This window comes from Trachypithecus francoisi, unplaced genomic scaffold (assembly GCF_009764315.1).
Source record: "Trachypithecus francoisi isolate TF-2019V2 unplaced genomic scaffold, Tfra_2.0 Lachesis_group11, whole genome shotgun sequence".
Taxonomy (NCBI): domain Eukaryota; kingdom Metazoa; phylum Chordata; class Mammalia; order Primates; family Cercopithecidae; genus Trachypithecus; species Trachypithecus francoisi.
The window spans coordinates 8,933,039-9,077,217 of NW_022681456.1; the positions used below are offsets into that span (position 1 = coordinate 8,933,039).

General features: G+C 46.9%; 1 long non-coding RNA gene across 1 annotated transcript; it reads right to left on the reverse strand.

Annotated features, from left to right (window-relative positions):
• Positions 1-2,169: 2,169 nt before the first annotated feature.
• On the reverse strand, positions 2,170-94,151 carry LOC117089201. The gene is made up of 3 exons (XR_004439502.1): positions 94,112-94,151; positions 93,470-93,665; positions 2,170-3,195 (listed from the first exon to the last, which is right to left on the reverse strand). It is a non-coding gene; the product is annotated as an uncharacterized LOC117089201 (long non-coding RNA).
• Between the last annotated feature and the right edge of the window lie 50,028 nt (positions 94,152-144,179).

The window sequence follows — 144,179 nt, forward strand, 5'->3', positions numbered from 1 at the left end:
CTAGGGGTCCCGAAAGGAGTGGATGGGTCAAAAACAGACAAAGGAAACATGGGTCACTCACATGAGTTGCAAAGGGAAGGAGAGAAATCGAACAGTCGGTCGTCAGACAAATCCAAGGAAAGAGATGTTTTACTTTAAGAACTGGGAAGAATCAAGCATCTTTGAGGATGGAAGGGTTTTGCAGGGAAAGAGGGGACGATGTTTAGGAGGAGGGTTGAGAAAGAAAGCAAAACTTGGAAGTAAATGAAAAAGGGTCAGACTCAAGAATGGGTGGAAGGGTGGAATTAGAGATGAAAAATAACATTTGATTTATTGACTGAAGGGTTTTGATGCCGTGGGCAGGGCAGCGAGCGTTTTGCAGATAATACTCCTCATGGCATCTCCCTGACGTAGACAATACTATAGTACCCATTTTCCAGGCGCTCTCAGCTGTTACAGGCATTCTCCTCTCCTCGAGGAGAACAAGGCTTACAGAGGTGGGACCTGTCTGTGACCACACTGGGCAGATGCAGAATAGGATCTCATGAGGTGTCCATCAGAGGAGAACAGCTCATCCTCTGAGGGTGGAGGAAGGATGTCCTGGAGTAGCAATGTCCAACAGAAATAGAATTTGAGGCCAGGCACGGTGGCTCACGCCTGTAATCGCAGTCCTTTGGGAGGCTGAGGCAGGCAGATCCCCTGAGGTCAGGAGTTGGAGACCAGTCTGGCCAACATGGTGAAACCCCGTGTCTACTAAAAATTAGCTGGGCATGATAGTACACGCATGTAGTCCCAGCTACTCAGGAGGCTGAGGCAGGAGAATCGCTTGAACCCAGGGAGCAGAGGTTGCAGTGAGCCGAGATTGCACCACTGTACTCCAGCCTGGGCGGCAGAGCGAGACTCCATCTCAAAAAAAAAAAAAAAAAAAAGGCCAGGCACAGTGGCTCACACCTGTAATCCCAGCACTTTGGGAGGCTGAGGTGGGTAGATTGCCTGAGGTCAGGAGTTTGAGACCAGCCTGGCTAATGTGGCGAAACCCCGTCTCTACTAAAACTACAAAAATTACTCATGAGGCTGAGGCAGGAGAATTGCTTGAACCCGGGAGGCGGAGGTTGCCGCGAGCCGAGATGGCGCCATTGCACTCCAGCCTGGGCGACAGAGCAAGACACCATCTCAAAAAAGAAAAGAAAAAAAAGAAATAGAATTTGAGCCACAGGTGCAAACTGTGTGTGTATTTTGAATTTCCTAGTAGCCACACTAAAAAGGGTAAAAAAGAAACAGGTGAACAGGTGAAATTAATTTTAATAATGTATTTTCCTTAGCCCAGTATATCTGAAATATTATCATTTCAACACGTGATCAATATATACAAATTATTAAGGCGATATTTTGCATGATTTTTCCATACTAAGCCTTTGGAATTCAGTGTGTATTCCACACGTGTGGCATATCTCCATGTGATCCAACTCCACCCGAAGGGAGAAAGCACTCAGTAGCCCCACAGGGCTGGTGGCTGCCATATTGGTAGGCAGAGAACTAGAGAATGACTCCTTCAGGAACTACTAAGCCACATCTTGTGGTCATAAAATGAGGAATCTTCAGGTTGGCTTCAGGCCGAAGACTTGTTACATATTTTTAAAAATAAACTTTTTAATCTGAAATAATTTTAGATTTACAAAACCATTGCATTCTTATGTATCTCAAACTCTAGAATCTACCTGCGGCAGCTCAGGGTACATCAGCTGGTCCACAGAGTCTGGCATATTCAGGGCATAGGACTTTTGGGGTTTTGAGAAGTCAGACCAAGGCTGACCCAATTACTTGGGTGATCAGAGTCAAAATTCCCCAGAAATTACTCAGGGTATTGAGACTCTATGGAATGTTCCAGAGTCCATGATAACAGAGGGAGCTGTAAAATATCTAAGTTATGATTCAGTTTTCTAATTACACCATATTTCCTCTCTGGGTGAGCAACAGCTTCTCAGCTAACATTTACTCCCAAGATGGTGGCTGGGGAGTGGGCACAGGACAGGAGGCACCAAAACAATTGACCGGTGTCAACAGCCTCTCTGGCCTGAAGTATCTGTCAGCTCCCGACTGACTGCAGCTGCCCTGTCCAATAGAAACAGAATTCAAGCTGCCTATATAGTTTTAAATTTTCTACTGGCCACTTGAAAAAATAAAAAGAAGTAGGTGAAGATAATTTTAATAACATGTATTCCTTAACCCAGCACATCTAAAATATTACCATTTCAACAGGCCAACAATATTAAAAAAATACAAATTAGATAGTTTACATTATTTTTTGGTACCAAGTCTTCGAAATTCGATGTGCATTTTATACTTATTTGTATGTCAATTTGCATGTTATATGTTAACGGAAAATGTGTAAAGTTATGTACATTTTATGATTTATTTAAAAACTGTAAATTCCATAAAAGACTCCCATCACAGTTGAAAAGCTAGATTCACCTTCTAAAGTTGTGTCAAACATACTTCAAAAGTTTCCTAACAACTGAATCAAGTATCAGTTTTTGAATTTAGGTTGATTAAAATTAAATTAAACTAAAAGTCCAGTTTCTCAGTTGCATTAGCCACATTTCAGGGTTCAATAGCCACACGTGGCCAGCAGCTACCATATTGAACAACAGCCGTTAACACACTGGACGCCTCCTGTTAACATTGGATTTCTGTTTTCAGCTCCAGTTCTGTCTCCTTGACTCTAACTTGTCCAAGCAAATGTTCAGACTTGGTTTTCTCATCATCTCTTTGTCCTCGCTTTGCACTTTTCACCCAGCGAGGGCTTTGCCAATATGGCTGGCTCATGCCAAGGACTTCCGCTTCTGAGATGGAGACTTGTCTGGGGCACGGCTTGCCTTTGTTTTTCTAGATCCCCATCAACATCGGTCCTTGTGGAAACTACTCAAGAGGCCGTGATGTAATTTGCAGGTCCTCTGCCCTTGGGAGGAGCACAGAAGTTGATAAGGGAAATTGTTCTCTAGGGTACTGTCCTGATTTTTTTTCCTATCCCCTCCTGAGCATTTGAACTGTAAGCCACCATTTCCATGGCGATGCTGTGAGTGTGTTTATCTTGGCGTCTCAGGGAGGGGAGTCCTCCCAGCCTTGGTCATGTGGCTCTCAGCACAACACACCTGTTTTCTGTTTCTGGTGGTTGATGGGGACTTGCTCACTGAATTTTGGGTCTTCTTTAAGTGCCTAAATTAGAGTAAGCAAATAAACAACAGCAGAAAGGGAGTTTTAGAAATTGCATGTACAAACCACTAAAATTTAATATACAAATTCCTCAGCCACAGATATTTTTCTAGGGAATTTGAACAGAGCCATAAGAAGTTTCTCTTCCTGGCAGGAGACCACCCTGATCTGTTTTCAGCCTAGGGGGCGTTGCACAAGAGTGTTGGTGCTATGACAAGATAACAGTTCCCAATGTCCTTAAGGAGTTTTTCCTTTGGAACCCCTTGTGGCAGCCTTAGGGTATTTCAAGCATTGAGGCATTCTAAAGTTGGCTCATTTGTGTGATGGTAGTCATAATGGTGGTGATGATGGTAATGAATGTGGTGATGACAGTGATGACCCTGATGATGGTGGCAATGGTGGTGGTGATGGTGATGATGGAGTTGATGATGGTGATAGTGGTGATGGTGCTGGTGATAGTGATGATGGAGGTGATAATGGTGATGGTGGTGATGGTGATGATGGAGGTGATAATGGTGATAGTGGTGATGGTGCTGATGGTGATGGTGGTGATGGTGATGGTGATAGTGATGATGGAGGTGATGATGGTGATGGTGGTGATGGTGATGATGGAGGTGATAATGATGATGATGGTGATGGTGATGGTGGTGATGGTAATGATGGAGGTGATAATGATGGTGATGGTGATGATGGTGATGGCGGTGATGGTGGTGGTGGTGGTGATGGTGATAATGGAGGTGATGATGGTGATGGTGGCGATAGTGATGATGATGATGATGGAGGTGATGGTGATGATAATGGTGATGTGGTGGTGATGGTAGTGATGGTGATGGTGGTGATGATGGTGGTGGTGATGGTGATAATGGAGTTGATGGTGATGGTGGTGATGGTGGTGATGATGGTGGTGATAATGGAGGTGATGATGATGGTGATGGTGGTGGTGATGGTGGTGATGGTGATGGTGATGGTGGTGATGGTGGTGATGATGGTGATGGTGGCGATAGTGATGATGATGATGATGATGATGGTCATGGTGGTGATGGTCATGATGGTGATGGCGATGATGGTAGTGATGGTGGTGGTGGTATTGACGATGATGATTATGATGGTAATGGTGATGATGGAGGTGATGGTGGTGATGGTGGCGGTGGTGGTGACAACTGGATTAATTAACTGGAACCCAGAGCTACCAGAGGACTGCATGGAAAAATCTTTTAGCAATTCATGTCATCTTTCTGGACCTCAGATTTTTTCATGAGTATGACAAGGCCTCTCCCCAGATATTCTCTAGGGTCTTTAACATTTTATTATCCCCAAACTGCAATGCTCTGTCCTGGTGATGGTCATCATGACAATGATGACAATACTAAGAATTAAAATGATGCAGAAGGCATGATAATTCACTAAAAAAAACTCTAATGATGTTAATTTTTGACTTTAAAATTTATGTTGTGGCTCTTGACCAAACCTATTCGTGTTTTCACTGTATAAGAAAACTCATAGGTGAAACTTCTTTTTCTTTTTTAATTGTGAAGAATCACAAGTGGTGGTATTGCATGTTCGTTTCTTTTTCAAAAACCCACAGGATTTATGTATTCATTTGGCAAGCATTTAGTGAGCACTCACTGTGCCAGCCACTATTTTACAGCCTGAGGGTACAGCTGTTGAGCAGACAGGCTGGGGGCTTGTATTCACATCAGAGAAGACAGAAATAAAGAAGTTGATCAACAAACCAGATCACTTCAGATAGTGAGAAGTGCTGTGAGAGAAATTAAATAGAATAAAGTAACAGAAAGTAACCATGGGACTTTAGTAGATCAAGTAGGCAGGGAAGGCCTTTTGTATGTTTAAAATGAAAAGTGAACATTGAGAAAGAGCCACCCATGAGAAAGCAAGGGAGAGCACTCCTGGCCTGGGGGATAGTTAGCACAGAGGCCCTATGGGCATGCCAGGACATCTGGTTTTCGGTCCTCTCCTGTCTAGTGGGCCACTTTTGTTAAGCCGGCCTGGTGATTTAGGCAAGTGGTTGTTGGTCCACTGTAGATAACAACTGGGGCTTAGTCGCTTCTTCTTGCTGGTGGTGGCAGCAATGACAATAGTGATGAGAGCTCCCTGAGGTGCTGGTGATGAGTTCCCTGCGATGTGCGCTGCCCATGGGCACAGGTCATGTCTTTCACTTGTGTATCTCCAACTCAGCGTTTAGCTCAGGAAATGCTTGCGGAAGTGGAGGTAGATACTGTAATTAAGGAATTAACTGGAAACCAGAGCTACCAGAGGACTGCGTGAGAAACCAGACATAGGTCTAGAGCCCAAGTTAAAAAAGAAAATTAAAGGCTGACCATACAGAAAAAGAGAGGGAGAAACTGCGTATTTATGCCGGCCAATTTACCCAACCACAACCCTCCCAGAACCAGGAAAGGATATGAACACAGTGAATTCCAGCTCATGGAGTCATCAATGCAGTATCTCAAGAGTGATAAAGTGATCAGGCAAACAGCCAGGCACACAATTGAAAGGCTGGGAATTTTCTATGGTTACCAAAGGCCCTCCCAATGGAATTTCTGTTTAGTTTCTTGGGATTTGCCAAGTATTTTCCAGTACTTTAGTTATTTGCATATTACCTTCCACATTTTTACTCTATCAATGTCACTGATAAAATACCTATTACCAGTCATGTACCATATATAACAGAGATCAGCACGCTTTTTCTGTACAGGGTCAGAGGTCCAACCTCACCCATATTATTACCTACAAAATATATTAAGGACTCACTGTAAAAAGATACATACAATAAATTAACTTAAAGGAAAACTTCCTATCACTCCCCTAAATGGAAAACCAGGAGGCCCTGCCATGAATAAACAACTGTAAAATTAAATTCTATGAAAACAAAACACGGTTATTAAATTCCAACTGGAAGGATGAACAGCCTGAGGCTTAACTTTTCTTATTAAAAAAAAAAAAAGGAAAAAAGGAAAAATTAGGAAGTCTTCAGAGGCATTAAAGACTCATTTGCACCAGGCTAAGTCTTTCTCTTTGTAATAATCAGCAGGATTAAAACAAATTGGAAGGCGAATGGCTTCTCCACGAGGTGGCTTGATCTCATTTAAGTCCATTCCGTTTTCCACGTGAAGTCATCTTGCTGCCCCAACAGCAGTGCCTGTTTCTGAGAAACCCTGGTTTTATTGATCGTAGAGGTTAAACTCTGACAAAGTTTGGGGGTTTGAGGCAGCCCCCCAAACCACACCAGGAGGTCAAGGCTGATCACCTGCCAAGAGGCAGGGCAGCCCTAGGAGGACGGCCCCCACCGCCACCTCCGCCCTAGGCAGTGTGCCTGGGGCTTAGACAGCTGCCCTCGCTGATCCCATAGGGAGGAAACTAAACACTCCTGCTGAATTACTGCTGGTGACAGGCTGTGATGTGAGCCCTTGCTGAAAGGATGACCCAGGACGCGTGCCCACCCTGGCACCTGGATGATTATAAAAAGCCAAATCTGACTCACTCTGCTCTGGTCTGCCCAGCAGCACACACTGTCTGGACTGCACTGGTGAGCCCTCTACCTGCTTGTGCCCTGACCTATCAGGGGCCCCAGGTGGGAGGTGGGTAACCAAGCAGCAGGGGTCATAAAGCCTGAGCCCCAGGGAACCAGCTGATCCCAGGGAAGGAGGGGCCAGGGTTTCCCTAGGCAGTGCTGGTGCTCCTAAGCTTCATCCGATCTCGGAGATAATAAAGCAGGGCTGCAAGGCAAACAAGGCTAGACTGCAAAGTAGAAGGTGTGTTAGCTCAAGAATTATCAGCCACTATTACCGTGAGTGAGTTAAACACTTGATTCAAAGAGCAAACTCAGGTGCTCAGCTCACGCATGCTGTGCAAACAGGCGGGGCACAGGTGGAGGGCCCAGGAGACACGTGGGCACCAGGCCTCCCACGCAGCCTGCCCAGAACCGGAGAGGCCCCTGGAAGGTTTGTGAGGCTCATAAAACTGGATATTGAAGATTTCACAGGGCTCCAGAGGGAGGGTGCAGCCTCAGGACCTCTGAGACTCCTACAGAGTCCCTCTGCCTGTTCAGGAATCTTGTGCCTCTCAAGTTAGTTCATCCCATGGGGAAAGCAGGAGACAGAGGACAGCAGGTGCCATCGATGTCACGCACTCATCCCCTGGGCACTCAGGGCCAGAAGTGCCAGGGACTGTGTGCCTGCTCCCGTCAGGAGGAGCCTTGAGTGGCGACTGACAGAAGTTGATCCCTTAGGGAAGCAGCTCCAAGACGTGTTCCTCCCTCTCTTCCAGGGTTCCTTACTGAGATGGCGCCTCGGTGGCCCAGTAGTAACCAGCTCCCTGATGCATGCTTTCTTTCCTGCCTCACTCCCCACTGCTTCTCTCTGGGAGTGTCCTGGAATCATGTCCCAAAATACTCCTTGCCCTCAAATCCTCAGCTCACAATCTGCCTCTGGGGGAATCCAGCCCAGGGTGTTTCACAAGTAAACACAAAAATATCCCAAGACAGCAGTCGACCAGGGCTGCTGCTAGCTCACCCAGTGCCTTTGCACAAGTGAAAGGAGGGCATCCCTTCCTCTGGTGGACCCAGAGCACATGTTAGAGTGCAGAGTTTAGGGAGTAGAGCATGGATGCATTCGGCTCCCATCGCTCTCCTGAGCTGGAACACCCTTGGACAGCAAACAACCTGCCCAACCATACATGACATCTCTACGTTCTTAAGCTAGGTGAAGAGCTCATTTTCTAGAAGAACCGAAGTGATTTTGAAAGAAATTAAAAATAACTAGAAAAATCCCATTGTGTTGGTTTGAAATCAGAGTAATTGGTATTAACTCATGGTAACACATACACACCCACATATACACACACAGATGGATAGATGTATAAATGCAAATGTGTGCATGCATGACTCCAACACACCCAGAAGCATGACATCCCAACAGTGAAGAGCACCCTTGCACTCAGATCTTGGCTCCTATGCACCATTCTCCAACCAAGGAACCAGTGAACATTTGGAGAAAGGGCTAGTTTCAGGACTGGGATGGGGAAAACAAAGATAAGTCCATACTGTCGGAAAGTAAGGATGTACCAAAAATAATGATAGCATCACATCAAAAGGGCATTGCGGCAAACTACAAGAAGTACCCAAAGCCCAAATCTGAGAATATTCAAGCCAAGAAAAACAAATAATGATAGTAAGGGGTATTGCCCAGAGAATAAAATAAATATCCATGAGTCCACACTGCTATAAATAAATGATTGATCTAATAGATAGGATGGGGAGAACACACAGCTCTTCCTTGTGGTAGAGTTCTAATGAATGAGTGTAGGAGAGATGATGAAATAGAAAGTCATCATTAAGCAAATCTGACAGTCTTAACTGCTGCAGGCAAGAATCATTGATGCATGCTAAAACCATCAAGTAAAAATATGAAGAGAAAGAGGATATTTGGAAATTCTCCAGTGTCTCCCCATAAGATACTTCTTAAATACAGAGAGAAACCTGGCAGATGCCACCTTAACAAAGGTCAATGTCTCCAGTGAAAAGGTGATACGGTTAACATCACCCCTGGTAAGATGGATCGAGGACACGACATCACTTCCATAGCATTCTTGCATAACGTCAATATAACCATGAAAAAACATCTGACATAACCGGATTGAAGGACTTTCTACATAATTGGCCAGTATTCTTCAAAAGTGTCAAGGTCATGAAAGATATAGAAAGACTGACCATTGGCTGATCTAGGTTGGTGTTGCTGGGACAACTGGGGCCACTCAGCACTCCTCCACATGTCTCTTACCCTCCAGCAGGCCAGCACACAGACATTCTCAAGAGTGTGGCAGAGGGCAAGAGACCAAGCAGAAACATGCAAGCCCTCTTGAGACTCAGACGTGGAACTGACCCAGCCACTTCTGCCTCATTCTGTTAGTCAAATCCAGTCATATGACTGAGACCAGAGCCAGCATAGAGAGTGCTGCAAAGTTAATGCAGGAATCAGAACTACAGGGAGTTATCATTGCACGCCCCCTGAAATGACTAAGTTTAAAAAGACTGACAATAGCAAGTGTTAGCAAGGATGTGGAGCAAGTGGAACTTGCATACACTGCTGACAGGAATGCAAAATGATAGAGCTTTGGAACATAGTCTAGCAGAACTTATAACTAAACATAAACTGACCATGCAACCCACCAATTGCTCTCCTCAGTGTTCACCCCAGAGAAATGAGTTATGTCTGCACAAAGACCAGTATGCAAATGTCTATAGCACTGGGCTGTTTTTTCACAATCACCCCAACAAAAACAACTCAGATGTCCACCAACGGGTGAGTGCATAAGCACATTGCAGTCTATCCACCCTACAGAATCCTGCTCAGCAACAAAAAAGAGTGAATGCACATAGAACATGAATGATGCACATAGAACATGAATGAGTGTAAAAGCGTTATGGAAGTGAAAGGAGCTAAACTCAAGAGGAGACATTTATAGAAAATGCTACAAAAGGCAGAGTGATAGCAACAGAAAGGTTTGTGATTGCCTGGAGCTGGGGGTCAGGGTGAGGTTTGATTGCCAAGGGGCACAGGGAACTTTTGGGGGTCTTCTAAGTGCTCTAGATCTCATCTGTGGTGGCCGTTACATGACTGTATACAATCATCAAAATCCATCAAACTGAAATAAAGCCCATTAAACCTGGAAAAAGTAAGTTACATAGCAAAGGGTGTGGCTAGAAAAAAGGGGTGAAGAATTGGGCGCATTTGGGCTCTGTCAGAGGGGACACAGAACCCCACTAAGATCTCCCTAAGAACTGTGAGTGCATGGACCCCAGGACAGAAATGGTTTGAGAAAGGTGGGGTAAGACCCCAGCCAGAGCCTGCCTCTCAGAAATGCATTCCAGGGTTCCACAGGTGACGTGGCCAGGGCTGGGAGGGCTGAATGGGGCTCTGAGCTGAGCAGGGAACAACGTAGGGGCTGCATGATTACCTGGAAATCCAACATGATGAGGCCAGAGGGCTCCTGGTCTCAGCCTGTCTCCCTGAGACAAATAGCGTGTGAGCCTGCACAAACCCATTCCAGCTCCCTGCCCTGACAGATGAAAATAAATAAAACCCTCTGGGTGTCCAGACGCCTACCAAGGGTCCTCCCGTTCACCTTGTCACCCAGACTTGAAACTTCCAACGCCTCACTCACTTTTGGCGCCAACTTCCAATTAAGCCCAGAGGTCTTAGGACCCGCCTTTGCAGTGTGTTCACACACCTTTTTCTCTTTTGATTCTGCACCACCCCCACCATGGTGCCATCTGACTGCAGCTGTGATGGTGGCCTCCCTGCCTTGGGAGCCCCTCACAGCCTTGGACCCGTGGCTCCCAGGCAGAGTGACACAAAGAGCCCTGTCTCTCGGCCTCCTCACCGTAGGACACCCAGTGCCACCCCACTTCGCCTGGGCAGGAGTCCTATCCTCCACTCCTAGGGACAGGCTCGCCCTATCTTCCACTTCGAAATGCCCCACCCCTCTCAACGCCTTGGCTGCCAAACACACCTGCCTCATGCTTTGCTTCGTGATGATGATGAAATATTTCAGGCGTTCAAGAAATACATGCATCACCACCCCCAGGGACCTGCCACCCGTGCTTACAAGGTAAATGATTCCAAGGTAAATGTGACCCCTGGGGTGCCCTTCACAGGGGGCATCCCTAGCCTATCCCAGCCCACCCCCATGCAGCAGGGGTGGCAGCGGCCACCACCCCGGACTTGGTGTTGTCACTCCCGTGAGTGTCTTGAGCCTGTCATCACCCATGCAGTGCGTCTGCTGTGGTCACGATTTCAAGCCTGGCCTCTGTGATTTGATGTCACGCGGATCTGTCTGTGTTTGTCTTCTCCTAAAGCGGATCTAGAGAGGGTCTGGTGCAGTCTCTGTGGGAGGTGAGCCTGGGAGCCCAGTGAGGTGGGGAATGGAAGGGAGAAGAGGCAACGAAGGGGAGCTGGTGAAGCAGCCACGGGCAGGGGGCTGGCCCTTGGGGCTCAGAGAGTGGGGCACACAACTCAGCCTTGTCCCCACCCGGAGCCAGGGAAGCTGGAGTCTATGGCCGCTCCTGCGTGCTTCAGTGTTCTGATACCTCCCGTCCATCTTGTTGGTCAAGAACTGCTCGTGTGGGCAGAGGAATTATTCAGGGAGGGCGACACAGGTGCCTGGAGTGGAAAGCAGCCACTGTGTGCAGGAACCAGGGGCTCGGGTGGGCTGAGGAGGTGTGGGGTGTGGCGGCAGCAACACCTGCTACTGTGTTCTTTTGCAACTTGCTTTCTCCTCTCAATGTTGTGCTTTTTCCTCTCAAGGCTATTTTGTGAAATATGTCCATGTTGACTGAGAGGTAGCTCTAGAATTCCTTTTTTTTAGCTTTTGGAAAATTTATTTCTATTGTGGCAAGATAGACATAAATACACCATTAGGGGCATTTGGGACAATCACAGTGGTGCAGTCACCTCTATCTAGTTCCAGAATGTTCTCATCACCCCCAAAGGAAACCCCCTACCCATTAAGTAGTTACTCCTCACTCCTTCCCTTCCCCCAGCCTCCGGCAAACCTCCATCTGCTTTCTGTCTCTATGGATCTATCGACATTCTGGCTCTAGCCACATTTTGGATATTTGGTATAAATGGAATTACACACCATGCAGCCTTGTGTGTCTGGCTTCATTCACTCATGTCATATTTTCAAGGTTCATCCACGTGGTACCATGGATTGGAACTCATTCCTCTTTATGGCTGAATCATATTCCAGTGCACACTCACACGTGCACACACGCAAGCATGCACCACATTTTGTCTGCCTGTTCATCTGGGGAAGGACATTTCGGTGGTCTCCACCTTTTGGCTACTGTGAATAGTGTCACTGTGAACATTCGCGCACACATTCTGGTTAGAACCTGTTTATCATTCTTCCGGATAGAGACCCAAGTGGAATTTCTGGGTCCTAGGGTAATTCCACGTTTAACTGATTGAGGAACCTCTGGGCTGTTTTCTGCAGCAGCTGCACCATCCTACACTCCCAGCGGCAATGTATGTGGGCCTCGATGTCTCCGCCTCCTCACCAGCACTGGTTATTCTCTGCTTTTTTTATTCTGGCCATCCTTGTGGGTGTGAGGGTTACCGTTCCTTTGGACTGATCCACCACACCAGACGCTCAGGCCTCTGTTCATCATCCGCAGGTGTTTCTCACTTCTGGTCGTCACCCACCACGGGGTCGTGAACGCTCTTGTATGTGACCGCTTGGCGTGTTACTTGACTTTGGATTTTTCTCTATCCCACTCCCATCTTTTCTGCCTTCTTCACGTCCATCCTGCCTAAAAGTCTCAGCTCAAACCACAGCCTCCAGCATCCATCGCCGAGACCCAGGTCATCCAGTTTTCACTAGTCCAGGTTGAGATGTGCCGCAAGCATCAAACACACCCCAGATTTCAAAGATTTAAATATGGAGAGATTGCGAAACAAGCTCATAAATAACATTCTACACTGATTACATGTTGAAAACGTGTTAAATACATTGGGTGAAATAAAATATTTGTTAAAATTAATTTTACCTGTTTCTGGTTCTTTTTTTTTTTTTTTTTTTTTCCCTTGGTGGGGTAAAGCTTCTCCTAGTGATTAGAGCCACTCTGTCTTCAGAAGAATTCCAGTACAGGAAATATATCTTTTTAAAACATGTGGCTACTAGGAAATTTAAAATTATATCTGTAGCTTGAATTTGTGGCTCACATTTTATTTCTAGTGGATGGTGCAGGTCTAGATTTTATTTCTAGAGGAGGGTGCCGTTCTAGATTTTATTTCCAGTGGACGGTGACGGTCTAGATTTTATTTCCAGAGGAAGGTGCCGGTCTAGATTTTATTTCCAGAGGAGGGTGCCGGTCTAGATTTTATTTCCAGAGGAGGGTGCCGGTCTAGATTTTATTTCCAGAGGAGGGTGCCGGTCTAGATTTTATTTCCAGAGGAGGGTGCTGGTCTAGATTTTATTTCCAGAGGAGGGTGCTGGTCTAGATTTTATTTCCAGAGGAGGGTGCTGGTCTAGATTTTACTTCCAGAGGAGGGTGCTGGTCTAGAATTTACTTCCAGAGGAGGGTGCTGGTCTAGAATTTACTTCCAGAGGAGGGTGCTGGTCTAGATTTTATTTCCAGTGGATGGTGCTGGTCTAGATTTTATTTCCAGTGGACGGTGCTGGTCTAGATTTTATTTCCAGTGGATGGTGCTGGTCTAGATTTTATTCCAGTGGATGGTGCTGGTCTAGATTTTATTTCCAGTGGACGGTGCTGGTCTAGATTTTATTTCCAGAGGAGGGTGCTGGTCTAGATTTTATTTCCAGTGGATGGTGCTGGTCTAGATTTTATTTCTAGAGGAGGGTACTGGTCTAGATTTTATTTCCTGTGGACGGCACTATTCTAGGTCATTCGTTTGCCTCATCACGTGTTTCTTCAGACAGTTTATTTCCATGTCTCCATCTCGACTGTAAACTCCTTGCCATGTCCCATACGTCTTTCTTTCCACCAGCCCAGGGTAGCTTTAAAGAAACTTAGGCAGAGTGATCTTTCCAAAAGTGGGTTTAATAAAGTTAATGCCCTCCCACCCCCAGCTCCAGTCTCCCTTAAACCCTTTTGATGATTTCCTGTTGGCTTTAAAATAAAGCAAAACTCTTCAATGTGGCTGCAAGGCCCTGTGGGGTCTGCTCCCTACCCACCTCTCCACACTCCTGTCCCTTTCTGGGCCCAGCCAACCTTGCCTTCTTCCCTGCATGCTCCTGCTGCAGGGCCTTTGCACATGCCATTCTCTGTTAGGAATGCCTGTTCTGTCCTGCATCACCTGGGAAGTTCTGTGCATTCTTCAGATGTGAGCTCAGACAGACCACTCCAAGACTCACAGGTGGCTCCTCACACCCAAGCCATGGCAAACCCCACAAAGCATCTCTTTGAGCTCATTTGCAAGCCCCCTGGGAATCCCTGGCCCTGTTCACCATCCAAATAATGACCCTGCCGCATGTTCATTGCACACTAGCTGGAGGAAGATCTGTGGGCCAGGGACTCTATACCTGGGTCTCCAGTGTCTCTGAAATGTAATTTCCGTCCAAGAATAACATTGGTAATAAGATGCCTCGTGTCAATTTTATGGACTGCAAATACCTTCCAGTTTGCCCCTGAGGTATGCTGCAGGTCCTGGCAGACCTGGAAAAGCCGCCAAAATGTTTCTCAGTCGCTCTTCTAAAAATGGCTTTGTCCTTGACTCTAGGGCTGGCCGCCGCTGGATGGAGGCGGAGGAAGCAGCCTGTGGCTTCACACTCGGATGTCATTACCCGGGCCGTGGGGCGACCTCACAGGCAGGCAAGCTCGAGCTGGGCAGCCAAACCAGTGCCACTGTCCAAGGTCGGGACATCTGAGCCCCTGCAAGGGCACGCAGCTCTTCGGGCCTGTCACACTCACCCGCTTGTGGTGGAATTGCTGCCGGATTTTGCATGGAGATACAGAATCTCTCACCCAGAGGCCTGAAGACGGCGCAGATGTGCTGTCCATAAATGAGAGGAGGAAGGAAGACATCGCCCCCAAACCAAGTCACAGGCAGCACTGGGCCACCACGGTGCTCTGTGTCTCTCATTTTACATTGCCTTTTAAAAAAGTTTCCTGGGGAAGACAGGGTCTCACTCTGTCACCCAGGCTGAGGTGTGGCAGCGTGATCACAGCTACACTCCAGCCTCGAACTCCTGGGCTTGACCCATCCTCCTCCCACCTCAGCCTCCCAAGTAGCTGGGATTACAGATGCCAGGGACCACACCCAGTCTTAACAAACATTTTATTGAAACAGAACATATACAGAAAAATTGTATGTGCACAGCTCAAGGAATTTTCACGAGTGAACACACTTATGTAACCAGCACCCAGATGAAAAATCAGCCCCTTCTTAATTCCCCAAATGCCCTCTGCAGGCCACCTTCCAGGTCCTATAGCAATTCCACTGCACCGCCATCCTGAGTCCTAATGCTACGGGGCCGCTTGCCGTTTCTAAACTCAATGCAAATGGGATCCTATGGGATCATGCAGTTTCCTGTCTGGCTGAAGATCGCACTGATGAGCTGCATCCACATCTTGTGCAGCAGACACTGGCTGTCATCACTCTGCTAGGTCACGCTGTGTGAGTCTACCACGTTTGTCCTGTTCACCTGCTAACAGATCTGTGGGTAATTCTCAGGATTATAGCTGTGACAAAGAATCCTGTTACGAACTTTCCAGGATGTGACTTTTGGTGAACACATGTACACATTTCTATGGGGTGTACCAGGAGTGGAACGGCTGGGTCACAGGGTAACGGTATGTTTCACTTTTTTGTTGTTTTGTTTTTGAGACACAGTCTCACTGTATCACCCAGGCTGGAGTGCAATGGCGCAATCTCGGCTCACTGCACCCTCCGCCTCCCGGGTTCAAGCAATTCTCCCGCCTCAGCCTCCCAAGTAGCTGGAATTACAGGCAGGTGCCACCGTGTCCGGCTAATTTTTGTATTTTTGTAGAGACAGGGTTTCGCTATGTTGGCCAGGCTGGTCTTGAACTCCTGACCTCAGGTAATCCGCCTGCCTCAGCCTCCCAAAGTGCTGGAATTACAGGTGTGAGCCACCTTGCCCGGCCTGTTTAACTTCTTAAGAAACTTCCCAACTATCTTCCAAAGCGGCTGTACCATTTTACACCCAGCCTGCACCATATGAGAGCCCTCGTAGCCCCCTGCCCTCACCAGCACCTAGTACAGTCAGTCCTTTTCATTCCAGCCATCCTTGTGGGTGTGTACCGGTGGAAATGATTATTATACACCCACAATAAAAAGTCCAAGGACTTGGAAATTTGAAGGAGGACAAGATTACTTCCTTTGTGTGGGAAGGTCAGGAAGGTGCCTAGAGATGTTTTTCTTATTTAATTCTAAATTTATTTTTCAAGCAGGCTCACATGGCTCAGACTTCAACACGTATAAAAAGGAACATGGTGAAGAAGATGTGTCTCTGATCAAAGCACACGTAGGGCCATCCTTCCCTCTCCATCCCTTCCCCTGGTTTCCAGCCCTGGACAGCTGTTCTCTCTGGGGGACAGCCCACCCTGTGGGCCAGGTGAGCTCCTGGGCAGACACCCTGCCATATTCCCATTCTGAGGGGAGCATGGGAGTCGTCCTGGGCGAGGCCGGGGGCAGGCTCATTCTCAGTTTGTAAACGTGTCCCTGGCACTTACAGCCAACATTTGATCTTACAGCCAACATTTGATCTTCTCTTTGGCTCACCGAGTTCCCCATTTCACAGGGTTATTTATGTCTCTTGTCACTTTCTGCTCCTTTGCCCACTTTAGTTAGTTAGTTATACACAGATTTTTTTCTTTTATCCAACTTCATTTGGAGCTAGCATGATGAAAACAAAATAGGCATGACCTCATGGGCATCTCAGTGGCAGCTGCGGGGGACTCAGGGACCCTGAGCCGGCAGAGTGGCCCTCTGGGGCTGGCTTTCTGTGGCCGGCCGGGGTGGAACGCAGGCTTCAGAGCTTTGCGTGCGGGGAGGGCTTTCCTGTCTGATCAAGAGGCTGGTTGGCAGTGGAGCCAACTGCCTGGACTGGGGAGGTGAATTGCATGGATTCAAAACTTGCCTCTACCCACTGCCACACTCTTTGTGCCTCAGTTTTCACACCTGTTAAATGGGACCACCATGATGATTCAAGAAAGTCGTTCATATGACATGCTTAGAGCAACATCTGGCACCCAGTAAGGGTGAGCTGCTATCATTAACAGCATGGATGACAGCGCTCATAAAATCATAGCCCTAAGGTGACTGACCTTTAGTTTCCTGGGGACTGAGGAGCTCGCAGGACATGGGACTTTCAATGCTAAGACTGGGAAAGTCTTGGCAAACTAGGACAAGTTAGTTACCCTACATAGCACTGGATGAGCTCGCAGAGTCAGTTCTCTTCACTCTGACAGAAAGTCCAAACTAAGAAATCAATATTGATTAGGCATCCATTCATTCCATAAATAGTTACTAACTTCTACTCTATGCCAGGTACTGTTCAAGGTGCTGAGGACACAGGAGAGAATAAAACAATGTCCCTGCTACCCTCAGGGAGCTGATGTTCCAGTGGACAGACAGATAATAAACAAACAAATAAACAGACCCTTGGATGGCAGGTGGCAGTGGCTGCTGGCACGCAGAGGTATGCCCCAGTTAGGGAAAACACCAGGATGGGAGCTTTGAGAAGGATCCTTTAAGGAGGCAAATAGATAAAGGAAGGGAGTGAGCCATGAGACCATCTGGAAGACAGGGGATCCAGGCCAAAGCAGCAGGTGCAGAGGCCCTGAGGTGAGAGGGTGCTAGCACCAAAATGCTTAGGAGGCAACAGCACGAGAGAGTTCATCTCAGTCAGTTGCGACCATCCCCATTTGCAAGCCAACACTAGGCATTGTAGGTGTATCAGTCACCTCCCACCAGGTCCTTCTCGAAATGTGTGGGGATTACAATTCAAGATCAGATTTGGGTGGGGACACAGAGGCAAACCGTACCAGTAGGGATGCCAGTGAAGATGAGCACCCTCAGCTAGCAGTTACCGGAAAGACAATATGGCGCCACAGAAGGGATTCTAGACACAGAGGCAGAAGACTGGGCCCTCCGCTCGGTGCTGAGTGACCCTAGGCAAGCCTCTTAACTCCTCTGCACTTTCCTTTTCTCAAGTTGAAAGTGGGGACTCAGAGGGAAGGATCTCACCCTTCAGAGTGAGCCACTGGCCACGAGGCCTGGTTTTAAAATTCCACTTTAGGCCGGGCACAGTGGCTCACGCCTGTAATCCCAGCACTTTGGGAGGCTGAGGCGGGTGGATCACGAGGTCCGGAGTTTGAGACCAGCCTGGCCAACATGGTGAAACTCCATCTCTACTAAAGATACAAAAATTTAGCCAGGTGTGGTGGTGTGTGCCTGTAATCCCAGCTACTCGGAAGGTGGAGGCAGGAGAACTGCTTGAACCCAGGAGGTAGAGGTTGCAGTGAGCCAAGATGGTACCATTGCACTGCAGCCTGGGTGACAGGGCAAGACTCAGTCTCAAAAAAAAAAAAAAAAAAAAAAAAAAATCCACTTTTGGGGACAGCCACACAGAAGGAAGGACTGTAGTTCCCCAAGAGCATCTGTCGCTGGTAGCCACCAAGGCCCAGGGAGCCTTCCTAAAGCCTTTCTCAAGTGGGCCTAAGGGTGCCCTTGCCGATGTGGACAGTGGGACAGTGAGGTTCAGGGGAAAGCAGCCTCCTTGCTAGCAAGAGGATGAAAAGTTAGGAGCTTCCTTTGTTGGGGCTTCCTTGTCAGAGGAGAATAAATTGCAACTTCATTCTCCAAAATCTCCTTCAGAGAAAACCTGCAAACAAATATCCCATGGGCTTGATGCTGACTGTCTAAACCTAGGATTTGTTAATACAGCCAAAGCTGCTTTTTTGTGAAAATTCATAGCTCTGCCTGTGTGTGAAATGTGTAAGAAGCCTGATTTCCTGGTTTGGTTTTCACAGTGAAACAGAAGCCCTGCCCCTTGTCCATTTGTTTTTCAGACACACAGATCTATTGTCTGTCTGTGGCTGATACCTGGCTCACCTTAGAGAGGGGAAGTTAAGCCTGGCCAAGTCAATGTGTTGCTCCATGATTCAAGGAGAAGACTGGCTGCCCCACCGTCAGTCCATATCCGAGGTACAGCCCCAGCTTTGTACCAGAGGCCTCTTGCCTCATGGGTGAAGCTGATTGGACCGGGGGGCAACTCAATGTCAGCAGCCAATCCATTGGCTGGCAGGCAACCAGTGAGGGGGCTTAGAATGAAGAATCTCCCGAACAGGATAAGCAAGCCCAATAAGATTCTCCTTCTTTGAATTAGGAATGTGGAGGGGATCAGGTGGTTGGCAATAGGATCAGAAAGACCCGAGGTGGAGAGGAAACATGAATGGGGGAAGCCAGGAGCAAGGCAAAGCTGTGACCGAGACACTCTGCATAGAGCTCGGGATGTCTGAATGATAGCAAGAGAATACGCAAGAAGACACCCAGGGATACAGAAACAGAGAGTAGCTGAGTCCCACTAGAGCCTGCCCTGGAGGAAAGCATCCTCATGTCTGCTGAAGTCTTTGTACCTTCTTGGGAGTTAGGGCTTTCTAGCTCCTTCCTTTGAGAGACGTTATGTCCAGGGTTGCTGCATTTAGCTGGAGAGGGTGTGCAGTGTACATTTCCGGGAGGGCGAATGCCACATAATTGACAGCACCTCCTGCAGCTGTGCAGTGTACAACATTTACAACTGTACATGAGGGTTCTGACCAGGGCTGGCTTCTTAGCATTTGGTGACTGCCAAATATCCATTGTATATTTATTTATTTATTTGTTCATCCAACACATAATTTTGAGGCATGTTCTAACTGCCTGGCACTATTTAAGGCGCCGGGAGTTCACAGGTGAATAAGACAGACATGGTCCCTGTTCTCATGAGGAGAGGCAACAGAAAATAAGGTGATTTCAGAGCGACAGCTGCGATGAAGGAAAATGAAAGAGTGATATGATAGAGAGTGGCTTGTGGGTGAGAAGGCTGTATTCATTAGGTAGTCAGTAAAGGCCTCTCTAAGAAGAGACATTTGGCCACATATTTAACGAATGAGCCTAGCATGTAGAAACTGAGGGGACAGTGTTCTGTGGGGGGAACAGTAAGGGCAAAGGCTCTGAGGCATGAATTGCACCCAGACAGGGCCTGATTGCATAGGGTTCATTCTACGTCTGATGAAAAGCATGTGGAAGGCATTAAGCATGTATTACAGCCTTGCAACACTCCCAATATCTGAGCAAGCGAGCATAGGCCCTTTTTCTTTGCAATGAAAATAGCTAAAGTAGCACAGCCTGCCAGAGTCTTAATATTACTCCTCCATTTCTCAGAAAGGTCCATCTTCAGATCAAATGAGGCCACATGGAACCTTCACCCTTGAGCCATGTCAGATTAGCTTCTTGATGAATTACCTTAACTGGATTGGCTTCTAGCCAAAGTTATTTCAAGAAACCATCCTGGGAATTCTGTATTTACATTTGTTATAAAATGTTTGTCAAGAGAACTGTAACTCAAAGCCGGGTGTGGTGGGTCACACCTGTAATCCTAGCACATTGAGAGGCCACGGCGGGCAGATCACCTGAGGTCAGAAATTCAAGACCAGCCTGGCCAACATGGTGAAACCCCGTCTCTACTAAAAATACAAAAATTAGCCAAGCTTGGTGGCACAGGCCTGTAATCCCAGCTACTCGACAGGCTGAGGCAGGAGAATCACTTGAACCCGGGAGGCGGAGGTCACAGTGAGCCGAGATTATGCCACTGCACTCCAGCCTGGGCAATAAGAGTGAAAACTCCATCTCATAAAAAATAAAAATAAAGAGACCTGTAACTTCATATCCCTTATATAAAGCCCAACATAAGAATTGACTTTAGAGTTTGGTATCAGAAATAAACTAAGGAATTGCTGTTTTCTTCTTTCTGTAGTTGAGAGGGATGAGGCATCCTGGGTTTCTCTTTTTGACCTCACTACCAGGAAGCTCAAGGCTGAATCAGATGCTTCATCATAGGTACTGTTCATTCCTAGGGCTGGCAGTTACTCCTGTTTTCACTGGACCTGACTTACCATTTCTGTCACGCTAATCTTTTTAATTATGATTTAAAGATGTCTTTGTTGTATGCTGTCTCAAATTCTTTTTTTGGAGAGAGGCAGAGGTGTAAATAAAGACTTTATTCACCCAGGGTGTGAGCATATGCAAGGTCTAGTTGACCTAGTTCCCGAAGACTTAAGACTTGCAAATTCAAACAAACCTAAAGAAAAACAAACAGATTTCATTTCTTACAATTAGCTTTGGGGTTAGAAATAAAAACAAATCTATCTCCTGGAATAGCTAATTATTCTCCCATGCCTGACATTCGCGGCTGTTTGTGGGCTGAGACAAGCTCACTTTATTCCTGACACCACCTCCCTGGGTGGTGTCTGTGTCTGTCCTCGCCGAAGGATGTGAGCCCTCTAAAAGAGAGCAGGGACCCAGTGAAGCAGAACAGAAACCGATTTCAATTAAAAAGTCACTTGCGCATGGGCTGACAGCTCACCCGAGCCGCCTCTGACAGCCTGGTAACCCGTCATTTCTCCACTTTGCAAGGACGATTATGTTCCTTCAAATGGCAGCATAATGAACGGGGCCTATTACAGCCTCCCACGGCTACGTAGGTTCGCCGGCTGTTTCCAGAGCTGGGGTGCGGGCGAGACCTGTCACTGTGTCCTCTAATGAGCCTTTGCAAGAAAAGGCCGCTCAAGCTGCCAGCAGGGCATCGCTCTGAGGGGGTGAGCTGTGGGGGGCATTTCCTCTGGCACACCAGGCCACCGGGCTGCCCCTGTGCTCAATTCTCAATTCTCACCCCTGGGGAAGGGATTTGCACCAGCAATTCCATTATACTCCTGGGGCTGCTATTCTTCTATCTGAAAAATGCCACACACACCAAAAAAAAAAAGCAGACAGGACTTAGGAATAGCCCAGAACGTAAACCATTGGTGCTTATGAGTTGAAGCAGAACCGTGGTTCTGAGTGTGGTCCCCAGATCAACAGTATCCCCTGGGAAGCGACAGGAATGCAGCTTCTCAACTGGAACCCAGACCCGCTGAATAAGAAAGGCAGAGGTGGGGTCCGGTGGTCTGTTCCCATCAGCTCCCCAGGGGTTCTGAGGTTCACGCAGGCAGGAGGACCACTGGGGGTTAAGGAGGCAAAGAAAGGACTGAGCCTTGATTCGGGTCTCCTGGCTGCCTGCTCTCATTCCTCCTCCCACATGTATTGAGATGAGAGAGAGGGCCCAAGGGTCTGAAGGGAGGGAAATGGGAAGAGAAAATGACTGTCAAAGGACATGGACATGCGGCCGCGTTTCAAACCTCCACCGATGGGCTGGGCACCGTGGCTTCTGCCTGGAATCCCAGCACTTTGAGAGGCTGAGGTAGGAGGATCACTTGAGGCCGGAAGTTCAAGACCAGCCTGGGCAACATGGCCAAACCTTGTTTCTACCAGTAAAGATATAAAAATCAGGTAGGCCTGGTGGCTCCTGCCTGGAGTCCCAGCACTTTGGGAGGCCAAGGCAGGAAGATTGCTTGAGGCCAGGAGTTTGAGATCAACCTGGGCAACACAGCAAGACCCCATCTCTACAAAATACAAAAAATAAAACCTCCACTGATGATAAAACAGAAGACATAATTAAACAAGAAAATAACTGATTGTACTGAGTGCTACTAAAAAGAAAAGGAAAAAAGAAGGAAGGAAAAAAGAGGGAGAATAAAAAGGAAAGGTCTGGGGAAGATCACAGTTCACTGAGCAGCAGGTGAGTCTCATCTGGGGTGATTGTGCCCCCATCCACCCAGGGAGATATTTTTGGTTGTGTGTGTTGGGAGGCTGGAGAAGTGGATGCTACCAGCATCTGGTGGAGAGAGGCCAGGGATGTCGCTAAACAGTCTACAATACCCAGGAGAGCCCCACCACAAAGAATGATGCAGCCTCAAATGTCACCTGCGTGGAGGCTGAGAACTCCTGCCATGGCGTCATCAAGGAAAGCATCTCCAAGGAGATAACATTCCAGCCGAGACTTGCACAATAAGAACAGACAGCTATGGGTAGAATTCTGTCCCCAAGAGAGCTACACTGAGTCCTAGCCTCTGTGAATGGAGCCTTATTTGGAAACAAGGTCTTTGCAGATGTGATCGAGGTAAGATGAAGGCATTCGAGTGGGCTCTAATCCAGTATGACTGGTGTCTTTATACAAAGAGGACAGGGATGCAGAGACAGGTGCATACAGAGTACGGATGATGGGAAGATCCACAAGGAGGAGGCCACATGAAGACAGAGGCTGAGATCGGAGGGGTCATCTGCAAGCCAGGGACCACCAAGGGTGGCCAGCAACCCCAAGGAGCTAGGAGGGAGGCCTGGAGCAGATCCTCCTCAGAGCCTCCAGAGGGAAACAAGCTTGAGTTTGGACTTCTGGCCTCCAGAACTGTGAAAGAAGAGATTGCTTTCGTTTGGGATACTTGTTGCAGTGACCCAAGAAACAATACCAAGACCAGTTATGCAAAGAAGGGAGAGAGCCTTCCAGCAGAGCTGTCAGCAAGGGAGTCGGGAAAGGTTTGGGGTGGTGGAAGAGCCGGAAGCAGGCCCCAGTGACCGAGCACACGGTAAAGGGAGTGTGGTAGGCGATGAGGCTTGAGGAGCTGAGGGGCCAGGCCTGGTGAAAGTCCCATGCAGGAACTGCCCTCTTTCCAGCAGGAGAAATGAAACATTCTCAACACCAGAGATGGGGAGGCGAGGCTGAGAGAAATCTGTACAAACTGACCTTGTTAAAATCACTTATATGTTCCTTTAGCTTCTCCATATCTTTTAGTGCCTTTTCCAAAAGAGGTTGCCTCTCTTTGTTCAACCTAGTATAAAACCATTTAGGGGTTGCTACATTTTTGGGGGAGGATCCTGTGTCCCATAAAATTTATTAAATCAAGTTGTTTGGGCCGGGTATGGTGGCTCACTCCTATAATCCCAGAACCTTGGGAGGCCGAGGCAGGTGGATCACCTGAGGTCAGGAGTTCGAGACCAGCCTGGCCAACATGAGGAAACTCTGTCTCTACTAAAAATATAAAAATTAGATGGGTGTGGTGGCACACATCTGCAATCCCAGCTACTTGGGAGGCTGAGACAGGAGAATCACTTGAACCCAGGAGGCAGAGGTTGCAGTGAGCCAAGATCGTGCCACTGCACTCTAGCCTGGGTGACAGAGAAAGACTACATCTCAAAAATAAATAAATAAGTAAATAGATAGATAGATAGATAGATAGATAAACTTGTTTGCTTTTGTCCTGTGAATCTGTCTTATATCCATTTAATCCTCAGGTCCAGCTGACAACCCTAAGGGAGCAGAGGTCAAGTTTTGCCCCCGCTGCAGTGGCTTTCTGGAGAGGACTAGAAGTGGATGTTTCTACTTGTTGGGATCTCCTGGGCAAAAAAGAATAATGTGCAAGTTCATTTCAAAATCTTGTTCTGAGAAACTCAGTAAACAAGCCTCATGCTGAGGGTCTTAGTCTAGCACTTGCCAGCTCAGCTAAAGCTGCTTTTATAGTGAAAAATCATAGCTTTGCCTACATGGGATGTACATGGGTAAGAAGCCTGATTTCATGGTTGGGTTTTCATGATGGAATAGAAGTCCCAGTCCTTGTCTATCTGCTACTCTGGTGGAAGCAGGAGAGATGGAGAAGTGAGCAAATCGGGGAGAGAAAATGTTCAAGGTTTACTGGTGAGAGGATGTGGGGGATTCAGGAAAAGAGTGAATCATTGATGACTCCTGTGAGCAGTAGGGGCGGGGATAAACTTGGAAGATGGTCCACACCCCAGTACCTGATGTCTGGGGCAATGCAGGAGAGGTCAAGATTCAGGAAACTCTGAAGAGAAGCCACTAGGACACTCACAGTCCTGAGAGCTCATTTACTCCCTGAGGTCTGGGAAACTCAGGCATCCCAGCGGAGCCTGGCACCATTTTCAGGGCTAAGGACAAACCCCCAAAAGAGAATCAGTCCCTTTTGCAAACCAGGGAGGACACCAAGAGCCTCCACTACCCTGAATTTCACGAGCATCTGACACCGAGCAGAGAGCCAGCATAGCTGTCAGCCCTGCAGAAGCCATGGATGAAATCCAACCCTCTGCTACCATCCGTCATCTCTAATATCTCGGAGATTAGGAAGCTGAGGGGGGCTGCGTGAGATTTTCACATTCATTCTGCAACATGATGTGACCCCTGCTGGAGCCAACAATGGTACTAGGGGGACTTTTAAGAAAAAACGTGAACTTTTCCATTCCCTTCATTGCCCTAAAATCATATGAACAGGCTCTGGCCCACATTTGAACTTTCCAGAATAAGGCGATTATTGTTTTTCTCTTTTGTTTTTCTTGGTTACCTGCTGCTCGGTCGCTGGGCTGGGCTGTTTTGGAAAATTTGTAGAAGGATTTCTAAGCCTGTTTGTCAGTTCTGATTTGTGATCACAGTGTGCTCAGGAGCGAAGGTTCCACGCCAGGTGGTCCTCCTTAGCCCAAGCTGGGCAGATGTCCACGGCCCTGCTGGTGCTGAACAAAACCACAAAGCATCTCCCGCAGACCATCAAGCAGGCCACCATTTATCCTCCGGGTCAACTTGAATCTGCACAACTTTCACATCCTTGTCATAAAGGACTTGTCTGAGATCACACAGCAAAACAATCTACATCCCTTTCTTAATTCTAGTCTTTTGCGCTAAGAAGAGAGGAATCCTCTTTCTACAAGGAAGACATCAATCCTGTTTTAGATGAGTTTGATAATCATGAGAATAGTTCAAAAATGGAATGAGTTGATTTTGAGTAAGTGAGCTCTTCCTTGGTAGAAAGCAAGAGGGGAATCTGTGGTGTGCTCACACTGGCTCATACAGCTCACAGGAGGTGACCCACACACCTCTTCCCAATGCCATGTTCACTGACATCTCATTGGTAGCTCAAGATCAGTCACACTAAGAGGATTTATACTACAAGAATTGGCAAATTCTACAAACCAAGGTTCCCTCCACCCAAGAGACCCAGTTATTCAACATCTATCAGCAGTCTCCTAAGAGTCATTCATTCATCCATCCATCCATTCATGCATCTGTTCATTCCATGAACCCTAAACAAGCAGTTACTGTACACCTGACACTATGCTGGGTATTGGGTACCAAACAAGTGATGGAGTGTCTGCTTTTAAGAAATGCATTATAGGCCAGTGCAGTGGTTCATGCCTGTAATCCCAGCACTTTGGGAGGCCGAGGTGGGCAGATCATGAGGTCAGGAGTTCGAGACCAGCCTGGCCAACATAATGAAACCCCATCTCTACTAAAAATACAAAAAATTAGCCAGGCATGGTGGCAGCTGCCTGTAATCCCAGCTACTCAGGAGGCTGAGGCAGGAGAATCGCTTGAATCCAGGAGATGGAGGTTACAGTGAACTGAGATCACACCATTGCACTGCAGCCCAGATGACAGTGCAAGACTTCCTCTCAAAAAAAGAAAGAGAGAAGAGAGAAGAAAGAAAGAGAGAGAGAAAGAGAGAGAGAGAGAAAGAAAGAAAGAAAGAAAGAGAAAGAGAGAGAAAGAAAGAAAGAAAGAAAGAAAGAAAGAAAGAAAGAAAGAAAGAAAGAAAGGAAGGAAGGAAGGAAGGAAGGAAGAAAGAAAGAAAGAAAGAAAAAATAAAAGAAAGAGAGAGAAAGCTGGGCATGGTGGCAGGCATCTGTAGTTCCAGCTACTCAGGAGGCTGAGGCAGGAGAATAGCATGAACCCAGGAGGTGGAGCTTGCAGTGAGTGAAGATCATGCCACTGCACTCTAGCCTGGGCAACAGAGTGAAGCTGTCTCAAAAAAAAAAAAAAAAAAAAGAAATCCATTATATGGAAATATGGAAAGGGGGATAAATATCTACCTCCTCACCTTCATTATTTTAAAAACAATGAAAAGAAGAAGACTAAAACAAGACAAAAACAAAAAGAAGATCTGGGAACAGTCCCATTTTACTGCTGCAGCTGTAGGAAGCCACCTGGCTCAGCAAAAGGACTGCGTTTTAACCCTTCTCCTCCTCTTTCTTATTACAGGAAGAAAAAAATCTTCTTCAGATAGGACACTGGATGATCATGGGGGCCAAGTGACTGGGGAGGAGGGGACAGGTAAATGTTATTATTTGCACGTAATAATATTTAGTAAGAATGACGTGCCAGTCACCATCCTCAGGGATCCCTACAACAGCTTATAGGGTCAGCCGAAGAGCGTATCACTGTTCACCAATGTATGCCATCCCCATCACCCTACTTCCCCTCCTCCATGGAAAAATGATGCCATCCAACCCTATTGAACTTAAGTGTGACCATGTGACATATTTTGGCCAATGCAATGTGTGCATAAGTGATGTGTTTCACTTCCACTTGAAAACTTTACAAGACAGGATGTGCTTTGTCTCATCATCTTTGCCCTCTGTCAGGAGGCTGGCCATGTTCTAGATTAAAGCTGCTCCATTGATCCTGAAGTGAGGATGAAGGGAAGCAAAACTCCCTGCCTCCCTGCAAACAACATGGAGTGAGAGTGAAAAATAATCCTTTGTTGCATGAACAAAGATTTTACGGTTGTTTGTTACTGCAGCATAACGCAGCAGAACCTGACTGATGCAAGGTAGCTAATATCCATTTTCCCACAATATAAGTGAGGAAATTGACATGCAGACAGGCTTAGTTATTTTCTCCAGCTCACACAGCTGGCAAAGGATAGCAATGGAACTTGAACCCAAGAAGGCTGCTGCTGGAATTCCAGTTGTTAACCACTACCCCATGGTTGTTCTAATCCTGACTGACATTTTGGGTCTTAGCAAAAACCTAAGACTCATTGCCTGGAATCTCTTTCCCATTCACTCTTCTTAAAACCTATGTTTATTTTTAAAAGAATTTATTCCATATGTTCCTGACCCTCTTTCATTTAAGTCATCTTAACTACATCTGGACAGAGTTGTCTGATATCCAGGGAAATTCTGGGTTGTAATTTCTTTTTTCTTCAGTAGAGGAGACAATATGACCCAACCAGGCTCCCAAGGGGAAGGCAGCCTGGGGGTCTCTCAACCACTTTTCAGCCTAGGAAGAGATAGGAGAAGGCAGACTATTTCCAGAAAAATCCTAAGAAAGCCAGGGTGATAGTGGATGGTAGAGGGGCTCATTGATATCACAGAGGCATGGGGAAAATCTAAAATAGATCCAGTTGAATTTTCACTGGATGCGATCTTTATCCCTGATTATCTTTTTAAAAAGCAAATTGGGGAGTGGGATGCTGACGACTGGAGGAAGAGCATGGAGCCGCAGTTCTCAAATTGGTTGGTTGCAGGATGTGGTGGGCTGCACAATGGACCCTCAAAAGTTGTGTCTATATCCATATCCCTGGAATCTGTGAATGGGATCTTATTTGGAAAAAGGGCATTTACAGATGTAATTCAGGATCCAAGATGAGATTATTCTGGGTTTTTCGGGTGAGTACTAAATCCAATGACATGTCCTTATAAGAGAAAGGGAGATTTAAGATGGAGAAGAGGAGAGAACTGTGTGAGGACAGAGGTAGATACTGGAGTGATGCAGTCACAAGCCAACAAGCCAGCAGCCCCCAGAGCCGGGAAGACCTTCCTCTAGAGCCCTTGGAAGAAGCAGCACCCTGCTGACACCTCGATTTTGGCCCAGTGATACTGATTTTGGACTTTGGGCCTCCAGGACTGCGAGAGAATAAACCTCGGTTATTTCAAGCCACTAAATGTGTGACAATTGGTTACAGATGCTCTGGGAAACTAATACACAGGGCCTCTTCTTAAAACTTAACTGAGGATTCTCAAAGAGCTTTTACTTTTATATACCCTTTATCTGTTGATATTTATTGTATTTGAAATTAAAACAGAATTTTTTTTAAAAAAATTATATATTTTAAAATAACAATTATGTATCTAGTACATGTTGACAAAAATAGCACTTTTTTTTTTTTCAGGACAAATAACTGCTTTCCAAAATAAAAGACTGAGGGGGGAGAAGAGTGGCATGGGTTTACATTTCGTACACTTCTCTAATGTCTGGCTTAGCCAAAGATGGCTGGATTCTCATGTCTGCTTCTGCATTCAATCCCTTGTAAGACTTTTTTTTGGTCCAAGTGTGAAAAAAAATCCAGCCACCTACTGATAAGTAGCTGGAGGAAGAGGCAGGATTTCAATAATCTTTTCAAATCTGCGGATGCACCATGTAGCCTTCGGAAAACTCCACCGTACACTTGTGAGAGAATGAGAGCCAGAAAGACAAATCCTTTAGTATTAATATAAAAATAGATTTGATCTGGAAGGGGTTCCCTCAGGGGTTCCTTGATCATACTTTGAGAATCAGTGCCAACGAGGAAGGAAGAGAAAGGAAAGAAAAGAAATCAAGACTCTCTGATGTTGACCAAAGTAAACCGCACTGGTTTTGGCCAAGGTGAAGCCTTTCTCCCGCTCCTGCCATGACAGAGCGCTGGCTGGAGGGCCGTGGCTGAGAGCTTCCCAAAGAAGGAGAGGTCTGCTCCTTCAGCACCAGAGCTCCCAGGCAGCACTCAGCAGCCCTGCTGGAAAAAGTGCTCAGTTCTCGTTTTGGCACCAAGGCCATGAGCTGTGTGACTTTCTGCTCACGTGTGGCAGCGCAGCCAGGAGCTATGGCCTGGCTGAGACACATCCTGGGTGCTGTCAACACGGCAGCCCCCAGCTCCCTGATTTCATGAGCTGGCTCCACACAGGGCCTCTACCTCTCGGCACCCTCAATTCCCTCCTCTAAGGCAAAGAAGCCCTCAAGAAAGCCCGCTAAGGATACGGGTCACACACATCTCACGGGACTGATTCAACCCTTGATAATACAAAAAATATAAAATATAATGATAATATTAAAAATATATAATGTTTTAAAAATCTATTTTTGTATTAATACTAAAGGAATTGTCTTTCTGGCTCTCATTCTCTCACGAGTGTATGGTGCAGTTTTCCAGAGGCTACGTGGTGCATCCACAATTATCTGACAAGATTATTCGAATCCTGCATCTTCTTCCAGCTACTTATCAGTGGGTGGCTGGATTTGCAATTTTTCATACTTTGACCAAAAAAAAAAAAAAAAAAGTCTTACAAGGGATTGAATGCAGAAGCAGAGATGAGAATCCAGCCATCTTTGGTTAAGCCAGACATTAAAGAAGCATTCCTCCAGGGACCTCCCTGCCTGTGGGGGATCCACACCAGAGGCCCCAGCTCTGCTGCTGCATCTCCGTCCCTCCCCATTAAACACCACGTGGCCTGTGTGGGCCAGAGTTAACTAGTCAGGGATGCAGAGTCAGCCTCAAAGCACTGCGCTCCGTGACCATCCCATAAACCATCCCTGAGAATCCCAGAACTCACGCCTCACAGAGCCCAGAGCCACTAATGCTGGTGACATGGCATCCCCCACTCTCCAGAGACCACCCCAAGGGGAGGAGGAGAGGGAGCCAGGCTTCTGACAAAACCCATACCCTGTGATCCCACATCCTAAAAACCCATGGGCCATGGCTTTCTGAATGCACTTTCTCCAATGACTCCATTTACTCCGCCTCCTTCCTGCCACTGCCTTGCTCCCCACAGAGGCCTGACTTGTTACTGGACCTCCAGGTGAGCTGGACTCCACTGGAGTCCTGCTTGCCAAGAGTTCTCCTAGTGGAAAAGGGTCCTTGGTTCTTGTTTTGGCATCAAGATAATGAGTTGTGCAACCGTCTGCAGCCAAGAGTTCCCGGCCGGCTGCTGAGACACATCCCCGGGTACTGTCCATATGGCAGCCACGAGTTCCCTCAAAAACGAGACACTGGGATGACTTTGCCCTTTCTCCTCCACAGGATTTACCTGAGGGCCTGCAGAGAACACATGGGAAAGAGCATTAGGAAAAGTGCAGGTTCCACAGGTAAAGGAAATGCTCGGCTTCCATCTGCGGTTCCCAACACTGCGCTTCACAACACTGTGCTTCACTGTTCATCGCTGTTGGTCATTTTGCTTCTCTGGATAAATGGCCAAGCCATGCTATCTTAGTTTCCTTATCCATAAAGTAAGGGTGATGACAAACCGTCCTTTCTCCCTCCACTTGTAAGAATTGAATGAGATCAACACGTTGAAGTGTTGAGAAAGTCAAGATAGCAGAGACATGAAAAGCTCCTCCTTCCCTCTGTTCCTTCCAGGAACATGCATTGAGCCCCCAGCACATAAGTGCCAGTGATACTGAGGTGAGAAAGACCTCGTTGGTGCCACCCTCACTTGCAGAGTTTAAGTCTTGTGCAAATCACGTGCAAATCAACATCTCCCCCAAACTCAGTTCTTCCCCCACCGGGGCCAGTTGGAATTCTGGAAGTCCTGGCTTCCGCCCGACTGTCTCAGTCAACCTCACAGCATCTTCACACTGTCATGCTTTGCTGGAACGACCTGCCCATCAGAGTGGCACCGAAGACGTCACACTATCTTGTAGCTCTGTGCCTGTGTCACAGCTTCCTTTGTGACATGGGATTCATGTTCAAAAAGCCAGAATCAAGTTGTGACAGGATTAGAAAAGGTCTCAATGTCCAGGTTCCCAACCTCAGTTCTGAGGATGGGATCTCTCTGGCAAAGGTTGACACAAGAAGGGGAATTAGGTGAGATGGAAATGGGGTTATTATTTCAGGCTGGCTCACCACTCTACTTTGAAATCCGGGATTATCCAGTTCTTAATCCTTTCTGTGCTAAAACCCTTCTCAGGTGCTGAAACTTCAACAGCAAAAACATTAAAGAAGAGAGGAGAAAGGATCTCTAGTTTTCTTGAGTGGTCAGCTTTCCAGATTTCAGGTTGACAGAGTGGGCTTAGATCTGGTAATTCAACATCCCCAGAAGCCCTCCTTAGCCCCAAACCCACCCCTTTCCATCAGATGAGTACGTGGAAGAATTCAGGGCAGGCCCTAGTGGAACTGGCCTTGTGGGATTAGAAAATAATTGCAAGGAAATCTGACCTCATCGGGGGTGGAGGGGAAGCTGACCCTAACGAAAAGTTCTACAAAAAAAGAAAAAAGAAAAGGACCCCGAAAAGGCACAGAAATCAGCCTTACTCATAAATGAGCAATCCTCCACGATGACCCAATAGTTTTCGAAAACAACTACAGTCCTTCCAGGAGCGTCTCCTATGTTCCAGGCACTGTTCTAAATGCCTTATGTGTCTTACCTAATGTAGTCCCAGAGCACAGACTTCTCACTACTGCAATCAACAGGGACATGACGCAGTGGGACAAAGACCAGGCTAGGGTAGAATTCCCAAAATAAAAAGTTTTGAATCATTGCAGAAAGCAATCAACACATGCAACCAATAAAGAGAGTCAATAAAACAGAAGATCCTGAAAGCACAAAGAAAGATTGAGGAAGAAGTTAACAGAAATGAGAGGAATGAGAAAGAAGGTGAAAGTTCCTCAACCTCCCAAGTAGAAAAGACAAATTCCTTTCAAATATGCCTGAAACTGGCTACTTCTGGGGACTCTTAGGCTACTGTGACCAAGACCGGAAGTTAATTTTCAAAAACATTAAAGAACTGGTGGTAGCTAAGAAAATGGCCCACATTGACATTGTTATTAAATGTAATTACATCAGAAGGATATTCTTATAGACTTTACCTCCTAAGTACCATTTTAGCAGACATCAGTGGAAAACACTTTGTTGAGAACTGCAAGGTTGCTTTAATAGAGGTGTTAAAAATGTTTATAAAAAAGAACTACAAGGACTAAAGAAAAGGAGAAAGGGTTTTTAAAACCCTTCCCATGTTGGAAAAGTATCTATGAAGACCAGAATATTTTAGACAAAAATAAATAATGTAAATTAGGATGGGGCACTTTTGGGTTAGGATGGTTGATTGGACATATACATCTAATGTTACTTCTCAAAATTTTAGCAAAACTACAAAAAAGGGCAGCTTTTTTTTTTTTTTTTTTTTTGGTTTTTTAAAAGCTTAAATCTTCAAGATAAAAAGAGGAAGGAGAGGAGAGAATTGCAAGAAAATTTTGGAAACTGAGAGTTGGATGGATGAGTAGTAGCTGACTTAGCAGACTCAAAAAGCCAAATCCTAAACCAGTAGTGGGGAAAGCTGATAACTTAAAGGAAAGTCCACTTCTCATGGGTGATACTAAAAAGCAGGTATTTGCCATTTAAATATACTATTATATTACTGACAACAGAACATACCTTGCACATTAAAACCATTGTAAGAAAGGGACAATGAAGAAGCATAGCTAAGAGAGAACAAAACCAAGTAGCCATCAAGGAAAGCAAAACCATTATAACAATAAATATAAATAGTCCAAATTCAGCTTTAAAGAGGCATAGGGTCTCAAAGTGGACTTTTACAAGAGAAATTGGTACAGAAAGGCTAAAAATATGACAAATAATTTTCAAATTAATATAACAAGAAATAGATTAATAATGTAGTTTGAAAAATAAAATATTCATCAGGATATAAATTGATTATTATTAAAAAGTTACAGTTAGTAATGGACTAAAGATAAGGCATTCATGAACTATAAACTAACAATAGTATAAAATGAATAGAATAGAAACTAGTATTCTATTAGGGACAAGTTAATAAAGGCAGAGTATATTAAAGATCTGCAAGTCCGTGAATAAAGGAAATTAACAAAAAGTTGAATACATAGAACTTACAGTCTTGACAAACATATACCATACCAGCAGGAATTAGGCCTCTGTCTTAGTTCATTAAGGCTACTATCAGAAAATACCATAGACTGGGCAGCTTATAAGTAACAGGAATTTCTCTCGCACAGTCCTGAAGGCTGGGGAGTTCAAGATCAAGGTGATGGCAGATTTGGTGTTTGGTGAGGATCGACTCTCTGGTTAACAATTGCACCTTCTTGCTATGTCTTTGTGTGGTGGGAGGAAGAAAGCAGCTCTCCTGGGTCTCTTTTATAAGGACACTGATCCCATTCACAAGGGCTCTGCTTTCATGATCTAACCGTGTCCCAAAGCTCCTACCTCCTAATATCACATTGATCATTAGGTTAAGCACTTGAAAATTAGGGAGACACAAATATTCAAAGCATAGCAACCTCCTTTTCAGTGTTCATAGTTCTTGCATAAAAATTACCCACAAAATGGGTGCCTGTAATTCCAGCTACTTGGGAGACTGAGGCAGGAGAATCGGTTGAACCCAGGAGGCGGAGGTTACAGTGAGCTGAGATCATATCAAGTAAATTCTGTCTCAAAAAAAAAAAAAAAAAACACCCACAAAAACTCAATGTATTTTAACAGAAGCAAAATATGTATGTATACCAATATTCAGTGCAAGCTTCTCTATAAAAGTCAATACTTGAAAACAAGCTGCAAGGTTTCATAGTTCATGACATGATGAAATATTATAGGTCATCATGAGGGCCAGGTGGAAATGGGAAAATGTTTGATAGGCCAAGCTAAAATGTACCAATACATTTTATACACACATTTATTTTATAATAAATGGAAGAAAATGTCAAAAAATAAAACTAGCTTTATACAGGGTGACCAGATTATTATCGCTTTATTAGATTAATGTTATTGCTATATTGTTTTATACACACACACATACATAAAAAATATATAATACATATATATTAAAATTTTGGCTTACAAAATAAGTCAAAATAAAACAAAAATCCAAGGAAAAGAAAATAGGACCCTTTTACTTCTCTTTTACTTGACATCTTACCTTCTCTCAGTGGGTTTTTAAATAATTTATAAACCCTGGGTAGTTAAGGTACAATCTGAGGGACAGATTGGCACTAAGGGACAATCTGAATTTTTTATCACCTGGACAGGTCAAAACTTGTTGATAATTCTTCCTTTGGGACCAAAATGAAGACATGATTTACTAGATGCCAAACCAAGTGGCCCAAAGATGGGAGACCCATTTCTTCCAATTCAGGAACCCAAGTAGCTGGCCTGGTCCCTGCATCCCTGTGTACGTGTGTGCGTGTGTGTGTGTGTGTGCGTGTGCATGGACATGTGTGCTTGTGTGTGCATGAACGTGCAGGAAAGGAGGTCCGTTTCTAAGTATCCACAGCTCTGGTTGCAGTCTCTTGTTCATGCCCCACCTAAGCAGGTCTTTTGCGGTTTTATATGGCAGACTCTGGAGTGTTTGATGCACAGGAGGCTCCCTAGAACTTTTGAACTGTGGGAAGAGATTTCCACTTTGCAGTGAAGCCTTAATTTAAAAAACATGTTACTTCTGGAAAAGGAGGCTGGTGGATATGTTGACATTTTCTTACAAAGCTGTGTTCTCCACAGACAGTAAAGAGGTCAAGGGGTAAGAGAAAGAGAAGAAACAAATGTTTGGCACCCACCGTTTTTTGGGATGATGTTCAAAACCCATTCTACATTCTTGTGAAAAATCTGCAGTTCTGACAAATCTTCAACCTTTTTGAAGGTGGACCAGGTTTTTGTAAACAGCCTAAAGTAATTCCAAGCTCAGTGTGGTGAATAAGCATGGTAATTTATCTTGTTAATGATGTCATGATTAAAGCAGGTATAGCTCAATAAGATTGATTTCCACGTGTAATTTACAGGCTGCCTTGAAAAGGAATTTATAAAGATGATATTAATAGCTGGGTCATTGCTAGAATAAGTGTAAAACACTCCAAGGTCATTACTTTGAAGGAAAACACTTGTTTGAGCTAAAAGCTTTCATACATTGTTTTTAAAGTTTGGTTTTATTATTTTACAGGTTCTTTCACTCTTTCAAAAATGGGAAAAAGATCGCTATTGGTTTTTCTCTGATTATAAAAGTGTACATGGAAATAATACATTGAAAACATACAGAAGGGGATGAAGAAGAAAACGTTACACACAATCGTGCTTCAGAGATCTTCACGGTTAAAATGTTGATGTGCGCCACTCCATTTTTAAACACATTTACAGACATTTTATTGGGAGGTAGATCTTAGAAAAGACTTTATTTCCCAAGATGTCTTTCTTCTTTATTGTAGCACGTAATGAATGGAGTGAGTAAAGATTTTTCTTCTCAATAAAAACAAATCTTATTTTTATTTTCAAATATGATTTTTAGCTCACCTCTAAGAAACAATGTCTTGGCCAGGCAAGGTGGCTCGTGCCTGTAATCCCAGCACTTTGGGAGGCTAAGGCGGGCAGATCATGAGGTCAGGAGTTCGAGACCAGCCTGGCCAGCATGGTGAAATCCCATCTCTACCAAAAATACAAAAATTAGCCGGGCATGATAGCAGGCGACTGTAATCCCAGCTACTCGGGAGGCTGACTCAAGAGAATTGCTTGAATCTGGGAGGCAGAGGTTGCAATGAGCCGAGATTGCGCCACTGCACTCTAGCCTGGTAACAGAGCAAGATTCCATCTCAAAAAAAAAAAGAAAGAGAGAAAGAGAGAAAAAAAAGAAAAGAAACAATGTCTTTATTCCTCAGTGTGCCAGTAGGATTCTCTGTCTTTGTTTATTCATTATTAGATGATTCATTATCAGATATTGGAAGGTGATTCTTTGGTATTTATTTTGAAATTATTCATTAAGATGGAAGTACTTTTATAATAGTTTATATGAACATAGATTTTTTTGATAGACAAATCACACATAATATTGAATCTTTCTGACAGTGTTGGGTATATTTTCCCTTATAATTATTGTTTTTCATCATAACCTTTAAAGAGCATATGGAATCAGACCCTTAGGAAGACATGTGTTATCACTTACATAACCCATCACCTACTGCTGTACATTTTCAGTTGTTTTCCTTTTTGGAACATTCATAGAAACAAAACTTTATCAAACATTCTTAGAAATAAATTTTTGTACACATTGATATGGATTGTTGTGTTACCCCAAAATTCATGTTGAAATTCTAACCCCCACCGTGACGGCCTTAGAAGGTAGGGCTTTGGGGAGGTGATTAGGTCATGAGGGTGGAGCCCTCAAGAATGGGATTAGTGACCTTGTAAAGAGGCCCCCAAGAGCCCCTTTGCCCCTTTTCACCATGTGAGGACATGAAGGGCAGATGGCCATCTGCAACCCCGAAAACCAGAACCTGACCATGCTGGCACCCTGAACTCAGACTTCCAACCTCCAGATGTGTGAGAAGTCAATGTCTCTGTTTTAAGCCACACAGTCTCTGGTGCTTCGTTACAGCAGCTGGAATGGAGACATACATGCCTATGGTCACTCCTTAAGACACATTTCTAGAAGTGGTACCAGGCAGTCAAAGACTATAAACACTTCAAAGGTTTAGTGCTTTAGCAAAAGATCTTCTAGAAATATCTCACAGTCTACTTCCATTGTGTATAGAAAAGGACACAGTTTCCTGCATCTTTACCAAAACTGGGTGGGTGTCCAAAGTTGAAAGGTGAGTGTGCCAAATTGAGAAGCATATCATCCTTTTCAGTAGCATTTACTACTACTAGAATGCAACCATTTTTCCTGTGTTTCTAGGCAATTTGTATTTTTGTTTCTAGAAAACTGCAGAACCAAATCCTTTTCTCCAGATCCTTCATAGAATCTTGGGAGATGCTTCTCATAGAGAAATACTAGTTGATTGGCTGACTTTGCCCCCATTCCCTGAGGCCCAGGAGCTGGAAGACCCTGGGTACACTATGTGCAGAAAGCCAGCAACAAAATGCATCAAGTGCTATGTACCAAGAGGCACCAGGCCCCATGAGCAGGGCTCGCCAGGCTCCTGCTCATCTTTTATTTTCAAAACAGCTCCAGGAGAGGGATGGCTGTGTTTGGTCAGTTTACAAAGGAGCAAATAGGGCTAAGTAACTTGCTCCATTGTACGGCTGCTGAGAAGTGGAGTCTGAATTTCTGTACAAGACACCCTGACCAGAGTCCACACCCCAGGATTCATCTTCCTAAAACCCGCATCTGTGCTATCCCTCCATCCCCCATGGAATCCACTACATCTGCCTTATAATTCTGGGATCCTGGTAGTGTCCAACCCACCCACCCTTCCAATGCAAGCTCCTCCTTCTCAACAGTGTGCCCACTTTGGGACCAGACCAGCTAATACCCTAGTCCTCCACTGCATAATATGCCTTGGGCCCTGGTGCTCCAGAATGCTTCCCACATCCCCACAGCAACCCAATGCATCTTCCAGAACCCAGAGCCAGATTCACCCTTTCACAAAACCAGGCACGCTCCTACCTCACGGCCTTCGCACTTGCTGTGCCCTCTACCTGGAATGGCCTTCCTCACATGTCCATGTAGACCAGGCCCTCACTTCATTCAGGTCTTGTTCAGACATCACTTCCTTAGGGAAGCCTTCCCTGATCACTCTGTCTCTACACACACACACACACACATGCACACACACAGACACACCACACACATAGACACACCACACACCACTTCATAGCCCTCTTGCCTGCCTAATTTTTCTCCCTATGGTTTATTTAACACTGTCTAACATACTGTATATTTTACTTATTTATTTTATTTTTCAAGACAGGGTCTCTCTGTCACCCAGGCTGGAGTGCAGTGATGCAATCTTGGCTCACTGCAGCCTCTGCCTCCCAGGCTCAAGCAATCCTCCCACCTCAGCCTCCCGAGTAGCTGGGACTACAGGCACATGCCACCATGCCCAGCTAATTTTTGCATACCCTATCTCCTGATCGCCTTTGATATCAAAGGAGAGTGGCATTGCTTTCCTGCAGAGTTTGGGGACATCTGGCTGCCTAGTGGGCCCAGAGGCACTGCAGAGACAGGGTCTATGTTGCCCAAGCTGGTCTTGAACTCCTGGGCTCAAAGCAATCTACCCACCTCAGCCTCCCAAAGAGCTGGGATTACAGGTGTGAGACATCGTGCCCGACCTATTTTGCTAATTTATATGGGTAATTACCTGTCTCCTGTTCCCCTGGAATATCAGTTCTGTGAGGGTGGGGGTCTTTGTTTTGTTCACTGTTGCGTTCCCCTCACCTGAAATGCTTCTTGGCACATGTTGGGCACTCAATCACCGCTTCCAGGATGAATGGAAACTTAGTGAAGCCCCTCCCACCTGGCCCTCTTCTGTGTGCGTGCATCCCCTGAATGGCATTGTTCTAGGAGACTGGGGCCTGGGTTCCCTATCTTTGTAAACCCCACAGTGAACAGGGCCACACTCTACTCTCAGAAAGCACAGAATAAATGTGCTGAAAAATCAAAGCTGCAGCCATGTGCTCCATAAGCCACGTGGGAGGACCTTCCCTGAGCCCCTCTGCTCCCAGGGACTTCAGGGCCTCCCTCCCTGCCCACTGGGACAGGGAATTTAACTGCAGCACTGATGCTGTCCAAGAGTGGGGACTCCTGACCCGGAAAGGCCTGGGATTGGCCTCAGCTATATCCAGGGCTGTGTGACCTTGGGTGAGTTACTCAACTTTTCTGGGTGCCTCCTTATAAATGGCCATGTTGTAAAGGTCTGTGAGCATCAAATTACATGGTGCATACAAAGTGCTTTAGCACGCGCCTGGCAGGTAATACGCACTCAATAAATGTCAGCCATCATCTCCTGCTGGGGAACCAGCTGCCAAATGTGCCTTACTTTTGCATACTTTCTTGTAGGCAAAAATAAAAAGCCCCCCGGCTTTTATTTAGGGACTAAGTCGTTGGTATGACAGTGTGGCCATCAAGCATTCCTCTCCTTGCTGCAGGTGCAGGCCACTTCTGCCATGAAAGGAGGAAATCCGTCCACTTCCCCACCTTGAATCTGGGCTCAGTATGTACTTGGTTTGACCAATAGAAGGTGGTGGAAGTGACCCCGTGCCAGTTCTGGACCCTGGGTTTAAGAGGCCTGGCGGGTTTCACTTTCAGTGTGTTGGGATCCAGTCATCACACAGAGGCTCAGACAATAGACACCACATTGTGTGGGGGAGGCAGGGAGAGAGAGAGCACGAGCAAGAGAGAGCGTGCGTGCCATTGCCATGCTGTCCACCCTCCAGGGGACCGTGGATACAGCCACATGAGCCACCCTGGGCAGAACTGCCCAGCGACCCCAGCCAACCGCCAGAATCACGAGAAAGGGTAAATTGTGGATGTTTGCCGACACTCAGTCTTAGGGTGATTTGGTTCGCTGCAGTGGATGGCTGAACCATGGAGTACCTCATTTTTCCTTTTTCCTTGTGGTAGTACCATGAATCAGTTACGGGAGGAAGACTTAGTTGAACGGTACTGCTCATGGGAAGAGGAGGCCAGAAAGATCATAAAATGCCTCATCCAGAGTCACTTGGCCAATCTGTAATGAACCCAGGACCGGAAACCAGTGACCCTTGACCTCTCACAAGGCCACCAGCCTTGATCCTTGACCCTTGACCTCTCACAAGGCCACCAGCCTTGACCCTTGACCTCTCACAAAGGCAACCGGTGATATTGCCAATTGGCCCCGTGACACCCTCCAAGAGCCACTCACCTCTTTTCTCTCCCTGGCTTCCCCACCTCTCACATAACCCTTGATTTCATTTCTCCTGGTTTCTTTCTTCTATTTTTTCTCTCCCAAATTTTTGCCTACAGGCTCCAAAATCTGTCTCCAATTCAGCCACAGCTCCCGAGCTCCCCTGCACCACCCAGTGCAAACCCCTCCCTGCGCACCTGCCAACTACAGCAGCCTCCGCTTGAGCTCCACTCCTGCTGCCCAGAGTCCATTCCCACACAAGAGCCAGCGTGATCACTGTAAGAATGTAAATCCCATTCTGCCACTGCCCTCAAACCATTGTTTCTCATCTCTGCAGAAGCGGGTCTTTCCAACCATCTTGGCTCTGACCTGTCTTCCATATTGTGTTGCCTGTGAATCTGTCATGTCCTGTGAATGTGTCACACGCCACTAGAGTCATCCTTCCCACAAGCCACACACTCTGATATCTTCTGTTCTATTCTATCCTATTTCATTTAAATTCTGATCATGACCCGTTAAACTGATTTCATAACCTGTCAAGGGATCCCAATTGTACTAGTGTAAAAAGTCTGTATTTCCTTTGCAGATCAGTAAGTCCGTCTCTGACCTGACCCCGTTCACCTACCTGACCACATTGCTCCCACCTTCCCCGAGCCCACTGGCCTCTTCCCACCCCAGCCTCCTTGCCCGTCCTCCAGCTGGGCAAACTTGTCCCTGCCTCAGGGTCTTGGCATATGCTATTCCCTCTGCTTAGAACACTGATCCTCAGCCCTCCAGATCACAGTAAGTTCCTCTACCCCAACCATCCTCCCTAAGGAAGTCACTGTCATCTCACCCCATCGTGTCACCTGCTTCGCTTTGCAATTAACATGTAAAATAATGTGAAGTGTCTTATTTGTATTTCTTTTCACTGATGACCTCTGACCCCTAGAATAGAAGCTCCAGTTCAGCCCACCATTTCACATCCACCCTTCTCCCACGTCAGTGAGCATCAGAGTTCCCCGGAGGACTTGGGGGTGCTCAGGCTGCAGGACCCACCCCCAGGTCTGGAGGATGCATCTAACAAGTCCCGCGATGCTGCGCGTCCAGGGACCACAGGTGAGAGCTACCAGGCTGCAACAGCAACTCCACTCACAGGAGGTGCCCAGTAACTAGCGACTCACTACATAAGGCCTGACAGCCAGTTCTAGAGTCTTGAAGAGAAGAGAGAGGGGCCATATTTCGCACTGCACGGCATGTGATGTTCGCATATGAGACTGCAACCCCAACACCATCACCATGAACCTGCCCACAAGCTCGCTCTCTCCAGACCCCAGTTCTTGGCCCATAAATCAGGAATTTCAACAAGCTGGTCTGTCCATTTTCTATCAGTATGATAAATGGCAATACTTTTTGAGTATATCATTTTGAAATATTCTGCGTTTGCTTTCTTGACTACTTAGACAACTGTTTGAGTAATACATTATTTATTTGTTTGTTTATTTATTTTTTGAGATAGAGTCTCACTCTGTCACCCAGGCTGGAGTGCAGTGGCACTAGCTTGGCTCACTGCAACCACCTCTGCCTCCCGGGTTCAAGTGATCCTCCTGCCTCAGCCTGCCAAGTAGCTGGGATTACAGGCATGCGCCACCACACCCATCTAATTTTTGTATTTCTAGTAGAGATGGGGTTTCACCATGCTGGCCAGGCTAGTCTCGAACTCCTGGCCTCAACTGAGTTGCCCTCCTCGGCCTCCCAAAGTGCTGAGATTACAGGTGTGAACCACTGCGCCCAGCCTGAGTAATACATTAATTTCTTTGGGTCATTACTGGTAGTTGAGCCAATAGCCTTGTGCTGGAAATAAACCAAATGTCCATCAACTGGTGACCAGGTAAACAAAATATAATATTTTAGTCCATTCTCGCACTTCTATAAAGAAATACTTGAGACTGGTAATTTGTAAAGAAAAGAGATTTAATTGGCTCACAGTTCTGCAGACTGAACAGGAAGCATGGCTGGGGAGCGGGGCTCAGGAAACTTACAATCATGGAGGAAGGTGAGGGGGAAGCAGGCACCTATATGGCTGGAGCAGGATTAAGAAGAGAGGGGTGGGGTGCTACACACTTTTTTTTTTCCTTTCTTTCTTTCTTTCTTTTTTTTTTTTGAGACGGACTCTCACTCTGTCGCCCAGGCTGGAGTGCAGTGACCGGATCTCAGCTCACTGCAAAGCTCCACCTCCTGGGTTTACGCCATTCTCCTGCCTCAGCCTCCGTGTAGCTGGGACTACAGGCGTCCGCCACCTCGCCCGGCTAGTTTTTTGTATTTTTTAGTAGAGATGGGGTTTCACCATGCTGGCCAGGCTAGTCTCGAACTCCTGGCCTCAACTGAGTTGCCCTCCTCGGCCTCCCAAAGTGCTGAGATTACAGGTGTGAACCACTGCGCCCAGCCTGAGTAATACATTAATTTCTTTGGGTCATTACTGGTAGTTGAGCCAATAGCCTTGTGCTGGAAATAAACCAAATGTCCATCAACTGGTGACCAGGTAAACAAAATATAATATTTTAGTCCATTCTCGCACTTCTATAAAGAAATACTTGAGACTGGGTAATTTGTAAAGAAAAGAGATTTAATTGGCTCACAGTTCTGCAGACTGAACAGGAAGCATGGCTGGGGAGCGGGGCTCAGGAAACTTACAATCATGGAGGAAGGTGAGGGGGAAGCAGGCACCTATATGGCTGGAGCAGGATTAAGAAGAGAGGGGTGGGGTGCTACACACTTTTTTTTTTCCTTTCTTTCTTTCTTTCTTTTTTTTTTTTGAGACGGACTCTCACTCTGTCGCCCAGGCTGGAGTGCAGTGACCGGATCTCAGCTCACTGCAAAGCTCCACCTCCTGGGTTTACGCCATTCTCCTGCCTCAGCCTCCCGTGTAGCTGGGACTACAGGCGTCCGCCACCTCGCCCGGCTAGTTTTTTGTATTTTTTAGTAGAGATGGGGTTTCACCGTGTTAACCAGGATAGTCTCGATCTCCTGACCTCGTGATCTACCTGTCTCAGCCTCCCAAAGTGCTGGGATTACAGGCTTGAGCCACCGCGCCCGGCTGCTACACACTTTTAAACAACCAGATCTCACAATAACTCACTATCACAAAAACAGCACCAAAGGGGAAATCTGCCCCTATGATCCAATGACTTCCCACCAGGCCCCACCTCTAATATTGGAAATTACAATTTGATATGAGATTTGGGCAGGGACATAAACCCAAACCGTATCATGTGATCTTTTCGTACATTGGAATACTATGCAGCAGTGAAAAGGAACAAACTACTGATACACACAACAACAACATAGGCAAGCCTCAAAAGTATGCTAAGGGGAAGAAATCAGACATATAAGACTACATATTATATGGCTCCACTTAAATGGAACATCTGGAAAAGGCAAAACTATAGATAGAGAAAGCTGGTCAATGATGTTTTTTTTGCCTGGGGTAGGAAGCGGGGATTGACTGCAAAATCATGAAGGAACTTTCTGGAGTAATTAAAATTTTGAAAACTGGACTGTGGTGATGGTTGCATAGTTGTATACATTTTCTAAAATTCACATTGTAAAACTATACATTTTCTAAAACTACACTTAAAATGGGTGGATTCTGTGGTTTGTCAATTGCTCCTCAATAGAGCTATTTAAAATTTTTACAAAGCAAAACAAAAAACTGAATTCTCACACATGCTAAAATCAGACAGTCACTTGGAAAATGGTTGAACAGTTTCTTGCGAAGTTGAGAGTATACCTACCATACAGCCCAGCAATTCCAGGTCTGGGTATTTATGTAGAGACGTGAAGACATACAAATCCACACAAAGACCTGTACACAAATGTTGACAGCAATTTTATTCGTAATTGCCTAAAACTGGAGACAACCCAAACATGCATCAACAGGTAGCTGGATAAACAAACTACTTATGGCATGCCCATACAATGGAACAGTACTCAGCAACCAAAAAAATAAACTATTGACACACACAATCATGTAGTTACATCTCAGAATAATTATGGTGAGCGAAAGAAGCCAGACCAAAAAAGAGTGCAAGAGCCCAGCATGGTGACTCACACCTATAATCCCAGCACTTTGGGAGGCAGAGGTGGGATTACTTGAGCCCAGGAGTTCGAGACCAGTCTAAGCAACACAGTGAGACCCCATCTCTTCAAAAAAAAAATCAGCCAGGTATGGTGGCACACACCCATGGTCCCAGATACTTGGGAAGCTGAGGTGGGAGGTCGCCTTCCTGAAGGTCAAGGCTGCAGTGAGCCATGATCACGCCACTGCACTCCAGCCTGGGCAACAGAACAAGAACCTGTCTCAAAAAAGAAAAAGAGTGCGTGTTTTACACACGTGTGATTTCTATGCAGCTCCAGAAAGATAAATCTAATGCCCAGATAGAAAGCAAAGCAGTAGGCGGGGTGAAGTAGCTCACACCTGTAATCCCAGCACTTTGGGAGGCCAAGGTGGGTGGATCATCTGAGGTCAGGAGTTCAAGACCAGCCTGGCCAATATGGTGAAACCCCATCTCTATTAAAAATACAAAATTAGCCGGGTGTGGTGGCAGACACCTGTAGTCCCAGCTACTGGGGAGGCTGAGACAGGAGAATCACTTGAACCTGGGAGGCGGAGGCTGCAGTGAGCCACAATCGCACCACTGCACTCTAGCCTGAGCAAGACAGAGTGAGACTCTGTCTAGAAAAAAAAAAAAAAAGCAATCTAAGCAGTGGTTATCAAAGCTGGGCATGGGTGGGGAGCTGGCTGGAAATCAGTACCTACTGATTGGGGAGGTTACAATATTTTGAATCTTGATTGTGGTGGTGGTTAGCTGGGTGTATATGCATCTGTCATAACTCATTCAACTGTACACATCAAACAGGTACATTTTATTATGTGTAAATTACGTTTTAATAAAAAATGATTAAAATTTTAAAAATGATTAAAGCATGAAATTTCAATTCTGAATCCATAACAAAATCCACCCCCTCCCAATTCGTCTTATTGTTTGTTAAGTACAGACGTGAACAGATGTCCACCTTTCCACAGCAGAGAATTTATGTGGAGATGTTTTTCTCATAGAGAGAGAAAAGCAAATGCAATCACAGAACAGGAGCCATCTTCCAGGATTTTATTTTCCCTTGTCCCCTGCTGCCTAAAACTTTTCCCAGGCAGGCTAAATCTACTGGAGAAATGACCCTCAAAAAACCCAGTCCCTCGGGTCTTCAGCAAGAAGAAATACTTCTGAAAATGCACACAGTTTGGTTCAAAGTGGCTACTGAGTTTCAGTGCGGAACCTGCTGTTCTTGGAGCATTCAAAATCTCCTTTGTTGACTCCTCAGCAGTTGGGCTCAACAGCTTCACCATCCTTTGAAGATGAAAAAGAATAAGGAGGCTGGGAAAGCCAGCAAGGTGATCACCGGCAATCTAAGCCTACGGAAAAGTTGAATTCAGGAGACATGACTTTCCGCCTTCTGTGTGTCGTCCCGGAGTCTGAGAGGCAAGTCAGGGTCTTGATCTGAGTCTGTGGGTGGTGACATGCAGGAAAAAGGCTCAGCAGGAGGTTCGGGGGTGAAAATGGACTTGGCTAGCTGGAAACTGGAACCGCACCCACTGGCCTGGGTCAGGAAGTCACTGAAGACAATGGATTTCTGGCCCCGCCTGGAGTGGGTGTTCCCGTGGGGTGGTGTGTGTTCTGCACGGGACCATTCCACAACAAGGTGGCATTCCATACCTTGGCAGGACAGAGGCCACCTCTCTGGAGCCTCCTGAGCAAAGCCCTGGGGAGACAGGGTTTCAGGTCAGGCCGCAGCTGTTCTTCTCCAGCCCAGGAAGAAAGCAAGCTAGGAAATGACTTCTTCAGCGCCCTGCCCTCTTCTGGGGGAGCTCCCTTGGGTGCTTGATTAGGAGACCAAGAAGACAGAGGTTTGGGTTTCAAAGCAGCCGCATCGCTGAGTGTAAATCTAAAGACTTTGCCTCTAAGTCAGGTTACAGCACTCAGATTAATTAGCGAGGGTCTGCCCTGGTACCTTGCAAAATGCACACTCTGATATTCGTGCTAAAGAAATTCCAGGCTGGGCACAGTGGCTCATGCCTGTAATCCCAGCACTTTGAGAGGCCAAGGCGGGTGAATCACCTGAGGTCAGGAGTTCGAGACCAGCCTGGTCAACATACCGAAACCCTGTCTCTACCAAAGATACAAAAGTTAGCTGGGCATGGTGGGGCACCTGTAACCCCAGCTACTCAGGAGGCTGAGGCAGGAGAATCACTTGAACCCAGGAGGCAGAGGTTGCAGTGAGCCAAGATCACGCCACTGCACTCCAGCCTGGGTGACAGAGTGAGACTCCAGATAACAATGCTTCAAGCAGTGTAAAACATACAGCTTATTGTTAGCTGGGTGAGGGCCAGTAATCAGACTCATAGCTCCTCCTTCCCGGGAAAGGACCAGAGGCTGGCCTGGGGTTGGGAGAGGAGCTGCAGGTACCTCCTTCTCTATTTTGCTCCCCATTTCAACGACTCAGGGCTCCTTCTACTCCTTACAGAATAATACCCAAACCCCACAGCCTTCAGTCTGGTTATGTTTGCCAAATAATGAACCACTCCAAACTTGGTGGTTCATGGAATTAAAGGGCATGGCGAGGGTAGCTTCTCTCTGCTTCATGATGTCTGCAGCTCAGGTCTGAAATAATCTAAAACAATCTGAAGTTTTCAGATCTGAAATCTAAAATAATAATCACTCACTCACACATCTAGGATCTGATGCTGCTTATTGGTTGGAACCCCAGCCAGACCTATCAGCTGGGGCACTTATACATGACCTCTCCACATGGCTGCTTGGGCTTCCTTACAGCATAGTGGCTGGTTTTCAAGACCAACCATCCAAGCAGAGCAGAGGGAGCCCTGGAGAGTTGAGATAGGGAGTCCAATAGAGAAGGGGGTACCTGCAGCTCCTCTCCCAACCCCAGGCCAACCTCTGGCCCCTCTCCTGGGGAGACGGAGCTGTGGATCTGATTACTAGCCCCGACCCAGCTAACAATAAAGCTTTGTGTTAATTCGTCTTCTGACATCAATTCTGGGTGCACAGCTCCTCTGGGACAGCCATGGACAGGAGAGGCAATGGGTGGGGCGTGATCCAGACATTTGTGGTTGTAATTCCATCTAACAACACAGAAGTCTTCACCCCTTATCAAGCAATACTGCCAGGGTGTGTTTCTCAGGATAAAGGATGGCTTTACTGATTTAACGGGGGAGGGGACAATCCAAGAGGGGAGGACATGATTCAAAAGGCTATTGCTATATCCAACTGAGAGATGAAGAGCTTGCAAACCTTAGCAGTGTTAGGTCCAAAAAATATTGGGGAAGTAGCATTGGCAGAGCTTGGGTATCGACTGGATGTGGAGGGAGGAGGACACTGCCATTTCTGGCTTGGGTAAGCGGATGGTGAGGCCATGAACTGAAACTTAAGTTTACGGAGGTGGATGGTGATGGGAGTTTGTTCAGGGATAGTTTCAGTTTGATGTGTTACTGGGCAGCCAGCCAGCCAGGAATGTCGTGTGTGTGTGTGTGCGTGTGTGTGTGTGTCTATTTGGGTGGGTGATATTCTCCATCTGGGGAGGGAGGGAGTCAGATATCACTATGGTAGTCAGAAGCACACAGGTCACTGTTTAACAGAATACATCAAATGCGTGAAGAAAGGTAAGGGCCAATTTCTAGGGTGGTTCAGCTCCTCCAGGGGCTGAGAGTACAATTAGAAAAGTCAGGAGTCGGGTGGGGAACGAACGAAACAAACTGCACTTGATTGACTGGGGCAGACTGATTGCAGAAATGACCCCGACTCTCACCCTCCCTATATCCACACTCCTTTGCAAAGTGACTTTGCAGCTTCTCCCTTTAGGAGGCAGAGTCTATTTCTTGCTTTGGGCCCAGCTATGTGACTTGTTTTGGCCAACGGGATATGGGAGAGTGGTGGTAGGCCAGTTCTGAGCCTTGGTCGCCTGCCTGTGCCATGGGAACAAGCTCCCATGGAGAAGAGACCCATGGAACTGAGTCATCGCAGCTGAGGCCAGGTTGAACCAACCAGCCCCGAGCGGACTCACCAGCTGCCCCGTAGAGGCACGGAGGTCAGCTGAACCCAGCCCCATCAGCAGAACTGCCCAGCCAACCAACAGACTCGTGAGTAAGAGTAAGTGGGCATTGCTACAAGCCATTATGTGTTGGGATGTTTTGTTACACAGCATGTGTAACTGATACACTTGGGAAATAAGTCGGGGAGGTCTGTTCCACGTAGCTCGTGGACTTGGAAAATTTTTTGTTTGTTTGTTTTTGTTTTTGAGACGGAGTCTTGCTCTGTCGCCCAGGTTGGAGTGCAGTGGCCTGATCTTGGCTCACTGCAATCTCTGCCTCCTGGATTCACACCATTCTCTTGCCTCGGCCTCCTGAGTAGCTGGGACTACAGGTGCCCACCACCAAGCCCGGCTAACTTTTTTTTTGTATTTTTAGTAGAGGCAGGGTTTCACCGTGGTAACCAGGATGGTTATGATCTCCTGACCTTGTGATCTGCCCGCTTCAACCTCCCAAACTGCTGGGATTACAGGCGTGAGCCACCGCACCCGGCTGTGGACTTGGAAATGTTATACACAGAATGAAGAAGACAGATAGGTACAAAATAAGTCACCATTCTGTCCTCACTCCCTCTATGTACACTCTCTGAACTTTGATGATATCGTCTATTTCTTTGTACCAGTCTCCCTCCCTGGGTCCCAGACTGTAAGGAAAACATCATAGAAATGGCTAGTAGGGTTTCTCAGCCTGGGCACTGCTGAAATTTGGGCTGGATCACCCTTTGCTATGGGGCTGACCCTCAGCAGCATCACTGGCCTCTACCCATCAGATGCCAGGAGAGCTCCCTCACCCAGCTGTGGCACCCAAACATGTCTCCAGCCACTGACAAATGTCTCCTGAGGAGTGAAAAAAACACCGCCAACTGAAAATAGCTGGGCTAAAGGATTTTAGAAAAACCATCAGGCCAGCCCTCACAGAACAAATAGGCAAACCAAGACTCCAAGACAATACATGGCTGATATGGCTGCTATAAGAGCTGTCACTCACTTACTTGTTTATTCCTTCATTCCCGAACAATCACTCAGGCCCACCAAGTGCTGGAAATTCCAGGCCCTGTCCCCAGGAACTCATAATCTAGTGAGACACAAGCAATCAAACAAGTGTAAGCCCTGGGAAGTCAGAGAACACATGTAATGCAGATAAGCAGGAGGCATTCAGGGATGACTTCCTGGAGGAGGCAGCTTTTTAGCTGAATTTAATTGCCAAGTCACACATCTCTAGGATAAAAAAGGGGCTGTTTGGGGACTATGGGAAGATAGAATACATAACAGGTTCTACAGGTAATTGGGAATAACCAGTGTGTAGGGGGCGAGGCTGCAGACCGGAACATGCATCTTACGAGAAGCAGGACTCATTTTCCAGGAGTTGTGGCCATCCAGCCACTCCCTGATCACACACGTTCACACATCACTTCCCACAAATCTGCCATGAGACAGAAAGCAGACACGGGCTCTCAGTCTTTGCCACAGAGCTGGAGCCAGGCCCCAGGGAGGCTCTAGCTGGCCAGCACAGTTCACGCAGAGGACTGAGGGGAAACAAGGCTCCACTGTGGGCCCTGACACATAGGACGGCCCGGCCCAGCCGCTCCTAAGGGCTGGCACACGGCTCATCTGAGAAGACGTGAAAAGCAACATTGTGGACTGGCTGGGCAGGAGGGGGCTCTGGGCGCAACATTCCTGTTGGAAAGGCAACATTCCTGCCTTTGGGTTCCCTTGATCGAAAAGAACCATCGTGCTAAAAGAGAGAATTTGAAATCCTTCCACCCAGCCCTCTATCTTGAGGCAGGTAAACGGAAATACCAACCATTCAGCAAATATTGACCAAGGGCTGCGTACGCAAGGCCATGCATGAGGTGTGGTGGTGAATAGGGTCTCAGAGTTTAGTGGGAAGCAGGCTGATAGTGCCAGGCATTCGATAGACACTTCCAGAAAAACACCGAATGTTCATCTACTATGTGCTGGGCACTGTTTTAGGGATAGGACATTGACAGAGGTTTTTCCTGGTATCATGACACTTATATTCCAGCCACGGGGACAGGCAGTAAAGCAGTAAATAAATAAACAAGAACACTATTAGATAAGTGCCCCGGGAACATAATAAATTGGGATAATGAAATAGCAAGGACTTGAATGGAAGAGCAGCTTTTGGGGAGACAGCCGCAGACAGCCTCCCTGATCAGGCAACAGATGGTCTGAGGCCGGCCTCGGCTTATTGAGTATGGACTGGGTAGGTGCCAGGCACCGGCATCAGTGAATGAAATTGACAAAGATCCCCATTCTCATGGAACCAACAGGGTACCAGGAGTGAAATGAGCTGAGCAATAAACAATCCTCTAATAAACACATTCTCTTAAGTGTTAGAAGGTGACAAAGTGCAATGGGAACAAGAAACGGTGGGGCAGGGAGAAAGCAACCGGAGTGCTGAGGCTGAGGCTGAGGAAGATGCAGAGCAGGGGCTGCTTAGAGGAAGCCCCCCTATCCCGCCCGTGACATCTGGGTAAAGATGCAAAGGCCAAAGTCACACCAATACCTGGGGAAGGGTGTCTCAGGCCAGCAATACAAAGAAGATAATTTGTTATATATTTGTTACATATGCTATTGCAAAATATAGTAATTATAATTGAATACAATGTTTTATAGTAAAAATCTATTGAGAAGAACGGAATTCTTTTTGGGAGCTCAGGAATATTTTGCTGAATGGGAGTTTAAAGCTAGTATCTCGTATCATCAAATGTTCATATAAAATCCATTCTTAGCTCATGGGCTATTGCATATATAACAAATTGTCTTTGGCACTAAGCTGAATCGGGGATGCTTGTTACGTAGCAGTAGATAACAGGAAAGCCTGACCACGCTACGTGCCTGGCCCAGGAACTCCCCTACACCCAGCTCCTTCCACACACACACAATCACCTAATATTTTCAGGTCAAATAGCTTGACTTTTGTTTTGAGGACTGTCCCTTCTGGTCTACTGCAGCAGCTCTTTCCTGAGCCCACATACTGGACCTTCTCAATATCCAGACCTGGCCCAGCTCTGAAATCTTAGGCTCTGGTGTCCCACCCCAGATGACCACAGCTTCTGCCTTTCTGTTCCCCGCATTGCTTCAGTTTCTTCCTTTTCTGACTCTTGCTCTGTCCGCTTCCGAGGCCCTTACAGCCCCAGCAACCCATCTGCTGTTGGCTGTACTTTATAAACCTCTCTTGTCTGCACCTTCCTTTTTCATTTCCACCATCCCTCCCTTGGAACGAGATTTCCTCATGTCTCCCCAGGGTGGCTGCAATAGCATCCCTCTTGGTCTCTGTCTCTTGCAGTCCAGCTTTCTAACAGCCGTGACTGTGACCTTCCTAAGGCATAAATCATACACATACACACATGTGGATCATACACATACATACAGCAAAAATGTACAAACACCAGTTGCGTCTCGAAGTTCCTTCCTAAGGTGTCCTTCCTGGGAACACTTCTTTGATATCACCAAGAGGCATTAGAATCTCCTTAGCAGAGTTGCCATCACATCCTGATGATATTGGTTTGTCCTTGCTGTTTACTTGAGAGTCCCCCCATCACCCACACTATGAACATCCGAGCATAAAATGATTGCCTCATCCACTGGCAGCCTAGTGCGGCACCCGGCACAGGGTAAAGACTTACCTACAGGAGCAGTCGGCAGACGACAGCCCGTCAGCCACATCCAGCCTGCGCTACTGCCTGCTTTGCATGGCCCGTGAGCTAAGGATGGATTTCACATGAATGTCAGATGACACTAACTTTAAACTCCTGTTCAGCAAAATGTTATTCCTCAGCTCCCCAAAGGAATTCCATTCTTTTCAATAGGAGACTTTGACTATAAAACGTCGTATTCAATTAGAACGACAATATTTTGAATTTTGTCAATAAACATTTGGTGGCAATTTGTTCTACCTCATGTCACATGGATCTATATATTATGCCTGATTTTGTCTCCTGGCTCTCTGGGTCTAAAATATTACTTGACCCTTTACAAAACAAGTTTGCTGATGGTATTGTGAGATCTACAATCCGAAGTGCTGCCTTGACATCTCAGAGCCTTGCAGGACCTCAAAGGTCTGACCATGGATTCCCCTGCCCTCATCAGAAATGCTCCCCTCATCTAGCAGGAAAGGCCCCCACACACCCACTGAGTCATCAGCCTGGCAGGTGTCACCTCCCTGCCAGCACGTGACATTATTCAAACAAGTGCATCACACCCTCCCACAGAACCAAGTGTCACCCCATCCTCTTGTTACTACTAAGCCTGCCTCCCATGGGCCCTGTGGGTTCCCTGTGCTCTCCAGTGCAACCTCGAGTGGCATGAGGTGTGCACCTTCCCCAGGCTATGAGTATATGCGAACAACAAACTGCTGCCAGCCTCATCTGTCCAGTGTTGGGTGCTGCAGCTGTCTCATGCTATTTAGGGTAGGGCCTTCATCAGTGTGGTGAATAAGAGGTGATCAGAACACTGACCCCTGGTCTAACTGAATGAATGAGTGAATCTGCCTGATTCCAGAACCTGTTCAATCTCCCTTGACCATCTTTCCTCCCTGCCCCACCCCCAGTCCAGCCTACAGCCTCCTCATCCCCATCCTCCCCCAGACTGGTCCCCTGAGCACACGGCCTCGCCTGTGCGTTCCTCCTGCCTGGCAGAATCAACCACCATGTCCTGCCAGCTCACTCTTAACATCTTCCTGAAAGCTTGGCTCAGCCCCTCCTTGGCCAGGCCCCTTGATCCAAGAAAAAGAAGTGACTTGTTGAATGTTTGGAGGCTGGAAGACTTCGATGGCAGGTCTGTCTGCACGCTGCATCAATAGCCGTCATGCTCTTAGGAAAAGCCCTGTATAAGAAGGTGGGCTGGGAGATGCTGTTGAAGTCAAGGCTGCCAGCTTCCTTCTTTTGAGAAGTCTGATGGGTTTACATGACACCTGAGAAAATAAAGTAGGCGCTGTGCCGGTGGTGTGTTGATAAAGTAACCCAGAGGCAAAGAAATCCATGAGTATGCTTGAATCATGGGGACAGAACATTGGACCCTTTGTGAGTCTTTACAGCCCAGCAGCCAACTCAAAAGCAACAAACAGAAACCTCTCTCCACCTTCACTCCGCCTGAGAAAACCCAGTCAACCGCCGTGTTTATTCTGGAGCCCAGGCTGAAGGGACTGTTGTCTGAGACTCTGGGAATGTGGGCGCCAATCAACCATCTCCCAGTCTCCCTGAAAGAGAGAGGGCTACTCCGCAGCCAGGAGGGAGCACAGTGTTGTGCATTTGTGTCGATAGGGCCATGGGAGGAGAAAATGATGGGCAGATACCTGAATCACAGGGACAGAGCCTGGGCATGCAGGGGCGTGGGAGTGGGTGAAAGCAGGTGCGAGAGGGATGGCGAGAGATGTCTCTGTTCTTGCCCTCCAATGCATCTTAGGTGCCAGGCTGTTGTCCATGAGAGGGGATGACCAGACGGCCCTAGTTTGGGGGTTCCGTGGGGAGAGGCCAGGCAGGTACTGGCCGTAGGCAGCCTAGGCATGGTAGGCCAGGGGCTAGCACAGAAAGGAGTGAGTAGGGGGAGCATGGGCTTGATCCTGTGTGGACAGAGGAGTCAAAGGCTGGGCAGCAGACTCTTCCATGGCCACAGAGTAGGCAGGCCCCTTGGCAGTGTGGCTTAGTTGCTGCTCCCTCCCAGAGGCGAGTCTATTCTCTACTTCCTGGAATCTGGGCTGGCCATGTGACTTGCCTTGACCAATAGGATGCAGGGGAAGTGACATCATCTTAGGGCCCAGGCCTTAAGAGTCTGAAGCTTCCCATCTTCCTGGAATTGTACCCTGAGGCCTCCATGACTTTTGTCAGGAAGTCAGTCCAGCCAACTGGAGGGCGGGAGACCACACTGGGGAGACCCAAGGCCAGCACCAGCCACCCATCAGGCCCTCCAGTGGGGCCATCTCAGATCTTCCAGCCCAGGGATTGTTGGCTGAAGACAGACACTTGAGTGAACCCAAGAGAAACCAGCACAGGAACCTCTGAGCCAACCCACAAAAGCATGAGCGATTCCTTCTTTGAAATCACTGGGTGTAGGGCGCGGCCTGTTACCCAGGTCTAGGTAACTGACACCGGCAGACAGAGTGTCAGAGAGTGATACACATTTAACCCAACAGATCCAAGACAGCGTCTGTTTCAGTAGACAATCCACTTCGAAAAGGTGGATGGGGTATTTGCTTTTTTTTTGTACTAAATCTGCCAAATCCAGTATGTATTTTATACTTCAGCTCATCTCAATTCCAACAGGACACGTTTCAAGTGCTCAGCTGTCACTTGTGAATAGCAGCTGCCATCTGGGAAAGACAGTTCTAGGTTGAGGCGATCTGGAGGACGACTTGGAAGGACAGATTAGAGATAGGGTGAGGAGGTGGTGAGTTCCAGGAGAGGCTCAGACAGATGATAAGGCCTGAGCTGTGTCCTCTGGAATGGAAAGAAGGTGATGAGTTCCAAGGACATTCTGGAGATGGAAGTCGGTGGTTACAATGAGTTGAATGATGGCCTCCCAAAAATACGTCCACCCAGAAGCTGTGACTGTGATCTTATTCGGGACAAAGGCCTCTGCTGATGTGATTAAGTGAAGGATCTCGAGTTGTGACTATCCTGAATGATCCAGCTGGCCCCTAATCCCAGTCACAACGGTCCTTATGAAGAGAGGCGAGGGGCCAGGCACCGTGGTTCACACCTGACACTCCCAGCACTTTGGGAGGCCAAGGCAGGAGGTTCTCTTGAGCCCAGGAGTTCGAGACCAGCCTGGGCAATATAGTGAGACCCCATCTCTACTAAAAAAAAAAAATTAGCCAGGTGTGGTGGCACACACCTGTAGTCCCAGCTACTTGGAAGGCCGAGGTGGGAGGATCCCTTGAGCCCGGGAAGTTAAGGCTGCAGTGAACTGTGGTTACTCCACTGCACTTCAGTTTGGGTGACAGAGTGAGACCTCATCACAAAAGAAAAAAAAGAAAGAAAGAGGAGGAGACACAGAGACACAGAGGAGGAGGCTGTGGGAGGACAGAGGCAGAGACCAGAGCGACGCAGCCACAGCCAAGGAAGCTGGAACCTTTAGAAGCTGGAAGGGGCAAAGAGAGCCCCTGGAAGGAGTGCAGCCCTACAGACACCTTGCTTGTGGACCTCCAGCCTCCAGAGCCGTGAGAGGATCCATGTCTGCCACTGTGAACCCCCTATCCTATGGTAATTTGCTACAGCAGCCCCCAGGAAAACGGATGCACCACTGCGCTGATATGGGAGATCAGCAGACCCCAGACTTCAGGACACACAAGTGGGTGGATGGTGACACTGTCAGCTGAAATGGGAGCTGTGAGGGCAGAGGAACTGCATGCAGAGGCTGCAGAAATCCAAGCAGCTCACACTTAGCAAGCACAGAGTATGCAGATGCTTTTCTAAATGCTTTATTTTATTAGCTCCATTCATTTCCTCCATGGCCTTATTATGAGTAGGAGATACTCATCTCCATGATACAGAAGAGCAAACTGAGGCACAGAGAGGTACCTGCACAAGACCACACACCTGGTAGACGGAGGAGCCTGGATTTGAGCCCCGGCTGTCTAAGCATTGCAACACCTCTCCCCGGGGTGTGCAGCCTCCGGTGCAAGGGCCAGGCTTGGGGAGAGACAGGCAGAAAGCAGGCATGAGGGGCCCTGGAGAAGGAGAAGGGACTGGCCCAAGACAAGCAGACCCTGGGGCCCCTTTGGGCTGTCTATGGTGAAGGACAATTTTATCAACATGCACATTAAACTCTTTGAGGTGGATTAACAGTTCACCAATTTCCCTGTGTCCACCTGCTCTGAAGTCACCGCTGAATGCCAAGAAGCACCCAGGGCAGGGGAGCCTGCAGGATTCCTGGCAGAAGTCAAGCCAGCAGGACTCATGCTGCGAGCAAGCCTGCATTTTCCATTTCCAAACGCAGCCTGCTCCCCAGCTCCGCTCCCTCCAGGAAATCCTGTTTGTGCTATTTTGGGAAAAATGGATGGCTTTTTTTTTTTTTTTTTCCTGGGCCTTCCAGGAGCCTGACAGATGGTCCCAGATTTGTGAGCTGTGTTTCCAGGGTGGCACCCAAGGGACTCTCCCATTGATTCTTTCTATAGTGTCAGGCACTGCAAGTGAATTTGTTCCTTGAATAAATATTTATTGAGAGCTTGTGGTATGCGAAAAACTGTGCTAGGTGCTGGGAGATGACTCGAAATAGGTTTATCGAACGTGTCTCATGCCCTGGGGCACATGGGGGCCAGCAAGATTGTAAGGCAGGGCCAGGGCCATCCCCAGGGGGCTTTGGAGCCCCCAAATGAAACCATTTATGAGCAGCAACTTCCAAGTTCCCCCATAATACACGGACACCCCCCAGAATGTTTTCAGACAAGCCAGATCAGGTTAAAAGAAGTAACCGTGGCAGCATTAACATGGAGAAAAAACACAAAGGAACACAAGAAGGAGGAGAAAGCCATCTGTCTTCGGGAGAGGACAGTGAGTTATAAAGAGAAACTGCCGGCCTTTCTCAAACCTGCTGGAAACCCAGCTCCTTCCCTTCTCCTGGGAGGAAAAGGAGGAGGAAACTAAATTGGGCAGGCACAAGCCTGGAGTTGGGGACCGCTCTGCAGAGCCCGCGCTGTTTCTATTCTCAAGGAGATCGTATTCTAAGCAAGGCGCTCAGAAGCTCCAGGGAAACCTGGCAAAAATATTCCATGGCCATTCAGCCAGACTCCGCCATGGTGGCCAAGAGCCATTTGCAATGTGTCTGCCACCGTTATTACGGCTGTGATGAACACACAGCAGCGAGAGGGCTGGTTTTGGATCTCACAGGTGAATCCCAGCCTCACCTGTCCAGGTGAATTCCAGGAATAAATGCCCTCCCTGGGCTTGTTTTCCCATCTGTAAGTGGGGGTAATCAAGGCACTCCCCTCAGAGGGTTCGGTGGGTTGAATGTGACAATGTGCATGTCCCTGGCACACACCACGTTCCCTGCCAGCGTCACACGTGATCAAGCTCAGACCATAGAAGGGCAGCCTCCTCCTTCCAGTGAATTCCATCTCAGTTGGATTAGACTCCCTAGATAGAGATAAAACTTCTGAAGCAGGACGATCTTGGAGTCCAAAGAGAAATGGACATGGAGACATGGAGAAGGCCGCTAGGAACATGAAGAAGGCCGCTAGGAACATGGAGAAGGCCGCTAGGAACATGGAGAAGGTCGCTAGGAACATGGAGAAGGCCGCTAGGAACATGGAGAAGGCCGCTGTCGTTGTTCAGTGTCCAGGCCGACAGGCGTCCTAGCTCAAGTCACCCCGGTATTTTATTTTGGATATGCTCAGGCAGACAAGATCAGGAAGCAAGGCCAGGCTTGCCCTCCACTCTCCGCCTCCACCCACCCCCGCCTACCCAATCTGGTTCTCAAGGCCGACTCTCCCCATACCAGCCTCAGTGCCAGGCCCACGTCCAGGAAGGCAGGAGGTTTTCTGTGCCCAAGTTTCTCTTTAAGAAAACTCAGGCCAGGGTGCAGGGACCTCACGTCTGTAATCCCAGCACTTTGGGAGGCTGAGGCGGGCAGAATGCTTGAGCTCAGGAGTTTGAGACCAGCCTGGTCAACATGGCAAGACCCTCTCTCTACAAAAAATACGAAAATTAGCCAGGTGTGGTGATGCGCACCTGTAGTCCCAGCTTCTCAGAGGCTGAGTTGGGAGGATCACTTGAGCCGGGGAAGTTGAGGTTGCAGTGAGCTGAGATGGTGCCACTGCACTCCAGCCTGGGTGACAGAGAGAGACCCTGTCTCAAAAAACAAACAAAAAAGAATCCCAAAGGATTTTTTTTATGTCAGACATTAGATTTATTTTCAAAGTATTTTTCCCAAAAGTACTTTTTAAAGAAAACATTTTATTATGTAAATATTTAGTTAGTAGTACACGTACAATTACATGCACCACCCAGAGTCAACAATTGTTAACACTTTGCTGTTTATTCTCTCTCCATCCCTCCCTCCCTCTCTGTCCCTCTCTTCCTCTCTCCCTCCATCCCTCCCTCCCTCTCTGTCTCTCTCTTTCTCTCTGGCCTCCCTAATATCATCTAATACCCAGTCCACATTCAGAGTTCTCCAATCTCCCACATATTCTCTTCCCAAAGAATTTCCAAGCTATGTCAACCCAAGCAGATGTGGGAAGTTTTGTCAGCTGCTGAGGCCAACTCTGGATCTGATTTTAGCCTGAGCGGCAAAGAACTGTCCAGAAATGTCGACCTCACCAGAGAACTCCAGGCCACAGCAGGCTGCGGTGTCCTGGAGTCTGGGGGGAGGAAGCGCCGGGGAGAACTATTTCATTTTTCCTTATAACTTCAGTTTCTGGAAAACCCATATCTCGCACAGGCCTTGGCCCAACCCACTGCCTACGAAACCAGACCCCTGAGTTTCTGTTTTATGTTAGGAAGATAGCGTCCACACGAAATGGTACTTTTCTTGCTCTGCCTGTAAGAATCCAAACAAAATTCTTTGGTTATCAACTTTCTTTTCTGTGGCTGAACTCCCTTAATCTGCCACACCCCCTCTCCTCCATGGCTCCAAATGACTGCTCACACATGCTCACGTGTGTACACGTGCACACACTGAATGCACGGGTCCTTTTGTGCAAGGACAGATGGAAGCTCAGGCTCCCAGACGGTGTCGCCCCCTCCTTCTCCTTCCTCCCCAACTCTCCCTGCACCATGTTCACCCTCCCCAGTTTTTGATAAGCCCCCTGGCTTGCTCCCACCTCTAGGAAGGTTGCAGGCAGCCAACCTCTGCTTGTAAACAGGTGGAACTGGCTTGCGCAGCCTGGCAGAGGAGAGCCCATGCCTGAGAAAGAAGAACCTGGTGGTTTCATTGCTGCGGCAGGCTCTCCTCAGCCTCCTGCTCCCGCCTGGGGCCCCCTGCACACTCCGGCCCACTGAAAACAAGGAGGGAATGTTAAGCCCTTCAGTGCAGCACACGTCCTATAAAAGGAGAATTTGAATGGCCAATCCTGATGTGTGATGAAGCAGACTGGGGTCCAGGGAGGGATGGGGGAGAAAGGTTCCAGACCTGGGGCAGGGGCAGGGAGGATGAAGGGAAAGAAATCGAGTCTATGTTTTTAAAGGAAATTTGATTCAAAACAGTAGGGTCCCATTTTAAGTCTCAATCTTTTTTTTTCTTTTTTTGAGACGGAGTTTCACTCTTGTTGTCCAGGCTGGAGTGCAATGGCTCGATCTCGGCTCACTGCAACCTCCGCCTCCCAGGTTCACGCGATTCTCCTGCCTCAGCCTCCGAGTAGCTCCTACACCTGGCTAATTTTTGTCTTTTTTTAGTAGAGACGGGATTTCTTCATGGTGGTCAGGCTGGTCTTGAACTCCTGACCTCAGGTGATCCACCTGCCTCGGCCTCCCAAAGTGTTGGGATTACAGGCGTGAGCACCGCGCCCAGCCTCAATCTTTTTAGAAATTGTCCTTTTTGAGATCTTTGTATAAAGCGGCCTGCAATCAACATGACAAAGAATAACTCAGGTGTGGTGTTCAACCAGTGCCAGTGCCTTCGCTCGGTGTGGCTCTGAATAGCTCAAGATGGGCTGTAGGTATGGTACTGAACTGTTTCCCTCTTATGGAGTGGGTAACACACACAGCCCCGTGGAAAGAAGCACAGCATGCAGCCAGGGAATATTCCAGTGCATTCTAGAAGCCACGGCACACACTCTTGACAGGTTTGCCCAAAGGCCGCGGATATCTGTGGGCACCTGTGGTTGGCAAAACTCCACTGCACCTAATATGCATGATGCTGCGAATTCAGAAGTGAAAGAAGCTGCAGAACAGGCTTGCAAAGCATCTACTCAAATCCAGTTTGGGGCCAGAAAAGAGATAAAGCAGTCCTTGCTATTCGCAGGAGTTATGTTTTATGAGGTCCCTGCGAACACTGAATTCACAAATGCTGAACCCTTGCTCTCAGGGAAAATACAGGGTTAGGTTCCTGCAGGCCTCTAGGCACAATATTTTCATCCACTGATCAATGCATAACCTTGTTTTATGTGTGTGTGTTGTTTGAAGACACCTTGTTTAATGTCCGATGTTGATTCATCCACATGCATCCCATAACCAAAGCCTCTCTAACTCAGGCTGAACGAAGTGTCCATAACACCCGCATCTTCTCTATCAGGCACCCCACAGCTCAGGAACACCAGACCCGCCCTTCACCGCTCCACAAGGATGCTATCGCAAACAGCAAAACCAACAACAAGCACACGAGTGCAAAAAGCACGACACCAAACAGACTGTGAAAAGGACACTTGTTAGGGGTGCGCGAGCCGACGCCAGGAGGCAGAGCGCTGCCCTGCGCAACCTCAGCTGAGAGCGTGTGTGTCGTTCACTACTCGGCATGCGTCAAATGACGGCCAAGGTGTCGTGAGTACTGGATTTGGAGTTATGGATGCATTTTGGTGAGCAGGCAAATTCACAAATACAGAAACCACAAATAGTGAGGACCGGCTGTACTGGAAATAGCTGCAGAATAGGGGTCAGGGCTTCCCCACAAGTGGAATTCCACCACTGCCCACATCTAGCTTCATGGGGTACGAGTCAGGGTCACCAGAAAGGAGAGGGGCTGAGGGTCCTTCAACGGACAGGTCTGGGGCCCCTCTGCACAATTCTGCTGAGCCCATAGGAGTCAGGAGCCTGAAAAGAAACACTTTCTTTTTTTTTTTTTTTGAGACAGTCTCCCTCTGTCGCCCAGGCTGGAGTACAATGGCACAATCTTGGCTCACTGCAACCTCTGCCTCCCGGATTCAAGCAATTCTCCTGCCTCAGCCTCCTGAGTAGCTGGGACTACAGGCGCCCGCCACCACACCCAACTAATTTTTTGTATTTTTAGTAGAGACGGGGTTTCACTGTGTTTGCCAGGATGGTCTCCATCTCCTGACCTTGTGATCCGCCCGCCTCGGCCTCCCAAAGTGCTGGGATTACAGGCGTGAGCCACCGCGCCCGGCCCAAGAAACACTTCCTACAGGTTACTCAGCCACTTTCTGGGCTATTTGATGAAAACTAAGCCATGGCCGTGAGCATGAGTTCAAGCAGCAGCCAGGCCCAGGCTTGCTTGGCGAGCCTCTCCACCCATCGGGCCTCCGTTTCCTCATCTTGAAAATGGGTGTAGCATTGCAGAGTGGCTGTTAGCACAAGCATGGGGCTTGCTAAGTGACAGTTCCGCTATGATTGTTACTATTATTCCTACCAGGCGGCTGTTATTATTGTTATTGTTTATTATGATGATCACCATTATTTGCTACCCAGCCTGGCATCTGACCACTAACTCATCTTTGGTGGCCAGAGTAGGTCCAGGTTTTGGGGCATCTGAAGCTTATGCAATTTCAGGGTACTTCTTCAAAAGAAAAAAAAAAGTACAAAATTACAAGTGCAAAATTAGATCAGGGCCTTGGAGGTGGTTATTCAGGTGAGGACACTGAAGCTCCTCTTCCGGGCCTTTGAAGTAAACCACCTCTGTTTAGATTTTGTTCTGATAAACTCAGTCCTCAGGCATATGCGTCTCCTTAAATAATCAACTAAAATCATTGAATGTGTGTTTTTTGTCCTCTACTCTGTGCAAAGCACAGCCATGATAAGACAGAGTCTCTGCCCTCATGGAAGGGAAGTGGCCTTTTCTGCATGGTTGGGGTGGGTTACAGAGATACAGGAAATAAATATGCAAACCAACAAATAATGTAAAAGACTGCAGGGAGAGAATGAGCTGGAAGGGATCTGCCAGTGGTAGAGAACTCAGGGAAGGTTCAAAGCTGAGATTTTAAGGATAAGAAAGACCAAGCCCTATAGCGCCCTGGGGGCAGATCTTCCAGACAAAGAGAACAGGAAGTGAAGGGACAAGCATGGAGTATTCAAGGAACAGCAAGGCCAATGGATCCAGAGGGAGTGATGCTAGATTAACTTGAAGAGGTAGGCAGGGGGAGATCAGGGAGGGTCCTGAGGACCTGAGAATGGAGTTTGGATTTGATACTAAGAGCAAAAGAAAGCCAGGGGAAGGGCCAGGAGGGGGATGTGTTTAAACAGAGGCTGATGTGATTTATGTTTCTGAAAGATCATTCCGGCTACTGTGTGTAGAATGAATTATGGGGGAGAGGATGCAAAGAGGAAATGCAGTGACAAGGCCCCTGAGCACCGTCTCTTGGGGTCAGCCACTTGTGGGGTCTGATTGGGCAAAGTGAGGGCTCAGAAGTAGAGTGATTCTAAGGGGCACCCCCTCCTCACGCCGCCACCCTCTTCCAGCAGCTCCGGGCCCATGAGGGTAAGCAGCTGAAACCACTTTGTACTACTAGAACCAAAATAAAGAAGGAACAAAAAGCAACTTGGCCAACTGGGACCCAGAGGGGCTTACACAGCTGGGCCTGCAGAAAGCAAAGACACAGCAACTGCAAAGAGCCGGCCTCCGTGCTCCCTCCCCAGGGCGAGGGCTTCCCGAGCGAGGGTCCTTTAGGACCCAGCCTGTCGACGGGTTTTTGGCAACTGGCAGGGCACAGTCAAAAGGACTCTAGTCTCACGAATCCAGAGTTAGGCAGCAGGGAAGAGTTTGCTGCAATGCGTTTTTGCTTTTGTTTACCCAGGCGGCCTTGCAAGGGGCCCAGGGTTGTGGAATTAATTATAGCTAATTACCTTCCATGTACTAGTTGGGTTTCAGCTTGCTGAAAGCCTCTAGAGGTGGGAGAAATTCACAGGTGAGCGGCCCAAAAAGGCCTCCTTCCATCCTTCTCACCACCCAGCCTCCTATGAGTTTGCCTTTTGCCCCAACATTCTCTTTTAAATAAATATGGCCTCCTTATGTCACCATTTAAAAATTCTGCAAGTAGGATTATTGCAATTAATGTAAAATACATTTCAGAGCCACTTAAGTTTAAATGTTGCCTGTATCCACCTCCCCATATCTGTGCTTATAAACAAATGATAGAAGATGCCCCTAAAAAATGATCCATATCTCAAAAAATATATAAAATATGTATCATGACCACCAAATAGCAAAGCAATCATAGTAGAAAGCACTCTCATCTGTAAATAATAAGCCCATCTTCTTTTCAATCACTGTATCCTCTTTCTAACATCCATGTTTTTGTTTTTGTTTTTTTTTTGAGACGGAGTCTAGCTCTGTCACCCAGGCTGGAGTGCAGTGGTGCAATCTTGGCTCACTGCAACCTCTGCCTCCTGGGTTCAAGCAATTCTCCTGCCTCAGCCTCCCGAGGAGCTGGGACTACAGGCGCCCGCCACCTCGCCCAGCTAGTTTTTTGTATTTTTTAGTAGAGACGGTGTTTCACCGTGTTAGCCAGGATGGTCTCGATCTCCTGACCTCGTGATCCGCCCGTCTCGGCCTCCGAAAGTGTTGGGATTACAGGCTTGAGCCACCGCGCCCGGCCGAGATGGGGTTTCAATGTGTTGGCCAGGCTGGTCTTGAACTCCTGACCTCATGATCCACCCACCTCGGCCTCCCAAAGTGCTAGGATTACAAGCGTGAGCCACCGTGCCCAGCCTCTAATATCCATGTCTTATTGCATTGGCTTATGTGGCTTAACCAGAACAACATTCAATCATGCAGTGATAACAGGCACTCTTGTCTTGTTCCTAATTTTTAATGGGAATGTCTCCATGACTTCATCATTTAATATGGTGCTGACGGCTACTCTTACAATAAATTGTCATATAAATTAAAAATATTAGGCTGGGTGCAGTGGCGCATGCCTGTAATCCCAGCACTTTGAGAGGCCAAGGCAGGCAGATCACTTGAGGTCAGGAGTTCGAGGCCAGCCTGGCCAACATAGTGAAACCCGGGCTCTACTAAAAATATAAAAATTAGCCAGGCGTGGTGGTGCACGCCTGTGGTCCCAGCTACTTGGGAGGCTGAGGCAGGAGAATCGCTTGAACTCCGGAGGTGGAGGTTGCAGTGAGCCAAGATCGTGCCACTGCACTCCAGCCTGGGCAACAGAGTGAGGCTCTATCTCAAAAAGAAAAAATAGTTTCTAAGTTTTATCACTGTTATTTTAAAATATTTTAATATAAACGGAGGATAAAAACAGATCCACTGAGAAATTACTCAGAAATTCTTTCCCAATCCCCAGATACCCAGTTCACCTTCTCACCTGCAATCTCTGTTCTTGGTTTCTTAGGTATGTTTCCAGAGACGGTCGGTGCCTATGCACCTGCATTAGTCTCTAAGGCTGCCACAACAATGGACCACAGACTGGCGGCTTAAATGACAGCAATTCACTTCTCCCAGTTCTGGAGGCTAGAAGTCCAAGATCAAGATGGTGCCAGGTCTGGTTTCTCTTGAGGCTGCTCTCCTTGGCTTGCAGATGGCGCCTTCTCACAGGATCCTCACATGGCCTTTCCTAGGTGCACACATCCCTGGTGTCTCTCTCTCTTGCCTAATAAGAACATCAGCTGTACTGGGTTAGGGACCCTCTCTTACAACCTGATTTTCCCTTAATTACTTCCTCAAAGGTTCTACCTCCAAATACAGTCCCATGGCGGGTTAGGACTTCAACATATGAATTTGGGGGAGGGACACAATTCAGTCCGTAATAGAAATTCACCCTCTGGCCCCCCAAATTAATATCCTTCTCACATGCAAATTACATTCAATTCCAATAGCCCCAAAAGTCTTAACACATTCCAGCATCAACTCTAGGTGCAGTCTCATCTGAATATCTAAATTAGGTATGGGTGAGGCTTAACACATGATTCATCCCGAGGCAAAATTCCTCTCCAGCTGTGACCCCATGAAACCAGACAAGTTATGTGCTTCCAAGACGCAGTGGTGGGACCAACGTGGGATAGACATTCCCATTCCAAAAGGGGGACGTAGGAAAGAAGAAAGGGGTGATGGGTCCCAAGCCAGTCCAAAACCTAGAAAGGCAAATTCCATTTGTCCTTAAGCCTCAAGAATAATCCTCTTTGGCTCAGCATCCTGCCTTCCAGGCCCACTGGGGCAGTAGCCTGTAGTCCGGGTGCCATGGCCCGAGGCGGTGGCCCCAGCCCCAAGTCTCTGAGCAGCAGTCTAACCCTTTGAAACCAAGAAGGATACAGCTTTGTTCCCTGGTCTGTGGTGGCAGTGCCAGCCCTGCCAACCTCTGAGTTGCCTCCAGAGTCCTTCTCTTTTCTTAAAGGATAATACATGCTCACAGATGAATAGCTCTACTGTCCTGGAACCATCTCCACAGGACACTATGTCCTGTCTCTGTCCCCATTGGTCCAGGCCTGGCAGTGTCTCTACTGGTATAATCCCATCTCTATGGCTGACTTCTGCTGAAATGACTGATTAAATCCACACATCGCACCCACAATATCTATATAAAATGAATTTCCAGCCAACCCTTGCTGTTCTCTCCAGAATCTGCTTCCTCATTTTTTGAAATATAAATAGGCTGAGAATTTTCCAAATCTTCAAGGTCTAGTTCCTTCTTGCTTAAAATTCCTTCAATTTATATTTCTCTGTTCTCTCACATTTTACAATAAGCAGTAAGGAGAAACTAGACCACACCTTCAACACTTTGCTTAGAAATTTCTACAGCTAAGGCCGGGCGTGGTGGCCTACACCTGTAATCCCATTACTTTGGGAGGCCGAGGCAGGCAGATCACAAGGTCAGGAGTTTGAGACCAGCCTGACCAACATGATGAAACCCCGTCTGTACTAAAGATACAAAAAATTAGCCAGGCACGGTGGCACATGCCTGTAATCCCAGCTACTCAGGAGGTTAAGGCAGAAGAGTCTCCTGAACCCAGGAGGCAGAGGTCGCAGGGAGCCGAGATTGCACCACCGCACTCCAACCTGGGTGACAGGGTGAGACTCTGTCTCAAGAAAAAGGAAATTTCTACAGCTAAATATCCAAGTTCATCACTTTTAACTTCTCCTTTCTCTGCAAACACCAGAATACAATCCAGCCACGTTTTCTCCACTTTATAACAAGCGCCACCTTTCTTCCAGTTCCAATAACATGCTCCTCCTTCCCATCTGAGCCCTCAGCGGAATCACCTTCCACATCCATGCTTCTACCAACAGTCTCTTCAAGGCAAACCAGGCTTTTCCTAACATGCACCTCAAAAATCTTCCTCCTCTACCTTTTACCCAATTCCAAAGCCACATCTACACTTTACAGCAGCGCCCCACTTCTTGGTATCAAAAATCTGTGTTTGTCAGGGCTGCCATTACAATATACCACAGAATGTGTGCCTTAAACAATAGAAATTAATTTTATCACAATTCTAGAAGCTGAAAGTCTAGGATCAAGGTGTTGGCAGCTGGGTGTCCCCTGCAACCTCTCTCCTTGGCTTACAGATGGCTACCTTCCTGCTGGGCCCTCGCACGGCCTTTTCTTCTGTGTGCACATATCCCTGGTACCTCTTCTTGTGAGGACACCAGCCATATTGGGATCAGGGACCCAGCCTCATGACCTTATCTAGCCTCAATTACCTCCTTAAAAGTCTTATCTCCAAATATAGTCAAATTGGGGTTAAGGCTTCAACCTATGAATTCAAGGGGGACACATTTCAGTACTTAACAGAAAGCAAAGAGATGGACAGATGATTGATAGATGCAGAGATAGATGGGTAAGATTGATAGATGACAGAGAGATAGATAATAGATAGGTAGACAATAGAAAGACAAAAAAGTCAATCAGGGCCAAGCTCAGTGGCTCACGCCTGTAATCCCAGCACTTTGGGAGGCCAAGGTGAGTGGGTCACGTCAGGCCAGGAGTTCAAGACCAGCCTGGCCAACATGGTGAAACCCTGTCTCTACAAAAGTACATTAGCTGGGCGTGGTGGTACACACCTGTAGTCCCAGCTACTCAGGAGTCTGAGGCACAAGAATCGCTTGAACTCAGAAGGTGGAGGTTGCAGTGAGCCAAGATCGTGACACTGCACTTCAGCCGGGGTGACAGAGCAAGACTCTGTCTCAAAGAAAAAAAGAGAAAAAAAATTAAGAAAATTAATCAATTGATAAATAGATAATAGATTGATAGATGACTGATAATTATTGATCGATAAATAGATATATTGATTGATTCCTCCTTTCTTCACAGATGGCAGTATGCTATTCACATCTTGCCTTTTATAGTTCACACTCCAGCTTGGAGATGTTTCTATACCAGGATATTAAATGTTCTCTAGTTTTTGATGGATCATAATTTATGAATGGACTTCAGGTTGTTTCCAATATTCTGCTAGTAGAAATAAGTTTCACTGTGTAACCTTGTCCAAGTGTTATTCCACACCTGTGCATATCACTGTAGGATAAATTCCTAGAAGGTGTGTGTGCATTTGTTACGTTGAGAAATTGCCCCCAGGTGAGGCTGAAGCCCTGACGTTCCCACCAGCAATGGGCCAGCATCCTCGGTGCCCCGGCTTAAGACCCACAGCATTCTCTCTAACTTGCACCTTCACCAGCCTGACAGGCGATGGAAATGGTAACAAGGTCTAGTTTTGATCTGCAATTCTCCTATTAGGAGGAAGGCCAGGGATCTGCTCATAAACGTAAGAGCCATTTGAACAGTATTTTCCTGTGAATTCTGTCCATATCCTTTGCCTTTCTGCCCAGTGTGTTACTGTCTTCTTCATATGGATTCGTCTGAGTGTGACCCACAGCCAGGCGTTATTTTCAGTTTGCAGACCCAGATTCTTTCCTCAGCTTCTATCTTGCCTGTGTGGGTTTGTTCTGGTTTCTTCTTCAGGATGTCACCCATTGTTTGACTCTCGTTTTTCTCATTCATATCTTATCACCATCTCTTTTTGTTTTCTCTCCTTCTGCATTCTAGGAGAGCAGCTTAAACTTATCCTAGATAGGGTATTTTCTCTATTCTTTCTTTCTTTCTTTTTTTTTTTTTTTTAGAAACAGGGGCTCCCTCTGTCATCCAGGTTGGACTTCAATGTCACAATCATAGAGCATTGCAGCCTCAAACTCCTAGGCTGAAGCAATCCCCCCACCTCAGCCTCCCACATAGCTGGGACTACAGGCAGGCATGTGCCACTTTTTATTTTTTAGGGACAGGAGTCTCGCTATGTCACTCAGGCTAGTCTTGAACTCCTGGGTTCAAGTGATCCTCCTGCCACAGCCTCCTGAGAAACTGGAACTACAGGTATGCACCACCACACCCAGCTTGTAGATAGGGCATTTTTAGCTACGTACAGCAGGACACCCTCCTGCAACTGACTAAAACAGTAAGAATATTCATTGTGTCTCATAACAAGCGCATCAGAGGTAGAAGACTCCAGGACTGGCTAACTCAGTAACATAACAGCTTAAATTCAGGTTCCTTCCCTCTTTCTTCTCTGCCATCTTTGGTGGATAGAGGGGGAATATAGTTATAGGCATTGTGTGCAGATAAGATAATGTCTCACAGAAAAAACACACTTCCTCCATGTGCTTCCTCTTCCTGGTGAGGAGACCCTTCCCCACACATCCCCCTACAGAGGCCACCTCACGAGTCCCTGGCCGGCTGGGCATCCCATGACCAGGCCTAAGAGGGTCATTGATGAAGGCGAATGAGACCACCGTGGTTGACTTAACCCAACCAGATTCACATCTTGGGGCCAAAGAGGGGCCAGCGCCCACCCCTACAAGGGCTCAGGACTCTGAGGAAGATAAGGATTTGGTTAGCCTGGAAAATGTTGAGGTGGGAACATGGCTCTTGGTCAGCAAACAATAGATTTCCCCCTCATTTCTAGACATCATTGATTCGATTTTCCAGTTTCACTTGTTTCTGCTGCAAATGCTGCCATGCATTTTTCAGGTGTATTTCCTCAGGGCCTTCCTAGACACACGGAGCTCCCTGGCTGTTTCTGCCTTCATCTTTGCCACCTCTCCTTTTCATTGCAATCCTGTGTCTTTGCATCTAAATGTTATCTCATTTTAAGGTCACATTTCCTTGAATTTTATTGTGAACACAAGACAGCTTTCTACAATTTACTTCCATTTCCCATAGTAAATCTTTAACAAAAGTATGTTTTTCCTCTTGGGGGCAAAGTTCGCTGTCTTTCCTACTGCAGGATGATTTCCTGCAATCGTAGGGCTTTTCATTTTCTGATGCTCTGCCTTGGAGGGATGCTGGCTCTCGGGTGCCCTTCCACATCCACCTGGTTGCTATTAGAACCCTCCGTTCTGATCTCCACAACAGAGCCTTGGCTGTGAAGACCCAACCTCGAGCCAAGTTCCCAGCGTCTGGCAGGCATTTTCCTGGAGGGGCTCTGCTGGCTCAGGAGGCATCTTCCACTTCTGCTGCCTGATTGCCTGACGATCCAAAAGGAAATTTATTCATAGATAATTTGAAACAGTCTGAAGTCCTTCCAATGCCAGAGAGAGCACATAAGAATCAGCAAGCCCCCGAGGGTAGCGCTCCCACAGCTATCCCTGTCTTCACCCTTCCTGTCTTCCAGTTTGACATCCCACAAAGCGATGACCAATGACCACCACCCATCCATGACCACCTCGGCCCAGGCTCATTGCTGGGGATTAGTAGAGTCTCCGATTGGCTATGGAAAGGGAGGTATGAATGGAGGCATGAGGTGGGAGACATCTGTGGTTGCCGCCAGAACACAGCCTCTGTGAAGCTGGAGGTGCTGCCCTCTCCATGGTCAGCAACAGCCCGTGGTGTTGAGCCAACCTTTTGCAGCCAATGGAAGCCACTTCCTCCCTTTCCCCTTGGCCTGCCATTTTGCCTGGTGACACCATTTAGGGCTTTCCTCTTGGAGTGTGATGGACAGAGGCCAGTATTCCCAGTGGTCACAATGGTTGCAGTTCCCTCCAATGCTGCAGGAGCAGGAAGGACAAAGCTGGTTCCCTTAATGCTCTGTGTGTTTTCTGTTTTCATTTTTGCTTCTCAAGAGTTCATTGAAGCTTTTTTTCCCTTTTGTTTGTTTGTTTTGCTAACATGCTGAGAGAAGAGAGAAAAATAAATCATCAAGACCTTTGTTTTTCTCCATATGAATCTCCAGCTGGTTCCTATTCTGAGATCCTGTTCCTGTCATCATCACCAGCTTCTGATGATTCTGCAGGCAAAGTGGGTGGTGTTTTTTTCCATTAAAAAAAAAAAAAAACCCTCTCAAACAGAAGCCCTGAAACTGCTCCCTTCCCTCGGACACCCACAGGCCATCGGAAATATTTGCCATTTGCACAAGATCCCAAGGGTGGCCCTCGGATGGCTCTCACTATCACCAGAAAGACAGCACGCCCATGTCCCAGCAGCTTGGTGGCAGCTGGAAGTGTCTCCTTCGGTCTGTACTTCTTGGCAGTGCCCATCTCAGCCTGCGCCATCTGAGCTCAGCCCAGCCTCGTCTCTGGATAGAGTGGGTTCCCTTTTCTCTTTCCCGCGCTCTGTTGGAGGATTTGTCATGGCTGTGCAGTCAGGGTGGGCCCACCGGTTATGAAATCCTTGCCCCTGACCTTGCAGGAAACGCCTTCCACTGGGGCTGACCATTCTTACACATCCTCCTCTGGAACTGGCTGAAGTGGCTGCCTCCAAGCCGACTGGGTGGCCACCTTTTCCTCTCCTGAGTCAGCCCCCAAGCCCAAGACGCCCCGTAAATGGGCTCTCTGCAAAAGGAAGCTATTGGTTTTGTGCCACGATGCATAGCATCAGAGGTCAAGGCCAGTTGCACATAGGACAACCATGAAGTCTGTGCTTGCTGGTACTCCGTGGGTAGCTCACACACCAGGGGACGTGATCAGTGTGTGTTATTCTCAAATGGATGGTGACCATTGTGGTTAATCATTAAAAGCTGTAGACTTCATTTTTTTCCCAAGAAAAACAAATGCTTTTAAGGAGAATGTAGAACATATGTACATCCTGAAAGCTTTCGGAAACGAATACTCTTCTTTTTCTTCAATAATGGGCTATTATACTTGATTTTACAAAGATCACTACCTTATTTTCTTGAGTATCCTTGTGAGGTCAGAGAGGCCACTTTTGTTCCCATTTTACTGATGAAATAAGGAAACTGAGGCCTAGAGAGATTAATGGCCCTGAAGCCAAGATGGGAACACACATTCTCAATATGTCTAACAGGACTCTGTTTCCTGGACCACCACAGCTCAACTCTCTCTACTGAGTAAATATCTCCCAACAGGAGGGAAAGAAACTAGCTCTCACCAATCACCCTCTATGTCCCAGAAACTCCAACAAGCACTTTTTCTCGACTGTTTGCATTTTTGACAATTTAGCACTCAGATCAGAGAGGTTAAGTAACTGGCCCAAAGTCACCCAGTGAGTAAGGAATGGGGCTGGGATTTGAATGCAGGGGTGTTTGATGCTGAAGCCAGAGCTTTGTCGCCGAGCCTTCTGAGTTCAGCAAGCAGGGTAGATTTGGGAGAAAAGAGATGAAGGAAGTGAACAGATGCCTAGACAGGTCAAATAAACCGATTGCCAAGATTCAGATCTTTGCCTGGAGTTAGACCATCGTGTCTGCCACTGAGCAGCCTGAAAATTCCCCACCCAGCTTCCCACAGCACTTTTGACACTGGCCCCACAAGTCCACCAAATCTATCAGCACCAGGCATGGTTCTGCAAAGGTACCACCCCACCACGTGCAAAGGGAGGTAGAGAATTCTTGGACTTGCCTTTCTGATTAACTGGTCCTTCAGGGGTTCATGTGCTAGTTTTTGTTGTTGTTGTTGTTGTTGTTTTAACTAGAATCTAAAAGGTTATTTCAGGTTTTCCTTATAAAGTATGCAACATCAACCAAGTCTTCATATGCCAGCACTAAGGTTCTGCGATGGCAATAGCATGATCACAGGACACAGGCGAGGTGCTTTCTTTTTTTTTTGATTCAGGGTCTCGCTGTCACCCAGGCTGAAGTGCAGTGGTGCGATCACTGCAACCGCCGCCTTGTTGGGCTCAAGAGATCCTCCCACTTCAGCTTCCCAAGTAGCTGGGATTACAGGTGTGCACTACCACATCCGGCTACTTTTTGTATTTTCAGTAGAGATGGGGTTTCACCATGTCGGCCAGGCTGGTCTCAAACTCCTGAGCTCAGGTGATCCACCTGCCTGGGCCTCCCAAAGTGCTGGGATGACAGGTGCTTTCTTGGATTTACGTTCACCTCCATTACTTCACACGAGAACCCCAGGGACAGTTTCTCATCCACGTCTTAGAGATGGAGACTCTGAAGCCCAAAGGCATTCTGGTGACTCAGGGTGGGGTTCAACTCTTAGTCTCTTAACAGCAAAATTCCCCAGGAGGGCCTCCTCCCACAGGAAATGCCGCCACCATCTGGGCATGCCCCTGCCTCACTTTGCCCCGCAAATGTTTCAGAAGCGTCCTCAAGTATCACCTCTGTACCACCAGATCACACTTACTCACCCTGGAAGTGAGGTTGTGAACTGGAATCCATGGCAGGGGAAGACTTTCCTCTCCCAACACTGACAGGCAATTGTTGGGATGTCCTGGCATTTGGGGTGGCGAGCCTGGAGGGACAGGCTCAATAATGGTCCCCAAAGATGTCCCCAGAATTTGCAAACATTTGACCTCACATGGTTAAAGGGACTCTGCAGACATGATGACGTGAAGGATCTTGAGGTGGGGGGATGGTATTGGGTTATCTGGGAGGGCCCAATGTAGTCCCAGGGCACTTACAAGAGGGAGGGAGGAGGGTCGGACTCAGAGAAGACGTGACCATGGAAACCCAAGTCGGAGTGATGTGGCTGGAAGCCAAGGAAGGTGGCAGCCTCTAGAAGCTGGAAGAGGCAAGGAATGAAGTCTTTCCTAGAAGCCAGATGCAGTGGCTCATGCCTGTAATCCCAGCACTTTGGGAGGCCAAGGCGGGCGGACTGCTTGAGCTCAGGAGTTCGAGACCAGCCTGGGCAAAATGGTGAAACAACATCTCTACTAAAAGTACAAAGAAAATTAGCCAGGTGTGGTAGCTCACACCTGTAGTCCTAGCTACTTGGGAGGCTAAGGTGGGAGGATAGCTGGAGCCTCGTAGGCGGAAGTTGCAGATCCAAGATCATGCCATCGCACTCCAGCCTGGGCAACAAAGCCAGACCCTGTCTCCAACAACAACGAATTCTCTCCTAGAGCCTCCAGAAGGAGCAGCCCTGCTGATCCCTTGATTTCAACCCCATAATACCCATTTTGGACTTCCACCTTCTGGAACTTGGGATAAGGTGACACATTTGTGTTGTTTGAGGCCACTAAGTTTGTGGCAGTTTGTTACAGCTGCAAGAGGAAACTCATGCACACAGCATTACAGACTCAAGTCCAGTGACTGGGGCTCCACCACACAAAAGAAATGCAAGCCTATTGGCCCATGAAGTTACGAAGGTCACCACCAGTATCCAGCTACACCAGATGACATGACAAGTTCCCCTTTGGGGTTGAAATACACCCAATCAAATTTACCTGCAGATTACTGCTAGCATAGCCTTAGGGTCAGAAATCAGTCATTCCCCTTATGCAACAATTTCAATCCATTTTAAAATTATTATCATTTTTTAGAGACAGGGTCTGGCTACATTGCCCAGGCGGGACTCAAATTCTTGCACTCAAGTGATCCTCCCATTCAGCTTCCCGAGTGGCTGGGACTACAGGCACACACCACCATGCCTGTCCAATCCATTTTATATGAAGCCTTATGAGAAAATACTCCCCACCACCTCATTTTTTCCACGAATGTGGTAAGGCCTTGGTCCAGGAAACAGAAAAAAGAAAAGTATCACACTGTTTCAGAATGCAAGGGAAATTAATTAAATCCAAATTTTCACAGAACATTAAAATTTGAACACAACTCAAAACATACTTGAGATTCAGAATGGATTTCAAAACACTTTCTGAGAAGACAACCAAAAAAAACCCCAAACGACTTTGCTTTAGGTGGTTCTCCCAAAATACCCCGAAGGGAGCTAGAAGGGAATGGTCAAGGAAGGCAGGTGGCAAAAGACTGTGAGGTTTTAGGGGAAAGTAAAAGAAAAAAAAAAAAAAAAAAAAAGGAAAAATTCAGGGTTGTCTCTTGGTTCTCAGTAATCCCGGGGCTAGACAGACACTGCTGGATGAAGTGAACATCAGGAAATACCTCTGTGGAATGTGAAACCAAAGCAATTTGAAACAGGGTATGGGTTAGCCAGCCGGGGAGGTGGTGGTGCTCATTTGAAAGTGCAAAGCAAACTACGATTTCACAGAGGGAGCTCGCTGGGAACAGGCATTCGAGGGCTGGATCTGGGGAGTCTTCTCTCAGGAAAGGGCACCCCCAGAGGCTCATTTTCTTGGTCAAGACACAATTATCATCTCTGAGACTCTCCTGTGATTGGAAGGTCTCCCCAGAGAACACCCAACCTCATAAAAAAGATTCCAGTAGGCGGGGCGCAGTGGTTTACGCCTGTAATCCCAGCACTTTGGCAGGCCAAGGCAGGAAGATCGCTTGAGCCTAGGAGTTTGAGACCAGCCTGGCCAACCCAGCAAGATCTCGTCTCTACAAAAAATAAAATTAGTGGCGTGTGGTGGCACACACCTCTAATCCCAGCTACTCAGGAGGCTGAGATGGGAGGATGGCTTGAGCCCGGGAGGCAGAGGTTGCAGTGAGCCAAGATTGCACCACTGCACTTCAGCCTGGGTGACAGAGCAATACCCTGTCTCAAAAAAAAAAAAGTAGAAACAATCCAATATCCAAAAAAAGGAGAGTAAACAAGTTATGGTATATTCATGTGGTTAAATATTATACAACAATTAAAATCATGTTTCCAAAGACTATGTAAGGACCAGAATGAGTCTTAATAAAATAATATTATGTGAAAAAGGCAAATATAACAAAAATTCCATTGTACTCAATAATTATGTATTTGTACAGACTGACAGTTTTGTGGAGGGTGGTCAGTGTAGGGGCTTTGGAATTAGAGTGATTTCCATCGGGGGTCTGGTGCTGTCACTTCTTAGCCATGTGAACGTGCTAAACGATTCCCTCTCTCTGACTTCATTGTCTCACCTATAGATGGGCTGGGACGGGATGAAGTGATTACAACGCCTGTGAAATATTAAGTGGCAAAGCAGCTGCTGCTGATCTGTTCACTATTATTACCATGATGGTTTCTTATCTCTACCATTATTATTTATCTGTCCTCCAATTACTACCTGAGCAATTCTGTGCCTTGGCCCCATCCCAGAAGTTACCATATTTTTAGATGTAACAAAGGCAGCTCCAATGCTGAGTGCTTGTAAATATCAGCACTGGAGCACGTGGGCCCCCAAGATGCTAGTGCCTCATGGTGCTAGTGCAGATGGATCCTGAAAACTTGCAGGCTGCCTGGGCTGGGTGAGATATCAGAGGTGCGGAGGGCTGGGGAGCAGGGTGCTGTACGGCCATTAAAGGTCAACACTGAAGGTGTGTGGTGAGTTGAGATAGCCCAGCACTGCTGGTAATCAGTCAGGCCCCACCCCGCCTTCCACCCAGGTCTGCAAAGCAGAAGATGCCTTTGTCATCAGGGAGGCAAGGAGAGGCTTCCTGTTACTTGTATAGTTTCCCAGCTCTACAAAGGGAATGAGGGTGCGATAAGGGGGATCAACAATAACCACAGGTAGAGTGTTATACATTCTATACAAGAAGGCGTATATAATAGTATACATATTACATGCAATAATTACATGTAATGTAGTATATATAATACTGTATTAGTTTGTTCTCACATTGCTAATAAAGACATATCTGAGACTGGGTAATTTATAAAGGAAAGAGATTGAATGGACTCACAGTTCCACATGGCTGGGGAGGCCTCACAATCATGGCAGAAGATGAAGGAAGAGCAAAGGGACATCTTACATGGCGGCCGGCAAAGAGACAGCATGTGCAGGGAAACTCTCCCTTATAAAACCATCGGATTTCGTGAGACTTATTCACTACTAGGAAAACAGTACGGAGGAAACCATCACCATGATTCAGTTACCTCCCACCAGGTCCCTCCCACAACATGTGGTAATTGTGGGAGCTGCAAATCAAGATGAGATTTGAGTGGGGACACAGCCAAACCATAACAAATACATAATAGTTCATTATATTATATATACGATATAGCATATATAGCATATAATTAATAAAATAGTTAATATTTTCTATATAGTATATATGCTTATAACGATTATGATTATATTATTCTCCACTAGATAATACATAATACTTGTAACTATTATGATTATAGTTATATTATTCTCTATAATATATAATACTTACAACTAATATTATTACAGTTATCTTATTCTCCCTTAGATAATATATAATACCTGTAACTATTATGATGATTATTCTGTTCCTGAGTTTGTCTTTGGTTATTCTCTGGAGCACTGGAGAGCTTGGCTTCAGCAGATGGGGCCCCTAGATTCCAGCCTCACTCCTGCCTGGTTAGACTGATACATGTATGTAAGACTCTTCCAACCTCTGCTTCTTTAACAATGAATGCTGGGAGCAAGCAGCATTTCACAAGTGCATGCTACGTGCCAGACACTGCCCCTGCATATCCCTTCACAGCATTGCCACAGCACTGTGGGCTGGGTGTCATTCTGTGATATATGCCAGGATATCTTCTGCTCTGTGGGAGCCTGCCATCCACTTGCCCCTTCCCTGTACACACGGCCGTTCCCCACCCCAACACGGGGACTCTGCTACCCCCTTGAAGGTTTGACTAATAGAATCATGTCGTGCCATCCCAGTGCTTAGCTTTGAAGAGATCTAGAAGCTTCTGCTTCCCTTTTCTTGAAATATTTGCTCTGGGGACACTCCCTCTTGGAGTCCAGCCACATGGAGAGGCCATGTATAGGCACTGAAGCTAACAACCCCCGCGGAGCTCCCAGCCCGCAGCCAGCATCAACCACCAGCCGTAGAAGTGCGCTCTCTTGGACACCAGCCCAAGCGGGCCTTCAGATAACTTTAGCTCCAGCCAATATCTGACTGCAGCCTCAGGAGACACTGTTAGCAAGAACAGTGATGGAGCCCTGTTTACTCATACCATATGATATGGTTTGACTCGGTGTCCCCACCCAAATCTCACCTCGAATTGTATTCCCATAATTCACATGTGTTGTGGGAGGGACCCAGTGGGAGATCATTGAATCATGGTGGCGATTCCCCATGCTGTTCTCATGGTAGTGAATAAGCCTCATGAGATCAGATGGTTTTATCAGAGGTTTCTGCTTTTCCGTCTTCCTCATTCTCTCTTTGCCTGCTGCCATCCATGTGAGACAGGACTTGCTCCTCCTTGCCCTCCACCATGATTGTGAGGCTGCCCCAGTCATGTGGAACTGTAAGTTCAATTTTTTCTTTTGTAAATTACCCAGTCTCGGGTATGTCTTTATCAGCAGTGTGAAAACGGACTAATACACCATAGAACCATAAGAACTAGTAACCAACTATTATTTTAACCACCATATTTTGCTGTGATTTTTTAGTGCAGCAATGGATAACTAGAACATACTTGTTTCCCATTTGCAGTTGGGAAACTGAGATCTTGGAGGTGAAAAGAATTGCCTGATTCAGTTGCTAAGCAGCAGAACCAAGATTCCTGGAGCACAGGTTCCTGACTGTCAGGCCACACAGCCTCTGCACCAGGCTGGAAGAGGGAACACTGTGGGATGTGAAAGCTTCCCATGTATTCAGGAAACTCTCAAATGAGCCAGCGAATGTGAGAGCCAGAAAGGGGGGTGACGAAGAAGCATGGCTCTGTTCTGCACTCACAAGAGGGCAGGGAGATGGGGCCCAACCAGCTTATTGAGTGACTCAGGGAACTATCGAACGGGCACAGGACATCATTTTGTGGGATAAAATCAGACTCACTGCCAGAGCCGTGGCTGAAAAACAGACCTGAGTGGCGAAGGTGGCAGAATCTGTCTCCTGCACAGCACAGCCTCCAAGCTCAAGCTATCATGTGTGACCAGAAACCAGAGGAGGGGCTGCCAGCACTCGTGACATGTCCAAACAGTAGGGCTTTGTGCACCTTCACATGGAGAGATGAAGGTGCATGATTCCTAAGGCAGCTGTGACAGGCCATAGGTTCCCAAGAACCCCAGCTTCCTTCTCGGGGTCAGAGCAGCAGGGAACCCTCAGGAAGAGGCCGTTATATTGCCTGCCCAGAGTAGGCCTGGAGGAAGCCCCAAGAACGATGGAAAATGGGGACCCAACAAGGGGACACGTGCAGAGGTCCAGGCCGCTGTCCAGGGACACCTGGATTAATCCAGCCCCCTGGGTTAAGGTGAGGTCTATTATTTAGCAGCCACTGCTCACTTTCCTCCTGAGAGGGCAGCTGCCTTCTCCCTCCTCTCTGCTTTTAATCTAACCTATGTTTATTATTAGGAAACCTCTGCAAGTGGAACTTCTGGAAGTCAGAACCAAGCCCAGGGAAACAGCTTCAGGCAGGTTGGATCTGCTGTAGGGTAACCCATTTGTCCTGGTTTGCCCAGGACCTTCCTAGTTTTAGCACTGACAGTCTCAAATCCCAGGAAATCCCTCCATCCCAGACATCACCACAGGACAATGGGTCACCTTTGTCTACTTCTGCCACAGACACCAAAATTTGTTCACACTCTGTGGTCAGAACCAAATTACCCTCCCTCCTCCAAATTAAAGAAAAAACCCCAGCCTAGGTGGCTCACACCTGTAATCCCAGCACTCTGCGAGGCCGAGGCAGGTGGATCACTTGAGGTCAGGAGTTCGAGACCAGCCTGGCCAACATGGTGAAACCTGTCTCTATTAAATATACAAAAATTAGCAAGGGTGTGGTGGCGCTCACCTGTAATCCCAGCTACTTGAGTGGCTGAGGCACGAGAATCACTTGAACCTAAGAGGTGGAGGTTGTGGTGAGCTGAGATCACACCGCTGTACTCCAGCCTAGGTGACAGAGTGAGATTCTATCTCAAAAAAAAAAAAAAAAAAGGAAAAAAGGAAAAGAAAAACCCCACTAGTTCATTGTCCCTTCTCTCACCTTGAGTGAGACCATCTTTGACCCTGGGGGAGAAAAGGCATGACCTTGAGTAATAAAAACAGCAGCAATAATAACAATGATAGTTGCAAGAAGCACTCTAGTTATGTTAGCTACCACTATCATTGTTGCAAGCCCTTCCCAAGTAGTACCTCTTTCAGTCCTCACCACAACCCAGTAAGAGAGGCATTCTTCTTACCACTGTTTCCTGGTGGAGGTTACTGAGTCTGGAGGAGTGAAATGCCTGCCCAAGATCACACAACCAGCTGTGGTGGAGTCGGGATTCTCACTCAAGCAGATTGTCTGAGTTCAAAGCTGACTGCGGCACTTTCTAGTTGGGTGGCTTTGGGCAATTAAATGAAGTCACCTCCTGAGCCTCACTTTGCTCATTTACATGGTTTGGCTCCGTGTCCCCACCCAAATTTCATCTTGAATCTTGAACTGTACTCCCATAATTCCCACATATTGTGGGAGGGACCCAGTGGGAGATAATTTGGATTATAGGGATGGTTTTCCCCATACTGTTCTTGTGGTAGTGAATAAGTCTCATGAGATCTGATGGTTTTATTAGGGGTTGCTGCTTTTGCATCTTCCTCATTTTTCTCTTGCCACCACCATGTAAGAAGTGCCTTTCACTTTCCACCATGATTGAACTGTAAATCCATTAAACCTCTTTTTCTTCCCAGTTTCAGGTATGTCTTTATCAGCAGCATGAAAATGGACTAATACAGTAAATTAGTACCAGTAGAGTGGGGGCATTGCTGAAAATATACCCGAAAATGTGGAAGCAACTTTGGAACTGAGTAACAGGCAGAGGTTGGAACAGTTTGGAGGGCTCAGAGTAAGACAGGAAAATGTGGGAAAGTTTGGAACCTCCTAGAGATTTGTTGAATGGCTTTGACAAAAATGCTGATAGTGACATAAACAATAAGGTCCAGGTTGAGATGGTCTCAGATGTAAATGAGGATCTTGTTGGGAACTGGAACAAAGCTGACTCTTGTTTTGTTTTAGCAAAGAGACTGGAGCCATTTTACCCCAACCCTAGAGATTTGTGGAACTTTGAACTTGAGAGAGATGATTTAGGGTATCTGCTGGAAGACATTTCTAAGCAGCAAAGCATTCAAGAGGTGACTTGAGTGCTGTTAAAAGCATTCCAGGCCGGGAGCAGTGACTCACGCCTGTAATCTCAGCACTTTGGGAGGCCGAGGCAGGTGGATCACAAGGTCAGGAGTTCAAGACCAGCCTGGCCAATATGGTGAAACCCCGTCTCTGCTAAAAACACAAGAATTAGCCAGGCTTGGTGGCAGGCACCTGTAGTCCCAGCTACTCGGGACTGAGGCTGAGGCAGAAGAATCACTTGAACCTGGGAGGGAGAGGTTGCAGTAAGCCAAGATCACACCACTGCACTCTAGCCTGGATGACACAGCGAGACTCCATCTCTCAAAAAAAAAAAAAAAAAAGCATTCCATTTTAAAAGGGAAACAGAGCATAAAAGTTCGGAAAATTTGCAGGCTGATGTTGCAGTAGAAAAGAAAAACCCATTTGTTGAGGAGAAATTCAAGCTGGCTGCAGAAATTTGCATAAGTAACAAGGAGCAGACTGTTAATCCCCAAGACAATGAGGAAAATATTTCCAGGGCACGTCAGAGGTTTTCATGGCATCCCCTCCCATCACAGATCCGAAAGCCTAGGAGAAAACAATGGTTTTGTGGACCAGGACCAGGGTCCCCATGCTGTGTGCAGTCTAGGGACTTGGTGCCCTGCATCCCAAGTGATCCAGCTGTTGCTAACAGGGGCCAAGGTATAGCTCATCTCATGGTTTCAGAGGGTGCAAGCCCCAAACCTTAGCAGTTTTCATGTGGTGTTAAGCCTGCAGGTACATGGAAGACAAGAAGTGAGGTTTGGGAACCTCCAGCTAGATTTCAGAAGATGTATGGAAACGCCCGGATGCCCAGACAGAAGTTTGCTGCTAGGGTGGGGCCCTCATCGAGAACCTCTGCTAGGCCAGTGTAAAAGGGAAATGTGGGGTCAGAGTCTCCACAGAGAGTCCCTACTGGGGCACCGCCTAGTGGAGCTGTGAGAAGACAGTCACTGTCCTGCAGACCCCAGAATGGTAGATCCACCGACAGCTTGCACCATGAACCTGGAAAAGTCACAGACACTCAACGCCAGCCTGTGAAAGTAGCCAGGAGGGAGGCTGTACCCTGCAAAGCCACAGAGGCGGAGCTGCCCAAGACTGTGGGAACCCACCTATTGCATCAGCATGACCTGGATGTGAGACATGGAGTCAAAGGAGATCATTTGGAGCTTTAAAATTTGACTGCCCCACTGGATTTCAGATTTGTAACCCCGTTTTGCCCAACTTCTCCCATTTGTAACAGCTGTATTTATCCAATACCTGTACCCCCATTGTATCTAGGAAGTCACTAGCTTGCTTTTGATTTTATAGGCTCATAGGTGGAAGGGACTTGCCTTATCTCAGATGAAACTTTGGGCTGTGGACTTTGGGGTTAATGTGGAACTTTGAACTTGAGAGAGATGATTTAGGGTATCTGCTGGAAGACATTTCTAAGCAGCAAAGCATTCAAGAGGTGACTTGAGTGCTATTAAAAGCATTCCAGTCTGGGTAGAGTGACTCACACCTGTAATCCCAGCACTTTGGAAGGTCTGTTAGGAGTTAAGACTTTAGGGGACTGTTAGGAAGGAAGGCATGATTGGTTTGGTTTTGAAATATGAAGATATGCGATTCGGAGGGGCCAAGGGTGGAAAGATATGGTGTGGCTGTGTCCCCACCCAAATCTCATCTTGAATTACACTCCATAATTCCCATGTGCTGTGGGACCCAATGGGAGATAATTCGAATCATGGAGGTGGTTTCCCCCATACTGTTCTTGTGGTAGTGAATAAGTCTCATGAGATCTGATGGTTTTATCTGCAGTTTCTGCTTTTGCATCTTCCTCACTTTTCTTGTGCCACTGCCATGTAAGAAGTGCCTTTCACCTCCCACCATGATTCTGAGGCCTTCCCAGCCATGTGGAACTGTAAATCCAATTAAACCTCTTTTTCTTTCCAGTCTCAGGTATGTCTTTATCAGCAGCATGAAAATGGACTAACACACTCATCTATAGAATGGGGGTAACAACCTTCCTCAGAGGACTATTGCGACAAAGAAATGAGAGAACATAAGGAAATAGTCCAGTTCATGCCTAGTATGTAAGGGCCTGATAAATATATGTGGTGATGATGATGATGATGATTACTATTTTTCCTATTGTGGAACTCAGTGGATATGGAACCTCCAGAAGCCAGCACAAAGTCCAGGGAAACTAGATGAGGTGGCTCTTTCCCCTCCAGGCCAACCCAACCCAAGCCACACCCAGAAAGTGACTTAGGGCAGGGCACCAGCTGGCAGCAGCAAGGCTGCACCAAGCACATTCCCAAACACCTCACATGTGTCACTCAAAGTCAGGCACAGTCTTTAACGTACCTATAATGCTCGAGGAATAGGACATTTCTCCCAGAGGGGCTTTGGTAAAGGAGGGTGGGTTCAATGGCTCCTCTGAGACTCATCTGGCCTTGGTACTTGTATCAGTCAGTTGTCATTGCAAAACAAACAACTGCAGAAGTTCAGAGGCAAACACCAGTGAGCGTTCACTACCCACACATCTGGGGTGGTTGGTAGGAGGCTCTGTTGATCTTGGCTGGGCTCTCCCAGATGTCTAGGAGTTGGCTGGATGTTGGCTAATCCAGGCTGGCCTCAGCAGGAACCACTAGATGGCTCACCTGTGCTCCACATGTCTAACTAGGCTGGTTCTCACAATGGTGGCAGAGACTGAAGTGATTAATTGGAAACACACAACACCCCTTGAGGCCTAGCCTGAGGACTGGCACATCATCACTTTCTTCTCATTCTCCTGGCTAAGGCAAGTCACAGAAGGTGGGGAATGCCTGCCACCTGTGGACTGGAGAAGCTTCAAGGTCACATTACAAAAGGCATGAATATAGGAGGTGAGAAGCAATTCTCATTCAGGCTCTAATTGAGCCACTTGGTGGTGAAACATTACTCTTCCCAGTCAAACCTCTCCCCTACTCCATTTTTTTTTTAAAAAGTACCAAATGTGTATTATAACATCCTGAAATCATTATTTCAAACCTCTCCCTAGTTAAGAACCTCTTTTTTACGTCCAAATAGCAAGTAGAAACCACATCTTTATAAACACATGAACCTCCTGAAGGTAGAGGTGATGCTCTTGAGAAGTTAACCTTTTATAAATTAGATATTATTTGCTTTAGGTAAGAAAGTTCTGCTATTCAGGTGAATCTTCAAAATTTTAAACAATTGCCAAAATAGACTACATTAAATTTAGCTTAGATAAGTTGCCTTAAAGGAGGAATCCAGCAAGGATTCTAGAAATTAGAAGTAACGACCTGGGAGTTCACGTCTCAACAGTCCAGCCCTGTTTCTCCATCTGCAAAACTGGAATCATAACAATAGCGATGCTAATACTAATAATACTGTACATTATCTCATTTGAGTTTCCCCACAGTCTCGGAAGCTAGAGTAATTACTATCCTTTCATTGTACAGATTAGGAAAACGAGACTCAGAAAGGGTGAGTGATTTACCCAAAGTCACACAGCTCATCTTCAAGGCAGTGTTCGGTTAGAACCTCCGTGTTCCCTTCTACACTGCTGATGGGAATGTAAACTAGTACAACCACTATGGAAACCAGTGTGGAGATTCCTTAAGGAACTAAAAGTAGAACGACCATTTGATCCAGCAATCCCACTACTGGGTATCTACCTAGAGGAAAAGAAGTCATTATATGAAAAAGATATTTGCACACACATGTTTATAGCAGCACAATTTGCAATTGCAAAATTGTGGAACCAACCCAAATGCCCATCAATCAACGAGTGAATAAAGAAACCATGGCATATATATACAATGGAATGCTACTCAGCCATAAAAAGGAATGAATTAATGGCATTCACAGCAACCTGGATGGGATTGGAGACTATCATTCTAAATGAAGTAACTCAGGAATGGAAAATCAAACATCGTATGTTCTCACTCATAGGTGGGAGCTAAGCTATGAGGATGCAAAAGCATAAGAATGACACAATGGACTTTGGGGACTCAGGGAAAGGGTGGGAAGGGGGTGAGGGATAAAAGACTACAAGTTGGGTTCAGTGTATACTGCTTGGATGATGGGTGCACCAAAATCTCACAAATCACCACTAAAGAACTTACTCATGTAACTAAATACCATCTTTTCCCCTAAAAACCTATGGAAATAAAAAAATGTTTTTAATTAAAAAAAGAAACAAAATCTCTGTGTTCCAACTCTCAGTCCTAGGATCTTTTTCCCTCCCCAGTTATGCAACCCAGCAAAAAGATAACTAGCGAAGGGGAGGGTGGGATTAACTCACATGGCCTTTGTGGGTTTCTCATTAGAAGAAACTGTTCTTTCCCTTGCTTTTCCATTGTGGTTTTTCTTTTTTTTTTCTTTTTTTCTGATTGTACCATGAACCACCTCATTCGGATATACCCAGTCCAGCTTCCTGGAACCGTGCGGAAAAGCTGTTCTCAAAGCCTCCTCCTCCCTTTTTTTCCCTTCTCTTTTTCCAGTTGCAGCTGCAGCCTGGGCCCTGAGTGCCAGCTAGCCAGCAGCTGGGAATGCCTGCATTTTTGGGAATCCAGCAGACCAAGGCGTTTTTTTCTGTCACCAGTAGGCACTTTCCCCCAGAAGGCCTGCCAAAGCTGTCTCCAAGGCCCTGACAGTGTCCTGAGGCCCCCAGAGAAACAACTGAACAAGATTAAGACCAGTAAAACAGACTTCGCTTCTAAAAGATGGCCAAACACTCCCAACATGGCAGAAACTGGAAGCATCAAGACTTAGAAAATTGTATCTTAGAAAACATCCCATCATCACTGGAGTGCTGTTGAATTTCCTTTTACTATCATTTTGAAATTGGAAAAAGGCCCCAGGCCCCAGGCTGGAGGTGAGGAAGAGCAGAGCTGTGGCAAGCCTAGAACCCGGGGCCACTGAGCCAGCTGCTTTCAAGGCCACGTGTGCAGGGGAACAGCACAGAGCTGTCTGAGTCTGGAATCGTCCGTCTGGAGTCTGAGCTAGGCATGCCTGTGGGTGGCACCAGCTAATTGCTCTCATATTTTCTTTCAATAAATAGCACCCTTGTTCAGGTCCTCTGAACTCCTCTTGAGGAAGCAGGAAAATGGTCAAGATCCCTGCCCTCTGGGGCTGGCATTTTACTGGGGGAAGCAGATAATAAAGAATACATATGGCCGGGCGTGGTGAGTGGCTCACGCCTGTAATCCCAGCACTTTGGGAGGCCGAGGCAGACGGATCACCTGAGGTCGGGAGTTTGAGACCAGCCTGGTCAACATGTGGAATCCCATCTCTACTAAAAATAAAAATAAAAAATTAGCCAGGTGTGGTGGTGCACACCTGTAATCGCAGTTACTAAGGAGGCTGAGGCAGGAGAATCTCTTGAACCCGGGAAGTGGAGGTTGCAGTGAGCTGAGATCGCGCCACTGCACTCCAGCCTGGGCAACAGAGTGAGACTCTGTCTCAAAAAAAAAAAAAAAAAAAAAAAAGAGGGAGGCAGGAGGATCAGGTCAGAGGAGAAGTGATGACGGAATCAGAGGTTGGAATGTGCGCTTCGAAGATGGAAGAAGGAGCCATGAGCTGAGGAATTCAGGAAGTTTCTACATGCTGGACAAGGTCAGGGAACAGAGCCTCTCATAGTGTGCCAGAAGGAACACAGCCCTGTGGACGACTTGGTTTTAGCCCGGTGAGAGGCATTTTGGACTTCTGGCCTCGAGAACTGTGAGATAATGAATGTGCATTGTTTTAGGCACTCGGTTTGTAATCATCTGTTACAGCAGCAACAGGAAGCGATCACAGGAATTTAGGCAAGCTGGAGGGAAAGTGTTCCAGGCACAGCCACAGCAGGTGTGAAGGCCCTGAGGCAGGGAGCATATTTGGAAGGCTCCAGGAACAGTGAGGAGGCTGGGGTGGCTGGGGCAGTATGGATGAGAGGAAGAGATGAAAGAGGGAATAGGTTGGTGTGTGTGGTGACAGAGACCTTGGAAAAAGCTCTGACTTTTGCTTGGAGAGACATGGGGAGCCCCTGCAGGTCTCATCAGAGACGTCAGCAAGTTGAGTGGAAAGGACCTTGTTGGTCAAGCCATGGATGGACCTAGAAGAACCTTAAATGCGTATTGCCAAGTGAAAGAAGCCAGTCTGAAAAGACTCCATATGATTCCAGTTAAACGACATTCTGGAAAAGGCAAAACTATAGAGACGGTAAAAAGACGAGTGGCCGCCAGGGGTTTAGGGTGATGGAGGGATGAGTGGGCGGAGCACAGAGGATCTTCAGAGCCGGGACACTACTCTTAGATGTGATACTGTCATGGAGGCTCCGGGACTACACATTTGTCAAAACCCATTGCCTGCAGAAAGCAAACAGTGAGGAAACCCTAACGTAAGCTAAGAACTTCCATTGGTAACACAGGAGTCTCCCATATCCGCAGTTCTGCTTTCTGTGGTTGATCACCCACCATCAACAGCTGCCTGAAAATATTAACTGGAAAATTCCAGAAATCAACAATTCATAAGGTTTCAACCGTGTGCCATGCTGCCCAGTGTGAGGAAATCTCGTGCCATCCTGCCCAGGACATGAGCCTTCCTTGTGTCCAGCATATCAACGCTGTGGACACTACCCACCTGTCAGTCACTTAGTCACTGCCTCAGTTATCAGATGGAAAAAAACATAGAAGATATGGGGCTTGGTGGCATCCACAGTTTCGGGCATCCACTGGGTGTCTTGGAACATGTCCCCTGAGGATAACAGGGGCCCACTGTAATGTATAAATAGTGGCTCATTCATTGTAACAAATGTCCCGTGCTAAATGCAAGATGTCAATAATGGGGAAACTGTCGAGGGGAGGTATAGGGGAATTTCTATACCATCTTCTCAATAACTTTTTTTTTTTTTTGAGATGGAGTTTTGCTCTTGTTGCCCAGGCTGGAGTGCAATGGCACGATCTCGGCTCACCACAACCTCAGCCTCCCAAGTAGCTGGGATTACAGGCTTGCGCCACCACACCAGGCTAATTTTGTATTTTTAATAGAGACGGGGTTTCTCCATGTTGGTCAGGCTGGTCTCAAACTCCCGACGTCAGGTGATCTGCCCGCCTTGGCCTCCCAAAGTTGTGGGATTATAGACGTGAGCCACCGTGCCCGGCCAAAATTTTTTTTTAAATTAAAAAAACAGTGATATAATGTGGCAGTTGATGCCATTGTCCTGGAATGGAGTCACCTCTCACAGCTCAAATAAGGTGCTGGCCTCTGGACCCACTGTGGGGAGCTAAGTCCACCAGAGGAGTGGGAAACCACATTGGCACCATATGCCACAGCCATTCAGGCCTCACTGGGCAGGGACGGTCATTGGCACAGTAAGTCACCCTCTGTTCTTTGCTTAACATCCAGAGCAATTGAAGTAGTGGTAGTTGGTTCAAATATAATCATCAATGCAAAGGCAGTCGTGGACACCAAAGTCACATGTCCTCAGTCACAAAGCACTCAACCAAGTGACTGGGAATATTGTCGTTGTGAGGTAGAGTGTCTCCAAAGACAGCTGTCATCAACGCCTTCCCCCATGCCAGATGTGTGTGCTGCACCCCCCATGTGGGCGGGCCTGGGACTGGTTTTGACCAATAAAACAGGCAGAAGTGAGGCTGTGAGAGTTCCTCTCAAAGGCCTAGCCTTTGAGAGGACTGGCAGCTTCCACATCCCTTCTGTTGGAGACAGCCACCATGTGAGAAGTTTGAGCTACTCTGAGGGCACAGTGCCACAGCAAAGCCTACGGTAGCAATAAGGAGAGAGAGATGACCATCCAGGTGCCAACCTGCCAATCATCCCGGCTGCGGGGCCAGCCGCCATCTTGAAAGAAGCCATCTCGAACATTCCAGACACAGGGTACACCACGGGGAACAGGAGAGCCACCCAGCTGATCCCACAATGGTGAGAAATAGACATTGTTGGGTTTTAAGTCACAAGAGAGAATTGAAACTCATTGAAATGGAGGCAAAATGAAAACATTCTCAGAGAGAGCTTTCAGAATCTCTAACAGGGGGGTCCGCAACCCCTGGGCCACAGAGGGGTATCAGTTCTGTTAGCAACCAGGCCACACAGGAGGTAAGCCGCAGGTGGGCAAAGCAAAGCTGAGCTCCGCCTCCTGTCAGAGATCAGCAGTGGCATGAGATTCTCACAGGAGTGAGAACCCTATTGTGAACTGCGCATGCGAGGGATCTAGGTTCTGTGCTCCTTATGAGAATCTAACGCCTGATCATCTGTCACTGTCTCCCGTCACCCCCAGATAGGACCATCTAGTTGCAGGGATACAAGCTCAAGACTCTCACTGATTCTACATTATAATGAGTATGTAATAATAATAGAAATAAGTGCACAGCACACGTAATGCACTTAAATTATGCCAAAACCATTCCTGCACCCTCCAGCCCGGTCTGTGGAAAAACTGTCTCCCACAAAACCGGTCCCTGGTGCCAAAAATGTTGGGGACCACTGCTCTAACACATAGTCACGCTCCCCAGGTTGAGAGACATGTATTTAGAAGATAGTGCAGCTGTCCCTCGCCTCCCATTCCTAACCATCCCATCTGTTGGAGTCATACTCACCTCCTCTGTGGTTTTACTCACCTTCCTAAGCTGCATTCTCCAACAAATCCACAGCACTCTACCCAAGGCCAAACCTCATTCTCTCCCCCAACTTGTCTAGAGAACTAGTCAACTCCCAAACCCTCCCTCCCTCACCACCATTGCTTTGCTGGTACAACACTCCTTAGTTCAGTGGATGTTTCAAATAACTAAAAACTAATCTGGTCCATTTACATAGGATTTCCTCATATGAGAAAGGAAGTATTTAGGCTGTATGTGTTGGGGCAGGGGAAACAACAGAAATTTTTTTGCCTTTTGTCTTATTCTTTAGGCATGTTTTTTATTTCTCCCTTTTTCCCTTAATAACATGGAAGTTAGGACAGGCGCGGTGGCTCATGCCTGTAATCCCAGCACTTTGGGAGGCTGAGGTGAGTGGATCACCTGAGGTGGGAAGTTCAAGACCAGCCTGGCCAACATGGTGAAACCCTTTCTCTACTAAAAATACAAAATTAGCCAGGTGTGGTGGCGGGTGCCTGCCATCCCAGCTACTCAGGAGGCTGAGGCAGGAAAATTGCTTGAACCTGGGAGGTGGAGGTTGTGGTAAGCCAAGATAGTGCCACTGCACTCCAGCCTGGGCAACAAGAGGGAAACTCCACAACAACAACAACAACAAACATGGAACTTTGTGAAATGTTTTGAGACCCCGAGAAGTGAAACAAGAATCCTGCTGGGCAGCCTCCCGGTGCTTCCTTGCTCCACAATTCATGAAAGAGGCATCTGCAGAACATAACCCTGTCCCAGCTTTCAGGGAAGCTGCAACTCAGAGAGGAGCCAGACACGTGGCTAGCCACTCCCATGAGATGTGAATGCTGTCATGGAGGAGTGGGGGCAGGTCGTGGAAGCAGGAAAGTGTTGGCTCGGCATTTTGGGAGGAGAGGATGCTCCTGCTGAGTTTTGATGGCTGTTGTTCTGGAGAAAAATGTGGAAGAATTCAGCTTGGGAAGTGGCCATATTGACAAGCAAGGAAGGCGAAGGGACTCCCAGAAGAGAGGGCCAGGAGGAGTGTGGTACATTTGGGAAACCACAAGGAGGCCCAGTATGGTTGGCTTCTGGGTGGCTGTGCCTTTACGGGAAGCCAGGAACCCTGGAGATTGTCCTGCCAGGAATGTGAAACCATGGAATGATGTAGAGTTAACAGCATCAGGCATGGTGGCGGGTGCCTGTAATCCCAGCTACTAGGGAGGCTGAGTAGCTTCCCTGCTTCCACGACCTGCCCCCATTCCTCCATGACAGCATTCACATCTCATGGGAGTGGCTAGCCACGTGTCTGGCTCCTGTCTGAGCTGCACGCCACCCTGAAAGCTGGGACAGGGTTATGTTCTGCAGATGCCTCTCTCATGAATTATGGAGCAAGGAAGTACTGGGAGGCCACCGAGCAGGATTCTTGTTTCTGCTGCATGACATTGTGCGAGTCACTTCTCAAGTCACTTTGGGGGTCTAGAAAGATCACTCCGTATGAATTGGAACTGAGGCAGGAAGACCTCTTAGGATGCCTCGGCTGTTGTTCTGGAGAAAAACTTGGAAGAATTCAACTTGGGAAGTGGTTATGTTGACAGATAGGGGAGTCAGGGTGCTGGGGACATTTTAGAGAAGAGTTAGTTGGTGGCCTGTGACAGCGGGTGAAGGACTGGGTGTAGGGTTTTAGGATTCGGGATCTGCATGTCTAGGGATGCTGTTTGCTAAGAAATGGGAATGTGAGAACATGTCTGAGGGTGAGATGTGGAATTTACAATGTCTCCAGACACCCACATGGAGATGCCTAGCCCACCCTGGAGAGGTGGGTACAGGCTGGGAAGTGAAGCTGGAGCCATCGTCACAGGAGGGAGCAGACATGTGGGCGGCACACAGTTGCCCAAGGAGAATATGAAGAGGGGATAGAAATAGATTATGGTCAGGGAAATAGCATCATTTAAGAAGCAAGTGAAGGAAGAAGCCAAAGACAAGTCAAGACAAGGTAGGAAACCAGCAGGACTTATTTTCTGGTCACAACCCTGTTGACCAAGACAAAATCTGGTTCAGACAGAATAAAGTAAAGAAACAGAGGCAGGAACAAGCGGATGGCTATGAAAGTGATCCCTGGCTGTCCTCATTGCTCATTAACCTAGGACACTCCCGTCAGCCCCATAACAGTTTACAAATGCCATGGCGATGACCCAGAATTATCACTCCTTTCCATGACAATGACCCGGATGTTACTGCTGCTTTCCTAGAAAGTTCTAAATAATCCACCCCTCGATTTGCATTAACTTGCCCCTTAATTTGCATGTTATTGAAAGTGGACAGAAGTGGGTATAAACACAGTTTGCAGGAGCCCATAGGCTGCGGATTCTGGGCACACTACCTATGAGTTAGCCCTGCTCCACAAGGAGAAATAGCACTGAATAAAATATTGCTGTTTAACACCACCAGATCGTCCTTCAGTTCTTTCCTGGGCAAAGCCAAGAATCCTCCCAGGCTAAGCCCCAGTTTTGGCGCTCACCTGTCCTGCAACAAATGATCTTAAATTTTAATATCAAAACCATAAAAGTGTGGAGAGAAAAATACAGGGAAAAAAATGTACATGATTTTGTGGTGGGGACTGTTAATTTCTTGCCAGTCAATAACAATTGAATATTAGCAATTTCAACCAAATACATTTCTAAATGTCACCAAAGGCAGAAAATATAATGAATGCTGTTTGGGTTTTTAAAAAGTATACATATATATGTTTTCAAAAGCATATACAAGATTACAATGGGAAAATTTTTGCAACATGTATATATACCAAGGGTTCATAATTTAATATATAAAGAACTTCTAAAAATCAATTAAAGACAAATACTCCCTCAAACAAAGTGAGCAGGGAACATGGACTGGTATATTAGTTACCTACTGCTGTGTAACAAGTTATCCCAAAATTCAGCAGCTTAAACAACAAACATGTATTATCTCACACTGTCTGAAGGTCAGGAATCCAGGAGCAGTTTAACGAGGGGGATTCTAATTCAGGGTGTCTCATGCAGTCAGGAGGTAAACTGGGGTTGTGGCCATTAAAAGGCTTGCTGGGCCTCCAAGGTCACACCCTCTGCTGTTAGTGAGAACCTCAGCTCCTTCCTGGTTGTTGGCTGGAGGCCTCAGTCTCTCACCATGTGGGCAGCTCACTTCAGGGCAAATGAGAGAGAGAAAGACAGATACACATAAAGAGACAGAGACAGAGAAAGAGAGAGAGACTTAGTTCACTGCCCACTGCCTAGTCTCCAAAGACACACAGGCACTTCCACTTAACTGAATTCATTAGAACCTGGCCGTTAAATCCAACCCACACTCTCTTTTTTGAAGGGAAGAGTATCAAACAATGTGTGCAGGCATTTTTAAAACCCAAAGGGAAATGTTAAAACACAATGGGAAATTTACAAAAGATGAAATATATGATACAAATAAGCACGAAAACAGCCCCCCTCTGCTTTCAGGCGAAATTAATTACTCCCAGGTCCACAGTACATGGAGTTTTCTCCAGCCTGTCTGTCTTCAGCAGGGCTGTTCCCTCAGCCTGCTGCGCTCCTCCCCTCTCCATCTGGCCTCCTCTTGCAATGGCCCCCTTGTCTCCTGGGAAAAGACTCCCTCCAGCCAACATGCTTAGGCCGAGTGAGCCTCCTCTTATTCCTGTTATCTCATTCATCATGTTGTATTGTAATCACCTCTCTCATTAGCCGCCGAGCTCTCTGAACTCAGGGTCCATGACTTCATCATCATTTTACTTCTACTGCCCGGCATATAGTAGACAAATAACTAGGTCTCACGTGATAAATGGTCTACAGAGTGCTTTTAGGGAACACAGAACCCATGTTTCCTGGGTCTGAAAAGAGAAGTCACAAAGACTGGGCTTCACTTCCCAGCCGTCTTGGAACGCAATCCCTCTGAGTGAGGGATTTCTCCTCGCACAGACGCAATCACCTTGCAGACTCTGCAAACCTGGGCTCCTCCAGTTCTCTACAGCATGGAGGCCCCACAGAGTGAGGCTTATTCATCCGGACACACGATTCACATCTGTTCCTAACAACCGGCATCAAGTTGGCAGCTCAGCCCTGCCACGGGCCACAGTGGGCCACAGTGATAACAACCGGCAGCTCAGCCCTGCCACGGGCCACAGTGGGCCACAGTGATAACAACCGGCAGCTCAGCCCTGCCACGGGCCACAGTGGGCCACAGTGATAACAACCGGCAGCTCAGCCCTGCCATGGGCCACAGTGATAACAACTGGCAGCTCAGCCCTGCCACGGGCCACAGTGATAACAACCGGCAGCTCAGCCCTGCCACGGGCCACAGTGATAACAACCGGCAGCTCAGCCCTGCCACGGGCCACAGTGATAACCCCTGTTGTGTTTCACCAAATAAACTCTGGAACCCAGAGATCCACCGAGCTGGGACACCCTACCTGAGCCGCAGACACCTCCCCGCAAGCAGACAGCTCGTCCAAGGACTTTCCCACGTGGCAGCAAGCCCGTCAGCTTCTGCGTGTCGGCATGTGTCTTGCTCTCCAGTCGTAAGTGCTCTTCAAGGGCAAAAAAAGCCTCTGCAAACACATCACCTCGTGCAGCACCATGGTCCACGAAGACTCTCAGAAGTACGGCCTGGAAAGGAGAAAAGGTGATGAGGAGAAGCTGAGCTCAGGCAGCTACTTTGTTGGTGACTTCTGAACACCTCGTAAGTATCGGTCAGCAGTGGCCACAGTGATGCTGAGTAATAAATGTATGGGTGGACACACAGCCACTGCTGAGACCAGGGGGTCCGAAAGCCAAGTGCTGGACCTGTGGCTTGTTGCTTCAACCCTGGGAGGCCCCCACAGTTCTGGATGTTTGTGGGGTGCACTCATAAGCAGGAAACCCAAGCCTCTAGGCCGGCTCCCCTGTTCTGGCTGTTACCCCATTAGAGCTTCTGAACTTCAGCAGAGAAGAGTGAATTCTTTCCTGTCCCCTTATACTCTCTGGCTCAGGAAGCAGTGGAAAGATGTAGGGATCCCAGAGCCTCCCTCAAGTGGACCAGTATTCCTGCGACTGCCAACCAGACATAAACTCACCAAGTTTTTACAACAAGCGTGTCCCTTCCTGGTGAGACGCTCCCCAGATATAACACAGAAACAGACCCATCAGGTTCTGCCAGGAAGAAAGAGCCATGCGTAAGTCAGACCTCGTGGCTCCTTCAAACACTCAGAGGCAACATTAATTTGGACTCTTGGATGAAAGGTCTAGCTTGCCTTGCCAGTTCATTTGTAAACTGGACAGCCAGAAAGCACCTCCGAGCGTGGAGACCCACTGCTCCACTGAAGCTTTAAGGGCGGCAAGGCCTTCCTCAGTACTTTCTGTCTGTCTTTCAGCTGCAAATTCAGCAGCAGCATTTAATAAGAAAAACAGAAGCCACAGGAAAAAGGGAGCTCCGGAAACAATATACGGTGCAAAACCCTTTTAAGTTTCAGCTGCTGCCAGTTAGAAAACACTCAACTGCTCCCGGCAAGAGCCCGACAAGGGGCCAGTTGATCAGGGAATTAATGAGCAACAGGAACACGACTCCCTTGGGAATGTTCTCTGCAAACCAGGAACATAGATGGCTCCAGGGACCAGCTGCCCCTCTCTCCCCTACTTTGGCCTCTTTTTCTTCCTCTCCTCATTTCCTCCTGCCCACTCTCCTCCACTTCTCACTGTTTCTTCCTCCTGTCCCATTATTTCCTTCTCCTCCTCTGTCAGTTCTTTAGTCCTCTTAGGGGACATCCCTCAAGCATTGCAGATTGTGTGGCATTTAAAGCCAAACACATCCCTAAGACAAAGAGGAGAATAATTAGTTATAATAGGCTGGGCATGGTGGCTCATGCCTGTAATCCCAGCACTTTCGGAGGCCAAGATGGGTGGATCACCTGAGGTCAGAAGTTCGAGACCAGCCTGGCCAACATGGTGAAACCCCATCTCTAGTAAAAATACGAAAAATTGACCAGGCATGGTGGTGGGCGCCTATAATTATTTCCAGCTACTCGAGAAGCTGAGGCACAAGAATCGTTTGAACCTGGGAGGCGGAGGTTACAGTGAGCTGAGATTGTGCCACTGCACTCCAGCCTGGGCAACAAGAGCGAAACTCCATCTCAAAATAAACAAAAAAAATTAGTTATAACAACAGCCACATTTGCTGAGTGTTTATTATGTGCTAGGCACTGTTCTAAGCACTTTGCAGTCACTAGCTCACTCCTCTAAAATGGTCTACAGATGCAGACTTCCCCTAATACTGTCCCTGATTAACACAGGAGGCAGAGGGAGAGAGCAGCCTCATTCAGATGAGAAGCTTTGAAGAAAAGAGACTGAGTGCTTCCTCTTCAACCATTTCTGTAAGGGGGACCTCTCGAAACTCCCTAGTGGGATTGTTGTAAAGAATCTCATTTCCTTTACAGAGGCTGGTGAAGGCTTGTGCTATCATGATGTGGACCTAAAAAGGAAGCAACATCTCTCGTTTTATAGGCACAGGCCAATGACGCAGTCAGCAACGGGTTAATAAGCACAGGATTCTCCCTAGACTCAGCTGGCTGACCAGCTGTCCCAACTTTTTCTCGTGCTGGCATGAAATGGAGCATCAAGCATTGTAACAGTCAGGATCTGCTTGGTTGCAAATAATAAACACAACAAAAGGTGCTTCAATGATAAAGACATTTATCCTCTCCCTTTACAAGGCATTCAGAGGTAGGGCAGTTCGAGAGGTGGTTAATTCTGCAGCTAATTACAACATCAAGGACTCCAGTTCTTTCTGTCTTCACTGCCATCTTCATGTCTCTCCTCATGGCATTGAAACGGCTGCCACAGCTCCAGGCAAACATCCACACACAACATCCTGTGGTGAGAAGGGGGCCATCTCTTCCTTGTATCTCTTTCTAGGAGCTAAGAACCATTTCCCAGAAGCCCCCAGTCAACTTCTCCTGACATCTCATTGGCTGCAACTGGGTCACATGTTCCTGCCTGAGCCAAACACAGGCAAACAGAGTGGGACCATATGTTTGGTTTGGAAACTAAAAATAACATCCTAAGCACCCCCAACCAACTGAACTGACTCTCTCTGGGCCAAGGGAAACCTGAAAAAATGAATTCCCCACCATGATGGGAAGGGAGGTCAGATACATCTCATTATTCCCCCTCCCTGTTGGAGTTTAGGCACAGCTGACCGGCATTAACGTTAAAATAGAGATCATAGGCTGGGTGCAGTGGCCTGTAATCCCAGCACTTTGGGAGGCTGAGGAAGGTGGATCACAAAGTCAGGGGTTCGAGACCAGCCTGACCAACATGGTAAAACCCCATCTATACTAAAAATATAAAATTAGCTGGGTATAGTGGCACACGCCTGTAGTCCCAGCCACTTGGGAGGCTGAGGCAGGAGGATCGCTTGAGATCAGGAGGTGGAAGCTGCAGTGAGTCAATATCATGCCACTGTACTCCAGCCTGGAGACAGAGCGAGACTGTCTCAAAAAATAAAATAAAATAAAAAAGAGATCATAAGGTTGACAGAAGACCTCATTGTGGGCATAAGATACCAAATTCTAACCTGACTCTAATATAACATCACATGACAGATAGCAGACCCTAAGGGAAATCAAAATTGTTTACCCCAAAATCTATTTCTTGACATATTTTGAAATGACCCTTCAAAGTTGTCTTTTTTTTTTTTTTTTTTTTTAGACAGACTCTTGTTCTGTCACCCAGGCTGGAGTGCAATGGCAGGATCTCAGGTCACTGCAACCTCCACCTCCCGGGTTCAAGTGATTCTCCTGCCTCAGCCTCCTGAGTAGCTGGGACTACAGATGCCTGCCACCACACCCAGCTAATTTTTTTGTATTTTTTAGTAGAGACAGGGTTTCCTCATGTTGGTCAGGCTGGTTGCAAACACCTGACCTCATGATCTGCCCACCTCAGCCTCCCAAAGCTCAGGGATTACAAGTGTGAGCCACCACGCCCAGCCCCAAAGTTGTCTTTTGTGGGAGAAATTTGCATCTGAGGAGAATCTTCTTCCTTTTCTCCATCTTACCCAGATCTAGAAGAGATTAAATGACAGTTTGACATCTTCAAGATCTGAAAAGAGGTATTTACCGTATTCTTCCTGAGGCTGCATCTGGAGGTTTCACCTACGTAACAAGAACCTTGGCTTCTGCAACCCCTCTTATCTTAACTCAAGCATTTACCTCAAGTCTGCAGACAAAGCTTAACTCTTTCAACTAATTGCCAATCAGAACTCTTTTAATCCACCTGTGACCTGTAACCAATCTCCCCTCCCACTTTGAGATTCCCACCTTTTTGGGGCAAATAAATATATACCTTCCATGTACTGACTTATGTCTTTGCCTGTAACTTCTGTCTCCCTAAAATGTATAAGACGAAGCTACAACCTGTCCACATAGGACACATTTTCTTAGAATCTCTTGAGGCTGTTCCTCAGGCCATGGTCACTCATACTAGCTCAGAATAAACCTCTTTAAATATTTTACAGTTTGGCTTTTTTGTCAACAACTTCAACCAATCCGAATTTGAAACAAAGGGTCAAGAAAACCACTATCTCTCCAGGAAATGGTTCCATGATCTTTTCTTCCCGGCATCTTTACACACCAGTTCTCTTGATTGCCTCCATGCACGGCCACTAACTGGATTACTGGGGATTCCTAAACAAGGATGACCATGCCGTGAACCAGCCTCTTCCAACCGGGCACGGTGGCTCACACCTGTAATCCCATCACTTCAGGAAGCTGAGGTGGGTGGATCATTTGAGGTCAGGAGTTCAAGACCAGCCTAACCAACATGGTGAAACCCTATCTCTACCAAAAATACAAAAATTAGCCAGGCATGGTGGCATATGCCTGTAGTCCCAGCTACTAGGGAGGCTGAGACAGGAGAATCACTTGAACCTGGGAGGCAGAGGTTGCAATGAGCTGAGATCGCACCATGGCACTCTAGCCTGAGTGACAGAGCAAGACTCTATCTCAAAAACAATAACAAAAAAGTATTGATCTAGGCCAGGTACACTGGCTCATGCCTATAATCCCACCACTTTGGGACGCCAAGGCAGGCGGATCACCTGAGGTCGGGAGTTTGAGACCAGCCTGACCAACATGGAGAAACCTCATCTCTACTAAAAAATACAAAAAATTAGCTGGGTGATGTGGTGGTGCATACCTGTAATCCCAGCTACTCGGGAAGCTGAGGCAGGAGAATCACTTGAACCCGGCAGGCAGAGGTTGCAGTGAGATGAGATCACGCCGCTGCACTCCAGCCTGGGCAACAAGAGCAAAACTCCATCTCAAAAAAGAAAAAGAAGAAAGAAAGAAACAGCCTCTTAAGTGATCTTTGCTGCCTGCCACCACCATCCTTGCCTAGTAAAATATTCCAGTGCTAGGAAGATGCTTGGAATGTCATGGAGGTGAGAACAGCTTTAAAGCGAGCCAATAGATGTTAGACTCCTGACAGTACTTCTTACTTGGTAGAGCAAGTAAGACATGGGAGAAGAGAACATGACTGTTAGATGGAAAACCAACATCTTCTGCCTTTATCAGCTTCTTTCATGACGCATTCTCACCTAAGAGTTGTCATCACACCAACAAAGAGTCATCACACCAACAGAGTCATCACACCGACTAAGAGAGTCGTCACACCAACAAGTTCATACTCAGCTTCTTTGCAGGCTAGGGAAACTACCTGTTCTAAATGCAAAACATGTGAAATTCATCTTTTCCCAGCCCTTTGGTCTTTTGCCTTGACAGACAAAGCTTTGCCTTGACAGTCTGTATCTGATCGAGTGCCAATAATGATAAGGTTAAGACAAAAAAGGGCCCAAATTCCTGGCTCGATTCAATTCAGAGATAACTACGTACAGACGTTCTGGGTATTTCTGTAACGGATTTTGAGCTCAGCCTGTGTTTAGAAAAGACTGGTGTCACATATAAGCAGTATGGGGTCACACAAAGTTTAGCCTGATTCAGAAGTGGATCTGAAAGAGAGAGAGAAAGAGCCAGAAAGATGACAGAGAGACAGGGGAGAACTCAAGCCGGTCTTTTGTCTTCTTCCCCTTGCAAAGATATGACTTCACTGTTCCAAAAAAAGGGACAGTTGAACTCTCAAGACACAGAACACCTCAAAGAATTCCCAAATATCTAACAACATCACCCTGTAATCAGTCCTGCATCCTAAACTGCAAAACCGTGTTTGCAAAATCTCCCCACTAGCCCTGAATCAGTATGCACAGAGCCTAACACCAAACCTGCCATTGTTTTTAAAAAGCAGAGGCCAGGTGCTGTGGCTCACGCCTGTAATTCCAGCACTTTGGGAGGCCGAAGCAAGTGGATCACCTGAGGTTGGGAGTTTGAGACCAGCCTGGCCAACATGGAGAAACACCGTCTCTACTAGAAATACAAAATTAGCTGGGCATAGTGGCACACGCCTGTAATCCCAGCTGTTAGGGAGTCTGAGGCAGGAGAATCGCTTGAACGCGGGAGGCAGAAGTTGTGGTGAGCTGAGATCACACCACTGCACTCCAGCCCAGGCAACAAGAGCAAAACTCCATCTCAAAAAAAAAAAAAAAAATCAGAATAAGAAAAGTCCCCTCTGTGATAGGCTGTCACCCTGTGCCAAGTATCTGACTCTATTCTTCACCTCACTGTATCCTCACTCACCTCACTCACTATATGGAGTATCCTTCATTCCTTACCTCACGGGCCCCTCCCAGGAATGCTGGGAGGTGGGTGTTGTCTTTGGTGTTTGGTTTGCAAATACCCATTAACAGCTTGGAGAAGTTGTTCAGTGACTCACCTGAGGCTACCACCTAGCAAGTAAGTGGCAGAGCCCAGAGTTTCACTTAAGCCTAACAATAATTATTTGCTTGCTTTTAAGCTATTCCCACCTCTGTGACATTCCAAGCATCTTCCTAGCACTGGAACACTCTATTAGGCATGGATGAAATACTTTATTAGGCACTGGAATCAGGCACTTTATTAGCACTGGAATACTTTCTTAGGCATGGATGCTGGTGGCAGGCAGCAAAGATCACATATGAGGCTGGTTCACAGCATTGTCCTTATTTAGGAATCCCCAATAATCCAGTTAATGGCCGTGCATGGAGGCAATGCAGAGAATTGGTGTGTAAAGATGCCAGGAAGAAAAGAGCATGGAAACGTTTCCTGGGGAGATAGTGGTCTTCTTGACCTTTTGTTTCAAAAATCACTCACTCCTCTAAAAGATGTATACATAAAGGTTCATAGCAACTTTATTCATAAAAGCCAAAAGGTAGAAACAACGCAAATGCCTATCAATGGATAAATGGTTAGGCCTGGTGCGGTGGCTCACGCGTGTAATCCCAGTGCTTTGGGAGGCCAACCAGGGCAGGATCACTTGAGGCCAGGAGTTTGAGACCAGCTTGGGTAACATAGTGAGACCTCATTTCCACGAAAACAGTTTTTTAAAAGGATACATGGGTAAACAAAATGTGATCAGTGTGAGCTCTGCAGAGCAGACTATGATTCAGCTATGAAAAGGAATGAAGCACTAGTGTTACAGTCTCGCCAGTGCACCACAATCCGCAGTCTGTCCTTGTTTGAGGTATCACCTGGAGTTCTTTGTCTCATGAAAATTAAGGAACGTGGACACCAAGGGTGAAGTTGGTGCTAACGTCTAATAAGCAGCAGAAGAAAGCTCTCTGCTGCAGACAGCAGGCCTGAAAGAGGGTTGCCATTTTTACAGTAGACTGCGAAGGCTTTTATATGAAACCGATGAGGGCTGGGTGTCTCCTTTGCATAAGGCATGAATTTCTGGTAGCTCCACTCTGTCCTCCTAATGCACCTGCAGGGCCCTTAGCTTGAGTTACTCCATATTGCTTTGCTCCCCTTACTGCACATGTGTCAGGGGATGGAATTTTCCACTGTGGGCATGTCTGGGCAAGTTACCTGTGTAATCTTATCTGTGCGGCTGTGGGCATGTCTTAGGCAAGCCCCCCTGTGCACGTTCCCTCATCTGTGCCTGCAGCTTGATTTTTCGGGCTGTTCTTTTGTTTGAAAGAATTCAACCGAGGACCCACCCAAACTGCCTGCCTGACTGGTTTCTTTCCCTCCTCTCTCACTGACACAGGCACAACATGGATGAACCTCAAAAACGATGCAGAGTAAAAGCAGCCAGACATAAAAGGCCATGTAGTGCATGACTCCATTCATGTGAAATATCCAGAATAGGTAAATCCATAGAGACAGAAAGCAAATCGGTGGTTGCCAGGGGCTGCGAAGAGGGGAGATGCAGAGTGACTGTTCAATGGATATGGGGTTTCCCTTTGGGGTGATGAAAATGTTCTGGAACTAGGTAGAGGTGGTGGTTACAACATTGTGACTGTCCTAAATGTCATTGAATTGTCCACTTTAAAACGGTTAGTTTTATGTGATGTGAATTTCAGCTCAATTTGAAAAAAAAAAAAGAAGAAAAGAGAAAGTCACTCTCCAGCTTTATAATATGAAAGGAAAATCTTGGGCCCCCAAAACCACTAAGCTCAAGGGAAAACTCAAGCTGGAAACTGCTCAGGGCAAGCCTGCCTCCCATTCTATCCAGAGTCACCCCTCTGCTCACTGAGATAGATGCATATCTGGTTGCCTCCTTAGGAAAAGCTCATCAGAAACTCAAAAGAATGCAACCAATTGTCTCTCACCTACCTGTGACCTGGAAGCCCCCTCCCTTCTTCGAGTTGTCCCCACCTTTCTAGATAGAACCAATGTACTTCTTACATGTATTGATTGGCGTCTCATGTCTCCCTAAAATGTATAAAGCCAGGCTGTGCCCCAGCCGCCTTGGGCACGTGTCGTCAGCACGTCCTGAGGCTGTCACAGGTGCATCCTCAACCTTGGCAAAATAAACTTTCTAAGTTAACTGAGACCTGTCTCAGACTTTCTGGGTTTACAAAAATTATCACATTCTCTGAAAGCAACACAGCCAGTCCCCTCCCAACAGGTGGGGTGAGAGGTGATACTCCAAGGAGCATGGATGCCGCTGTGAGGAAGCGCTCAGGCACTGGGCTGTCTCCACCAAGTCTTGTTGCCGTATGTAGAGTGACTTAATCTAACCATTTATCATCGTTTTAAGAAACCAGGGTATTATTGTTTGAGGGCCGAAGTTCTGCAGAACCGGCTCAGGAAGTAGCAAAACACCACATCGACGGATATGACCATCAGAAAGGCTGGCTAACTCTCCCTCCTCCCCAGGAAACAGCTATGAAATTAGCATGTGGCCCCAAATGCCATCATTAGGCTCGAAATAAGCTGCAGTCTCTAGCAGGAAGGAGAATAATTGAATTGGCAATGTGCTTTCTCTGACATCGGTTACCTTTTAGACAAAGCCTCACGTGTTCCTGATTTGAAATTTCATTTCGGGGATGGGGGGAGAGATCTGGTTTCTGTCTGCTTGAGACAGGGAGGGTGAGAGCAGGGAGAAGAAAGGGCCTGCGTGGAGAGCTCCTGGCCACCAATATCCAAAGGAAAGGAAAATTGCAGTGACCCTAACTTTTAACTTTCAAAACCTGAGTGACCCTTCTGCATGCCTGAAACGCTGGCGTGTCAATGACAAAGCCACCCTGCAGTGTGGCTCCAGATTTCCTAAGGGGGAGTGGGGGTGGGGAGAGGCCTTCATCTAGTGGAAAGGGGAACCCCAGCTTCCCACGTGAAACAAAGAACTTTTGGAAAATATTTGAATTCTTGGCTTCTGCAGGAGCCACCATTGATAAAACACCTGGAGCACCCTGTGCATTGGCTGCCAGTTTGGTCACTGGGCTGGCATCTGCCCTCAGAGATGGTTCACAGATGATGTGACAAAAGACAGAGCCCAGGCCTTCTGACTTCCAAAAAGTTCTTTTCCTTTTCTTTCTTTCTTTTTTTTTTTTCCCCCCCAGACAGAGTCTTGCTCTGTTGCCCAAGCTGGAGTGCAGTGGTGCGATCTCGGCTCACCTGCAACTGTCACCTCCTGGGTTCAAGCAGTTCTCATGCCTCAGCCTCTGTCTCCCAAGTAGCTGGGATTACAGGTGTGTGCCATCACGCCAGACTAATTTTTGTATTTTTAGTAGAGATGGGGTTTCACCATGTTGGCCAGGATGATCTCCTGACCTCAGGTGATCCACCTGCCTCGGCCTCCCAAAGTGCTGGGATTACAGGTATGAGCCACTGTGCCCTACCCCAAAGAGTCCTTTTTCCATTTGCCTCATTAGCCAGGGAGATGTCACTGAATGATCTTGAAGTGCCTGGATCAAGCTGGGGTTTAATCTGGCCCTTCCCAAAGTCCTCCCCATGGTCCTCCATGGTCCCCCAGCATTCCCTGCATCCTACCATTTATAATGATTTCTTTTCTCACCTGAAGTAAAGTAATAATTTTCACCCAGTCCTTTTTTCCACCTATTTATTCACTTTCTGAAGGTTCCCCACTTGGTTCCATCAGCCTCTGTGGGTTAATCCTACCCTCCTTGAAGCTACCTTCTACCTAGTGCCTCCCTGTACCAGGACCCCAAAACTTTAACTCACTCACAGTGACACAGAGGTGTCACTGTCATTCCAGTTCAACACATGTATTGAGTTATCCACACAGTGAACTGAGTTTTCACCTCATTTTCACATGTGTATGACAACTTTGGAAGACTTGAATGAACCATGTTTTATCAACAGTATGGAATATTACGCAGTTGCTAAAAAGAGTGCACTAGGGCAGGGTGTTCACCTGAAGGGTTAGCTGATATATTAAGTTCAGAAACAACCAGCGTTTGGTCAAGGTTAGCATCATCAGTGACACATCAATAGCATGTCCTACTGATACGATGTGATGGAAATGGTGCTTTACCCCTGGTGTCTTCCTCCCCAAAACATATACCCCTGGTCTAACCATGAGAAATATGTCAGAAAAACCAGAATTGACAGATGTTCTACAAAATAATTGGCCAGTATTCTTCAAAAGTATCAAGGTCATAAAAGATGTAGACTGGCCAGGTGCGGTGGCTCATGCCTGTCATCCCAGCACTTTGGGAGGCCAAGGTGAGTGGATCACCTGAGGTCAGCAGTTTGAGACCAGCCTGGTCAACATGGTGAAACCCTGCCTCTACTAAAAATACAAAACTTAGCCAGGCATGATGGCGGGTGCCTGTAATCCCAGCTACTCAGGAGACTGAGGCAGGAGAATCACTTGAACCTGGGAGGCGGAGGTTGCAGTGAGCTGAGATCATGCCATTGCACTCCAGACTGGGTAACAAGAGTGAAAATTCATCTTAAAATAAACAAACAAAAAAAGATATAGACTAAGGAACCATCTCAGATTGGAGGCGACTAAGAGACATGATAACTGAATGTCCTGTGGTGTCCTGGCTGGTTCCCTAAAACAGCAGGGTAATATTGGAGAAAACTGGTGATGGCTCAGTGAAGTGTGGAGTTTCTTTAATAGTAACGTGCTAGGGTTGATCTCCTGGTTTTGACAAATGTACAATACAGGAAACAGGGTGAAGAGTAGATGAGAACTCTGTGTACTATTTTTGCAACTTTCTTGTAAAAATAAAACTATTCTACAAAGTGTATTTTTAAAAAGAGCAGCAAGTTGTAATGTGAATAGTATACTCTTGTTTATTTTAAAAAACCAAAGCCTATAGTAGGTCCATATGTATAAACATGGCATAGTAGGGCACACACTAAATGGTTATTATTTGTTACCTGGGGGTGGGAGTTAGGGGGATTATTAATATGCTTTTTATTTCTATGTTATTGAACTGTTCCAATGAGCAACCTGTTTCTATGCTATCTAGCCTGTGGTAAAGAGTAAAATATGCAATTTTTTAAAATCTAATGAATTTTGGGCAAAAATACTTGCTTCCCTATCTCCAAAAGCAGCAGCAAGAAGACATGTATTGGAGATCTAACAAAAAGAGCTAAATTACACCCTGCTATAACCCCCAAAAGAGCTTCTCTCTCCAGAAACATGGTGGTATTTTCACTGGACCTATTAGACAGTTAAACTGGATAACAAGTATAAGACTAATTACTACCCTAAAGTATGGTAGCTTGTAAATGATAGCCTTCAATTTATTCCGCAAAAAAATTTATACATTTGGGGGAAACTGTCTACTTTGTACTACACACCAAACCTGAAGGTGTTGAATGTTTTTGACTCATTGAATGGAAGAGTTCTTGGGGAAGGAAGGTAGTGTAGGATGGAGGAGGGAAAGTAAAGAAGGAGAAACTATAAGAGGAGGTTGAGGGAGCTGACAATTAAGGAACTACATATGACTCCAAGAGGAGAGAATGAGCCAAATGGCAGAATATGGAGGAGGAAAAGGAGGTAAAGACTGCTTGGAGGAGAATCAACTGAAAAAGCATTATAGCCAATTGAGAGTTTCAGTCAGTGGCCAGATATAAGATAAATATACAAATACCAGTAACTTTCCTTTACAGCAGCCTCAACCAATTACAAAATGCCAGGGGCAAAAAGATCCATCTTATTAACAACAACAAAAAAAAAAAAAAACAAAGAATAATGAGGTATAAAATTAACAAGAAATTCCCAAGACCTGTGTGATGATTAGAAAACTTCATTGGATACGATGAGTGGATCTGAATAAACAGGAGGATTATCTAGTTCTTTAGGTAAGAAGGTTCAGCCTTGTAAAGATGATGATGTCATGTTGACTTTAATCCAGATCTTCAATGCAATACCAAGAAAACTCCTAGGAGGATTTTATTTATTTATTTATTTATTTATTTATTTATTTTGTGACAGAGTTTCACTCTTGTCACCCAGGCTGGAGTGCAATGGTGCAATCTCAGCTCACTGCAACCTCTGCCTCCTGGGTTCAAGCAATTCTCCTGCCTCAGCCTCCTGAAGTAGCTGGGATTACAGGCACCTGCCACCACATTCAGCTAATGTTTTTGTATTTTTAGTTGAGACGGGGTTTCAACATGTTGGCCAGGCTGGTCATGAACTCCTGATCTCAGGTGATCCACCCACCTCAGCCTCCCAAAGTGCTGGGATTACAGGTGTGAGCCACCATGCCTGGCTAAGGATTTTAAATATAACTTGAGAAGCTGATTCCAAAATCCGTCTAAGATGAAAAGGTATACAATTGTGTAAAAAAAAACAGTAAGATGTTAAAACATACTACAAAGCTGTAACCATTAAAACAGTGTGATACTGGTACGTGTAGGTGCTTTGGCGATTCCTTGCCATCTCCAGCATCTAATCCCCTCTTCCTGCTCCCAAAGAATACCCTGAATATCCCAGCCAATGAATGAATGTGTGGTTGACCCCATCCCCAACGCTAGTGGGGATTTGATTGGCTTAAGGCAGTCAGTATATTCCATTCTTCCAACCATAGTGCTTGGATCAAACCAAGTCAAAGGACAACAAGACACAATTCTGGAATTTGTTTAGGTAGACTATCCCTTTTTCATGTTGGATATGACCAAGGAAGCATCTAGCCTTGGAAGCTCCTGGCTTCAGACCAAGATGGCACCAACATGAAGGAGGTGGAGTCAATAACACACAGAAAGAAAGCAGGTCCTTATTATATCATCTGAGCTGCTGGATCTTACCTGGTCTGAGGCCCTAAACGTCTCAGCTATGAGCTGCACATTCGTTTTATTGTTTTAATCAGTTTACATTGAGTTTTTAGCTGTTTACAACTAAAAGTATCCACCCTGTGTCAATACAGATTGAACACATAGATAAATGGAACAGCAAAGAGTGTCTAGAAAAAGCTGTGTGTGGGGAGGGATGCACATGTACACATGTGCACCATATGTGTGTATGTATGTAAATATAAATTTAGTATATGAGAAAGATGACATTTTTAAATCACAGGGGAAAAGACAGATTATTTAATAAATAGTATGAGGAAAATTAACTACCCATTTTGAAAATAAAATAAAATTAGATTATTGACACATACTGTTCACAAATGGAAATTTCAAATGCATTAAAATGCCAACCATATTTTTAAAATCCTATATGAGTATTAAAAGAAAATAAATGAGATAGGTTTTGGGGGGCATGGCTGTTTTTTGTTTTTTTTAAAATAATAATCTTGAGGTAAATACGATTTCTAAAGCAAAACAGGAAACCTAGAAACCATAAAGTGAAAAACATAGAAATTAAAATGTAAAATGCTTACACGATAAAAGAGGCTGGGCATGGTGCCTCAAAGTGTGTGGTAATCCCAGCAATTTGGGAGGCCAAGGTGGGAGGATCACTTGAGCCCAGGAGTTCAAGACCAGCCTGGGCAACGTAGTGAGACACTATCTCTATAAAAAATATAAAAATGTAGCCAGGCTTGGTGGTGCATGCCTGTAGTCCCAGCTACTCAGTTAGGCTGAGGCAGGAGGATCACTTGAGCCCAGGAGATCAAGGCTGCGATGTGCTGTGATCACACTACTGCATTCCAGCCTGGTTGACCGAGTGAGACTCTGTCTCAAAAAAAAAAAAAAAAGAGAGAGAGGACACAAGTTCATATTACAGGTGAAGTTAGTTAGAACATACATAAAAACAAAAGATTCACATTAAGATTTTATAAAAGACTCCTACACAAGATTAAGGAACACACACCACAGAAAGTGAGCAACGAATATGAACAAATAATTCACAAAAGAAGTAAAGGTCGGTGCCTAACATTTGACCAGCTACTCCACCATGCTGGTAGTTAAGTCAAATGCAAACTATGGCCACAACAAGATTTGGTTTTTTCACCATTAGGTTTGCACAACTAAAAGTTTGACAGTGTTCAACATGGGAAAGGTCCGGGAACCAGGCATTCTACACTCCTGTTTGGAGGCCGCGATGAGGTTTTAAACGCAGACACTTCCAGTGCTTACCCTGGCTACAAATTAGAATCACCCAGGGGGCTCTTGAAGAAATTCTGAGAAATTCTGAGAAATTCCCTCTGTCGCCCAGGCTGGAGTGCAGTGGTGCGATCTCAGCTCACTACAACCTCCACCTCCCAGGTTCAAGGGATTCTCCTGTCTCAGCCTCCTTGGTAGCTGGGATTACAGGCACCCACCACCACACCTGGCGAATTTTTTATATTTTTAGTAGAGATGGGATTTCACCATGTTGGCCAGGCTGGTCTTGAATTCCTGGTCTCAGATGATCCGCCTGCCTCAGCCTCCTGCCTCAGCCTCCCAGAATGTCGGCATTACAGATGTGAGCCACTGTGCCAGGCCTCTCTTTTTATTTTATTGACATGCGACACAGAGATTGGACTGCCTTGGGCAAAGTTTTGTTGAGGAAAGGAAGACGAGCTGGAAGACTTTCCTTCGCCCCTGGCAAGCCACCCACCTGCCCCCTTCAGGCACAGCAAGCAAGGCCATGTCTTAATCACCACTGTGTCCCAGAGACGAAGCTTGAGGCCTGACACAGTACGTGCTCAATAAAACTAGCTGAGTTAATGCATAAGTGAGTTAATGAATGAATAGAGACAATAATGTGTGCAGGATGGATTAGAATTTGAGCCAGATTTTCCTAATTTGTTCTGGGCTGCGTTGGCAACACAACGCAATGAAACGACGTTCTGGGTCTACTCTGTTATGTGGGGTCTACCCACAACTCATGGCTCAGTGAGTGAACCGCATCCTACAGTTGGAAACTCCTCTTCCCCACCCAGTGCCTTGAGAAGCAGGGCTCAGAGCACCAGATGACTCTCGGGTCAGAGGCACAGGCGAATCCCAGGCCTTGGAGATGACTTTGCCCAAAGACAGTTTTTATGGCAAAAGCCATCAATGTTGTCACTACGAACGACCTGCCTTGTGCTGAGCAGGTTTGGTTCTAGGGAAAATGCAGCACTTGGGATTACCATTGTATTTGTGCTTTTAGGAAAAAAACCAGACCAGAGCCTTTCAGAGAGCCAGGAAACACCCTTCCATCCAGAGTCACTCCTGAACCACCTGCATCAGAATCACTTTGGGGTCTTCAAAAATGCAGCTCTGGGCCAGCAGAATGAGAATGGAGGATCCACATGTCTAGCAGACTGCCCCAGGCAGGTCTCAGGCACTGAACAGTTTGACAGCTACTAGATCAGTTTCAAACTGGCCGAGACCAATTCGTGGTTATTAAATCAATTTAGCTTTTTTCTTTTTCTTTTCTTTTTTGTTTTTGTTCGTTTGTTTTGTTTTGTTTTTCTTTTTGTTTTTGTTTTTTTAAAGACGAAGTCTTGCTCTTGTCGCCCAGGCTGGCGTGCAATGGTGCGATTTCAGCTCACAGCAACTTCCGCCTCCTGGGTTCAAGCGATTCTCCTGCCTCAGCCTCCTGAGTAGCTGAGACTACAGGCGCCCGCCACCATGCCCAGCTAATGTTTGTACTTTTAGTAGAGACAGGGTTTCACCTTGTTGGCCAGGCTGGTCTCAAACTCCTGACCTCAGGTGATTTGCCAGCCTCGACCTCCCAAAGTGCTGGGATTACAGGCATGAGCCACCATGCCTGACCAGCTTTTTTCTTTTTAATGACAGAATGAGTTGGCATAGGATGGAACAGAACAAAACAGAAGCAGACAAAACACCTGAGAATGTGTCACAGAGGTAAAGATTAACCACCCAGTGGGCTCACCTTGCCTGGTGCCTAGACAGGCAAATTGCAATGGATAAAGAGTAATTCACGCAGAGCTGGCTGCATGAGAGACCGGAGTTTTATTATTACTGAAATCAGACTCTCCCAGCGTTCGGAGATCAGAGGTTTTAAAGACAGGCCGGGCACGGTAGCTCACGCCTATAATCCCAGCATTTTGGGAGGCCGAGACAGGTGGATCACAAGGTCAGGAGATAGAGACCATCCTGGCTAAAGTGGTGAAACCCCGTCTCTACTAAAAATACAAAAAATTAGCCAGGTATGGTGGTGGGCGCCTGCAGTCCTAGCTACTCTGGAGGCTGAGGCAGGAGAATGGCGTGAACCCGGGAGGCAGAGCTTGCAGTGAGCCGAGATTGCGCCACTGCACTCCAGACTGGGATAGAGAGAGCGAGACTCCGTCTCAAAAATAAATAAATAAATATAAAAATGAAATAAAATAAAGATAATTTGGCAGGTAGAGGCTTGGGAAATGGGGAGTGCTGATTGGCCAGACTGGAGATGGAATCGGGGTTTGAAGTGAGTTTTTCTTGCTGTCTTCTATTCCCCGGGTGGGATGGCAGAACTGGTTGAGCCAGATGACCGGTCGGGGTGGCATTAGCTGGCACATCAGAATGCAGGGGCTGCAGAATATCTCAGCACTGGTCTCAGGTTTTACAACAGTGGTGTGATTCCTAGGAGCAATCTGGGGAGGTTGAGACTCCTGGAGCCAGAGGCTGCATGACCCCTAAATTGTAACTTCTAATCTTGTAGCTAATTTATTAGTCCTGGAAAGGCAGGCTGGTCCCTAGGCAAGAAGGGGGTCTTTTCCGGAAAGGGCTATTATCAATTTTGTGTCAGAGTCAAACCATGAACGGAATTGTGTCCCAAAGTTCGTTCAGCCCACGCCCAGGCATGAACAAGGACAGCTTAAAGGTTAGAAGCAAGACGGAGTCGGTCAGGTCTGATTTCTCTCCCTGTCATCATTTCCTGAGTTATAATTTTGCAAAGGTGGTTTCAAAAGTAGGTATTGTTTTGTGAAACTTTGGTTTCAGCCTTACATGTGCAAAGCTGAGATTCAGCTGGTGCTCAGCCTTACAGTTCTACTGGTTATCAAAACGCATTTTTACAGGTTGTGAGACAGCTGCTGCCCACCTGCTGCCCCCCTACTGCCTTGGGCACCCCTCCCCAAACTCTCATGTTGATTCTGGCGCAGCAGGGGACTTCCAGGACACAGCTCAGCTTTGAGACCAGATCTGATGGCTCAGCCTCCTGGCCTTCCCAGATGTTAAATATTTTGGCTCGCACCCCTGTGCATGTCAGTGTGTGTAATGGATTGGAATGTTAAAATGGATTGAGATTATGTATAAGGTTTGAAAATATTGTCAAGGGGCAAGGTCTCTCAGGGGGCGGTGTGGGTTAGGGGTGGGTGCACTGGCTGTGGGAGAGGGAGTTGACCTCCTGGGCTGGCTCTCACAGGGCAAAGTAAACACACAGAGGCCTTTACTTCCTTCCCACGGATTCAATCTGAAAACAAACAGTGCGAGGTAAGTAAATACACACGTTGAGCCCCACACCAGAAGGCAAGGGGGTGAGGACAGAAGATCAGAGGAGATGATAATGTCCTTGCAGCTGAGGTCCAACTTCCGGCTAACATTCAGAGATGATCCAGAGACGTCTGGGCTTGGGAGGAATCCTGCTTAACAGCAGAAGGAAGAGACAAGCTGCTGCCTTTATCCACTAAATCAGCATGATCAGCATCCAGTAATGATGAAAATTTAAATCGACCAGCTCTTTAAGCACTAAATAAGCAGCAAATTCTGGCCAGGCGCAGTGGCTCACATCTGTGATTCCAGCACTTTGGGAGGCCGAGGTGGGAGGACTGCTCAAGCCCAGGGCTTTAAGATCAGCCTGGGCAACACAGTGAGACCTCATCATATATATATATATATATATATACATAAATGAGGCAGGGGAGGCACGGTGGCTCACATCTGTAATTCCAGCACTTTGGGAGGCCGAGGTGGGAGGACTGCTCAAGCCCAGGGCTTTAAGATCAGCCTGGGCAACACAGTGAGACCTCATCATATATATATATATATACATAAATGAGGCAGGGGAGGCACGGTGGCTCACATCTGTAATTCCAGCACTTTGGAGGCCGAGGTGGGAGAACTGCTCAAGCCCAGGGCTTTAAGATCAGCCTGGGCAACACAGTGAGACCTCATCATATATATATATATACATAAATGAGGCAGGGGAGGCACGGTGGCTCACATCTGTAATTCCAGCACTTTGGGAGGCCGAGGTGGGAGGACTGCTCAAGCCCAGAGCTTCAAGATTAGCCTGGGCAACATAGAGACCTCATCTCTACAAAAAATATATATATATAAAAACGAGGCAGGGGAGGCGCGGTGGCTCATACCTGTAATCCCAGGACTTTGGGAGGCCAAGGTGAGATGATCACCTCAGGTCAGGAGTTCGAGACCAGCCTGGTCAACTTGGTGAAACCCTGTCTCTACTAAAAATACAAATATTACCTAGGCATGATGGCGCACACCTGTAGTCCCAGCTACTCAGAGGCTGAGGCACAATCATCACCTGAACCCGGGAGACGGAGGGTGCAGTGAGCTGAGATCACACCACTGAACTCCAGCCTGGGTGACAAAGTGAGACTCTGTCTCAAAAAAAAAAAAAAAAAAGAGGCAGGAGGATCACTTGAGCCCAAGAGGTCAAGGCTACAGTGAGCCAAGATCACGCCACTGTACTACTTCTGCCTCGGTGACAGCAAAAGACCCTGCCTCAAAAAAAAAAAAGAAGCAAATTCTGTGGTTTGAAATAAGATTCAACAACAACCAGTAATTTCATGAATTCCAAGTGGCGAGTATCATTCAACCCTTAGACCTAGAAAAAATCCATTTGCTACAATGCTGCCAGCCTTGTGTCTTGCCATAATTTTTCAGGAATAATTTTTAGTGTAAGTATATTCCATGCAATATATGGGACATACTTACACTAAAAAATTATTTGTTCCCTGAAATGCTTAAATGGGATATACTTATGTTACACAATTATTTGTTGTTCCTCTGAAATTCAAATTTACCTGGGCATCCTGTATTTTAATTTACTAAATCTACACAGTACTAGGAAGCAAAATCTGCAGGAAAAACAGGAGAGAGGAGCTTATTTTCCATGTTGGATTTTTCTACATTGTTCAAATTATCAAACATTAAAAATTTTAGTGGGTTTTAAAAAATAGAAACAGGGCCAGGCATGGTGGCTCATACCTGTAATCCCAGCACTTAGGGAGGCCAAGGCAGCCAGATTGCTTAAATCCAGGTGTTTTGAGATCAGGCTGGGCAACATGGTGAAATCCTGTCTCTACAAAAAAAAAAAAACTGTAAAACAATTAGCCAGATATGGTGGCATGCACCTATAGTCCCAACTACTCTGGAGGCTGAGGTGGGAGAATCGCTGGAGCTTGGGAGGCAGAGGTTGCAGTAAGCCACAATCACACCACTGCACTCCAGCCTGGGCGACAGAGCAAGACCCTGTCTCAACAACAACAAAATGTAAACAGGGATTATGGGAGGTATGGACCATTTTTGTTTATTTTGTTTTCTTCTTTGTTCTTTGTAATTTATAAAAATCTCTTGGCCAGGAGCAGTGGCTCACGCCTGTAATCCCAGCACATTGGGAGGCTGAGGCAGGCGGATCACCTGAGGTCGGGAGTTACAGACCAGCCTGACCAACATGGAGAAACCCCATCTCTACTAAAAATACAAAATTAGCGGGGGCATGGTGGCGCATGCCTGTCATCCCAGCTACTGGGGAGACTGAGGCAGGACAATCGCCTGAACCAGGGAGGCGGAGGTTGCGGTGAGCTGAGATCGCGCCATTGCACTCCAGCCTGGGCAACAGAGCAAAACTCCGTCTCAAACAAACAAACAAACAAACAAAAAGCTCTTAAATGTTATGTGCATATTTTTAAAGTTTTAACAGTTCAGCCCAATGTCAGTAGAAAAGAAAGGCAATAAAGAAGCACCTTTCAGGCTGATGGGCAGAGAGAAGAAAGGGTTAAAGTCTTATGTGAAAAATGACCTGAAAATGAAGGCCCTTTGAATAGTCAATGAATTGAAAGAAAATCCCAGAGATGTAGCCAAGCCAAACACGGCAAGAGAGAAGTGGAAACAGAGGGGAATACTTGTCAGGTGGCTCGCGCGCGGACTCCACGTTTCATTTTAACCAGCCCTGAATGCTCCCAGGCTGTTGGGGTTTTTGTTAAAATTACTCTTGTGCCACAAATGAAATTCCTCTCTTTTTCAAAGTAGAAATCATAAGATGTGCTCTCATTCCTATCATTCTGGTTTTAAACTATTATTGCACAATTAATCTTAATTATTTATCTTAATATTAACCTTAATATTACTTATTAATCTTAACTATTAATCTTAATAATTAATCTTCAGAATAACAATAGTGAATCATTGACACTTTTAGTGACTGTGTAATCCGTACATTTATGAATTTAAAAAAATTTATTTTTGAGACAGGGTCTCACTCCAAGTTACCCAGGCTGGAGTGCAGTGGCACAGTCACGGCTCACTGCAGCCTCAACTTCCTGGGCTCAGGTGATCCTCCCACCTCAGCCTCCTGAGTAGCTGGGACTATAGGCACACACCATCATGCCTCCCACCTCAGCCTCCTGAGTAGCTGGGACTATGGGCACACATCATCATCAAAAAAATACAAAATACAATTTTTTGTATTTTTAGCAGAGATGGGGTCTCACTATGTTGCCCAGACTGGTCTGGAACTCCTGGGCTCAAGTGATCCTCTTGCCTCAGCCTCTCCAAAGTGCTAGGATTACAAGCGTGAGCCACCACACTCAGCCTGGTTCACACTTCTACTGCGTTCCCTGTAGCTCAGAACATGGCACAGATCCTGGAGACCTCCTGGGGCCAGTGCTGAGACCCAGCAATGAAGAGGTGGAGAGCCTGCTTCAAACCACAGACAGGGCTGGGCATGCCCGGCTTGCCTCTCTTCAATACCAGATCGGTCTCTGGCTCCATCAGCAAACTACAGGCATCTGAAAAAGGAAGAAAGTGGCCTCCGGGTTGACATACCCAAGGTAGATAAGAAGTACTACACAGGGCCGGGCGCGGTGGCTCAAGCCTGTAATCCCAGCACTTTGGGAGGCCGGGACGGGTGGATCACGAGGTCAGGAGATCAAGACTGGTCATCCTGGCTAACACGGTGAAACCCCGTCTCTACTAAAAAATACAAAAAAAAAACTAGCCGGGCAAGGTGGCGGGCGCCTGTAGTCCCAGGTACTCGGGAGGCTGAGGCAGGAGAATGGGGCAAACCCGGGAGGCGGAGCTTGCAGTGAGCTGAGATCCGGCCACTGCACTCCAGCCTGGGCGACAGAGCGAGATTCCATCTCAAAAAAAAAAAAAAAAGAAGTACTACACAGGCTAAAAAGCCCAGACCCTGAAGCCAGGCTTCCTGGTCCACATCCTGCACCACCATGACTGGCCCTGTGACCTCAGGGAGGTGAAATTAATAGCACCCGTCTCATAGGGCAATGGATTAATCCACAGGGAGCTATTAGGACAAGGGTGTGTTCTGGGTGCTGGATAAACGTTAGCTGTTCCTATTATTGAAGCCAAACGGGCCATCTTCTTTGGCAATCCTCAACAGAAAAAGTCAGAGGAAAATTGGATTATTTTCCACGCTGGGCTCGGCAGAGCAGCACTTCTCGTCCCGCCAACACTGCAGCACAAGGAGGCTGCTTGAGGAATACATGCCATTTCCTTTGATTTGATCATAATGGCCCTCAGTCACCTTCCACTTCTTATTCATTTGGTAACTAGGAGGCTTCCATCCACCTCTGGGAGACAAGTGAAGGGGTAGGAAAGAGACAGCTGCCACCAGCTTCTGCCGTGCAGCTACGGGGGAAGCAGAAAGGCCAAGCTGACTGTCCTTTGGTTTCCTCTTATGACTTACACCAGGTGCTAAATGAAAACATCGGACAAACATGGCCAGAACCACGTGTTCTTAAGAAGGGGTTAAGGCAGGATGGCCTGGCTAAGATGTAGAGTAGTTTTACCCAACGTATGGCAGATTTCAAAGGGCCCAGATGTAGTCAGAGAAGTGAACACCGGACATCTGTGTAATGGGGTGATTCCAAGATGAGGCTCTCAAGCCTAAGGCACCAGGTTCTAATCTTGATTCTTCCACTTTCCAGTTATGTGATGTTGGCACCCATATTTATCCTCTACAACAGCCCTGTCCCAGAGAACTCTGCAGTGAAGGAAACGATCAGTGCCTGTGCTGTCCAGTATGGTAGCCACCAGCCACATGTGTATGGCTTAAGATGTTGTCTAATGCCACAGTTTGATGAACTCGTCTTCATTAATCAATGTATTTACACGTTAATGGTCACATATGGCTCGGGGTTACCGTATTGAACAACACCGCTCTATAAGCTTCTGTTTTTCCTCATCGGTAAAATGAGGAGAGTCACAGTATCTACTTCATCGAGTTAGATGAGAAGAGTAGGTACCGGGCCAAGCTACTGGTGGGTACTTAACACATGCCATCATCAAGAGTAATGGTATTCGATACACGATAGTTTCTCTCTTCCCTGCCCACATCTTCCAGCTTCTGCGTCCAGCTCACTCCATATCTTTGGGATTCACCCTGTGGTAGGCAGAATGCTGGTCCTACCCCAAAGATATCCATGTCCTAATTCTGGAAAGCTACAAATAGGTTACATGGCAAGGGGCAATTAAGGTTACATATGAAATTAAGGTTGTCAATCAGTGGACTTTAAAGTAAGGAGATTGACCAGGTGCGGTGGCTCACACCTGTAATCCCAGCACTTTGGGAGGCCAAGGCAGGTGGATCACTTGAACCCAGGAGTTTGAGACCAGCCTGGGCAACATGGAGAGACCTCATCTCAACTAAAAATACAAAAATTAGCCAGGCATGGCGGCACACACCTGTAGTTCCAGCTATTTGGGAGGCTGAGGTGATAGGATCACCAAGGCCTGGGAAGTCGAGGCTGCAGTGAGCCCGGATCATGCCGCTGCACTCCAGCCTGGGTGACAGAGGGAGAACCTGTCTCAAATAATAATAATAATAATATTCTGGAGTATGCAGGTGAACCCAATGTAGTCACAAGAGTCCCTAAAAGATGGATGAGGGAGGCAGAAGAGAAGCTCAAAGTGATGTGGCATCAGAAAGACTCAAATGGGGGAGGGGGCCACGAGTTGAGGAACGCCCGTGGCTTCGAGAAGGGGGAAGAGGCAAGAAATAGGTCCTCCTCAGGGGCTTCCACGGGGAACACAGCCCCGCTGACTCCTTGACGTTAGCCCATGAGGCCCATTTCAGAGCTCAGACCTCAGACCTCCAGCACTCTGAGATAATAAATGAGTGTTGTCCGAAGCCACTAAGCTTGTGGTGATTTATTACAGCAGAAGCAGGAAACCAGCACAAGCCCTGACTTGCTGATACTGAGAAACCCTTGCTCGTCGGGCCCGGGTGAACTCCAGCCGTGCAGGCTTTGTATTTGACTGGTCAATGCCATGGTTAATAGCAAACCTATAAATCAAAAAGCCTGAAAGACTTATTCAAAGTATCTTTTCTGCAAAGGAAAAAAAGAAAGGATCTGTGTTCCATTCTATTTTCAAAGTCCTACTTATATGTGTCAATTCAGTTCTTCTCTAAATGGTGCAGAGCAAATGATAGTCCTCAGTGAGCACCCTCGAGAGGACTCTGGGGTTACAATGAAAATAAACTGACAGTGGGCGTCTATTTTTCCTTGCAGTGGTGTGTCTCTTACATTGCCAAACTGCTCTCCCTTTCTGAGCCACCCCTCTAAGGAAATAAGGCCACTTTGGGTTATCTTGGCTGCCCAAAAATGAGATCCTCAGGATGACAAGCGAGGTGGTGGTGGTTATAGCCAGCCCTAAGGAACCTGGCAGGACTCTGGGGAAGAGGAGGTCAAACCCATGCAGACATTCCAGTTTCATGCCTCTCCCCACTCACCCACATCCCATAGCACAGAGGCCTCTCTTGGTCACCCACACTCCTGTCTCTCTCCCCAGAAGCACACCTTGGCTTACAGAAAAACAGGGAAGCAACTTTTGTACCAGAGTCTGGTTGGTCTGATCAAAGATGTTGATGCAAACTTTTCCAGCAAAGAGAAATAATACTGCAGGCTTCTCTGGGTCAGCCTAATTTCTAATGTTAGGCTAGAAAGGAGAAATAGGTCCACAATCCTTTATCCATATCCACAAATCCAGAATCAAGAAAGGTCTCAGGCTGGGCGCAGTGGCTCATGCCTGTAATCCCAGCACTTTGGGAGGCCGAGGCTGGTGGATCGCCTGAGGTCAGGAGTTCGAGACCAGCCTGGCCAACATGATGAAACCCTGTCTCTACTAAAAATACAAAAAATTAGCCAGGCATGGTGGTGCGTGCCTGTAATCCCAGCTACTCGGGTGGCTGAGACAGGAGAATCGCTTGAACCTGGGAGGTGGAGGTTGCAGTGAGCCGAGATCACGCCACTGCACTCCAGCCTGGGCGACAGAATGAAATTCCATCTCAAAAAAAAAAAAAAAAAAAAAAAAACAAGAAAGAAAAGAAAAAACAGAAAGGTCTTAAAACCACAAGTTTTCTCATAAATCATTTGGCACCAAAACCTGAACTGAGTTGATGTGAGTTGACTTAGAGCCTTTATTGATCCGGCTGCTTAGCTTGATTATTCCTGAAATTTACTACAGAAAATAATGTGCTATTACAGAGTTCTTCCCCAAACCCTGCTGGATGGGGCGTGTTCTGTAATATACAGTGTATGTAACATATTACTTTCCAAAGTTTAGAAAAAATTCTACATCTCTAAACATATCTGACTTTGGATAACATGAAGTTTTTGGGTAACAGAGTGTGAATTTGTTCTAGAGTTGCATCTCTCATTACATCTGCATCTTCCCCCTCTGTGTCCTCCTAGGAATCTAAAATTGAAAAAAAAAAAAAAAACTTTTTTCCCTCAAGAATATTTTTAGCAGAAAATGATATGAAAATTTCAAAACTGGGAAAAGGCTCAATGGGAAGAGTGGGTCAATTTCTGTTTTATCCACATCCCTGACCCCTTTTTCAGGCAGACGCCTGACCTGAGCCCTACCAAACTGCCTCTTCGCCAACTGTCAGTGGCTGGGGGAGGGAGGGGGCTAGAAGAGGGAGTGGGGAGGGAGGAGGACCATCTAGTGGTTTAATCTGGTGTGTTGATCCACCAGCCAAACACTACCACACATCCCCCCAGCCAAGCTTCCTAGAAACCAGAGATCAAGACCCCACGTGTCTCTGAAATCAGGAGCTCAAAATCTGTGAAATTCACGGATTTCAGCTGTTGCCAAAGTCTATCAGCCACCCTTTAGCTCCAAAGCCTTTGTTTTGTCAACCCCTTGGCTGCCTAAAATGTAAGACAGCACCTTGGGCTATTCACAGCTGCACCAGTCTCTGCTGGACACCCTCGGTCCTTCTGGAAAACAACCTCAGCATGCAGTTGTGTGGGAATCCCAGGCTGGTCACAAGAAGTTGAACTTACGTTGGCAATTTTGTGTAAAAGTAATCGCATTTTTCGGAACGCTCTGCTGGGTGTCTTCCAGAGGCTCTAAAACACGGTCTGTTCGGTTGCATTCATTTAGGTAAAATATAGGGGAAAATAGGAGCGTTCACAAAGAAAAGAGACTGCTGGGGAAATAGGTGGAATAAAGGTTTCAGATTGTGGATTCTACCTCAACCAGTTTCACAGTGGAGCTGTTCCACTAGCCATGGCTCTCCCTGGAGTGACCTGGTCTCTGTCCCTGTCCCATCTGTCGGGGTCGGGAGAAGTGCTGTACTGTGAGAGGGGCTGTCTGGGTTTGGACTATCCAAGAAGCAGATCCTGAGTCAGGATTTAAGTGCAGTGATGCTGTTTGGAAGGTGCAGGATGTACCCCTAGGGAGTCAGAAAATAAGGCAGGGAAGGGAAGAGAGCCACAGGGGTGTCCTGCGTTTCAAGCAAGCTACCCATGGGGGCCATGGAGCTGACCCCACGAGGAAACTGGGCAACGGTGCAAAGTTCATGACCTGGAATTACCCCACCCAGAAGGGACATCCTCCTTAAAAAAGGCATTCTAATTAATAAATGTAATAAATTAAAAATAAATAATCACATCAATAAATTAAACTACAAATAGATAAAATTAAACAATAAATTAACAAATTCCAAGTAAATAAGTAAAGAAAATAGAAAATCATCACACAAGCAAACACCACACTAGCCATTGTGTGCTGGGCCCCTCAGTGGATGCCATAATCAGTAGGCGAAAGTTCGAAGAGAAATAAGATATTTGCAAGGTCTCAAAGTTTCTCCCCCAAGGAAGTTATTCATTACAAGGGAAAAAAATAGACATTTTACAAAGGAGAAAATCGGCAGGCGCTACTTTAACCGAGTGATCGAGATAAGTGTTGACATAACACCAAGACAGATACAACATTGCCTCTGTGGCATTCTTGCCAAAAATGCATAACCTCGTCATGAACATGGGAGAATGGCAGACAAACCCAAATGGAGGGCCATTCTCAAAATCTTTGACCAGTGCTTTTCACAAATGTCAAGGTCATGAGAGATCGAGAAACCATGACGAGGAAGAGACTCGAGACACAACAGCTAAAGGCAGAGGAGGACCCTGGATTGGATCCCGGGACAGAAGCAGGACGTTCGTGGAAAAGCCTATAAAATGTGGATTCGGTCTGTAGTTTTGTTAACAGTATCATATCCATGTCAGTTCCCTCACGGTGATCGTCATACTGTGGTTGTATAACATTTCAACATTAGAGGAATCCGGGAAAAGAGTATATGGAAACTCTCAGCTCTTTTTTGCAAATTTCTGTAAATTTAAAATTATTACAAAATAGGCCAGTCATGGTGGCTCATGCCAGTAATCCCAGAACTTTGGGAGGCCAAGGTAGGTGGATCACTTGAGGTCAGGAGTTCAAGACTAGCTTGGTCAACATGGGGAAACCCTGTCTCTACTAAAATACAAAAAATTAGTCAGGCGTGGTGGCACACACCTGTAATCCCAGCTACTCGGGAGGCTGAGGCAGGAGAATCACTTGAACCCAGGAGGCGGAGGTTGCAGTGAGCCGAGATCACACCACTGCACTCCAGTATGGGCAACAGAGCGAGACTCTGTCTCAAAAACAAATAAATAAAACAAAGTAAATTAAATAAAATAATTACAAAATAAAGAAGTTTTTGTTTTGTTTTGTTTTGTTTTTGAGATGGAGTCTCGCTCTGTCGCCCAGGCTGGAGTGCAGTGGCCGGATCTCAGCTCACTGCAAGCTCCGCCTCCCGGGTTTACGCCATTCTCCTGCCTCAGCCTCCCGAGTAGCTGGGACTACAGGCGCCCGCCACCTCGCCCTGCTAGTTTTTTGTATTTTTTAGTAGAGACGGTGTTTCACCATGTTAGCGAGGATGGTCTCGATCTCCTGACCTCGTGATCCGCCCGTCTCAGCCTCCCAAAGTGCTGGGATTACTGGCTTGAGCCACCGCGCCCGGCCAAGAAGTTTTTTTAAAAAAAGAATGATGCCACCTGAGGAATGAGGGAACTGGGGTACTTATATACCAACTGCTTAGGGCCATTTGTTGAGGGTTTCTGGGGGCAGTGGAACCCCCAGCACTTCCAGCTGCTGGCTGGGAAAAGTGGTCTTCCAAGGTGCAGGTGAAGAGCCTTCGGACACTGCTGTTTGGGAGTTGAGTTGAGCATGACGGCCATTGTAGAGATATGGGTTGGACCCTGGTAGTGTCCACTACAGACTCTCACTCTGAGAAGCAGCCTAGGAACGTTCTAGAGACCTCAAGATTCCTTCCTTGCTGTAGAGTCTTCCCAAATCCATTTCAATATAACCCCAGTACACTCAACCATCCAACAATGACCCCTTCCGGAATGTGTACATCAGCAGGCAGAGAATGGAGTCTTCTCTGTTTTCAGAATAAAATTCAGTATAAAATTCAGTCGATGGCCAGGCGCAGTGGCTCACACCTGTAATCCCAGCACCCTGGGAGGCCGAGGCAGGCGGATCACTTGAGGTCAGGAGTTCAAGATCAGCCTGGCCAGCATGGTGAAGCCCTGTCTCTACTAAAAATACAAAAAGTAACTGGGCATGGTGGTACACATCTGTAATCCCAGCTACTCAGGAGGCTGACACATGAGAATCTCTTGAACCTGGGAGGTGGAGGTTGCAGTGAGCCAAGACCATGCCACTGCACTACAGCCTGGGTATCAGAGTGAAATTCTATCTCAAAAAAAAAAAAAAAAAAACCTGTAGATAATGATTGGTGAGTTAAAAACAAAAAGCAGAAAGTACCTCCATGCATTAGTAATTCCATATAAGCATATGAGTTTGACCTAAATTCAACTGTAATGATCTGTGACAAGAAATCGGTGTTTCCTTCCACTATAAATCAAAGAAATACCCCTTATTTCATTCTCGCGTCCACAGACAGTAACACACTGTGCTATCGGCTTACCTCACATAGCATTAGGGGCCCCTGGCTCCCAAACGTACAGTCCTTTCTTAGGAAAAGTCACCTCTCTTGTGGATCCGATGGTACATTTATTTTGGAAAAGAGAGGGAGTTCATTATCCATACTCCCAACTTCTGTTTTAAATTATTGCTCCGGCCTTACTGCCAAACCCGTCAGGTATAAAGGGACTCACGGCTAAGTGTGTAAATAATTTTTAAAATTCCACTAGTAGTGATTTGGAAATAAGAGGAGTTTTATTTTCCCTTTTCTTTTTTCTTACTTTTTTTTTCTTTCTGCTAGGATTACTAAGGAATTTAACGTTGTTTTAATTTGCAACACAAGTGGAGTCTATGAAAACCCCTCATGCCCAGTATATGAAACCTGCACTTTACAGCATCAGAAAGCTTTAGGGTATTAAGTAATTGATTTAATTAATCAAGCAAGTAAGTTTTTTCCTCCTCTGGCCCCACTCTGAATGTAGAAAGGTTCTCATAAAGATCCAAGAACGTGGAGACATGGGGTAGACCCATGAACCTAGAAAACCAAGGTGACTCATACAGAGGCACTAATGGGCAAACACCCGGGGTGTCCAGGTTTAGGCAAACTTGAGAGTTCTCGATATGTTTATTTTATCAAACTCGGTTTCACTGATCCAGCAGACATCTGGGCATGTTGATTTTCTTCCTAAACAGCACCCAATTTTCCTCCAGGGACCCACCCCCATGAGCTTTCAGAGAAGGGGTTGAGACGGGGCCCCACCCAGGCAGCAGGAACCCAGGGACCCACAGCCACGTAATTGGCTCAAGGGTTGACACATGACTCCACAGGAGCCAACGAGAATGCTGGGATCCAGAAGCCAGTTTTCTCTTTTTTTTTTTTTTTTTTGAGACGGAGTCTTGCTCTGTCCCCCAGGCTCCTGTGCAATGGTGCCATCTCGGCTCACTGCCAGCTCCGCCTCCCGAGTTCAAGTGATTCTCCTGCCTCAGCCTCCCGAGTAGCTGGGACTACAGGCAACCGCCACCACGCTGGTTAATTTTTCTGTATTTTTAGTAGAGACGGGGTTTCACCATGTTAACCAGGATGGTCTCGATCTCCTGACCTCGTGATCCACCCGCCTTGGCCTCCCAAAGAGCTGGGATTACAGGCGTGAGCCATGGCGCCCTACCCGGTTTCCTCTTTTCTTCCAAGAGCGGGAGCTGGTGCCACTGCCTTGTGAGCGCCAGGTGAGACTGCTGCTGCAGGTGGCCACAGGAGAAGTCCAAGAACAGACTCAACATGGGGAAGATGGGGACAAGAATTCGAGAAAGAGACACTTGAAATCACATCCTGATGACACTGTTGAGGCCCCTACATCCAGCTGCACCCAAAACCTGCAACTTGGGCCAAATACGGCAGTAAATTATGTTAGAACTTAACCTCGTTGGATTTTCTGTCACTTGCAACCAAAAGAGACCTAAGCTAATTTGTCTGGAAAATTAACAAAGCAGCACCACATAACTTTAAAAGTTACTCTTTAGAGGCTCTTCTGGTAACTTTCCTTCTTCTCTGGTCAACCACAGATGCAGTGTGGAGGACTGACAGGTTCATCTGTCAGCGCTGGGGGGCGAGAGCCCTGGTATCTGACTCAAGAGTGACTGTGGACCACCCGTCCTCTCTCTGGACTCAGTTCCCAAGTGAGGGAGAGGACAGCATTGTCTTTAAAATCCCAGACCCGTGTTAATTTGCTTGACTGTTGCAATCATGTTACTATACTTATGTATATCAAAAAATGTGGTGCACCGCGTGTGCGCACGCACACACACCACACACACACACACACACACACACAATACATCACCAAAAAGAATCTAGCACCTGGGGGGTGGGGATGAAAACACTTATCATCTTGATTACAGTGCTGGTTTCCTGGGTACATATATCAGTCAAAACCCATCACGTCGTATACTTTAGATACATGCAATTCATTGTCCATCAATTATGCCTCACTAAAGCTGGAAAGAAAAAACTATTTTAAAAATCTATAGATATCTCTGGATATCCAGATGCATATAAGTTCTATAAGAAATTGAAAATGTAGATGGGCGCCATGGCTCACACCTGTAATCCCAGCACTTTGGGAGGCTGAGGTGGGCGGATCACCTGAGGTCAGGTGTTCGAGACCAGCCTGGCCAATATGGCAAAACCCCGTCTCTACTAAAAATACAAAAATTAGCTGGGTGGCAGGAGAATCGCTTGAATCCAGGAGGAGGAGGTTGCAGTGAGCTGAAATCACGCCACTGCACTCCAGCCTGGGAGATAGGGCGAGACTCTGTCTCAAAAAAAAAAAGAATAAAGAAAAAAAAAGAAATTGAAAATATATAGTTTTTGGCGGGCGCGGTGGCTCAAGCCTGTAATCCCAGCACTTTGGGAGGCCGAGACGGGCGGATCACGAGGTCAGGAGATCGAGACCATCCTGGCTAACATGGTGAAACCCCGTCTCTACTAAAAAAATACAAAAAACTAGCCGGGCGAGGTGGCGGGTGCCTGTAGTCCCAGCTACTCGGGAGGCTGAGGCAGGAGAATGGCGTAAACCTGGGAGGTGGAGCTTGCAGTGAGCTGAGATCCGGCCACTGCACTCCAGCCTGGGCGACAGAGCGAGACTCCGTCTCAAAAAAAAAAAAAAAAGAAAAGAAAATATATAGTTTTTATTTTAATGGTAATGGAAAAAAATAAATGCAAGCATAATCTGGAAAAATAAATTTGTTAAATAAATTAAAAAATAGAATCCAACCTCCGAAATGATGTAATCTGTTATTTTAGTGACTGTGAAGACAGACCACAAACCTCATGATAGCTACACAAACACACACATACACAATGGCTCTTCCCCAGGATACCCCATTACCACACAGACTACTCCAGCTCCTCTTATGGGGTCCGCCTGTCCCTGGAACCTGACAGCCAGATGCCCCATTGGACAGTGGAACTGAGCAGGGAAAGCCAGGCACAAACCCAGAATCCTCACCTGCTTACTCATCCACACAAAGTCCTGCCACCATGTTGTAGGAAGCTGGATGGAAGAGCAGAGAACATGGACACCTAAGTGTTCCACGCCTGGATTCCTGGGTTGCCACAATGGAAAGTTAAATTGCTGAACTTCGAGAAAAAGTGTTCTTGTTTTTGTGCACGAGAGTAATTGCAGCAATAGCAGCACTTTACAAGTGGGTGAGAGTCAGTATCTATCCAAGTGTGCTCCGGTTTTCCTACTCTGGTCATGTCTGGAGATGCAGCAACTCTAATACTAGTAACCGCTCAGCTTCCAAATATTTATTATGTGTATAACGAGCTCAAAAGACATTGGGAAGGGTGTTAGAAAAACTCAGTTCCTGATATAAATTTTCTTAAACTGAGCAGGGTGGAAATAAAAGGATACTTCTTCAGGCTGGGTGCGGTGGCTCACGCCTGTCATCCCAGTACTTTGGGAGGCCAAGGCGAGTGGATCACCTGAGGTCAGGAGTTCGAGACCAGCCTAGGCAACACGGTGAAACCCCATCTCTACTAAAAGTGCAAAAATTGGCCCGGCATGGTGGTGTGCGCCTGTGATCCCAGCTACTTGGAAGAATGAGGCAGGAGAATTGCTTGAACCCACGAAGCGGAGGTCGCAGTAAGCCAAGATCGTGCCACTGCACTCCAGCCTGAGCAACAGGGTGCAGTCTCAAAAAAAAAAAAAGGATACTTCTTCAACATTATACACACATTCTACACACATGCACCTACCCCACATATCCCACACATCCCATGTGTTGTATCTACACTGGATAAAGGAGCCTCTTGCACGCACAGTGAACACTCCAGCCTGTGTGTCCATGCTCCCCTCATGCTCCCTGTATCAGCCACCTCACCCCAGCAAGGTGGTCTGTCCCAGACTCTAGTCATTTGGGCAGAGAATTCTGGGGTCCTAAGTATCAGGAGTTGTCTAGGGCCAGGGCTGGGATGAGAGCAAGCAAAAGAGCTGCCCTGGGGAGACCGGTTTAAGGGGGCACCCACTCACAAGTTCCACCTCTGCGCCTGCACCATCTGGAGTGTGAGTGCCTCCTTAAAGTTTGCACCTGGGGCTCTTTCTAGTCTGACCGTGCCCTGCTGGGGTTTTTGTAAGCTCTGGGTGGACTCCTTGCCCTCCTGGGGAGGGGCACAGCCAAAAGAGGTGCACAGCGTGGCTCTGTGAAGCACAGTCCCAGGGCAGCCCTCCACCCCGCCGGCCAAGCTTAAGGGCACTGCTGGCCCCAGATACCACGTCCTAACCACCCTCATAAAACAGGGTTTAGAAACCGCAGCCCCAGCCGGGCGCCATGGCTCACGCCTGTAACCCTAGCACTTTGGGAGGCCAAGGCGGGCAGATCACCTGAGGTCAGGAGTTGGAGACCAGCCTGACCAATATAGTGAAACCCCATCTCTACTAAAAATACAAAAATTAGCCAGGCGTGGTGGCGGGCATCTGTAATCCTGGCAACTCAGGAGGCTGAGGCAAGAGAATCTCTTGAACCCAGGGGGCAGAGGTTGCAGTGAGCCGAGATCGTGCCATCGCACTCCAGCCCAGGTAACAAGAGCGAAACTCCGTCTCAAACAAAAAGAAAGAAACCGCAGCCCCCAAACACACCTCTCAATCCCCACCTCCACACCATTCCCCAAATACCCTTCCTGGGAGCCCCATTTTTGTTTTCCTGGGCAGAAGCAGCCCTCCCTTCCCTCTGCTCTCCAAAACACAGCTCTTTTCAGGACCAGGCACCAGAAGCACAGTGGTTTCCTCCCATCTGGAAAAACAGAATGGCAGCCTCTTCTATCGCAGCTGGCTTCAAAGGCATGGGGACAAATGGATTTTTCCCCTGCTTCATTAATAGTTGCAAAGAAGCTCTTGCATCTCTTCCATCCTGTTCTATTTCCAGGGATCTGTGTCTCCAGGTGCCTCTGACCCTCACCCCCAAGACCCCAAGGCTGAGGAAGCCATAGAGGAGGAGATGGCCCCTTGGGACCGACAGGACTTGGGGTTTTCAGGAGGAGGACCGGGGTACACGATGCCCACGCAGTCAGCTGCTCCTGTCTCAGTGCGACTCCTGATCACAACATGGGTTTTTAAAATCCTGTCCTTCCCAGGAACTTGAAGCTGCTCCTGTGTGTATCGCTTGTACTTACCTGTCTAACAGTCACATGAGGGATAATGCATTTTAACTGCGATTTGTAGATGAAGGACAAGAACCGGTGAAGCCGAGGAGATCACCAGTCTCATGGGCCAGGTTGGCCGAAGATGAGAGGCAAAGACCCTGTGTGTCTCTGGCACGTTTTAATGGGCTGTTCTGGGACAGGCACAAATTGAGTTTTTAAAAAAAAAAAAAAAAAACAATTCTTTTCTAAGCTAAATCCCAATGCCAATTTCATGGGACTTTTAAAAGCATTTTGCACTGTGACAGCAGTCAGGAGACAGAGGCTGGGGCTGGGGGCCTGGAGCCGGCCACAGGGGCAGAAGGGAGATGTCCAGACGGGACACCATCCAGATCTGCGCTTCACCATTTTTCAGGGAGCAGACAATTATTTCCATTGGAATCCAACAAGGACTGAGATTTTCAATTTTCCTACAGCGCAGGAAGGAAATTGAGACTTTTAGTTCTGGTTCATTCGTTTCAGTTCAGAATTGCTCTCTGGCTGGAAAACTCCAATGGTTTCCTTCTGGGTGAACTTTTCCGCCTTCACTTCTTCCAACTCCCCATACATTGAGCTCCAGCTCTTTCTTTTCACTCTTTTATTTTTTTCTTCAGCCTCCAAATTGTTGTAAAATTATCCTTCTATTTGGGATTTATAATGTCTCCACCTTTCAGTAATCTTTCATCGGATTACTTTGGCCGTGAGAAAAGGGTGGTTGTTTCCAGACCCGTGTTAAAATTTACTTCATCACAATTTACGGACTTAGGGGTATAAATGTCTATCCAAATTGTCCCTTGGTGGAACAGGAATCCAAGTCACTTAAGTAGTGCGGCACTGGTTTATAGTGGGGAGCATAGCTGCCTTCCAAAGTCACTTGGGTAAAGGGTGCTGTGTTTTAGGGGAGGAATAAGAAGTAGGACTGCTCTGCAATGGATTAGTACATTTGCTTTAGACTCATACATATTCCAAACCCTGAGGCCATAGACCACCCTTCATAAACCTCCAAATGCATACCCCTGTGAAACCCCTGGTCCTGACCCCACAGAGCCCAGTTACCCACCCACACAGAGCAACTCAACAAGGAAACATTCGTGCCGTGCAACCTGGCTCCTGCCCATCAGAAGCCAAGTGAACAGTAGGAAAGACTTATTGCTCTTCATGCCAATCATCTCCTTATTAAAAATATAAAATAGGAAAAGAGGATTTTTTAGAGGGGTTGGAGGTGGGACAGGTAGGGTGGAAACCATACTGCCAACAATTGCCATTTCCTGGAACAGAACCCCAGACCCTGAATGTCATTCTGCATATTGTCAAATCCATCCTTCCCTGGACCCAGCATTCCCTGGCAGCCACCCAGTAGGAATACTGTCCTGTCCAGTCTTTGAAAACTTCCTTTATTTTTTTTTTTTTTTTTGAGACGGAGTCTCACTCTGTCGCCCGGACTGGAGTGCAGTGGCCGGATCTCAGCTCACTGCAAGCTCCGCCTCCCGGGTTTACGCCATTCTCCTGCCTCAGCCTCCCGAGTAGCTGGGACTACAGGCGCCCGCCACCTCGCCCGGCTAGTTTTTTTTTTTGTATTTTTTAGTAGAGACGGGGTTTCACCGTGTTAGCCAGGATGGTCTCAATCTCCTGACCTCGTGATCCGCCCGTCTCGGCCTCCCAAAGTGCTGGGATTACAGGCTTGAGCCACTGCGCCCGGCCGAAAACTTCCTTTAAAACACTCTTGGTGTTCTACTTAAATGTGAGAAGGTCACAGGTTCGCTGGCCTGGAAAGAAAGACAGGCTATTTAGGAAGGTTTATATCACTTCCCCCTCCAAGCACTTAATGTCTCCCCACCAGCTCTGAAACAAAGCATATCTGTAGTTCCTGTAAAGACAAAACAATCCACATTGCAGGCCCTTAATGCATCTGTTAAACTGAATTAACCTGTGTTCACTTCCTTCTCTGGAAAAATGAGCATAAAAATGAGCTCTGCCAATCTGGAACTGCCTGGCGGGGCCGGCAAACAGGAAATTTTGATGACTTTCCATAAACACCAACTTGAATAAGATACCCTTTAGTCACCAGCTCAGTCATAGTGTGTTGCAGTGAGTTGCTGCTGCATAACAAGCAAGTCTAAAACACAGGGACTTAAAATAAGAGCCATTTTATTATATTGCACAATTCTGGGCATGCAGAAGTCAGGCAGGGCTCAGCTGGGTGATTCTTCTGTTCTATGCTCTCAACAGAGATCATTCAGTAGTACCTCACCAGCTGATAGACTGGTCTAGAGTCCAAGATGGCTTCATTCATACACCCGGTACCTTTGGGAGGATGGCTGAAAGGCTGGACCCCGACGGATTATCAACTGGAAGCTCACATGTTGTCACCCCAGCATGGTAGGCACAGGATAACTGGTTTTCTTATATAATGGCTCAGGACTCCAAGTGTGAGTGTTCCAGCAAACAAAGTAGATGTTTTGTGGCCTTTTATGACCTAGCTGTGGAAGTCATATGGAGGCACTTCCACTCTAGTCTATTGGTCAAAGCAGTCCAATGCTGCCTAGTTTCCAGAGAAGAGCACCTACCCTCCATCTCTCAATGACAGGAGTGTCTAAGAATTTGTAGATATGTAATCCCAGCACTTTGGGAGGCCGAGGCGGGCGGATCACGAGGTCAGGAGATCAAGACCATCCTGGCTAACACTGTGAAACCCCGTCTCTACTAAAAAACACAAAAAACTAGCCGGGCGAGGTGGCGGGCGCCTGTAGTCCCAGCTACTCCGGAGGCTGAGGCAGGAGAATGGCGTGAACCCGGGAGGCGGAGCTTGCAGTGAGCTGAGATCCGGCCACTGCACTCCAGCCTGGGCGACAGAGCGAGACTCTGTCTCAAAAAAAAAAAAAAAAAAAAAAAAAAAAGATCTGAATTTTTAGCATCACAGATAATCACAGTAATGCCCACCTTTGTTCCTTTTTTTCTTTTTCTTTTCTTTTCTTTCTTTGTTTTTTTTTTTTTTTTTTTTTTTTTTTTGAGATGGAATCTCACTCTGCCACTCTGTCACCCAGGCTGGAGTGCAATGGTGTGATCTCGGCTCACTGCAACCTCCACCTCCCAGGTTCAAGCAATTCCTCGGCCTCCAAAGTGCTGGGATTACAGGCATGAGCCACCATGCCCGGCCTCTCTTTCATTCTCTTATTTCTTCTTCTTTTTCTTCATTTATTCAATGATATTTATTGAGCAACTGCCAAGTGCTGAGCACTGGAAACATGGAGTCATGGGGTGAACAAGACCTAGTTCCTGTCTGCTTGGAACCCAGAGTCTAGAAGAGGAAACAGATAATCAAATAATCTAATGATAAGTGTATCATTACAAATCAAGACCAATGCTCTCTTGCCAAACTTTTCTACAAATGGCCAGATAGAAAGTATTTTAGGGTATTTTAGGTTGTGTGAGCTATACAGTGTCTGCTGTAACTACTCAACTCTGCAAGAAGCAGCCACAGGCAATACAGAAAAAAAAATGAGTATCACAGTGTGCAAATAAAACTTTATTTACACCAGGCCTGGTGGCTTATGCCTGTAATCCCAGCACTTTGGGAGGCTGAGGTGGGTGGATCATGAGGTCAAGAGATCGAGACTATTCTGGCCAACATGGTGAAACCCTGTCTCTACTAAAAATACAAAAATTAGCCGGGCGTGGTGGCGCGCACCTGTAGTCTCAGGTACACGGGAGGCTGAGGCAGGAGAATTGCTTGAATCCAGGAGGCAGAGGCTGCAGTGAGCCAAGATCACACCACTACAATAGAGCGAGATTCCATTTCAAAAAAAAAAAAAACAACTTTATTTACAAAAACAGGTGGAGGGCCAGATTTGGCCCAACGGTTGTAATGTGTTTACCTCTATTCTGGAGGAAAGGAACGTTTTTCTATCAAGATGTATAACAAAAAAGCCTGATGTACTTTGGGATAGAGAGTCTTTCCCTGAGGAAGTGACTTTTGAATAAGTAGGCATTAACCAGGTGAGGGAGTGCATGGATGGTGGCAGGCAAGTGGAGGGAGAATCATCGAACACTGGAAGAAGTTTAAAAGAGTCAGTTTAGACAGAGGGAAGAAGGCTCAGGGGAAACTGCCAAGAAATGGAGAGAGGTAGACTGTGGTCAAATCACGCAGTATTCATGTTAAAATCTCAGGGGTTTTGATATCAAAAGCAATGGAAAGCCAATGAAGGATTTTAAGACTTTGAAAAAAATGATTTATGTGTAATTTTCTTTTCCCTTAATTAGGACACATACTGACCTAGCTGAATGGGTTGGGGTTGCAGTTTCTAGCAAGAAATGAGTTAAAGATAGGCTGGGCGCGGTGGCTCATGCCTGTAATCCCAGCATTTTGGGAGGCCAAGGCGGGTGGATCGCCTGAGGTCAGGAGTTCAAGATCAGCTTGGCCAAAACATGGTGAAACCCCGTCTCTACTAAAAATACAAAAATTAGCTGGGTGTGGTGGCCCACGCCTGTAGTACCAGCTACTTGGGAAGCTGAGGCATGAGAATCTCTTGAACCCAGGAGGCAGAGGTTGCAGTGAGCCAAGATTGTGCCACTCTACTCCAGCCTGGGTGACAGAGCAAGACTCCTATAAAAAACTCTTAAAAAAAGAAAAAAAAATTAAAGTTGAGAGTGTGATGGCAACGCTGGAGAGATGAGGTGTCACATTTTGGTGGTCTTTATAACCTCGCAGGAAGGTCACGGGAATAGTCACACATTCCAAGGGATCAAAAAGTATGGAAAGTACTTTTTCACACTATTATCATGCTATTCATACATAAGGTCTTATTATTATTCAAGGTCGGTGCCCCAGAGGGATTCCTTGCATAATTAACTAATTGGTCTCACATTTCTTGCCACGGATTTTGATTTTTTTTTTTTTTTAAGTATTTGGCTCCAAAGGTTTTTAAACTATTCTGTTTCATGGTGTTAATTTTTCCATTGTCTAGACAGCTGGAGAGTCAGACAGGATTATCAAGAGGAAACAGCCAATTTATGACCAAAAGTCAACCTTCTCAGCCAATGGAATTTACATATTAATGACACTGTGGCAGCTGTCATAAGAAAACTTGTAAAAACCAAACCTTTCACATTCGTGCATTTCTGAAACTGGCATTGGGCAGATGTTTTGCATTTTTAATACATATGAAAGACCCTTTAATAAAACCACAGAAGAAAGAGATTGATAAGCGTGTGCCTGGTGGTAGGGCAGTGGGAGCTCAAGTTTAAAAGACACATCAACCAACTTTCTGGAATCTTATAAGACATAAGATGAAAGGGGCCCAGGAGTCCTATGGCCCCTTTTCAAGCTTTGACAGAATCAAAAGACAGAAAGATGAGCCCATTAGAGTTGGGTCATAAAACCAAATTCAGAGTAACAGGGAACCTCAGAGGCCACACTGCTTCCTGCTTGTACCTGCTTCCACATTCCTCCCAAATGGCAATCCGCTTATGTAAATATCTCTGTTGACAAGGAATTCACTGACTTCCTAAATAAAACAACTTCTTCCTTCTATAGACTCACTGTCTTCTTTGAAATTCTCACTCACTGGTCCCAGATCTGGCCTCTGAGGAAAGTAGAATATGCCTGGCCCCTCACATAGTGTTCTACTGTGATACCCTCTGAAACAGGTCAAATATTCTTAGTTGCATTCACAATTTGTCTTAAGACACAGTCTCCTCATCAAGAAGACTCTCTCAGTTGGCACTGAATTTGGCTGCCTGGATGGAAACTTGGGTCCAGTGGTTGCCACTCTCCTGTTAAAACTTCACTTTGTTGTCCATTGCAATAGGATAAACTCCAAACTCAGTAACCTAGACTGACATTATGCTTGTGAAATAGGCTGCATAGGCTGCATAGTAAGTGCTCCATAAGCATTAGTTCTCATCCATTCAGTCATTTATTCATTCATTATGGTATGAACTAACAAGGGATTCTCTTTCTTATAAAATGAGTTTATGCAGTTACTTCATGATCTTATCAATATCTCAGGCTCCTTCTATCTTTCTCCCTATCTATTATTGAGAATGTCCATTCAAGGTCACAAGATGGCCGTTCCACCTCCAGCCTCAGGTCCCCGCTTGAAGCAAGAAAAAACAGTGACAAAAGGAAGAAGTGGTGCTTAACTAAGGAACGCAAAACAATCTCAGAAGGCGCCCTTGGCTTTCCACTTACAGCTGATTGGTCAGAGTTGTGCCACGTGATCACCCCTAGGCACAAGGGAGCCTGGGAGATGTAGTTTCATTAGCTAGAATAGGGAAGAATGATGTTGGGTAGGCAACTACTAGTTCAATGTTTGCTAAAACCTCTTCTGATAATGTGCCTCTAGAAGTCAGGGGTCCAGAATTGGGCAACATGTCCCAGACACGGTCTACACAATCAGAATATAAAAATGAGATGACTTGGCTGGGCACGGTGGCTCATGCCTGTAATCCCAGCACTTTGGGAGGCTGAGGCAGGTGGATCACAAGGTCAGGAGATCGAGACCATCCTAGCTAACACAGTGAGACCCCGTCTCTACTAAAAATACAAAAAATTAGCCGGGCGTGGTGGTGGGCGCCTGTAGTCCCAGCTACTCGGGAGGCTGAGGCAGGAGAATGGCATGAATCCGGGAGGCGGAGCTTGCAGTGAGCTGAGATCCGGCCACTGTACTCCAGCCTGGGTGACAGAGCGAGACTCCATCTCAAAACAAACAAACAAAAAGAATCCATTGGCTATATGAAATTTATATTTAAAAATTATGTTTTATTATTATTTGCAAAGTATGTGCCACACATTCTTTACATTAGTGAAACTTGTAAGACACACACACACACACACTCTCTCTGTCTCTCTCTTTCCCTCTCCCTCTTTCTTTCTGGAGGGCTGATTGTTATACAATTACCAGCACACCACTGGTTCTAAGTACAGCCGTCCCTCAGTGTCTGTGGGAGATTGGTTCCAGGGCCCCCACAGACAGCAAAATGTGCAGATGCTCAGGTCCCTGATATCAAATGGTGTGCTATTTGCATATAACCTATGCACATCCTCATGTATACTTCAAAATATCTCCAGATTGCTTATAATACCTAATACAATGAAAATACGATATAAATAATTGTTATATTGTTCAGGAAATAATAACCAAAAGGTCTATACATGTTCAGTACCATTTTTTCCTGAATATTTTCGATCCGAGGTTGGTTAAATCCCCAGATGCAGAACCCACACATACAGAGAGCTGTCTGCAATACTAAATCTCATGCAGCCCAGCTCTGAGGCAAAATGATCCTGTGTCCTTTGGAATTTTTAGAGGAAGCTGATGATATCACACAACCAATGGGATACAGAGCAGAAGCCCCCGGAAGGAGGTGGCCAACAGGGAGGAACTGGAATCTTGTGGAGAGAGGTATGGGCTTTTGCTGATGTTAGCTCCCGCCTCTGGGTGCATGTTTGTGTCAGGTCCCTGAGCCCAAGTCTGCACATACACATCCAGATGGCCTGAGGCAACTGAAGAACCACAAAAGAAGTGAAAATGGCCAGTTCCTGCCTTAACTGATGACATTCCACCATTGTGATTTGCTCCTGCCCCACCCTAACTGATCAATTGACCTTGTGACATTCCTTCTCCTGGACAATGAGTCTTAGGAGCTCCCCACCCAGCATCTTGTGACCCCCACCCCTGCCCGCAAGAGAACAACCCCCTTTAACTGTAATTTTCCACTACCTACCCAAATCCTATAAAACTGCCCCACCCCTATCTCCCTTTGCTGACTCCTTTTTTGGCCTCAGTCCACCTGCTCCCCGGTGATTAAAAAGCTTTATTGCCCACACAAAGCCTATTTGGCGGTCTCTTCACACAGATGCGCATAACAGTTTAATGGCCCCCATGTCCTTTGAAACAAAGGCAGAGAAAGAAGAGAAATGCCAGTAGGCCCTGCTGGTAAAATACAAAAGAAACGATGTAAGACTGAAGCCTCACTGTGGCCAGTACGTCATCTCCTCACTGTATTCTCGCTTTGTCCCTGCTCTGCCCCCATGATCACTGCTCAATATGAGTTCACTGTGGCTTATTCCATCGGCTCCACCCATTCCCAGGGCCTGTCCCCAAGCAAAGCTCAAACTAGACAGTGGATTGATTTTGCTGTTTGTGAAAGGACTGTCGGGTGGCGTGGTTGTGTTGCACGTGAAACCCAGGATTCCCAGTGGCAAAGCCAGGTACAGAGAAATTACAATTAAACCGTGGCATGGGCGACTGGGCCGTGATGGGACACCCCAGTTCTTCGCTGCTTTGCCTGGTGCTCTGTGTGGGCACTGGAGGCTTTGGGCGGTGCTGGTTTCACACATGAATGACAAATACCCTCTAGCATGGCCCGGACAGAGCTCCACAGCAGGAGTTTCATCATCAGGTGTCGCCAAATTTGGAAATTCTGTTGCCAAAGCTTTAACAAGTTTCCAGATGTAAGGCCTAAAAGCAAAGTGCCGACACGCCTCTCCCCTACCCCTTCCCCTCATCTCTATAACCCAGTTCAGGTGAGCTCTAGGGTCTATACCCTAGATACTGAGAGACAAGACTAGCTGGATTTCCTAGGTCGACTAAGAATCCCCAAGCCTAGCTGGGAAGGTGACTGACTGCATCCACCTTTAAAAACGGGGCTTGCAACTTAGCTCACGCCCGACCAATCAGGTAGTAAAGAGAACTCACTGAAATGCTAATTAGGCGAATACAGGAAGTAAAGAATTAGCCAATCTATCGCCTGAGGGCACAGGGGGAGGGACAATGATCGGGATATAAACCCAGGCATTCAAGCCTGCAAGGCAACCCCCTTTGGGTGCCCTCCCATTTTATGGGAGCTCTGTTTTCACTCTATTAAATCTTGCAACTGCATACTCTTCTGGTCCCTGTTTGTTATGGCTCGAGCTGAGCTTTTGCTCACCGTTCACCACTGCTGATTGCCGCCATCGCAGACCAGTCGCTGAGTTCCACCCCTCTGGATCTGGCAGGGTGTCGGCTGTGCTCCTGGTCCAGTGAGGCCCTGCCCATTGCCGCTCCCGATTGGACTAGAGGCTCGCCATTGTTCCGGTGCGAGCTAAGTGCCCGGGGTTCGTCCTAATCCAGCTGAACAGAGCTATAGCACTCACCGCATGGCCCAAGATTCCATTCCTTGGAATCCGTGAGGCCAAGAACCCCAGGTCAGAGAGTAAGAGGCTTGCTGCCATCTTGGAAGTGGCCTGCTGCCATCTTGGGAGCTCTGAGAACATGGAAGGACACCCAATAACAATGCAACTCATTTACAATGATAATTTGCCAAGATGCGGATTCTTTCCAAATCACGGTGTTGGTTTAGTGTAAATCAGTCAAGACCCTTGATGGAATTTTTCAACCTTTGCAGAATAATTCTAAAATTCATCTAAAAACTTGCCCTGGCAAGAGTAGCTAACTTGAAAGAAGATGTAAGAGAGGGGATCTAGGTCTTCCATGTATTAAAACTATCTCAATAAACTACACTTGTAAAACTGCATTAATGACCAGGTGTGGTGGCTCATGCCTGTAATCAAAGCACTTTGGGAGGCTGAGGCAGGTGGATCACTTGAGGTCAGGCGTTTGAGACCAGCCTGGCCAACGTGGTGAAACCCCATCTCTACTAAAAATACAAAAATTAGCCAGGCATGGTGGCAGGTGCCTGTAATCCCAGCTACTCGGGAGGCTGAGGCCAAGAGAATGGCTTGAACCTTGAATCTGGGAGACGGAGGTTGCAGGGAGCCAAGATCGCGCCACTGCACTCCAGCCTGGGGGCGACAGAGTGAGACTCCATCTCAAAAAACAACAAACAAACAAAACACCCTGTATAAACAAATGTAACAGTTGATAGAAATTCAAGAATTGATGTATGACAAAGGCAGTGTTAACTGGGGGAAAATACAAATTATTTCATAATAGTGCTGGGACAACTGGGTGGTAGCAATTGGGGAAAATAAATGAATTTAGATTTTTACCTCAAACTGTATACCAAAATAGATTACAGATGGTTAAATGTATAAACCAAAACTGTAAAAAATACAACAGTTCTTTAACCTTGGGGTACAGGAGGACTTTATGTGATTTAAGACAATGAAAGAAATTCACAGAGAAACCATGGAAAACAATAGGCTGGCTAGATAATTTTGTCATTGGCCTTGAATTGAGAAACATCATCAACAAAACCAATCCACGATACCAAACGGAGGGAAATACCTGCAACAAACATGACAAGGAGCTGATAGCCTTCAGAGAGGAAGACTTCATACAAATACATGAGAAAACACTGTCTCTCTGGCCAGCACGTTGGGAGGCCAAGGTGGGTGGATCACGAGGTCAGGAGTTCGAGATCAGCCTGGCCAATATGGTGAAACCCTGTCTCTAATAAAATACAAAAAATTACCTGGGCATGGTGGCACACGCTGTAGACCCAGCTGCTCGGGAAACTGAGGCAGGAGTATCATTTGAACCCGGGAGGCAGAGCTTGCAGTGAGCCAAGATCGCGCCACTGCACTCCAGCCTGGGTGACAGAACGAGACTCCATCTCAAAAAAAAAAAAAGAAAGAAAGAAAAAAGAAAACACTGTCTCTTTGGTAGGTAAGTGGGTAAAGAAAATGAAAGTTAATTCACACACAAAAAATATAAGAGTCAAATAAACATATGGGGGAAAATGTTCAGTCTCTCTTCATAATAAAAAAGCAAATTAGGATAATTTCTGCTCACACTGGAGTCATTCTTCAAATCATCCAATTTGCAAAAGATGAAAAACCCAAACTCCTCCACACTGTCGAGATGGCTGATTTAGGCTCTTTTATACACATCATGGACAGAGAAAGAAAGGTGGCACTGTGTGTCAAGAACCTTTCAAATGTTCTGAGTTTTGATTTTGCCATTTGCTTTTAAGCATCTCTCCTGGACAATATTTTGCGTATAAGGATATTTATCACAACAGACAAACCTAAACACCTGTGAATAAAACAGCCATTCGGCATAATTCTTAAAGGTACCCTATGAATGAGGCAGGCATTAACAATTATGATGTTTGGCCGGGCGTGGTGGTTCACATCTGTAATCCCAGCACTTTGGGAGGCCGAGGCGGGCAGATGGCTTGAGTACAGGAGTTCAAGACCAGCCTAGACAGCATGGTCAAACCCTGTCTCTACAAAAAATACAAAAATTAACCAAGCATGGTGGTGCACACCTGTGGTCCCAGCTACTTGGGAGGCTGGGGAGGGAGGATCACTTGAACCTGGGAGGCAGAGGTTGGAGTGAACGGAGATCACACCACTGCACTGCAGCCTGGGCAACAGAGCAAGACCCCATCTCAAAAAAAAATGTGAAGTTATTAGAAACACAGAAAAGATTTGTAACAGAACTGAGTGAAACATCCATCAATAGGAGAACAAATGGATAAACTTTTTACTTATTTATTGATAAAAAAGTTATATTCATACTGTTTATTTAGTCATCCAATTGGATGGTAGTCAGTGACAGAGAACAAGCCTGCAGACCCATGAAGGAACACAGGTGGATCAAAAAGGTACTGCTGAGTGAAGAAAGATGGCCACAAAACAGCCTGCAGGATTCCATCGATTTGCAGTTCTAGAACTTCACAACTCATAGAAATCAGGACAGTAGTTGCCCAAAAGTGGGAGGGGCCAACTGACTGCAAAAGGACTAGAGGGAAGTTTCTGGGATGCTGGAAACATTTCTAAGTCTTGACCAGGGTAGAGGTTACACAGGTATATACATTTGTCAAAACCCATCACCCTGTACATTTAAAGTGGATACATTTTATCATATGTACATTATACCATCATCATGTTAGTATAAAATAAACTTTCTAAAAACCTAAGTGACTCACTGAAATACCAATTGGGCTAAAAGCAGGAGGTAAAGAAATAGTCAATCATCTCTCACTTGAGAGCACAGGGGGAGGACAATGATTAGGATACAAACCCAGGCATTCGAGCTGGCAGTGGCAACCCCCTTTGGGCCCCCTTCCATTGTATGGGAGCTCTGTTTTCACTCTATTAAATCTTACAACTGCACACTCTTCTGGTCCATGTTTGTTCTGGCTTGAGCCGAGCTTTCGCTCGCTGTCCACCACTGCCGATCGCCACCGTCGCAGACCCGCACTGACTTCCACCCCTCCGGATCCGGCAGGGTGTCCGCTGCATTTCTGATCCAGGGAGGCACCCATTGCCGCTCCTGATGGGGCTAGAGGCTCGCCATTGTTCCTGTGTGGCTAAGTGCCCTGGTTCGTACTAATGGAGCCGAACACTAGTCGCTGGGTTCCACGATTCTCTTCCATGACCAACGGCTTCTAATGCAGCTATAACACTCGCTGCATGGCCCGAGGTTCCATTCCTTGGAATCCATGAGGCCAAGAACCCCAGGTCAGAGAACAAAAGGCTTGCAGCCATCTTGGGAGCTCTAAGAACAAAGACCTGCCGGTAACAAGCCCAGGAGGTGGAGGCTGCAGTGAGGTATGATCACACCACTGGACTCCAGCCTGGGTGACAGAGTGAGACCCTGTGGAAAGGAAAGAAAAGAAAGAAAAGAAAGAGAAAGAAAGAAAGAAAGAAAGGAGGGAGGGAGGGAGGGAGGGAGGGAGGGAAGGAAGGAAGGAAGGAAGGAAGGAAGGAAGGAAGGAAAAATAATAAAAAAGAGGAGGGGTCTAGGTGACTTCTAAGTCTGTACTAATAATCCTCTGCTGTCCCGTGTGTCCTCTGAATTTTCTGCAGGGAGCACACACATTGATGTTATAATTATTAATCAAATCAGAGTCAGCTTCGTATGGGACACATGGCCCGAGGGAAGCTTCAGGCACAAAGGAGACAAGTCCATGAGTGCTTTCTGCTCCCCAGAGTTTTACAGCCAAGCCCCCACCACCGTCCAAGCACTAGAGTGAGGCACATCCCCCCACCACCATCCCAGCACCAGAGTGAGGCACATCCCCCCGCCACCATCCCAGCACTACAGTGAGGCACATCCCCCCGCCACCGTCCCAGCACTACAGTGAGGCACATCCCCCCGCCACCGTCCCAGCACCAGAGTGAGGCACATCCCCTTGTCACCGTCCCAGCGCTAGAGTGAGGCACATCCCCCTGTCACCGTCCCAGCACTAGAGTGAGGCACATCCCCCTGCCACCGTCCCAGTGCTAGAGTGAGGCACATCCCCTTGTCACCGTCTCAGCACTAGAGTGAGGCACATCCCCTTGTCACCGTCCCAGCACTAGAGTGAGACACATCCCCTTGTCACCATCCCAGCACTAGAGTGAGACACATCCCCTTGTCACCGTCCCAGCGCTAGAGTGAGGCACATCCCCTTGTCACCGTCCCAGCGCTAGAGTGAGACACATCCCCTTGTCACCGTCTCAGCGCTAGAGTGAGACACATCCCCTTGTCACCATCCCAGCACTAGAGTGAGACACATCCCCTCACTCCTTAGAGTCCTTCTGCCTCCCAAAGGCCACATGAGATCTTTCTGATGATCTGAAAGGTCCAATGTACATTTCAGACATTTCCCATGGAAAATGGAAATGCAACAGCCCAAGCTCCCCGCCTGGATACTGTAGGGCCAGCCTGCTGAGTGGAGGTTGGCCAACCTGTCTGTGTCCTTGGAGGGTTGGGCAGAGTTGAGGCTAATGGGGGTGGGGATAGCTCTGGTATTTCAGCAAAATGTCATGAGCTGGGAGACACTGAGGGGCTTCTAGATCTGAATAAGGAGGCCGGGGACCATGCTTTTCATGGCATTCCTGGGGACAGCCCTTTGTAAGGGGGCCGATCATCCTAGCCCAGAGTTCCATGGGATCTGGACTTGGTCCAAGCAGCCTTCAGTGGCAATCAGCTCCGAGCAGAAACCCAGCGGAGATGCAGGCCTAACAGCAGCTCCAAATTCTTCATTCCTGAACGCTTTGGGGTGAGGAGTGGGGGTTATGATCTTGGCAAAAGCAGCTCAGTGTCAGCAAGCATTGCCCTGCAGAAAAACATGAATTTCTACAAAAGGGGCATTGTGTGAGCCACGGGAAGCCTTTATGGAGGCATCAATCTTGTGTCACCCAGAGATGTTTATTATGAAGACAATGTCATGCGGCAGAGAGGTGGGGGCGGCAGGCAGGCGTATCCACCCTGGAGGCGGGTGACGGGGAAGGAGGACCCAACCCACATCCCGGGCTATTCGTAAGCAGCCATTCAAGACGGCTTGTTCAAGATCTCACAGGAGAAGGAAAATGAGGAAGCCAAGAGCAGAAAGATGGAGTAAGACCATTTCTTTTGGCTTCCTTAGCAAGGACAAAACCTGAATCAAGTTCAGGATGCAGGAGGAGAGGGGCCCCGGTTGGGCAGGCTGTTGGGAGTTAACAGCAACTCAGAATTCCTCCAGGGCAACCATTCCCGCCCCTCACAGAGAACCCTGGGGGCGCTCCCCAGGAATAGGAAATTTCTCGGAAGCTCAGGACACCTTATTCCTAAGTAAAGCTCTGACGGGTTGGTAGGAAGAATGCAGCCTTTTTTTCCTCTAAAGACAAAAAGACCCTGAATTTATCCTCACATCCAAAAGCCAGAGCTGGGATCCAAGGTGGATCCCCCACCCTCACACAAATACAGAGTCAGCATCCAAAAAGAGCAAAGTCAACACTGCAGAGACCGATGGGCAATTCCTGGAGGGTGATGCCCCTGGGTTAGGACCGGAGGCTGCAAGCACCAACATATGGTAAGTGGAACACCCAAGGGGTTCAGGACTGAGCATCTGGACCAGACTGCATGAGCCAGGGCCATGAAACACTCTTCCTTCTCCTTCCAGCCAGAGCATCCGACAGCCTCAGCTGGTTGAGGACAGGTGTGCGCCCAGCGTCAGAAGCCTTAGCTCCAGTGCAGCCACGGCTGCTTCCTATCTTGTGACGCTGGGCACTTCACCTCCCTGTGCCCCAACGTCCTTACAGTGTCCTCAGCATTCACTGAGACAAGCCGTGTCAAAGCCTCTCAGAATCCACCAGAGGTCACACAGGCAAGCGCACTGTTGTGTTTCCTTTGTTGTCAGCATTCAGCTAAGAAACAGTCCCCCGCGGAACAGCATAAACCTCCAAGGAGAGCTTTGGTCTTTGCAGAGTAGAAAGAGTCTGTTTAATAGCTCAAATGCAGCACCTTTCAGCCAGAGAGCAGCCAGCAGGCTCGTGTTCTGAGAGCTGGATTTTTCCATTTGGGGGCATCGGGGTTTATTTGGAAAGAGAAGACACTGGGCTCGACTTCAAGCATCCTCATTTTACACGCCTGGCTCCAAGTAATATATTGTTTCAGTTTGACTTGCTGGCCTCCTTAGCCCAAAACAGGCCATACCAGAGAAGGGAGAGAACAGTGGGGAGACAGAAAGGGAGAGAATGGGTAAGGTATTTCCTGTCATGAAATCCAATCGGATGGAACTTTCAGCAGGAAAAGCAACACCTCCGAGGCCCACTTTTAAAAGGGGGACAGGGGAGACAAAAGAAAGAAAAGAAACCTCTCGTGTTTGACCCACGAAATGCCAAGATCTTATTTGTCTGAGTTTTGGGTCAGAAGCCAGCGAAAGGCTGCCCTCAATTTGGTGGCAACGTGAAAAAGATGGGATTTGGATTTTGCAGAGTAAAAAGAAATAGGGCTGAGGTTTCTCATCTCCTTGTCTTCTTTCTTGGGGAGGGAAAGAAGAAAAATAGAGCCAGACAGAGTGGCTCGCATCTATAATCTGAGCACTGTGGAAGATCCAGGCGGGAAGATTGCTTGAGACCAGGAGTTCGAAAAAACCAGCCTGGGAAACATAGCAAGACCCCATCTCTACAAAAAATTAAAAATTAGCTAGGTGTGGTGGTGCACACCTATAGTCCCAGCTATTTGGGAGGCTGAGGTAGGAGGGTCGCTTGAGCTAGGGAGTTTGAGGCTACAATGAGTCGTGACCATTCCACTGTACTGCAGCCTGGGCAACATAGCGAGACCGTCTCTAAACAAAGAAAGGAACAAAGGCTCTGAGCCGGGAAAGACTGTTGATCAGTTGTTGTGTGCTGCTACCAGCTGGCAGGATGGCTCCCCTCACTAAAGGAGCGTAAGGGAGGATTACACACAGAGGTGAGAGAATGGAAGGGCCAGACATTCAAGGTCGTGAGGATGAAGTCTAGATCAACCCGCTAAACCTGGGAATGGCCTAGCCCAACCATAGCCCTCTCCTTCTTCTGGGAGAGACGGACAGACAGGAACAGGTAAGAGAGTCAAAATAAGAAGGCAATGATGGTGGCTTTCCTAAACCTCTGTCTGAAGCTGAAACACTATGAAAAAATGATGATTTCTCACACACTTGAGAGATGAGCCAGAAGTGAGATTCTGAATAAGAGGAGGAATTTCTCCACGTTTGGGTTGAACATGAGGTTCTGGTAGTGCCCCTCAACGCTGATCTTAGAATCAGTGATTTGCAAAGGATGCTCCAGCCCCAAAAGATTTGGGGGGAATTCAGAGAATACTCGCCCTTTCCAGATGGGCAGGTAGGCTCGCTGGAACCACACCTCCTCTGAGGACAGTCTCTATCAGCAACAGTATTGATGTTACAGACACAAGATCTGGTCTAAAGTGAACTGATCCACGGAGAAAAGTAGGAGAGAAACCGCCTGTTTATCTTGTCAGGGTGGAGAGTCGAGAAGAGGGGAGAGCTCTGTCCAGCGGCTGCCCCTGAGGTCCTTGGCAGGATTTAATGTAATTCCCCCCAGGACACCCTGGGATTCCAGGGAGGGCACCGGAAGAAGCTGTCACAGCCAGGACGACCATC